The following is a 144,179-nucleotide window of genomic DNA, read 5'->3' as shown; positions in this document are numbered from 1 at the left end:
TCTATTATTTTTTATTTTATAATTTACTTGAATATATAAAGATTTTTATAAATCGAATAATTAGCTCGTTGATGACACTGCAAAGAACTTGGTCCTTTGCCCTGGTAAAAAAGAAACCTTTTAAAAACCTTCTTTTTACCAAGAGGACTTTAGATCTTTTTATAATTTACGTATATTTTGATAATCTATTATAAAAAAAGAATCCGTTCAAAACCTTCTTTTTATTATAAAAACTCTAGACCCTTTTGCGAATTGCTTATTTTTAATAATTCAATATAAGGGGAGACACCTTAAACCCCCCTTTTTACTAAAGAAAATCCTATACCCCTTTGCGAATTCCTTATATTTAATAATTTATTATAAAGAGGAGACCCTTTTAAACCTATTTTTTTATTAAAGAAATAATAAGACCTTTTGCGACTTACTTATAATTTAATAATTTAATACAAAAGAAAGACCCCCTTTAATCCTCTTTTTTAATAAAGAAATCCTAGACCCTTTTGCGAATCACTTATATTTAAGGCAGCGACGTGCTCTACGTATAGTGTTACGATACTGACAGGCCTTAGGCCTTGGCATGGTTGGTTGGAGGATTAAGGATTAGTCAGCTGCCCTAGTCCTTTCCTAGACTAGGCTCACGCTAGCGGCCGCCTCGTTAATACATGACCCTTCGGCCCTCTTGTATTGTAATTCTTTTTTTCTTCGTTTTTTCTTCTTACTACCTAGCGTATTAGTTAATAGTAATACAATATAATCAGCTATTAGCCGTAATATAAAAAAAGACCGACCACTTTCGCTGCGAAGTATAATATCGACTCCGTTTTCGATATACTTCAAACTGCTTTAATTGCAATTCGAAGGTCTTTTTGAGTTATACTAGCTTTCGCTTTCCTTCTTAAAAGTTTAAGTACCTTGATTAAACATCTCCGCTGATTTCATAATCTTAAAGAAAGCTAGACCTTTAAGCTCGAACTGCTATCGCTGCAATTCGACTCTTACTTTTCACTTTCGCTTAGACTATCTTCGCTGCAATCCTTTTTTCATTTCTTTTCGAAACTTTCGAAAAAACCTTATAAATACCCTATCAATTGCGATATGTATAAGAAAGATATCGAAGCTTTTTTATTAAAATAGCGTTTAATACCTTTATACAAACCCTACTCGAAGGCTTAAAGAACGTGCACGCTTCGCTTATACTAATCTTCCCCTTTTTTGCTAATAGTCATTATTCAGCTTTAAGTCCTTCCTTTTATTGCTTAATTAATAGCTAGCCTTTTTATTATATGGTGCTTTATACAAATTAAATTAAAAGATTAAAGCTGCAAAGATCACGCTTACTTTAAAGAAATTTCTTAAACTTAAATGCTTTCTTTTTATTTATGCCGCGATCTATTGACTTTTTAATTACCGCGCGTAAGCTTTACGCGTTTATTTTTATAAAGCACTTGATTGTTATACGCGTCTTAGCGCTTCTAAGAACACTAGAAAACGTTGCAAAGCATATCAAAAGTCACTTTTCCTTTTAACTTTTATTCGAGCTTATCGACCTTTTTTTCGATTTTAATATTAAATAAATTAAAAGTAAAAGTAACAAGTTTATGCGCGCTTTAAATGCTTAAGTAAAAATTATAATACTAAAAGATATAAATAATAGTAACGCACTTTTTTTATTTAACGACGCATTTTTATTTAGATTTTAATTAGATCTTTAAGCTATTATTTTTATCATTAAGCGTCAACGATACGTCCTTTTTCGACCTTTTATTAGCTTAATCACCTTTCTTGCGGCACGACCTTTTACGATCAATAAGCAATTCTTTAATAGTTTAATACTCGAACTAATCTTTATTCGCGACCTTTCCGTTAATATATCTGCTTTTGTTTTCGTTTTTACGGCTGCTTAACAAAAAGCTATGATTAACGTTATTATAGCTGCAATTATATAAGCCTTGCGAAAGGAGCGCGCTTTTAAGGAAGTCTTTTTAACCACTCAATCTACTATTTAATAAGCTACGAAGCTTGCCGCTTTAGCAGCAGATTTGCAGTTAGTTTTTAAGTATTACTTTTTAATTTTAAATATTTTTGTATTCTTTATCGAAAGCAATAAAATCAAGTAGCTCCGCTCTTAATTTAGCGATTATCGAAGTGACGTCGATTACGACGCATAAAAGATAAACATAAAGCTTTTCTTTAAAAAATATTTTAGCAACTTTTTTATTAGCTTTTTTTAAATAAAAGCTTATTTTAAATGCACTTTAAAAAAAGTTAAAACGATGATTTTAAAGCATATGTCTTTTGATTTTGCCGATACTTATAAAGATTCCGCTAACGTTTTGAGTAGCTTAAACTATCGTTTCTTTAATTATAATCGTATCTAATCTGCTCGCAAGAACTATTATTAGCTTATAATAAGTAAAAGCATATTTTATAACGATTTTCGAATTAAATTCACTGCTTTTGCAATTATCAATAAGAATTTTCGCAGCCGATAATTCGAAAACTTATATAAAAAAGTTTTTTTAGCTCTTAAGACTTATTTTATAATCGAAAAGTATAAAATGCAAGAAAGCTACGAACTTGTAAACGAATACTTAGCTATTATCGACCGAAAGTCTCGTAATATTAAATCAAAAGAAGCTGCTATTGCACGCTGCTATGCTGCTTATCTTACCCTTTCGAATATTACTTTTACTTTAAGCGTTAATACCTCGAGCATACGTAGCATTTTAAAAAAAAGAGCTAGCGTTTAACTTTAATTTCCTTAGCCTTTCGTGCTACGTCCTTTGTTATATTTTTTATTCTTTTTCCTTCGAGCTTTCGCTCGATAAGCCCTTTTAGTACAATCTATTACGGCTGCAAAAAGCTTAATTATATTTAACGTAAATGCTTAGACTTTAAGCTCGATAAAAAAATCGCAAAGATAACTATTAATTAAGATTTAGCAAACGATCTTTTTTCGATAAACTTTTAAGCCGTAAAAAAGACTCTTATTACGGCGTAAGCTATAATATATAAAAGGAATTGCGATTTGATTTTCGGTCTTTTATTAAAAGACTTTAATTCTTAATTTCGATAAAACTAATACGTAATAGATTTTTTATTAAAACTATTATATATATTAATAGCGGAGCAAACATTTTTAGCGCGATTAAAACCTTTTTAGCTTTTCAGCTTTTTTAATAATTCGATAATAAATTTATTACTTTGCTTTATTTAATCGTTCTTACTAAATATAATAATGCTTTAAGTAATCTAATCACTTATACTATACTCTTCACTCTTACTATTAATCGTCGCCGTATTAACTTCCTTTTTTTAATCACGAGGTTAAGCTTTATAAACGTTTTAATTAATCGGAAGTTCTTCGTATACTACGATATTAGCTAGCGATTTAATGCTAAACCTTAGCTATACTAGCTTTCGGATATGCTTATTATTTTTTACTTTAGCACCCGGATCTTTTTAAACCTTTTTTATACAGCTATTAAGCTTAATCATTAAGCTAATACTTTTCGACGAAACTAATTACTCGACGAGCAAAATGCTACCCTTCAAATTAATATTCTTTAGCTTATTTTTGCTATCGCTTTATAAGTCAAGTCGCTTAAACGAAGCTCTAACTTCGCACGCGATTTTTAAAAACGCTTAACTATAATAAATAAGTACTTGCGCGGCTTAGCTAGTATAAATAATCAAGATCTTATTAAAAGCGGACAAAGGTTTACTTTTAACGAGTATTAAAGCACCGTTAATATTTCTTTAATCGGCGCTTTTTTGATAAAGCGCAACTTGCTTCGATTCCGCAAGAATTATAAAGCCGTTATTTAAGATAGTGTGGTGGAGTTGGGGGTCTGTATTTGTTTTGTCCATGTATATAATACTGATGCTAGGCACCTTTGTCACGTGGGTGCGCTGCATGCTCTAGCCCTGCTAAGCACGTGGTTAAGTCACGTGTAGGCTCTTATATAGACGAGTAGTTAGTTCCTCCCTGAACCAGCACCATATCACTACACAATATAATACACGTACATATAGCACACATTCGAGTGTCTTTCGATCATCTTCCTTTTCCCTTCTTATTTACCTACGATCTTACTATGGCTATATATACATATATCTTTTGATTTGACGTTGGGTATATGTCGGAGCTCTTCCCTTCCACAATAGTCTCGTCGAGTATCTTTTCTATCGAAGCTATCTTATAGTTGTTTATATACTATTAAAAAGACATGCTTATAATACTTATTAGTATATTCATTCTTAAAGTAAAAGCATTAAAGCTTAAGCTAAAAAAAAATAGCTTTTCGCTAATAATCTTAAGATAATATGCTGTAACCGTCTTCTTTAAGTAACAGATTCCTTTAAGATAAGCTTTTTTTTAGTCTTAAAGTTAAGCATTAAAGCAAACTGTCTTTAAGTAGCTTGTCTGTCTATAGCTTATGCATAAAGGTTTATCTTTCGATCTATTATAGATTCTCGACTTGTTAATACACTAGTTTCTAGATTCAAATGCTAATCGAAGTAATATAAAAAGCGGGTCGTTTAAAAGTGGTGAGCGCGAAAACAATTGCTATTTAATTTGTTTAGTGATAGTTAGGTTGCTTTAGATTTAAGATTTTATATACTCGCTTTAATAATTCGGTCTTTAGTTATTTCTTTAATATCCATTTTGTTTTTATGTTAAAAAGAGAAGGGCATTTTGCTATAGAGTTGTTAAGTTTTTATCTTATTTTAGTTTTAAGATGCGTTAAGTTAGCTTTACAAGTTAAACGAGCAGTCTTAAATTAAAGCTTGCTAAGGCAGCGACGTATAAAATGTCTTGAAAAGATATTAAAGCTATTTATGTTAAGACTTCGGTATAATACTCGATATACTTTTGCATTCTCTCGTATATCTTAATCTTTTTTATATTCGTTTCAATCTTTTCTTATGCTTTAAATGCATTTTAAAAGAAAACGAGAGTCTCGTATGCTTTACATAAGCAAAGCAAAAGCAAAGCATTATTAATCAAGGTTAATATCCGAAGCTTATCGTTTATAACTCTTTTAATAAAGGCCGACGTAATAGACTTAAGTATATACTTGTTCGAATCGAACTGATTCGTCATTGTTGATAATGCTTCGTTCTTTTTTAAATCTTTTCTTTTAGTCTTCTTTAATAGCGCGATCGTTCGTAAATAATAAGATGCGAGATTTTTTTATAATCTTTATTATAAGTTAAAGACTTCGGCGATCACGTCTTGTTTTTTTATCAGTTCTTTATTATTAAGAAATTGCGTCTTTAGCTATTTTACTACTTCGGCCTTCTCCTTCTTTATTATTATAATGCGGTTGGTTATGATATATCTTATTCTTATATTAGATTTGAACTTTTTGCTAGTTTCTTTTATTAACAAGATTAAAATTGCTTTAAAGTACGTTAAGAAAGAAAGGTTGTCGGAGCTAACGACTTTGAAATCATAATCTAGCTTGTTTAGCTACAGCTTAGCCGGCATTTCTTTATCATAATCCTTACACCGGTCGAGCCTCGGCATCTTTAAGTTCGATATCTTATCTATTGCTTTAAGTAGTAATGTAATAATAATAAAAGGAAAGGTAAGACAATAGTTCTGCAATTATTTAATTGCTTAAGTATCTTGTTATTGCTTAGTCTTTATAAAAGCATTTATATTATAAATCTTTGTATCGATCTTAAGCACGAACCTTATACTTGGTTTATCTTAAGGGTTAGAAAGTAGTAATTAAGTCTTAATATCTAATAGTTAAGATAATAAAGTTATTAATTTCGCTAACTATAGATATGTTCGTAAAAGAAAGTTAATAATCAGCTTGTGCTATGCTTATTGTTTTAAAGTAGAAAGTATCGAAGCTGTTAAAAGTGAACTCTTCTCTTTTAATAAAAGTATAAGTAATAAAAGCTGAAAGTGATAAACGTTCTCTTCGTATATCTTTTCCGAGTCTATTAAAAAAGATGAGCTAAAGTAAAGTTCTTTTGTTCTTTCTTTATGCATTTATTTTATTTATAAGTCGTAGTTTCTTTTATAAGTCCGTGGTTTTAGTTAAGATAGTTTTAGTTGAGATAATAGTAAAGTAGTGATTTATCGATGAACTCTTTAAAAAAGGTTGTTAAAGCTAAAGTTGTTTCTCTAATAATTGTATTTTTAATATATTTTTTAAGCTCTTTGTCTGCGAATCAAAGGATTGCTAGGTCGGTCGCTACGTAAGTCACTACTTCGGTAGTAAAAAGGAGGACCGTATTGTATAAAGAAGATGATATTTCTAAGTTCTCTTTAGTAGGAGAATTCTATGTACCTCCCCTAGCGTGCACGTGCTCCCAACAGGCCTAGCAGCCTCAGGCCATCACAGCCTCGCAGCTAACGATAGCGGGGTAGCATCGGGTTTTCGGCTAAGAAAACTTTGTTTTATTGCGCTTAGCATAGCTCAATGATAGCTAGCGATCGATCGACCAACTAAGCTATCGGAGCGAATGTGGCTCTTAACTGATGTGCAAAAGCAGACCTGCAATGCACATTGCAGTAACCAGTCTTATAACCCTAATATTCCCGCACGACAGAAAGTTATTATAATAACGAAAGAGCTTAACGAACCGATCGTCGATAAAAATATTAAAATCATCGCAAGTTTTTTTTATACTTTTCGATAAAGTCGATAATATTAGCATTATTAAAGCAAAGATCTCTTAAGGCAATTAGCAATAATATGCGAGCAATTATAAAAGCGTGCAAGATAGCTAGGTCGACCATAACTAGCATCGGGCTTAATAAAGGAGCAAAAGGAAAAGGAGTAGTATTGATTTTAAAAAGCATTTTTAAAAGTGTTTTTAATAAACATAAGAGTTCCGATTAAAGGTCGAAGTAAAATAAAGATAATCTAAAGCTTAAAAGAATACAAGTAAAGGATTTAATAAAATCAAAAGATTTTAACGAAAAAGGAAATAATTCGGCGCTAACTTCGATATTCAGAATCTTGAAAAGGTTTTCGATATTTTAAAAATTAAATATATATATATGCTAAAAATGATCGGGTTAATAACAAATTTTTAAATTGTTTGATTTTGATTCGTAAACCGGGTTTACGAGCCAAATAAGCGATTTTTGCAAAGTATTCTCGATCCGAAATTAAAAAAGTAAACCTTTTGCAAATGTAAACTAATAATCAAAATCAAAACTATAAAAAACTTAAAAATCAATTGATTAGCATCGCTGAATTACTTCGGACCGTATCAATTGCATTAATTTAAGACGAAAGCTAAAATATAAAAAAGTATTTTTATTAATAAATGAAAATTCTTTTTTATTAATAATAAAAGAGACTTTTTGCCGAAGAGCTAAAATATTGCACTTCGGCTATTGCGGCGTTTCGATATCCGAACTTATCTAGAATAAAGTTTTAATTATTCTAAAGTTGTAATTATCGAGTATAAAAAGGGCTAAATAATAAACGAAGGTCAACTTAACTGCGAATCAAGCGATTATAATAAGCTATATAAAGACAAAGACTAAAAGTTCGAGTCTTTGCGTAAGTTATTAATATGAAAGCACCTAAAAAAATATGTCGTATAAAAGCCTAACACTGAAGCTAGACCTTATAGTCTCACGAAGAAGTGCCAAAAAAGATAAATAGAAAGCTCGTTAATTGTTTTAGCTAAAAGATGTGTGCCTTTTTATAAAAGATAGGTCCGTCTAGTATGGTCCTAGTGGCCCTGGCAGGTGCCCTACCAAGCAGGGTGTTTACAATATATATTTTATTTAATATAATAACGATTTTAAAATTATTTATATAAACTCATTTATTAATTTATAATAATAAAATTCAAGAGGCCCTCGCAAGTTATCGAATTTATTACTTTCCTTTCTTACGATACCTCCTTTTTATATATAAAAAGTCTTTTGCCTGCTAACAATACCAATTCTATGATATCCGTCGTTATGTTCGTTTTTATTAATCCATTTAAAAGATAGCTTAATTTTATAGCCGTTATTTAAAAATCGCTTGACTCGATATTCGTTTATTTTAATTAACCAGCTACGATTACGCCTTTCTTCGTTTAGCATTTCTATTATATACCGAGCGTTTCGACCGTTCGTACGTCTAATAAAAAAAAAGTTTTATTATCTACTTCGATAAAGATCGAGTTTAATTAGTTTGCAATCCTTAATAAATTAACAATTTGATTAATATATAAATAATGAAACGGCACTTATAAATAAATCGGCAAGCGTTTATTAAAATATAAATTTCTTTTATCTATTCTTTAGTTATAATAAATATTCGAGCTTATAAATATAATTATAAGCTAATACGATTATAAAGTGTTTTATCGTTCTATATAATAAATTTCTAATTAAATAATTTTCTTTTTATTAGATTATATTAATTTTATTTACCGTATAATATGGTGGAGTTAGGGGTCTGTATTTGTTTTATCTATATATATAGTATTGATGCTAGGCACCTTTGTTACGTGGGTGCACCGCATGCTCTAGCCTTGTTAAGCACGTAATTAAGTTACGTACATACTCCTATATAAACGAATAATTAGTTCCTTCTTAAACTAGCATCATATTATTATATAATATAATACGCATATATATAAAACACAATCGTGTGTTTTCGAACGTTTTTCTTTTCCTTTTTTATTTACTTTCGATTTTATTATAGTTATATATATATATATCTTTTAATTTAACGTTAAATATATATCGGAGCTTTTTCTTTCTATATATATTTAATAACTTACGCAAGAAATCGAACCGAAGGTTGGTCTTTATACTTTTCTTAAACTTGCTTCTTTTGCGAAAAGCTATATATTCGAAATTCAAGTTATACGCTAAGCTATCGGCCATATGTTTTTGCGATGCAGCTTCAAAATTTATTCGATATACGTTAAGTTAATAATCAAGTGCTTTTGCATATAAGTTTCGAAGCTATCGCTTTAAAAGCGATCTTTTTTCGATTTATATCCGTCGAGCATGCTATTCGATATACTCGATAAATACTATTTAAAAAGTCGTTACTTTAATTCGAAGATAGAGCTAGCTAGAATTCAATTCGATATTTATAAATCATTATTTATTTAAATTATTTTATAAGGCGATACGTTTAAGATATTATTCGTTTAGTATACTTTATTTTTTCGATTTAATATCGCTTTTAATACTAATCTATTGCTTTTGCTTTTTTTAAAAAGATAAGCAATAGCTAAGTACCGGAAATATTACGTTAAGCTTAAAAGGTTAAGAATCAATACTTATTTTATAACGGAAATTACGAATAAAAACTTTAAATTGCTTTCGAATATCTTTCGCTTTAATAAATAAAAGATACGACGAACGGAAATAAGTATTATGCAATTCGAATCCGTTTCGGTATCGCATCATATTAAAAGCAAGCTATATGCTTGCACGAAAGCTCGGCTTTTATTTAATCTCGTTTTTATTTCGATATACTTAATCTTAATAATTACTTTCCCGTTTGTTACGGATTTTACGTTATAAACTTAAGCTTATTATTAAAATTATTTATTATATCGATTTGATTTCAATTATTTAGCTCGAAGCGATCGACACTCGACTTTTCAATAAATCACTTTCGACGCATTCAGATTTTATATCTTTATAATATTTCTTTATTCATTTAATATTTATTATAAATTATATTTATTTTATTTCTATTATTCATTTATATTTATATTATTTTTATTCCTTTTTCATATTGATTTCGAAAGACCTTTATACTTTAATCGACATTTATTAATCTAATTTAGCGAGCTTACGTTAAAGCTTTTAGAAATCGAAAAAAGCTATGACTTTTTCGATTTAAAAGGATTTCGAACTTAACGACGATGCTACTCGCAAGTTAACCGAAGATAAAGTAAAAAAGATTTAAGCCCTTTTACCTTTCGTAAATGCTTCGAATTACGTAAGTATTCGTAAACCTTTTTTTAAACTTAAAGCTTTTAAAATGCTTGCTTTCGATAATGCTAATATTACGAATTATATTCGATAATTCGAACGAGCGTTTAAAAATTATAATATCGCTAAAATTCGGAAAAAAAGCAATGCCTTGCTAAATACAATATTTCTAGCCCTTTCCAATATAATATACAATGCAATATCGAAAGCTTCGAAAGCTTTTCGAATAGCAAAATGACTTAAAACGAATTTAATTCGATAATTAAAAAAGAGTATAAAGCATTCGACTTAGCTAAATAAAAAGATAATATTAGATTTTTAAACGATTGAAGCAATAAGTAAATAATTAAAAAAAAGCTTTTAAAGCGGAGCTTTTATAATTTATTCGATAATTTAATTTTATAAGACTTGCTTACTTAGCTAATGAAAACATTACCGATAAGCAACTAAAATAAAAGTTATTCGAATGCTTATTATTATTAATGCAAAATCGAACTTAAAAAAACGTTAAATTTAAAAAAGATTATTTGCAATCTTACGATATAATGTATATTATAATAAGCAACTTAATTAAGCAAAAACAAATTATTACGAAACGGATTAAGAGATACGGTTACGCCGAGATTCTTAAAGCATTTTCTCGTTATAATCTTCATTAAAACGAAAACTCTTATTTTTAAATACCGTTTATTATTTTCGAAAGCAACCGAAACTTATACTTTTTACTTTTTTATAGTACTTATTTCGATACTACTTAAGCTTTTTCTTTTTATCAAGAAAGCATTATCGCTGCGAATTCGATTATTTTATTCGTCGATCTTAATTTAAAGATTGAGGCTTTTACGAAATAGCTAGCGAAAGTTAATATTTATTTAAAATTTACCGATAGCTTCGCATTCGTTTCGAAAAAAGCTTATATAAATCCATTAAAAGCAGCTTAATATAAAAAAGCTTAAAAGATCGCTTTGCATCGAATCTACGAAATCAATGCGGCCGATACTTATTCGAATCGAAGCTACGCTATATCGAAAAGAAAACGGTTATTAAACAATTTTACGTGCTTCTTTTATTAATATTAATATATTATTAATCTACTTAACTATTAACAAAAGCCTTATAAATATTGAAATTAATACTATTTATTTATACTTCAATACAAGTTAGCTTTTTACTTAACGAAGCTAATTTAATATATATTAGATCGTATCGAAAAGAAATATTTTCGATTTCGTTTTAATTTCGAAACGATACTTTTAAGTACGAATAAGTTTTAAAAAAAGTTCGTAAAACGATAAATAATCTTAATTTAAAGCGACGTTAAAAAGCTTTGAAAGCATAGCGAAAATCTATTAAAAAGGCTGCACGAAAACGCGTTAAAGCGTTTATACTGTGGAAGGGAAGAGCTCCGACATATACCCAACGTCAAATCAAGAGATATATATGAATATAGCTATAGTAGAATCGCAAGTGAATAAAAAAGGAGAAAGAGGACGATCGAAGGACACTCGAATGTGTGCTGTAAGTACGTGTATTATATTGTATAGTAATGTGATGCTAGTTCAAAGAAGAACTAACTACTCGTCTATATAAGAGCCTGCACGTGACCTAACCACGTGACCTAATTACGTGACTTAACAGGGCTAGAGCATACAGCGCACCCACGTGACAAAAGTGCTTAGCATCAGTATTATATATATAGATAAAACAAATACAAAGCCTTAATTCTATTATATACGTCCCCTTTTCGAATCAGACTCGTCTTCGAGTCACTTCTTATCAAGGTGGTAAGGTTAGGTTTTGCAAGACGAGCATGTAGCCGAATTGCATAATCGCAATACGATCTTAAAGTACTACTTAATAATGCATCGCCGGATCGGTGTTAATACAAAGCGTATATAATATAACAAAGAAAATAAAAATAGCAACGAAAATGCAAGATAATCTTTTAAGTCTAACTCCTTTTTACATCTTTTATAGCTCTTTTATTTAACTATAAGAACAATATCAACTCGAGCGTTAGTATTATTATCAAGACAAGCGTGCGCCGGTTTAAGCGGTCAAGTAGTGACGCACTGCCGAATCGGTAATAGCGCGAGGCTTAAAGCGATAACGTAACAAAGAAAACAAAAGCGGCAATATATACTCGAGGTCTTGCTATAAACAATACTTTTTTTTTATATCAACCTTATATCTTTTTATCTTTTTTTTAATATCATTACTTATTAACCTTATCTTTTACTATTATGTTTTCGATCTGCTTTCGATACGTAAGCTACGCAAGCAAAACTATCGATAATACTACGAGTCGATGCATCTTCTCTTTTAATAAATCTATTAAATGCAAGCGTTGCTATGCTATTAAGTTAACTTGCATCTTCGTAAGTTATTTTATTTTCCGTCTTATACTCGTTTTGACTCCGATTCGATAGCTTTTCGCAAAAGTCGTTAGTACCGGTATAGTCTTAATAGATGCGATAACGGCTATAAATAATAAAATTAAAACGGCCGACGACGTTTTTCGTAAGAGCACAATTGTAAATAACTTTTTTATAAAGACCCGCCGCGTTCTTGCTTTTTGTATTAATAATACTTCTTCTTTTCTTTAAGCTCGTGTCGCCGCTACTTCTTTTGCCGCCGCTAATATTAAAAGTCCTTTAGTTAGTTTAAGTCTTGTCTCGGCGTTACGCTTATTTGCCGCTATTACTACCGCCGATCTAGCTTCGCTAGACTTATTGCGTTAGATCTTAGCTATAATAGATCGAAATAATACTTTATTAAGTAACTTCTTTAGCCGCGTAAGTGTATATTGCGAACCTTTTATAATTCTTTTCCGATTTGATTACGATAGATTATCGAAAAGTCTTCGTCTTTTTTATTTTTATTTTCGGAATCGCTAGCATCTTTTTAAGCAAAGAGGCTTCGCCGAAGTGCTCGCTAAGCTTTTAATCGCAGCAATACCGGTAATTCCTCGAAAGATTCGAGTCGTAGTAACATCGGTAAGACTTCGAAAAGTAAAAGCAATGCTTAAAGTGCTACGAAGGGCTCTCGCACTATTCTATCTAGCTTTAAGTTATAAAGTCGAAAAGGTTTTTATCGCGTGTCGGCAGCTTATTAAGTAGTTAATACAATAGATTTTTCGTATGCTTTTTTTGATTAGCTTCCGAATAAAGTCCGCTTTATAAATATAATATGCTCGTATATAATAAATCGAAAGCATATAAGTATAATGACGTAAAGCTTTTCAATACAAAAAAAGAAATAAAAAGAATATAAAAAGAAAGAAAACAAAGAAAACTAAACTTAAACAAAGAAAAAATTAAAAATCAAATCTAAACTCGTTTTTCTTTTACGTATAATTATGCTTTTATAACTTAATCACTTTCTTTATCATTGCTCATAAAGACTCTTGCGTATTAGCTCCGTTGCTCCTTCGTAAAGCTAAGTAACCGAATAACAAATCTATTTAAGCGCTTGATTTAAAAGCCGGACTCGGCTATTTCATTTAATAAAAGCTGTTTTAAAGATCTTTTTATCTAAAGCTTAAAATGAAATAATAACGCTTCGAAAGTGTATCGTACGTAAAACTTCTTTAATCGATTGCCGGCAAATGTTTTATTTAGCAAAGCCTTGTCTTTTTTTAGCTCTTTCAACTTGTAATATCTTTTTATATTTACCGACGAAATTTAATAAAAACTAAGCTATCGAAAATCTAGCTTTTTAACGTTAAATATATTTACTTTATATACCGAATCGTGCTTAAAAACCAAGTCATTTACTTTCAAAAGTTTGATTCGAAGGTTCTTTTTATTATTAAAAGCATCTTTTCCTTTTTAACGGCAGCGGGTTTTCTTAAGTATAGCTTTCGTAACGTCTTCGTCTCGCATCCGAAACTAGCGTGCTTTTAACTCGATAAGCTTAACACGATTAATTATTAGCTTTTAAAATAACGTAGCTTAAGATTAGATTCGAGTCTTAATCGAAAGCATTGCTTCTTTGCCGTATATTATATAAAAAAAAGTGAATCCGATAAGAATATGCATTAAAATACGATCGGCGAATAAAACGGCTAGCAATTGCGCAATCTAATCGGTGCTTTTAAGCTTACTTAATGCGTTTTTAATTAATTCGTAGCCGCGTTTTATTATTTTATTCGTTTAAAAGTAGTATATTAAGACTACGACTCGATTAATTCTTTAATTGTTAAGTAAATCGATTACTTTTTTTTTAAACTCCGAACTTCTATCGACTATCAGCTAAAAAAAAATCTTATAACGGCAAATAATATTTTTTTAAATAAACTTAGCTATCGAAAGCGAGTCTCGAATCCGAATCGCTTTCGCTTCGATTTATTTACTTATATCGTCTTTAGCAATAATTAAATAGCTTTTGCTATTGCGTGCAAGTAAATAAGTGATATCGATAGCTTAACGTTTTATTAAGCTATTAAATCGGGTAAAATGCAATAGCTCTTCGAGCTTATTAGCTGCTCGGTGTTAGCATTCTTTACAAGTCTTAACGAATCGTTTAACGTCCGTATAGCATTTATTTTAAAAGTAGCGTTAAGAAATATAATAATAAGTTGATTTATAGCTTTTATAACTACTTTTATCGTAATAAGCCGTAATAATATTCGTTTTAATCGAAAGCTTATCGATTATTAATCGGAAAAAAAGACTTTTCGTCGAAAGTCTTTAAAGTTTCTTATCGTTTACTTCGTACTTAATAGCTTTTTTTTTAAATTTATAATATTTTATTTTGTTTAAGTCTTTAAGTCTTCGCAAAATCGTTAAAAAAGTAGCTATTCGAATTGATTTTAAAGAGTATTCGATTAAGTTTAAAAGACTTTCGTAATCGTAATCGTCGTTAAACTCGTTTAAGTTTGCATTCTTTATTTTTTTCGAACGTTAAAACATATTTTTAAAAATAGATTAGCGAATATTTATTAAAAGGTCCGTCGAAAGTTCTTTAAAGCCGTCTCGAACTTTAATAAGTTTTAAGTCGGCTAGTAAGCTATTATCGAACTCATTCTTATCTTTTTCGCTTAAATCATCGAAATGCTATAACCGTCTCGATAATGCATTAGCAGCGGTATAATCTTTATCGAAGATATATCGGACTTTAAAATCGAAAAGATTAATTTAAGTTAATTAACGTATAATTAAAACCGAAAGTATATAAATAGCTTTTTATCGAAGCTAAGCAACGAGCACTTTAGCGTTAATCTCGAAGATAAAGTGCACTTTAATAATTTATAACTTAAGTTTCTTAAAAACTTTAAGTACTTCGCGGCACTTTTATTTAATAGCGTCGTAGTTTCGTTTTGCTTTCGTTTAAGCTTCGGATTCGTATCGAGCTAATTGCACTTTATTAAAAGTAGTCTTGCGTTAGCCGATATATCTTTTTTATCTTTTTAAGCTAATGTCCGTTTTTATTATTATTTCTTTATTTTAATCTTTATAATCGATTTTAATTAAAACTAAAGCCGTCGTTAAAGCGTCTTATAACATTCGCATAACTTTCGAATGCGCTTCGGTTTATTACTAATTTATATCCTTTTTTATAAAGTTATAAAAAAGGTTAATAATATATACGAATCTTTTAACTTAAATACGAAAGTAAAAGCAAAAGCTTAAAAATCTTTTAACTTTAATAACGTTTTCGAAAGTTTTCTAATTATTAATTTTAATAACTTTATCCGCAGCGGGTTCTCGACTTTTCGAATTGCATACGAATCTTATTATATTTATACTATCTTAACAGAACTATGATTTTTCTTCGATTATAATACTAGCGCGCTTAATCCGTTTTAAAGTTTTATCGATATTTTAAATATATTCGAAAACGAATCGGCGTATATCCGAGAGTGCTTTTTCGTCGAAATAGTCCGTTTATAATCTTTTTACTTTAATATCGTCGATAAATAATATAAAGACTTTAAGTTGCAAAAGCTTTAAGATAAAATTAATTGTTCGGACGAATTAAACTATCGAGTTTATAATACTTTGCGAAAAAGTAATGCATCGAAAAAGACTTAATAATATAAAAAAAGCGGTAAAGTCTTTATTCGTTTAATAAAGTGTTTATTGATTATAGCTCGAATAAAAGTCAATTAAGTTAGCTATTTAACAACTAAAAAACTCTTTAATAAACTTATCTATAATTAAAAGTAAATTAGCGTCCTTCCGTATAATTGCATTGAGTAAAGTTGTTAAGTTGATGAGTCGGTATTAGCTCGGCTGCTTTTTAACTATTAAAAACTATTGATTCCGATACGGTCTTTCGTAATACTTTAAAACTCTTTTATCAAGCTTGTCTTAAAGCATTTTAATAATAATAAACTATAAAGCTTTCGGACACGAGTAATTAAAAGCTTGCTAAGCCGTATATAAGATGGTTTTAAGCTTAATCGATAATAATACGTCGTCGTAGAACTTACCGCACTCTTGCTAAGCGAATGCGATTGATTTTTTTTTATTTAGCATTATCTTTTTAAACAAATCCTTTTCTTTAAGCCGTAAAGTATTACCGATATTTAAGTTCGCTATGCGTTCGAGTGTGATTCGAAAGCTTTTTAATATATTAGTAATGCGTAAAAAGAAGTATTACTTATATTTTCTTATTTGCTTTTATAGCGTATCTTTAGCTTTCGATAGCTCGTATTAATTAACTTTGCTACTTAATGCTGCTCTTACGCCGTCTGCTTCGTTAATTAGCTTGATCTTTTTATCTTTAGTCTTATATATACCGAATACTTTAACCGAGTCCGAAGAGATCTCTTTTCGAGTCTAATAAAGTATCGAATTTTAATAATCGATATGATCGTAATAGCGAGTTATAAAGTTATCAATATTAACGGCATCTATTTAATAAGTTATTAAAAGATCGCATTTCGTAAAAGCAAGAATATCGATAAACTGCTTTTAAATAGTAAAGTCGTCTTTTTTTTAATGCTGCAACGTTTCGCTTTTAAAACTAAGCGAAAAGCAAGAAGCTTTTAATATACCGACTTTAACGCTTTTAACAAAGCCGATTACTAGTTTTCCGAGTCGCTACCGCTGCTACTCGAAGACTTATCGTAATAAATAAAGCTAATACTTTACTTTTTTAAGCGATCGACGGCTTCGTCGTATTAATTCGTTTTATCGCTCACTTTAGCTTAAGTAACTTAGCTCGTAGACGGATTAATAACTATTGTAATAATAAAGCTACTTTTATAATCCGAAGAATATCGAAAACCGATTTTTGCTTTGCGTATAAAAAAGTAACCGAGTATAAGCCGAAACCTTAACGAATTTATAACGTAAAATCGAGTACGGATCGTAATACTTTCGATATTAACAAACATATTATCGGCGTACTTAATAAAGCGCGATAATAAACCGATGATTGTTCGAAAGCTTATCTTTTAATCGTAAGCTATAAAGACTTCGAATTTAATCGCAGCATCGTAAGTAATAACGCTGACCTCCGCGCTTATATCGAGTGTAACTCGCGTATTAATAATTAAAGATTGTTCGAGTATACTGTGGTGGAGTTAGGGCTCTGTATTTATTTTGTTTATATATATAGTACTGATGCTAAGCACCTTTGTCACGTGGGTGCGCTGCATGCTCTAGCCTTGTTAAGCACGTAGTTAGGTCACGTAGTTAGGTTATATAGTTAAGTCACGTAGTTAAATCACGTGCAGGCTTTTATATAAACGAGTAGTTGGTTTCTTTTTGAACCAGTACTATATCACACATAATATAATATACGTTCTTATAGCACACATTCGAGTGTCTTTCGACCGTCTTCCTTTTCTTTTTTTATTTACTTACGATTTTATTATAATTATATTCATATATATCTCTTGATTTAACGTTAAGTATATATCGGAGCTCTTCTTTTCTATATATATTTAATGACTTACGCAAAGAATCGAATTAAAAGTTAATCTTTATACCTTTTTTAAACTTGCTTCTTTTGCGAAAAGCTATATATTCGGAGTTCACGTTATACGCTAAGCTATTAACTATATGCTTTTGCGATACTTTTTCGAAGAGTATTCGACACACGCTAAGCTAATAGTCAAGTGCTTTTGCATATAAGCTTCGAAGCTATTGCTTTAAAAGCGATCTTTCTTCGATTTGTGTCCGTCGAGCATGCTATTCGATATACTCGATAAATACTACTTAAGAAGTCGTTATTTTAATTCGAAGATCGAGCTAATTAAAATTCAATTCGGTATTTATAAAGTACTATTCACTTAAACCACTTTGCATAGCGATACGCTCGAAGTACTATTCGTTTAATATACTTCACCTTTTCGATTCAATATCGATTTTAGTACGAGTTTATAGCTCTTTCTTTTTTAAAAGAGTAAATAATAGCTAAGTACCGGAAATACTACGCTAAGCTTAAAAAGTTAAAAAATTTAACACTTACTTCGCAACGAAGATTACGCATAAGAACTTCGAATTGCTTTCGATTATCTTTCGCTTCGGCAGATAAAAGATACGACGAGCGGAAATAAGTGTTTGCAATTCGAAACCGTTTCGATATCGCATTATATTAAAAGCAAGCTATATGCTTGCACAAAAGCTCGGCTATTGCTCGACTTCGTTTCTATTTTAATACGCTTAATCTCGGCAATTATTTTTCCGCTTATTCGGATCTTACGTTTAAGAATCAAACGTATTATTAATATTATTTATTATATCGACTTAATTTCGATTATTTAGCTCGAAGCGATCGATACTCGACTTTTTAATAAATCACTTTCGACGCATCGAGATTTTATATCTTTATAATATTTCTTTATGTATTTAATATTTATTACAAATTGTATTTATTTTATTTTTATTATTTATTTATATTTATATTATTTTATTATTCTCGTTCCTTTTTCGCATCCGTTTTAAGATACTTTTACATTTTAATCGATATCTATCAACTTAACTTAACGAGCTTACGTTAAAGCTTTCGGAAATCAAAAAGAGTTATAACTTCTTCGACTTAAAAGGATTTCGGACTTAGCGGAGATGCTACTCGCAAGCTAACCGAGGACGAAGTAAAAAAGATTCAAGCTTTCTTACTTTTCGTAAATGCTTCGAATTACGTAAGTATTCGTAGACTTTTCTTTAGACTTAAAGCCTTTAGAATGCTTGCTTTTAATAAAGCTAATATCACGGACTATATTCGCTAGCTTGAACGAGCGTTTAAAGACTACGGTATCGTTACCGATTCGAAAAAGAAGCAATGCTTTGTTAAATATAATATCTTTAGCCTTTTCGATTATAATATACGTTGTAATATCGAGAGCTTCGGCGGCTTTTCGGATCCGAAAGTGATTTAAAACGACTTCAAATCGATAATCAAAGAAGAATACAAAGCTTTCGACTTAGTTAAATAAAAAGATAATATTAGCTTTTTAAACGACTTAAGCAATAAGTGGATAGCAAAAGAAAGAGCTTTTAAAGCAGAGCTTTTACAATTCATTCGCTAGTTCAATTTTACGAGCTTTGCTTACTTCGTTAATAAAAATATTATCGATAAGCAACTAAAGTAGAAGTTTTTCGATTGCTTATTATTATCGATATAAAATCGGACTTAAAAGAACGTTAAACTTAAAAAAGATCACTTATAAACGTATAACATAATATATATTATAGTTAGCGATTTAATTAAGCAAGAACAGATTATTACGGAACGGATTAAAGAATACGGTTACGTCGAAATCCTTAAAGCTTTTTCTCGCTATAACTTTTATTAAAACGAAAACTCTCGTTTTTAAGTATCGTTTGTCATTCTCGAAAGCAAGCGAAACTTATACGTTTCGCTCTTTTATAACACTTACTTTAATAGTACTTATCCTTTTTCTTTTCATTACGCAAGCACTACCGCTACGAGTTCGATTACTTCGTTTATCGACTTTGACTTAAGGATCGAGGCTTTTACGGAACAGTTAACGAAGGTTAGTATTCACTTAAGACTTACCGATAGCTTCGCTTTCGTATTAAAAAAAGCTTATATAAACTTATTAAAAGCTATTTAATATAAAAAGACTTAAGAAATCGCTTTGCACCGGGTTTACGAAATCAATGCGGCCGATACTTATTCGAACCGAAGCTACGCAATATCAAAAAAGAAACGGTCTTTAAACGATTTTAATTGCATTTTCTATTAATATTAATAGACTTTTGATCTACTTAACTATTAACAAAAGCTTTATAAATACTAGAATCAATGCTACTTGTTTATGCTTTAATACGGACTAGCTTTTCATTTTAACGAAGCGGACTTAATATATATAAGATCGTATCGAAAAGAGATACTTTTGATCTTGTTTTAATTTTAAAACGATACTTTTAAGTACGAGCAAGTTTTAAAAAAGGTTCGTAAAACGATAAATGATTTTAATTTAAAGCGACGTTATAAAGCTTTAAAAGCATAACGAAAATCTATTAAAAAAGCTGTACGAGAACGCGCTAAAGCGCTTATTCGAACAATTAACGGCGGCAGTGCGAAGGCTTTTCGTATTAACGATTTTAATATTTCGGATATAATTCGTTAACGATGCATTATATCGGCGGATTCATATGCTCGCGTGTTTAATACGAAAGCTATTATTGCATCGATAAAAACTCGAGCGCGCAACGCAGCTTTTCGAATTACGCTATACCTGCTAAAAGACGCTCTTTTAGCAAAAGCAAAGGTTTAATCTACTTATAACTAGCTTAAAGTTACTTTCGTTAAATTAATAAAAATAAATAAGCTCGAGCTCGCTTATACCGCGATTCTTAATCGAAACGCTTTACGATCGAAGGACTTACGGAATCTGCTCGTTATATTGCTAAAAGCTTTTAAAGCTGTATTTAAGCTTAAAGCTAAGCTTTTTAAGACTGCTAAATCATACGAAAAGCTTAGCAAAGTAATCTTTTCTTTAAAAATAAATTACGAAGCGATTCGTATTAAGCTTTTAAAAAAGCGCGATTTGCTAAAGAACTTAACTTTTAATAAAACTATTGCGTTCTTCGTTGCTTTTTTTACTTTTAAACGATCTTCTTTCGAAAGTATAATCGATAAAATAATTTAATAAACCTTTACTAACGAAAGCGCTATTAATTGCTTTTAAGCTACGGTTAACGTTGCAAAAGCTTCGGAGGATTGCTTAATTATAAGTAGCAGATTTATTTCGAAAACGACGGATGATCCGGTAAAAGACGGACTTGCTTCGAAGTCTTAACGACTTATTTAAAAAGAAAGTAATATCTCTTTATCTAATAGCGATTTATTTTGCAAAGTAATAAGTCGCTTTATCGGTAAAGCGTTTTATCGCAAGAATTTACTTTTTCTTTTTTTTTTTACTACTTCGATTCACGGCCGAATCACTAGTAAAGCGGACTTTATACAAGTTTTTGCTCGATTAAAACGAATCTTATATAAAAATGCTATTGCTTAGCGATCTTAGCTCGAACGCTTATTCGAATTCTCTTAGATAACTAAGCTTTAATTGCAAAAAAACATTTATAGCAATTAAATTAAGCATCGCCGACGCATTACGTTTTAAGCATTCGAATCTTTTTCGATTTGAAAGCGGTTTTACTTTATTTTTATTATCGGCTTTATTCCGACTCTTTTTATAGCCGTGTTCTACGGTGTTTTCTAGTTTTAATATCTCTTTCTCGATTAGTTTACTCGTAAGGATCGACGTACTTTGCGGATCGCAATCGAAAGCGATTTAAAATCTCTTTCGGCGGAAATCGATTTAGCTTCGACGTTTAATTAATTATTTTTTAAATACTTTTATTATCATTCGCTAACTCTTAAAGTTATTATTAATATACTTAGATAGTCTTTTATCATTAATGCGCGAGTTATATTCGATACAAGTATAAAGGTCAACGTTATTACTTATAACGCCGCGGTTAAATTCGAAGTCTTTATAACTTACGATTAAGAGATAAGTTTTCGAATAATCATCGGTTTATTATCGCGCTTTATTAAATACGCTAACAATATGTTTATTAACATCGAAAGTGCTACGATTCGTATTCGATTTTACGTTATAAATTCGCTAAAGTTTCGACTTATATTCGGTTACCTTTTCATACGCAAAGCAAAAATCGATCTTCGATACTTTTCGGATTATAAAAGTAGCTTTGTTATTATAATAATTATTAATCTTTTTACGAGCTAAGTTATTTAAGCTAAAATAAGCGATAAAACGAATCAATACAACGAAGCCGTCGATTGCTTAAAAGAATAAAGTATCGGCTTTATTTATTACGATAAGTCTTCGAGTAATAGCGGTAGCGACTCGAAAAACTAATGACCGGCTTCGTTAGAAACGTTAAAATCGATATATTAAAAGCTTTTTGCTTTTCGCTTAATTTTAAAAGCGAAACGTTATAGCATCGAAAGAAGGACGACTCTATTACTTAAAAGCAGTTTATCGATATTCTTGCTTTTACGGAATGCGATTCTTTAATAACTTATTAAATAAATGCTATTAGCACCGAAACCTTTATAACTCGTTGCTACGATTATATTAACTATTAGAATTCGATACTTTATCGAATTCGAAAAAAGATCTTTTCGAACTCGATTAAAGTATTCGGCATATACAAAACTAAAGATAAAAAGATCAAGCTAATTAACGAAGCAAACGGCGTAAAAGCAGCATTAAATAACAAAGTTGATTAGTATAAGCTATCGAAAGCTAAAGATACGCTATAAAAGCAGATAAGAAAATACAAGCAATACTTTTTTCCGCGCATTATCGATATACTAAAAGGCTTTCGAATCATACTCGAACGCATAACGAACTTAAATGTCGATAATATTTTACGGCTTAAAGAAAAAGACTTATTTAAAAAGATAATGCTAAGCAAAGAAAAATTAATCGCATTCGCTTAGTAAAAGTGCGGTAAGTTCTACGACGACGTTTCATTATCGATTAAGCTCAAAACTATCTTACATATAGCTTAATAAGCTTTTAATTACTCGTATCCGAAAGCTTTATAGCTTATTGTTATTAAAATGCTTTAAGACAAGCTTGATAAAAGAGTTTTAAAGTATTGCGAAAGACCGTATCGGAATCAATAGTTCTTAATAGCTAAAAAGCAGCCGAACTAATACCGACTTATCAACTTAGCAATTCTATTTAATACAATTACAAAGAAGGACGCTAATTTACCTTCAATTGTAGATGAGTTTGCTAAAGAGTTTTTTAATTATTAAATAGCTAGCTTAATCGACCTTTATTCGAGCTATAATTAACATACACTTTATTAATCGAATAAAAACTTTACCGCTTTCTTTATACTATTAAGTCTCTTCCGATGCATTACCTTCTCGCAAAGTGCTATAAACTCGATAGCTTAATTCGTCCGAACAATTAATCTTATCTTAAGTCTTTTACAACTTAAGGTTTTTATATTATTTATCGACGATATTAAAGTAAAAGGATTATAAACGGACTATTCCGACGAAAAAGCACTCTTAAGTATACGCCGATTCGTATTCGAATATATTTAAAACATCGATAAGACTTTAAAACGGATTAAACGCGCTAATATTATAATCGAAAAAAAGTTATAGTTCTGCCGAGATAAAATAAATATAATAAGATTCGTATGCAATTCGAAAAGTCGAAAACTCGCTGCGGATAAAGTTATTAAAATCAATAATTAAAAAACCTTTGAAAACGTTATTAAAGTTAAAAGATTTTTAAGCTTTTGTTTTTACTTCCGCATTTAAGTTAAAGGATTCGCATATATTGTTAACCTTTTTTATAACTTTATAAAAAAGAATATAAATTAATAATAGATCGAAGCGCATTCGAAAGCTATACGAATGCTATAAAATGCTTTAACGACGGCTCCGGTTTTAATTAAAATCGACTACAAAAACTAAAACAAAGAAATAATAATAAAAACGAACGCTAGCTTAAAAAGATAAAGAAGATATATCGGCTAACGCGAGACTACTTTTAATAAAGTGCAGCCGGCTCGATACGAGTCCGAAGCTTAAACGGAAACAAAACGAAATTACGACGCTATTAAACGAAAGTGCCGCGAAGTATTTAAAGTTTTTAAGAAACTTAAGCTATAGATTATTAAAATACACTTTATTTTCGAAACTAACGCTAAAGTGCTCGTTACTTAGCTTCGACGAAAAACTACCAATATACTTTCGACTTTAATTATACGCTAGCTAGCTTAAATCAATCTTTTCGATTTTAAAATCCGATATATCTTTAATAAAAATCATACCGCTATCGATATATTATCGAAACGGCTACGTTATTTTAATAATTCAAGCGAAAAAGATAAAAATAAGTTCGATAATAGCTTGCTAGCCGACTTAAAACTTATTAAAGCTCGAAACGGCTTCGAAGAGCTTTTAACGGACCTTTTAATAGATATTCGCTAATTTATTTTTAAAAACATGTTTTAACGTTCGAAAAAAGCGGAGAATGCAAATCTAAACGAATTTAACGACGATTACGATTACGAAAGTCTTTTAAACTTAATCGAATACTCTTCGGAATCAATTCGAATAACTACTTTTTTAACGACTTTGCGAAGACTTAAAGACTTAAATAAAGCGGAATGCTATAAATTCAAAAAAGAAGCTATTAAGTACGGAGTGAACGATAAAAAGCTTTAAAAATTCTCGACGAAAAGTCTTCTTTTTCGATTAATAGTCGATAAACTTTCGATTAAAACGGATATCATTACGGCTTGTTACGATAAGAGTAGTTATAAAAGCCGTGAATTAACTTATTACCGTGTATCTTAGCGCTACTTTTAAAATAGATGTTATACGGACGTTAAACGATTCGTTAAAACTTATAAAGAATGCTAACACCGAGCAGCTAATAAGCTCGAAGAATTACTATATCTTACTCGATCTAATAGCTTAATAAAACGCTAAGCTATCGATATCACTCATCTACTTGCACGCAATAGCAAAAGCTATTTAATTATTGCTAAAGATAATATAAATAAATAAGTCGAAGCGAAAGCGATTCGGACTCGAGACTCGCTTTCGATAGCTAAGTTTATTTAAAAAGACATTATCTATCGCTATAAGATTTTCTTTTAACTAATAATCGACAGAGGTTCGAAGTTTAAGAAAAAAGTAATCGATTTACTTAACAATTAAAAAATCAATCGAATCGTAGTCTTAGCATACTACCTTTAAGCGAATAGAATAATAGAACGCAGCTACGGACTAATTAAAAACGTATTAAGTAAGCTTAAAAGCATCGATTAAATTGCGCAATTGCTAGCCGTTTTATTCGCCGACCGTATTTCGATGCATACTTTTACCGGATTCACTTTTTTTTATATAATATACGATAAAGAAACAATGCTTTTAATTAAGACTCGAATCTAGTTTTAAGCTACGATATTTCAAAAGCTAATAATTAATCGTGCTAAGCTTATTAAGTTAAAGGCACGCTAGTTCCGGATGCGAGACGAAGATGCTACGGAAGCTATACTTAAGAAAACCCGCTGCCGTTAAAAAAAAAAAGATACTTTTAATAATAAAAAAAACCTTCGAATTAGACTTTTAAAAGTAAGTGATTTAGTCTTTAAGCACGACTCGGTACGTAAAATAGATATGTCTAACGTTAAGAAGCTGGATTTTCGATAGCTTAGCTTTTATTAAATTTCGTCGGTAAATACAAAAGGATATTACAAGTTAAAAAAGCTAAGAAAAGACAAGGCTTTGCTAAACGGAATATTTGCTAGCAGTCGATTAAAGAAGTTTTACGTGCGATATACTTTTAAAGCGTTATTACTTCGCTTTAAGCTTTATATAAAAAGATCTTTAAAACAGCTTTCATTAGATAAAATAGCCGAGTCCGACTTTTAAATCAAACGCTTAAATAAATTTGTTATTCGATTACTTAGCTTTACGGAAAAACAACGAAGCTAATACGCAAGAGTCTTTATAAGTAGTAATAAAGAAGCAACAAAAAGTAATTAAGTTATAAAGGCATAATTATACGTAAGAAAAGGACGAGTTTAAATTTGATTTTTTGATTTTTTTTTTATTTAAATTTAGTTTTCTTTATTTTCTTTTTTCTTATACTCTTTTTATTTCTTTTTTTATATTAAAAAGCTTTACGTTATTATACTTATATGCCCTTGATTTATTAAATACGAGCATATTATATATATAAAGCGGACTTTACTTGAAAGCTAATTAAGAAAAGCATACGAAAAATCTATTGCATTAATTACTTAATAAGCTGCCGATACGCGATAAAAACCTTTTCGATCTTATAACTTAAAGCTAAGTAGAATAATGCGAAAGCTTTTTGCAACACTTTAAGCATTGCTTTTACTTTTCGAAGTCTTATCGATGTTATTACGATTCGAACTTTTCGTAAAACTACGAATGTTATTATAGCTAGAACCTCGCGAAAAGGAACCACCGGTATTACCGCGATTAAAAGCTTAGCGAGCACTTCAGCGGAGCTTCTTTGCTTAAAAAAGTATTAGCGATTCCGAAAATAAAAATAAAAAAGACGAAGACTTTTTAGCAATCTATCGTAATTAAATCGAAAAGAAATCAAAAAAGTTCGCAATATATACTTACGCGGCTAAAGAAATTACTTAGCAAAGTATTATTTCGATCTATTACAGCTAAGATCTAACGCAGCAAGTCTAGCGAAGCTAGATCGGCGGTAGCAACGGCGGTAAATAAGCGTAACGCCGAGACGGGACTTAAGCTAATTAAAAGACTTTTAACATTAGCGGCGGCAAAAGAAGCAGCGGCGATATAAGCTCGAAAAAAAAAAGAAGTATTATTAACTCGAAAAGCGAAAGCACGGCGAATCTTTATAAAAAAGTTATTTGCAATTATACTCTTACGAAAAACATCGTCGGCCGTTTTAGTTCTATTATCTATAGCCGTTATCGCATTTATCAAGATTATGCCGGCATTAACGACTTTTATAAAAAGCTATCGAATCGGAGTCAAAACGAGTATAAAACGGAAAGTAAAATAATTTACGGAAATGCAAGTCGACTTAATAATACGGCAACGCTCGCATTTAATAAAAGTATCGAAAGAAAAGATGCACCGACTCGCAATATTATTAATAGTTCGGCTTGCGTAGCTTACGCATCGAAAGCAAATCGAGAATATAATAATTAAAAAAAGTTAATAAATAATAAGTGCTAAAAAGAAAGTAGAAAAGTGTGAAGTTGATATAAAAAAAAAGTATTATTTATAACAAGACCTCGAATATATACTACCGCTTTTATTTTCTTTATTACGTTACCGCTTTAAGCCTCGCGCTATTACCGATTCGGTAATGCGTTACTACTTGACCGCCTAAACCGGCGCACGCTTGTCTTAATAATAATACTAACGCTCGAATTAATATTGTTCTTGTAATTGAATAAAAGAGCTATAAAAGATATAAAAAAAAGTTAGACTCGAAAGATTATCTTGCATTTTCGTTATTATTTTTATTTTCTTTATTATATTATATACGCTTCGTATTAACACCGATCCGGCGATGCATTATTAAGTAATACTTTAAGACCGTATTACGATTATGCAATTCGGCTATATGCTCGTCTTGCAAACCTAACTTTACTACTTTAATAAAAAGTGACTCGAAAGCGAGTTTAATTCGAAAGGAGGACGTATGTAATAGAGTTAAAGCTTTGTATTTGTTTTGTTTATATATATAATATTAATGCTAAGCACCTTTATTACGTAGGTGCGCTGCATGCTTTAGCTTTGCTAAGCACGTAGTTAAGTTACGTAGTTAAGTTATGTAGTTAAGTCACGTAATTAAATCACGTGCAAGCTTTTATATAAACGAGTAGTTAATTCCTTTTTGAATTAGCACTATATCATATACAATACAATATACGTTTTCATAGCACACATTCAAGTGTCTTTCGACCGTTTTCCTTTTCCTTTTTTATTTATTTACGATTTTATTATAGCTATATTCATATATATCTCTTGATTTGACGTTAAGTATATGTCGGAGCTCTTTTCCTCCACAATACTAACAATGACTTTAAGAGTTAGTAAATAATAATAAAAGTATTTAAAAAATAATTAATTAAACGTCGAAGCAAAGCCGATTTCCGCCGAAAGAAGTTCCGTATCACTTTCGATTGCAATCCGCAAAGTACGCTGATCTTTACGAGTAAACTAATCGAGAAAGAGATATTAAAACTAGAAAACACCGTAAAACACGATTATAAAAAGAATCGGAATAAAGCCGATGATAAAAATAAAGCAAAACCGTTTTTAAATCGAAAGCGCTTTAGCTGCGAAAAGCGTATTGCGTCGGCAATGCTTAGTTTAGTTGCTACGAATGTTTTTTTACAATTAAAGCTTAATCATTTAAAAGAATTCGAATAAGCGTTTAAGCTAAGACCGCTAAGCAATAGCATCTTTGTATAAGATCCGTCTTAATCGAGCAAAAACTTATATAAAGTCCGTTTTACTAATGATTCGGCCGTAAATCGAAGTAATAAAAAAAAAAAAAAAAAGTAAATTCTTGCGATAAAGCGCTTTATCGATAAAGCGATTCGTAACTTTATAAAATAAATTACTATTAAATAAAAAGATATTACTTTTTTTTTAAATAAGTCGCTAAAGCTTCGAAGCAAGTCCGTCTTTTATCGGATCATTCGTCGCTTTCGGTATAAACTTGCTATTTATAATCAAGCAATCTTCCGAAGCTTTTGCAACGCTAACCGTAGTTTAAAAGCAATTAATAACGCTTTCGCTAATAAAAGTTTGCTAAATTATTTTATCGATTATACTTTCGAAAGAAGATCGTTTAAAAGTAGAAAAAGCAACGAAGAACGCAATAATTTTATTAAGAATTAAGTTCTTAAGTAAATCGCGCTCTTTTGAAAGCTTAATACGAATCGCTTCGTAATCTATTTTTAAAGAAAAGATCACTTTGCTAAGCTTTTCGTATAATTTAATAGTCTTAAAAAGCTTAGCTTTAAGCTTAAGTGCAGCTTTAAGAGCTTTTAATAATATAACGAGCAGATTCCGTAAGTCTTTCGGTCGTAAAGCGTTTCGGTTAAGAATCGCAATATAAGCGAATTCGAGCTTATTTATTTCTATTAGTTTAACGAAAGTAACTTTAAGTTAATTATAAATAAATTAAACCTTTGCTTTTGCTAAAAGAGCGTCTTTTAGCGAGTATAACGTAACTCGAAAGGCCGCGTTGCGCGCCCGAGTCTTTACCGATGCAATAATAGCTTTTATATTAAATACGCGAGCATATAAATCCGCTAATATAATGCATCGTTAACGAATCATATCCGAAGTATTAAAATCGTTAATACGAAAAGCTTCCGCATTGCCGCCGTTAGCTGCTCGAATAAGCGCTTTAACACGTTCTCGTGCAGCTTTTTTAATAGATTTTCGTTATGCTTTTAAAGCTTTATAACGACGCTTAAAATTAAGATCATTTATTATCTTACGAACCTTTTTTAAAACTTGCTTATATTTAAAAATGTCGTTTCGAAACTAAAACGAGATCGATAATATTTCTTTTCGATATAATTTTATACATATTAAGTCCGCTTCGTTAAAGTGAAAAGCTAATCCGTATTAAAGCATAAACAAGTAACACTGATTTTAATATTTGTAAAGCTTTTATTAATAGCTAAGTAGATCAAAAGTTTGCTAGCACTAATAGAAAATGCACGTAAAATCGTTTAAAAACCGTTTCCTTTTCGATATAGCGTAGCTTCGATTCGAATAAGTATCGGCCGCATTAATCTCGTAGACTCGGTATAAAGCGATTTCTTAAGTCTTTCCGTATTAAGCAGCTTTTAATAAGTTTATATAAGCTTTTTTCGATACGAAAGCGAAGCTGTCGGTAAATCTTAAGTAAATATTAACTTTCGCTAGCTGTTTTATAAAAGCTTCGATTCTTAAGTCAAGATCGATAAACGAAGTAATCGAACTCGTAACGATAGTACTTGCGCGGTAAGAAAAAAAAAGATAAGTACTATTAAAGTAAGTGTTATAAAAAAGCGAAACGTATAAGTTTCGCTTGCTTTCGAAAATAATAAACGGTACTTAAAAACGAAAGTTTTCGTTTTAATAAAAGTTATAACGAGAAAAAGCTTTAAAGATCTCGGCGTAGCCGTATTCTTTAATCCGTTCCGTAATAATCTGTTTTTACTTGATTAAGTCGCTAATTATAATATACATTATATTATACGTTTGCAAGTAATCTTCTTTAAGTTTAACGTTCTTTTAAGTCCGATTTTGTATCGATAGTAATAAGCAATCGAAGAACTTCTACTTCAATTGCTTATCGGTAATATCTTTATTAGCGAAGCAAGCAAAGCTCGTAAAGTTGAACTAACGAGTGAATTATAAAAGCTCCGCTTTAAAAGCTCTTTCCTTTGCTATTTACTTATTATTCAAGTCGTTTAAAAAGCTAATATTATCTTTCTACTTAACTAAGTCGAAAGCTTTATACTCTTCTTTAATTATCGATTTGAAGTCGTCTTAAGTCACTTTCGGATTCGAAAAGCCGCTAAAGCTCTCGATATTATAACGTATATTATAATCGAAAAAGCTAGAAATATTATATTTAATAAAGTACTGCTTTTTTTCCGAATCGATAACGATATCGTAATCTTTAAACGCTCGTTCGAGCTAGCGAATGTAGTTTGTAATATTAGCTTTATCGAAAGCAAGTATTCTAAAAGCTTTAAGTTTAAAAAGAGGTTTACGGATACTTACGTAATTCGAAGCATTTACGAAAAGTAAAAGGGCCTGAATCCTTTTCATTTCGTCCTCGGTTAACTTGCGAATAGCATTTTCGTTAAGTCCGAAATCCTTTTAAGTCGAAGAAGTTATAGTTCTTTTTGATTTCCGAGAGCTTTAACGTAAGCCCGTTAAATTAAATTAATAAATATCGATTAAAGTGTGAAAGTGTCTCGAAACAGATGCGAAAAAAAAACGAAAATGATATGAATATAAATGTAAATGAATAATAGAAATAAAATAAGTACAATTTATAATAAACGTTAGATATACAAAGAAATGTTATAAAAATATAAGATCTCGATGCGTCGAAAGTGATTCATTAAAAAGTCGAGTATCGATCGCGTCGAGCTAAATAGTCGAAATCAAATCGATACAATAGATGATATTAATGATACGTTTAATTCTTAAACGTAAGATCCGAATAAGCAGAAAAGTAATTGCCGAGATTAAGTGTATCGAAATAAAAGTGTATCGAAATAAAAACGAAGTCGGATAATAGCCGAGCTTTCGTGCAAGCATATAGCTTGCTTTTAATATAATACGACACCGAAACGGTTCCGAATTGCATAACACTTATTTCCGCTTATCGTATCTTTTCATTTGCCGAAACGAAAGATATTCGAAAGCAATTCGAAGTCTTTATACGTAATCTCCGTTGCGAAGTAAGTGTTGAATTCTTAACTTTTTAAGCTTAACGTAGTTTTTCCGATACTTAGCTACTGCTTACCTTTCTAAGAAAGAAAAAGCAATAAACTCGTATTAGAATCGATGTTGAATCGAAAAAAGTAAAGTATACTAAACGAATAATACTTCGAGCGTATCGCCGTGCAAAATAGCTTAAGTGAATAGAACTTTATAAATATCGAATTGAACTTTAATTAGCTCGATCCTCGAACTAAAGTAACGACTTCTTAAGTAGTACTTATCGAGTATATTGAATAGTATGTTCGACGAACACAAATCGAAAGAAGATCGCTTTTAAAGCAATAGCTTCGAAGCTTATATGCAAAAGCACTTGACTATTAGTTTAGCGTATATCGAATACTCTTTTAAAGAGCACCGCAAAAGCATATAATCAATAGCTTAGCGTGTGATATAAACTCCGAATATATAGCTTCTCGCAAAAGAAACAAGTCTAAAAAAGGTATAAAGACCAACCTTTAATTCGATTCTTTGCGTAAATCATTAAATATATGTGAAAAAGAAGAGCTCCGACATATACTTAACGTTAAATCAAAAGATATATATGAATATAACTATAATAAAATCGCAAGTAAATAAGAAAAGAAAAAGAAGACGATCGAAAGACACTCGAATGTGTGCTATAAGTACGTATATTATATTATATAATAATGTGATGCTAGTTTAAAGAAGAATCAACTACTCGTCTATATAAGAGCTTGCACGTGACCTAACCACGTGACCTAACCACGTGACCTAACAGGGCCAAAGCATGCAGCGCACCTACGTGACAAAGGTGCCTAGCATCAGTACTATATACATGGACAAAACAAATACTATAAACACCCTGCCTGATGGGGTACCTGCCATGGCCATTAAGGCCACATTAGACGGACCTATCTTCTATAAGAGGGCATATATCTCTTAATTAAAACAATCAACGAGCTTTCCACCTACCTTTTCTGACACTTCTTTATAAGACTATAAGGTCTAGCCTCAAAGCTAAGCTTCTATATAGCACATCTTTTTAAGTGCTTCTACATTAATGACTTACGCAAGGATTTAAACTTTTAGTCTTTGTCTTTATATAGCTTATTATAATCGTTTGATTCGCAGTCAAGTTGATCTTCGTTCATCATTCAACACTTCACTTTACAACTACAACTTTAAAATAATTAAATCCTTATTCTTGATAGGTTCGGACACCGAAACGCCGAAATAGCCGAAGTGCAATATTTCGGCTCTTTAACAAAAACTTTTTTTTATTATTAATAAAAAAGAATTTTCACTTATTAATAAAAATATCCTTTTATACCTTAGCTCTTATCTTAAATTAAAGCAATTGATATAGTCCGGAGTTGTTAGCGAAGCTAATCAATTGATTCTTAAGTTTTTTATAGTTTTGATTTTGTTTATTAGTTTACTTTTGCAAAAGGTCTACTCTTTTTAATTTCGGATCGAAAATACTTTGCGAAAATCGCTTATTTTACTCGTAAATCCGGTTTACGAGTTAAAATTAAACAATTTAAAAACCTTTTATTAATTCGATCATTTTCAATATATATATATATCTGATCTTTAAAATACCGAAAACCTTTTTAAGATTTCTAATATTAAAGTCGACGCAAAGTCACTTTTTCTTTCGTTAGAATCCTTTAAATTTATTAAATCCTTTAATCGTATTCTTATAAGCTTCGGACTATCTTTATCTTACTTCGATTTTTAATTAGAACTTTTACTTTTACTTTTATCAGAAACACTTGCTTCGGAAATGCTTTTTAAAATAAACACCGGTCTTAAGATTTATACTACTTTTCTTTTTCTTACTCCTTCTGCTTTTTTACTAAGCTTTGCGCTAGTTATAATCGACCTTGCTATCTTTTACGCTTTTATAATTACTCGCATGCTATTGTTAAGCGCCTTAAAAGCTCTTTGCTTTAATAATATTAATATCACCGACTTTATCGAAAAGTACGAAGAAACTTATAATAACTTTAATATCTTTAAAGACGATCGGTTTATTAAGCTCTTTCGTTATTACGATAACTCTCGTAAAGAAGTTATTAAAAGCTTGCTCGAATAAAAAGCTAAGAAAAATTAAGCTGCTTTCGTTAAAGCTTTAAAAGCCGAGTTTCGTAAAAACGATACTTAATAGATTAAAGACTTAATCGCTTTCTTACGAGAATTTGCTATGCAAGAACGGGATATTAATAACTTAAAAAACTATTATCGCACCTTTTCTCGAGTCTCCGAAAAACTTACTTTAATGCATCTCTTAAGCAAGACCGAACAAAGCCGCTTATTCTTTTTCGAATTGCTCGTCGGAATTCGAAACAAAACGATTAAGTATTGCAAGATCGACGAACTCGACTTAAACTCTTATACCGCTTTCGATGACTTCGCTGCATTCGCTTTTAAAACCGACCAAAGTGCTAAGACTATCGAAGCTATGAATCGAAAGAAGTCTTTTTTAACTAACTTTATTAAAAATATTCGAACCTTGATCAAAAAGCATATCGAGCTAGCTAGTATTTTTAAGTCTGTTAAAAAAGCTTTAATAGTAATGCCGTTCACTTATGAATTACGGTTTACGAGTAAAAAAAAAGAAATTGATAAAGTAAATTTTATAATTAAGAAGTTTTCTAACTTGCAGATTAATACGATCTATAATCGAATTAATTATCTTAAAGACTAAGTCGCTAACTTAACTCTTCGACTCTTTGTTTAATTTCAACTTTAAGTTCGATTCGAAGACCGCGACGAAACTTTTATTAAGTATACCGCTTAAAATACTCGAAGTAAAGTCAGCTTCGAAAATAAAGTTTAGATTGCTATTATCGGCTACGGACTATAAAGACGAAGAAGAAAAAGAAGTAAAAGATACGAAAGCTAAATGCAAAATTATAGCTTTTGCAAGAACTCTAAGGACACAACTTAAGCTCTTTATTAATACCGAGATAAATATAAAGCTTTTAAAAATATAATTAATAAAAGATGCATTTACATTAATAATTACGAACGCTTTTGCTTAAAACTTAAAAAGATCGGTGCTTTTATCATTTAGAAAAAGCAAAAAAAGACTTAATTTAAATCTATCGTGTTAAACATTCGTAAGACGGAATATAATAATATCTTAAAAAATCGGCTTACTAGCGGACTTAAGACTTATAAACACTTGCTTTCTTATTAACAACTAATTTAATAGCTAGTTTAGTATCAGCTCGATCAAAATGCTTAGTAATTAACCAACTAGTTAAAAGAGCTTACTATTATTCTTAAAAGACTAGTCGATATTAAAAATATCAATGCTATAAGATAAATTAATACGCTTAGCTACTTATCTAATATAAAAGTTGCTTCGGTCGAAATCAACGCCGCCGCGAAAGACAAAGTTAAAAAGCTTTTCTCGCTTTCGGAAAGATCTAAGCTTATTAAGATTAAAAAGAATATCCGATAACAAAAAGAGAAGAACTACGGCACTTTTAAAGCTCGTGCTTTTTAAGAATCGGATATTGCTATAAAAATAGACTTAAAAAATAAGCTATTCGATAATATAATTAAAGAAGAGTCTTTTAAACCAGCTAAAGCCGACGAAATTATAAAAGATATGAAAAGAGAAGTTGAGATCACTTAACGAGTGTTAAAAAAAAAAAAGAAAAAGACTTATAAACGAAAGAAGTTTATTAACTTTTACGTTATTATTAAAGCTTAAGAAAAAGCAATAGCGGCGATTATGAAATCGAAAATCGAAGTTTAAATTAAAGACTTGTTTAGACTTAGCTTTCGCTTCGACAAGCTATTAAGCTATTACATTCTAGTAGTTCTCGATATTAAAGAAAACGTAAAGGTCTTTTAAAGTAAGCTTATTTTTATAAACGCCTCAACTATTAAACGTTTAAGTCGGAATAAAAAAAGCAAACTAGACTTTTTAACGACGCAAATTCGCAAACAACTTATCGCTCGCAATTGCTTCGAAGTAGCGATAAAAACTTTAAAGGTTTTCATTAATATCGACGGTATAATTAAGAATAGATCTTTCTTCGATAATAAATCTAAAGTTAACGTAATAAACAAAAAAGTAATTAAGATAGCTAAGTTATTTATTATAACGGATCAAACTTTAATTTATATTATTATGTCCGAAGATCTTTATAACTTCGATAAGTAGATAAACGACGTCGAAGTTATTATCGGCGGAATTACTAATTACGCCGATTTCTTTATTATTAATAATAACAATCACGAAGTCATCTTAAGTATGCTTTTCTTCTTAAAGTCTTAACTCTTTTTTTCTTACTCCGATAATAACACGATGAAAGCCTCTTTTTAAAACTACGATCGATCTATTTAAAGATAAATTACTATTGCAAAAGACAAGTCGGATTTAGTCGAAGACCCGGAAAACTAATAGCTAATATACAAGCTAAGATAGATGCTAAGCTAAAAAGAAGCTTAAAAAGAAATTCCGCTCGTAAATTATAATTTACGAATAGATCGGTACAAAAACAACAAAATCATAAAAAAACAATTTAACTTAATATTAAGCAAAGCTTATTAAAATCAAAAACATTAAAAATATTTACAATCAAACTCGATAAATCGGAAAATTTTATATTTATTATCGATAACGATAAAGACCTTTTAAAAAAGAGTGTAATAAAAGTTAATACGATATATAAAAAGAAAGCGGAGAAAGTTAGACCGATAGATTTAAAAGTATCGGATAAAAAGATACTTAAAAAGATCGACGATTAGTTTAAGCAAGATAAAAAAGCGAAACTTTTTAAGCTTAGAAAACCCTTTTCGGAATACTTTACTAGCAAGTTTTCAGACTTAAAAATTAAATTAAGATTAACGAAAGAACGATTCGAAGCACTTACGATTAGCTCTTAAATTACTTCGGAAAAAAGAAAGCTGTTTTATTAATGCCTTTTAAATCGAAAAGAAGCGATAGCTTAAGATTTTATTTATTTTAACCAAGTTCGAAAAGAAGTTATATCACTTTAAAAGATCAAGACGGTGCTTTACGAAGCTTAGCAAAAGAAAATATTTACGATACCGAAAGCTTTGCAAAAGATAATTATCTTTATATTAAAAAAACGATTAAAACAAAAGGTCTTTAAACTATGCTAAAGCTTTTATCGAAACAAATAGTTTATTATAATAAAGAAAAAGAAAAGAAAATATAAGCTGATTACTATTATAATTAAAATAAACCGTATGACGGTTAAAAACGCTAACGTTGCTTCGAACGTAAACTAGTTTTCGAACGAATTTGCCGGTTTTACGATAACTATACTTTTAGACTTTTTTTTTAAATACAATCAATTCCTTTTCGACGTTAAGTTTAAGAACATAATAATTATTCAAACGCTTATCGAACTGCTTCGAATGATTCGAATACTTATAAGAGTTATTAATTCGATCGCTCAATTCGTTAAAGTTATTTATAAGATCTTTATAGACTGCATTCTTAACGTTTGCTTGCTTTATATAAATAACGTAAGAATTAAAAGATCGCGATCTTTTTATAATTACGAAGAAGTTTTGCTTAAAATACGACGATTCGTCTTAAAACACATTTAAAACATTAATAAAGTGCTCGTAAGGTTTAAAAGAGCTAAGACGACCGTCGGAACTAAGTTTTAATATTGCATGCTTAAGCTTAATATCGTTAGATTCGTTACGAATAATAAAAAACGCTACTTTTAAACTGTTAAAATTAAGAAAATACTAAAATAAATTAAGTGCGAAAATATATCAAAAGCTCGAGCTTTTATTAAGATCGTAGTTTATTATAAAATTTAAATCAAAAACTTCTTTATAATTGCTGCTTTAATCTACGCGACTATAAGAAAAAAGGTCGAATTCGAGTAGTTAAAGCTTTAACAAGAAGCGATAAAGCTGCTTAAAGAAGCCTTGCTCTTTGCTTTCGCTTTTATTAAGATCGACTATAGCAAAGACGAAAAGAAAATTTACTTAACGGTAAACGCTAGTCTTAAAAGATAAAACGCAGTATTACAGCAAAAAGACTCCGATAAAAAGCGATATCTTGCTAAGTTCGAAAGTAGTTTTTAAAACTTTGCGGAAAGCAAATACAACGCGATTAAGCGAGAATGCCGCAATGCTTTAAAAGCTATAAAAAAGATAAAAAGCGAATTATACGAAGTTCACTTCATCTTAAAAACCGACGCTAAAGTACTAGTTAACTAACTTAACGGATTAACAAGCGACTTGCTTAAAGCTTTCGTTACGAACTAAATTACGTAAATGAGATTAATAAACTTTAAAGTCAAGCATATCTTTAAAATTAAAAACATAACAGCGGACGGTCTTTTTAAGAAAGAAAAGGAGCATCTTTTAAATATTAAAGAAAAAAAAAAATATTAACGATTAAGTCATTAACGAGCTAAGCATTGTTTTAATATTCTCGATTAAACGACTCGTAAACTATAGTTTACGAGCTAAAAAAAGAGTTTTAAAGCACGATTACTCGCTCGACTTTAAGCTTATCGCTTAATTCTTTATTACTTTTAAACGCTTTTTTTCGATCAAGACTTACGACTTTTAAAAGTTTAAAAACAAAGCATTTAACTACTTAATTAAAGATAGTTACTTTTATAAGCGAATAAACAATTCTTACTCGATCAAGCTAGTTATCGACGGAACTTAAAAACGCTATACTATTATTTCCGACGCTTATCGAGAATCCGGATATAAAAGAGCCGAGTCAATCTACTATCGTACGTTAAAACTCTTTTTCTAAAATAAATGCTACGAAGACTGCAAGGCTTTCGTTTAAAGCTGTAAACTTTATTAAAAACGCAAAGCTAAACGAATAAAAAACTTTTTATACTTAACTTAGCTTACTTAAATGTAATTAAAAGTCAGCTTAAACGTGTCACGAGTTCTTACTATCGATAAAAAGATGATCTGCTTCGTATTAATTAAAGAAGATTTATTTAAATGACTAGAAAAGCGACTACTTCGATCGGCTAACGCCGAATTTATTACTAAGTTCTTTTAAAAAGATATCGTTTGCCGTTACGGACTATTCGAAAGACTAACTATCGATAAAAGACCCGAGAACAAAGCAATTGTTAAAGCTTTCGCTATTAAGTACGAGATTAAAAAGGTCTAAATCTTAAGCTATAATTTAAAAGCTAATAGAATGATTAAGAAAAGCTATAAAGATATTTTAAATAGCTTATCGAAAGTCATAAACGAAAGATTTAAAGATTAAGTTCGCAAATTTAATAAGATGCTCTTTGCAGTTCAGACTTCGATATACGCACTTATTAGAATCACTCTTTTCTTTTTAAATTACAAACGAAAAGCTGAACTACTTTTAAAATCACGATAGCCAGTCTAAAGACTATTGCCGTAGCAAAAGGTTCGATCCCGCGCTAACTTTTTTGCTATAAGGTTTAAACAATTAAAACTCCGAAACGAAGATATCGACGAAATTATCTTAAAGAAAAAACGCTATCGACTTGCCGTTAAAACTACTTAAGAACGAGTTAAAGTCTTAAAGTCGGAACTTATTAAAGAGAAAGACTTAGTACTGCTTTACGACGTCAAACGCAGCATCGATATATCCGCGGACACTAAGCTAGACTACAAATAGCTAAGACTTTATATCGTTTTTAAAGCTTACGACAAAGGATATTATAAGCTTTAAGAAACCGACGGGACTAAGCTTAAAAGCACTTTTGCAGCTAACCGCTTTAAGCGATTCTACCGCTGCGATCAAACCTTCTTTCTCTTTAATAAAGACAACGAAAAAGAAGAAAAAGAAGATTCGGGCTCTTTAAACAACTCGGACTTTAACGAATACGAGCTTTCCGACGACAGCAAAAGTAAACTACTTAACTTAAGAATGACCTTTAGACTTAGGTCCACCAACTTCTAAATCATTCTTTTAATACTTTTAAAAAAATAAAAACTAGCTTATAAAATTGTTTCTTAATCTATTCTTTTACTTTGTTTTTCTTACTTTCTTATCCTTTCTTTGTTTTACACTTATTCTATAAAAAGACGTGCTTTTAATAATCACTTTCTTTATTTTAATAAAAAAAAGTATTTCTTACGTTTGTTCTTTTACCTTTAGACCTGCTTTTTATTGTATTCTTTATTCTTTTTTTGTTCTTCTTACTTTACTAGCTATTCATTTATCTTACACAGATTGTTCTTATTATTTGATTGTTTTTTTACTTATTTAAGCTTACACGGCTATTTCTTATTTCTTATTTAAAACTATTCTTTTGTTTTAAGCGTGCTTAACCACGTGTATTCGAAGGTAAACTGCTATTAGAAAGAGTAAGTCCTTCTTACAAATATACTTATATAAGAAAGCCTTTCTTTTTTTTTTTTAACATTTTCTTTTTTTATATAATAATAATTATAATAATACTACTACCACCTTTTCTTTACAACTACATAATACTATACTAATATTAACGATTTTAATCATCACTCAATCAATTATTACTACGATTAGCTTTTATTTTATTATCTTATGTTTAGCTTATGAACCGTAGTTTATAAGTTAGATATGCTTCTTAAGTCAGCCGCCGCTAAAAGAAAAGCCTTTGTCCGTAATACACCCTTTAGCTTACTAATAAGCGAAAAGCAAGCCGCTTTAACTCGATAATCGAATTTCGAACTGAAATTCGAAAGACGAGTCATTAAGACTTTCGATAAGTTCTTTTAAACTTACCGCTAAATAAACAACTTTAATCAACTAGCTATGCTTAAAGTAGCAACTTCCGATTTTAATAACAGATTAAGTAAAGAAGACGACTTGATCTTGCAGTACGATTAATTCTTACGAGCTAAATGCGTAAAAAAGAACATAGACGCCGAAAACCTTTTTTCGGCTTACGACCAGTTTACTATTAAAGTCACTGTTATTTATTATTTACGCAATAAGAACGCCGAAAGATATAGACGAATCAAAAGAGCTTTCGACGGCGCTCGAAGCCAATTGCTATATAACGACCACTTTAAAGCTGTATATACTTTAATCCGCAACGCTCGCTAACTGAGCGTCATTTTAGAAAACTATACTTTTAACGCTTACGCTATTCAAGTCATCAACTATTATATTATTGCTTACGTCGCTTTTTAAAAAACTATAGCTAATATAACTCGAAAACGCAAGTTCATTAAGCTTAATGCTACGATAATCAATTTCATTTGCTAGACCGTAAAAAATAAGAATAACACTAAGTGAAAAGATAAGATCGCTATCTTTAACGAAGGATTCTTAAAGAAGCTAAGACTAAAGGTCTTATTATATAGCTTATTGATTTTAGCTTCCGATAATATTAAAAGTGAATACGACGAGTTTAAAGAACGTATAAAGTTTGCTAACGAAAATCAGATTTAGAATTTCGTTTTGCAAAAAGAGCTCGGATCCGAAACACTACTTATGTGACGACACGCCAGGTCTCCTGGACGCACCTCATATGCGCCAAGCTACTTCTTTCCTTTTTTTCTTTCGTATTTTTCGTATTCTCTTATTCCCCACTTTTGACTTATAAACTATAGTTTACGAGTCTTTGGCGCTTTTACTTTCGTGTATATAGACCTTAGCTACCTTCGACCTTTACACTCGGTAGTTGTTGATTCTAAGTCATTACTTTGAGATTCTCTTAAGCTCTTATATGAACCTTCGCGCTCTTGTAAGTTCTTTCAAGTAATCGCTTAAAGTCGTTATATTATTAACAACTACTTTACTCCGCCGAGAACGGCTTTCATAATATTCTTCTTCTTTAGAATTCCTTAATAATTAGACGTTAAAATACTCAAACGATTCTAACGGTCACGAAAAGGCTTATTTTAAGTATAACTTAAAGGATAGCATTTATACAACATAGCAACTTTCGCTTCGCGAGCAAAATCCTTCGCACACCTCTTAAAGCTGCTTTAGCAGCTCCTTCCTCCTTTACGGCCCAACTAGTAGTTCTTTTTACTTAAGAAGAAGCTACTAATAAGCAAGACGATAAAGATGATCCTTCGGCTTTTATTAACCTTAAAGAAGCCTTAGCTTAATACTAAGCTCTTTTTTAATCTTAACGAAAAGCCGTTAAGCTTAAGAAGCTCTTCGCAAATATGAAAACCCGCAACGAAGAGCTCGATAAAAGCGCTAGCGAATAAAAAACCTTCGTTAAAAAGGTTGAAAAAGAAGCCCGTCGAGCTCGAAAGGAACTAGACTAGCTTTAAGCGGTCTTGCTAATTACGGAACGCCCGTTAAAGCCTCTTTAAGTCTCTTTCGAAGATAATTCTAAAAGCAAAGAGCTATATAAGCTTTCGGTCTTTTAAACTACTCCTTTTACTTATAGAACCGCTAACTTTCGCTATCTTTTCGCCGACGACGATAAACCACTTTTTCTTTATAAGCTAACCAACCTTCGCATTTTAGTTAAGTTTAACATCTTTAAAGCTTTATCTTTAGCTTTTTAAAGTTGCGCTCGTATCGAGCGGATCTTTAACCTTGAATAAAAGCTTTTAGACGGTATAAGCTACCGAGCACGTCATTAGCAAGCTCGCGTCTTTAATAACTTAAAAGCTTTCGAAGAATACTTCTTTATAAAACGCTAGCGTAAGAACTACGTCTTTGACTAAACCGAAAGAATAGCTTACTTGTTTTTAGCCTTTTTAATTATAAATCGTAGTAACTTTATAACCGCTTCGGAACTCGTTTAAATCGCTTTCGAGTTTTTAAACGACTTCGTTAAGAAAGCTAAAGCGTTAATTGAGTTCGAAAAACTTTATATAAAGTTTAATTAGCAATTTTAAGACTTTTACTTTGTTTTTTCGAAGCTTGCCGTTACCGTCGAAATTAAAAACGAAGACCGATTACGTAAAGCTTTGCGTTTTAAGATCATTAAAACGCTGCGCGACTAGCTTTATTTAAAATTTGCTAAGACTACAACTTTTAAAGACTTTTAAACCGCCGTCTAGCAGTTAGCTGCTAGCTAATACGCGTTTGCAAAGCTTTACGATGCTTTATAAGCTAAGTATAATACTTAATTCGCGAAGAGCTTTTATAATAAAGCTCGTAACGAATCTCGCTCGGCTTAAAGAGCAGCGGTTAAGCAAATCACTTATTACGAAAACCGCTAAAGTAGCTTAACTTTCGTCTCTTTTCTTACTTTTTAACGCTAAACTTTTAATAGCTTTAGCGCTAATGCAGATCGATTTAATCGATCTAATAAATTCTCTTTTCTCGAAAACGCTTTTAAGTTAGCGATCAAGACTTTTAAATCGTTTCGTAAAGACTCGAATACGCCGAAGCTCTTTCGCTATCACTTAATCAACAAGATAGAATACGGCGCTAGACTTGAATACGGCTTTTATTCGGATAACTCGGACGATAAGTCTTACTCCGACGCTTTTAAAAATCATTAAAAGCTCTTTCTTGCTAACTTCGACGCTCTCGATAATAAAAGAAACGTCGAAGCTTAAGCAAAGCTTCTTTCTTAAGCTAGCTTCGAAATATGCGATACTTCGACCTTACGAAGCTCTTTAGTAATAAAGCTATAATTATACTCGTCACTTTTATTAAGAATAGCTTTTCGTATAAAGTATCTGCTTTGCTCGACTTAAAAGCTAATAAGTACGCGCTGATTGACTTAACGCTATTTAAATCACTTTCTTTCTTTTTTAAACTTTTGATTTAACTTTTCCCGGCTTTATTCTTTGTTAAATCATACAATAGAGCTCGTAGAGCTATTATTTTATATTTTGCACTTCTTAACTTTACGGTTAATAAGCGCGTTTAATCTTTTATTCTTTTCTTTATTATTAACTTTAAAAATCATAGCGTAATCTTCGGACGAGCATAGCTAATTAAGCATTAGATTCTTTTTAATTGCGTTCGCCGCAAGCTTTATTAGCTTCGTTTTAACTTTTCGACCGCTACTTACGCTAAACCTATTAAGATTATACACTTTAATTAGCGTAAGATGAACGCTCGTCACTAGTACGACGCTAATAAGCGTGATCGAGCTTTAAACCGTTTTTAAAAAGCTTACGACGCTAATTCACTCGTAAATTATAGTTTACGGGCTGATCAAGCAGCAACGATAATCGCAAAATCACTTCCTTCTTTTCGGAATCGTTTTCTTTCCGCTTTTTCTTTTAAAATCGTTAAATCTTTTTCTTTTATTCATTCTTCCGTAAAGCCGTCACTTTTTCGCTTTACGAAAAACACTTTTTTTAAAGATTACGCTAAATCAATGTCTTAAATAAACCGTAAGCTTATATTAATTAACGTCGCTTTCGTAGAACTTCTTTTACTCGTTAAACGCTTTCGCTAAACATTTAAGCATAAAATCAATAGAAACTTTAAAATCAATAGCGTTTCCGGATACGCTTTTTATATAATCGCTCGTTAAAAAGACGTAGAACTGTTTTTTACGTCTTTTTACGAACTCGATTGCTTGATTTCGAAACGTTAAACGATTGCTTTTACTTAAGTTGATTATTAAGCAGCGCTAATACGCTTTACTAACGGCTTCATCTTTGCTATTGACTTTGCAACGGAACTATTAAAGCTTATTAACGATTTTCTTATTTTTTTCGAGTACTTCGATTATATATACGTGTTCTTTAAAGCCGTTAGCAACGTGCTAGCATCGCATAAGCTTTACGATTATAAAATCGAGCTTTTCGAAAAAAAAGAAAAAGCGCTTCGGTATTCACTATTATATAAGATATCGATCCTTGAGCTAAAGCTTATTAAAGCTTACTTTATCGACAATCTTAACAAAAGTTTTATCGAACTTTTAATAGCGCTATTTATAACTCTAGTCTTATTTGCTAAGAAGCAAGACGGTTCTCTCCGCTTTTATATTGACTTCCGCGCGCTAAACAACTTCACTCGTAAAGATCGATACCTTTTTTTTTTAATCGATAAGACTTTCGCACGGTTTTTAAAAGTTAAAATCTTTACGAAACTCGATATTCGATAAGCTTTTTATAAAATATAGATAAACTTAGCTTTCGAAGAGCTTATAACATTTAAAACACGCTACGGCGCTTACAAGTGCAAGGTTCTTTTATTCGAACTAACTAATAGACTCGCTACTTATTAACGCTATATAAATAACCTTTTCTTCGACTTTTTAAATATCTTTTGCATAATATATTTAAACGATATCTTGATCTACTCTTCCGACTTTTTAAAGCACGCTAGCTACGTCCGCTAAGTTCTTTAACGACTCGACGACGCTAGCTTTTAAGCTGATATTAAGAAGTGCGAATTTAATATTATTAAAGTAAAATACTTAAGCTTTATTATCTTTACCGAAAGCTTAAAAGTAGATCCGGACAAAACGTCGATAATAAAGCATTAAGCGCTTTTTACAATCGTTAAAAGCGTTTAAAGCTTCTTTAGATTTTATAACTTCTACCGCCGATTTATTCGAGATTACGGCGTAATCGCAAAGCTTTTAATGCATTTAATTAAGGCTAACGTCTTTTTTTCATTCAATTCTTAATGCTAAAAGAGCTTTAAATTCTTAAAGCTCGTTTTGATTATTGCGCCAATCTTATAGCATTATAATTAAAACCTTTTTTATATATTAAAGACTAACGTTTTCAACGGCGTAATCGCTTTAGTCTTTTTTTAAAAGCATAGTTCCGATTAGCTACTAATCGCGTACTACTTTAAAACTATAGCTTTCGCTAAGCTTAATTACGTCGTTTACGATAAAGAGATACTAGCTATTATACGCTCTTTTAATAACTTCCGCGCTAAACTCGCCGGCTCTTCTTATTAAATTTAAGTAATCACCGATCATAAAGCTTTAAAGTACTTTATGACTTTTAAGACTTTTAACGCTCGTTAAGCACGTTAAGCAAAGCTCTTTTCCGATTACAACTTTATTATTACGTATAGATTAAGTAAAGACAACTTTTTAGCTAACGCGCTAATACGTCGCATCGAAGAGCTCTTTTTTTAAAACAGCCTCAAGCGCACTTAGCGCTTGCAAACGCTGCTTTGCGCCGACAACGTTGACTTACGACTCTTAATCGAAAAGCTACGTTAACTTACGCTTTCGGAGACCGCCGTTATTATTAAAAAGATCGCGGAGCTCTCATCGACATTCCGAGTTATTAATTAAGTCTTAAAAGCTAATCGGACCGCTTTTAGCTTTATAACACTTCGAATTCAAGCTTTTAAAGCTAGGTTTTTATTCGTGAACTACGATTCACGAGTTAAACTTATTATAAAAAGCGACTTGCTGTTTTATGACGGCCGCTTATTAGTTCTTAACGTTTAAAACTTGCGCTTGTTATTCGTCCGAAAAGTCTACGACTAAGTATTTACGGTACACTTTAGCTTTCGCAAAACTTACAAGCTTTTTATAGTATAATACTATTAATACGGTATAGCTAAATTCGTTAATTAGTACTGCTGCAACTGCTACGCTTGCAGACGAGCTTTAATGCTTCGCGATAAAAAACTTAGCTTACTTTAACTTCTTTCGATCTTTTCGCGCTTTTAAAAGCACGTTATTATAGATTTTTATAGCTTTAATAAAGACAAACACAGCTACGATAACGTCTTTATAATAATCGACCGCTTTTTTAAATAAGCAATCTCGATCTTTTATTATAAGTCTATCGACGCTAAAAGCTTCGCTAAGCTTTATATCTATTATATTTATAAGTATTTTAAAGCTCTTTTGATATTAACTTTTAATAAAAGACTTTAATACTGGTTCGAGTTTTAAAAAGAATTTAATAAGATCTTCGGAACTAAACTAACTTTTAGCACTGCCGCATACTTTAAGACTAACGGTTAAATCGAAATCTATAACTAATACTTGCAAAAGCGCTTTCGTCTTTTCGTAAGCTATTACTAAGACGATTAAAATGAGTTCTTTTTTATAATAGACTTCGCTTAATTAACGCTCTTTTACGACTCTTTCGGCGGTCTTTTTTTTTTCGAAGTAATTTACGGCTACGCTTTTCGGACTACTTAAAATTAAAGCTTAAAACGACTTAACGACCAAACTCTTTTTCGCGAGCTTAATCAAAACGAAGCTCGCGCTTACGCTAACCGCTACTTCGGAGCTTAGAACCTCGCTAAAGAGCACTTTTAACGCGCTTAAGACCGCATAGTTAAACAAGCTAATAAATTAAAGCGCTCGATTAACTTCGACGTTAATAATAAAGTTTAGTTAAATATACGCTCGTTCTTTACTTTTCGACTATTAAAAAAGCTTGATAACTTTACGAACAGATCGTTCGAAGTTATCGATAACGTTTATAATAGCTTTAAACTTAAGCTCTTCGAGTTAATAAAAGTTTACTTAGTCTTTTACTTTAAACGGTTACGAAAAGCTTTTAATAACTTTACTTTCGAGCAAATCATTCTTAAACTTAACCCGATTAATATCACTAACGAACTTAAGTACGAAATAGAAAATATCTTAGCGGTACGTTAAACTAAAAAGCACTTTGAATACCGCGCTTTTTAACTCGGCCGCGATATTAACTTTACTTAATACTTCGCTTCCGACTTTATATACGCTCTTTTTAAAGTACGTAACTTCTACTTAAAACATAAAAAGCTCTTCGGCCTTCTCGCGAAGCTCTTCGAGTAGATCAAAGCTTATTCAAACGATATTAATAACTACGATCACTTAAGCAGTGATAAAGCAATAGATAAACGCTCGAGGACGAGCTTTTTTCGGACGAGAAAGTAGTATAACGACACGCTAAGTCTTTTAGACGCACTTTATATGCGCTAAGCTACTTCTTTCTTTTTTTTCTTTCGTATTCTTCGTATTCTCTTATTCTTTACTTTTGACTTATAAATTATAGTTCACGAGTCCTTAGCGCTCTTACTTTCGTATATATAGACCTTAGCTACCTTCGACCTTTATACTCAATAGTTATTGATTCTAAGTCATTACTTTGAGATTCTCTTAAGCTCTTATATGAACCCCCGCGCTCTCGTGAGTTCCTTCAGGTAATCGCTTAAGGTCGTCACAACTTATAAATTATAATTTACGAGTAGTAAATGACTTAACAACCGAAGCGGGATTAAATCAACCTTTTGCTCTTAAGACCTTTTTGCTTAGATCACTTATTGCGCGCCTTTCGCTGTTATTAGCTTTGTCTTAAAGATCGACGTTATCTTTTGCTAATAAAGCTTCGAACGTCAAACTAGTTGCTTCGATTATATCTACTTTACGCAAGTCCACCGACGCGAGCTCTTCTTTAGCTTTTAAACTTAAAGTACGACGCGATCTTTTCGAGAACTAACTACTATTAATACCACTCGTTAAAAAAAGAAACAGCCTCGAATACGAACTAGCTAAAGCTATGTCGAACCGCTGCTTAAGACTCGTCGAGATTAAAGACCTTATAAGTATAAACGTAGCTTTTATCAACTTTTGCTAAGACTTCTATTAATCAGCTTTCGATCGCTTAAACTTAAACGAGAATATCGATAATGCTTTTTAAGTTGCCGCGGAATCAATTAAGAAAGCTATTAACTAGATTCGCAAGCTTTTAAAAAACGAATTTTCTAATAACGCGATCTTACGACTCTTCGACCGTCGTAGCTAAATAAAAGTAAGTAAAGAAAGAAGCAAAATAATAAACTACTTTTTACTGTCCGAAATCTTTAATTTAAACCTTAACGACGACGATTGCGATTGCACAAAAGTCTTTTAAAAAGTGAAAAACGTATTAGAATTTAGAAATAGATTTAAAAAACTCTTTGACTTAAACGTCTAAACGAAGCTCCGCTTTAGCTATAAAGTCTTATTATCCGCTATCGACTTGTTAAAAAAAGTCTTTTGCGAAATCTACACTTTCGAATACGCTAAATACCTTAAGTTAGCTACGAAAGGCTTTATAACAATAGTGATCCGTTCTAACTTATATCGGTTCATCGAAGCCTTTTAAACCAACGCTCTTAACAACTTTATGCTTTACTCGAGCAATTAATCGATGTTCGCTATTAAGATTAAAAGTAGTACTTTAGCTAAAAGAATGTCTAGCTTAAGCTTTTTTAAGTTCAAAGCCAAGCCGATGTCCTTTAATAAGCTGAACTAAAGCACTAGCTTGATGAGCACCGCTTAAAAAAACAGCTTCTTTAATACTATAAATGTAAGTGGCTATACGAAAGTTTAGCTTATATTAAAAGCTTCTTTTTTAAACAATAAGCACGGCAACTAGACTTTCTTTACTATTATAAACAAAGAGATCTAGATATACTTCTACTACTTTCGGACTAGTGACTTAAAAAGAACCTTGACTAGTGCACTCTTTAATATAATGCACTCTTTAACTTAATAAGTCTTTTAAAGCTATCATAAGCTGTACTTTGCTGCTTTGCTTAATCGTTAAGACGGAAACTATAAGCTTATCGTTTACTTAAAACCCTTTTAACTCTTTAAATGCAATAATAGTGCTCGAGTGATTGCGACCAAACACGACGCTAATACTAAACGACCCGTAAACTATAATTTACGAATAAAAGACAGAGTTTTAAATTACTACTTAGTGCTTTACGGCGTGAAGAATTAGATCGGAAGCTTAAGTGTTTAGCTTAAAAGCTATACTTACGATACTACTTTTAAAAAGATCGTTAGATAAAAAGCTTTTAAACTTAAATCGAAGACCTTAAATGCTTTTAAAAATATTGCGCTACGCTAACTTCTCGCTATAATCAATAATCTCGCTACTTTTATATCCGTTATTACGAAACAAAGTGTTTTCTTAAACATAAACGCTTTCTAAAATTCTTTTTGCGAATAAGTTATTTTCTTTAACAATTACACCGCTTTACTAAACGATAGAACCTTAGAAAATAAAGTCAGCTTTGCAAAGCACGCTTGCATTATCGTCTTAAGACGCATGCCGCTAACCTTTCGATAAAGAGTTATTAATAAATCAAGCTAGCCTTTCGCCGTCATAATCTAGCTAGATTACGTTAATTTCGTGTTAAAAGCATTAATCGAAAGAATAAATTAAAACGAACCTCGAGTAATAAAAGAATTGACCGCTATCTTTGTTATATCTCGAACTTAATTTTAAAAACACTTTATTAAGCATAAAAAGAAGTTGTTCTTAGCATTTAAAAAAGGATTTGCTATTATTTTAAATGCTAAAGCCAAGACTTACGAAGCTAAGTCTTTTTTTAAAAATAAAAGCCGCCGAGCTAACGACTTTATAAACGCCGACAAGTTAAAAGATTTTAAAGAAAGCTTACGACCGATTAAGTTGTTTTTTAACGACTCCGATTCAAGTGTAAAAATCAATCTAAAAAGTACGAAATCTATTCGTGAACTACGATTCACAAATTAAATCGACGATTTTAAAGCATTATTTTTTCAGCCGGAATCTTTAAACCGCGCATTCGATAAAGCTATAAAAGCCTTAGCTAACTTGCTTCAAGACGAAGATGACTTAACTAATAGCTTTAAACCTTATTCTAGCTTCGCTGACCTTTCGTCGGCCAAGTTCACACTTATTAACGATACCGCTAGTAATAAGCGCAAGAACGATACGCGCTCTTTTACCTTTAAAGATGCTACTGCTAGTACGTCATCGTTTAATACTAGCCTTGCTAAAAGAAAAAGACCCTCCTAGCTTAAGGAAGACGAAGGAGTTGAGGACGTAAGCACGGAAAGAGACTATAAAAAAGCTGCCGAAGCGTAGTTTAATAGTTTAAATGTTTAGAGTTTAAAGACAAGATACCTTTCCCTTTTTTTTTATACATTAGATTTTTCTTTCTTTTACATCCTTTTTTTTTCTTCTTTGCTTAATAGTAAGCGGAAGCGCTTACCTATTCTATAAAAGGACGGATGTAAACACTTTGCTTGATAAGGTACCTGCTATAGCTACTAAGGCCATACTAAACGGACCTATCTTTTATAAGAGGGCACACATCTCTTAGCTAAAACAATCAACGAGCTTTCTACCCACCTTTTCTGACACTTCCTTATAAGACCATGAGGTCCAGCCTTAGAGCCAGGCTTCTATACAGCACATCTTTTTGGGTGCTTCTACAATACAAAGCCCCAACTCCACCATAATACGAGCAGCCAACGGCGGCAATACGAAAGCCTTTCGTATTAACGATTTTAATATTTCGAATATAACTCGATAGCGATGCATTATATTAACGGATTTATATACTTACGTATTTAATACGAAAGCTATTATAGCATTAATAAAAACTCGAGCACGTATCGCGGCTTCGCGAGTTACTTTATATCCGTTAAAAGATACTCTTTTAGCAAAAGCAAAGGTCTAATCTACTTATAGCTAGCTTAAAGTTACTTTCGTTAAGCTAATAAAAATAAATAAACTCGAGCTCGCTTATATCGCGATTTTAAACCGAAACGCTTTACGACCGAAAGACTTACGCAATTAACCCGTTACGCTATCAAAAGCTTTTAAAGCTGCACTTGAACTAAAGGCTAAGCTTTCTAAGATTGCTAAATTATATAAAAGCCTTAACAAAATGATTTCTTTTTTAAGAATAAACTATAAAGCGACTCGTATTAAGCTCTTAAAAAAGCGTAATTTACTTAAAAACTTAATTCTTAATAAAACTATTACGTTCTTCGCTGCTTTTTTTACTTTGAAACGATTTTCTTTCAAAAGTATAATCGATAAAATAATTTAATAAACTTTTATTAACAAAAGCATTATTAATTGCTTTTAAGCTACGATTAGCGTTGCGAAAGTTTCGAAAGATTGCTTCATTATAAATAGCAAGCTTATATCGAAAGCGACGAATAATACGGTAAAAAACGGACTTGCTTTAAAGCTTTCGCGATCTATTTAAAAAGAAAATAATATTTTTTTATTCGATAGCGATTTTTTTTGCAAAATTAGAAGTCGCTTTATTAAAAAAGCGCTATATCGCTAGCATCTACTTCTTTTTTTTCTTTTATTATTTTTATTGATAGCCGAACTGATAGTAAAGCAAATCTTGTATAAGTCTTTGCTCGATTAAAACGGATCTTATATCGAAATGCTATTGCTTAACGCTTTTAGCTCGAACGCTTATTCGAGTTCTTTTAAATGTTTAAGCTTTAATTGCAAAAGAATATCCGTAGCAGTTAAATTAAGCATCGTCGACGCTTCGCTCTTTTAGCATTCGAAGCGCTTTCGATTTAAAAACAGTTTTATTTTATTTTTATTATTAGCTTTATTTCGATTCTTTTTACGGCCGTGTTTTATAATGTTTTTTAATTTTGATACTTTTTTTTCGATTAATTTGCTCGTAAAAATCGACGTACTTTGCGAACCGCAATCGAAAGTAATACGAAACCTTTTTTAACGAAAATCGACTTTGCTTCGACGTTTAACTAGCTATTTTTTAAATATTCTTATTATTATTTTTTAACTTTTGAAATTATCGTTAGCATCTTCGAACAATCTTTTATTATTAATGCGCAAGCTACGCTCGATACAAATGCAAAAGTTAGCGTTAATACTCATAACGCTACGACTAAATTCGAAGTTCTTATAGCTTACGATTAAAAAATAAGCTTTCGAATAATCATCGATTCTTTATCGCGCTTTATCGAATACGCCGATAATATGTTTATTAATATCGAAAGTGCTACGATTTGTATTCGATTTTACGTTATAAATTTATTAAAGTTTCGATTTATATTCGATTATTTTTTTATACGTAAAACGAAAATCGATCTCCGATACTTTTTAAATTTTAAAAATAGCTTCATTATTATTATAATAATTAATCCGTTTACGAGTCAAGTTACATAAGCTAAAATAAGCGATAAAACGAATTAATACGACGAAGCCGTCGATCGCTTAAAAAAGTAAAATGTAAGCTTTATTTATGACGATAAATCTTTAAATAATAACGATAGCGATTCGAAAAACTAATAACCGGCCTCGTTAAAGGCGCCGAAGTCGATATATTAAAAGCTTTTTGCTTTTCGCTTAATTTCGAAAGCGAAACGTTGCAATATCGAAAAGAAAACGATTTTATTATTTAAAAACAATTTATCGATATTTTTGCTTTTATGAAATGCAATTTCTTAATAACTTGCTAAATAAATGCCATTAGCATCGATAACTTTATGACCCGCTATTACGATTATATCGATTATTAAAATTCGATATTTTATTAAATTCGAAAAAAGATCTTTTCGAATTCGATTAAAATATTCGGCATATATAAGACTAAAAATAAAAAGATCAAGCTAATAAACGAAATAAATAGCGTAAAAGTAGCATTAAGTAGCAAAGTTAATTAATATAAGCTATTAAAAGCTAAAGATATTTTATAAAAGCAAATAAAAAAATATAAATAATACTTTTTTCCGCGCATTATTAATATGTCGAAAAGCTTTCGAATTATACTCGAACTCATAGCGAACTTAAATATCGATAATTGTAGTGCTTACCAGCACTAAGATCAGGAAGAGATTCTGTGGATTGAATAAAGCTTGGTATATTCTATTTAAAAAGCTCGTCAAGATCTATGTACATATACCTAAGAGCTCTAGTGTGCCAAAGGCGCTACTAAGCGAGGTTATATAATATATCATATATAGCTTGGGTGGAACTATGATTGTTTCGCACAACACACTTCTTAAGTCAGCAAAGTAGCTGTTAAGCTGCAAGCAAACAGAAAAAGAAAAAAAAAAAATGAATAACTAAGCTCTTTAGACTCGATATAAACAAAAGAGATTATTATCGCAGTTTAAACAAACAAATAGCGGTTGTTATTATTAATTAAGTGTCAATCAAGAATGCAATTCTTTTTTAAATCGGTTTTATTACGTAGCGGAAGTCTTTAGCGCCGTCTTTATCGCGTTGCTATATAAGTAAAAGCGCGTTCGTTTTTATTATAATAAACACTCAACCTTTATCTATTTATATAATGCCTTTTAAGCAAGTAATTCAATCTAATAGAATCGTTAAGCGCGGTCGAAGCCGTTCAAAAGTAAGTGCTCTTAATAGATTAATATTTCTATGCTAATTATTAAGAGAATCTTTTATCCGCTTTAATTATCGTTGCTACTGCAGCTGCAGCGGCGGCGGCGGCTATACTTCGCACTCTTACCTCCGAACTTTCGCCCTTTCTTTTAAACCCTTTTACTAAGCGCTTGCTTATGCTAACGACCGTCAAAGCCTTAAAGTATATTAAGTGCATTAATAATAAGATCACATCGAGGTTTAATAAAGATTGTTATAATTGCGATACAAGCGTTATACGCTATTTCTAATATGCTAAAAGTAGCTATAGCAATTGCACCGCTACTTCTGCCGCTGTTAATACCGCTTTCGATAACTTCGTAAGCGTTAAAGACAATAATGCTATACAAAGAGTTCGCCGAAGTCTCCGAGATGCTATGCGATAATAGCTCGCTTTAAATATTGCTTTTTTAAAAAGTATTGCTAATAGTCCGAGCGGTTTAGCGAATAAAAATAAAGGTTTTAAAAGTAGTTTCGATAGCTTTATAAGTTTTGCTCTTGTTCTTAAGACCTTTAATTTAAATATAGCTCTTATTAGATTGAATAGTTTTATAATAGCGAATCGTAGTCCGGTGATACGAAGCGCTTCGAGCATATTACCCTTTCGTAAGTCAAGCTCTTTGACTTCCGAAATAATTTAATCTAAGCAACTCTTTTTAATTAAAACTTCTTCTCGGACTTCATATAAAAGCTTTAATCTGCTGCTATAACAGCTCTTGCGCTTGCGCTAGCCGCCCTTGTTGCTCCCGTCGCTTCCGTAGCTCCCGTCGCTTCCGTCGCACTTATTATCGTCGTTCTCTTTGCGCTAGTTATTACGCTTAACGCTCTCGCGGCGGCGCCCGCCGTTATTATAACTCTTGCGGAGCGCCGAGCTAAAGTAAAGAGATTGCTAAGAGCTTTAGTTGATCTTTTGTTATAAAAGGCGAAAAGTAAAAGCGTATAAGATAAGATAAAATAACGGTTATAATTGCTAAATAAATGTTTTCTTTTAAATTACGTACAAAAAAAAAAAAAAAAATATATAATAAGTGAATAGCATATGCGTGCTATTAAAGCTTTTCGACGGACGCGCGAGCGTCTTGTAAGTTTAAGAGCTTGATAAAGCTCTTAAACTTTTATCGAGTTAAGTTCTTAGTAAAACTATTAGCGTGTATCTTTTTAATAAAGAGATATTAAACTTAAAAGCTCTTTTTAAAGTGCTTTTAGCGCAGCTACATATTGTGAATATCGACGTAGCGAAGCTTAATAAAGATACGCTCCTTTTTACTAGCTATAAGCTTAATTGTTTATTAATTATTATAATAAACTACTTAAAGCGCCGCAAATCGAAGGTGCAGCTCTTTAAAAAACCGTTAGAGCGTTATAATCTCTTTTATTATAAAGGCCATGCTAAGAAGCTCCGCTTTAATAAATAATATAATGATTATATCTTGCTTTAAAGCTTTTTAAAAGATCGCACTTTCGAACAAAAACATAATGTACTTTTAAAAAGATCGCTTTGTTTCTTCGTCATCGGCGTAAGAAGCGTCAAAAGCTATTACTAGCTTTGACTTGCTAAACTAGCTGTATTAAATACTTTTAAAGCGCGAGTTAAATAAATATCGTAAACACTAGTTTACAGCTCGAAAGTGCTCCGCGCTTAGATTAATGCTAAAGTAAAAGAGTTAAAAAGCTGCAAAAGCTATATTTAAGCGTAGTATGATCGCTATATATAATTCTGATTTAACCTTTTCTTAGTACTCTTTCACTTGCTTTTGCGAAGCTATCCTTTTATTTTTGATTAAGTTATAAAACGGTAATAAAGTTGCTAAGCAGCGTCCGTCCGTAAGTTCGAATTTTTTAATTATTTTTTTAATGTAAGCGTCGTGCATAAGCGTTAGCGTTCTTCGTTAACGGTCGCGAGCGACTCTTATATTAAAAAACTATTTAATATCTTTTATCGCTTCGATCTTATACGCTTTATTAAGACCGTTAATGATCTCTTGCGTTTTAAAAAGATTAAAATAATAATATATAACTTGAATATCGTTTATATAAAACGCTATAAAGACCGTTTTGTTTAGATTCGTAAAAATACACGGTTCTTTATCGAGTGATATAAGCTTTAATTTGTCGAGTGTGCTAATAAAGTCGAAATATTATAAAGCTAGCGAGTCTTTAAGTTTATATAAAGCTCTATCGACTTTTACGAGCATACTTTTTTACTTAAAACCGTCAAAGAAATAACACGTAATTAAAACGTTGTTTATGTGTTTTATAACGTTAATAAAAGCGTTGACGACGTCGAACTGTTTTACTTTTAAATCAAATTCGGCTATTATAGCTATTATAATCTTAAAAGATCTAGTTGTTAGCGTAATAGCGTAAGTTGAATAGATAATAGATTCGTCTTAAAAGTCACTTTTAATAACAATTTTCGATTTAAACTTTACGATCTTTTCGGACGAGCTAGTCTTATATATAAACACTTACTTAAGAGATATAAGTTTTGATTTAGCTTCGCTTTCGAGAATCACTTTTTAGCAATTCTTTTTTTTTAGATTATTTAGCTTTATAAGAGCTCCGTCTATAAACTCTTTGTTATATAAGTGCCGTTATAGCTCTTTTTAATAAATAAAAAGTTTTAAATGTTTTCGTTTTTACGGATTAAGCTGTTTTAGTAATAGCTTAAACGAAGTAGCAGTTGTTATAATAGCGTGTAATATCTCGTAATCTTTGCTATCTTCGCGCACGGGTTCGCTATTAGCTTAAAAAGTCGAAATAAAATTTAAAACGCGCGAATAGCAGTTCGAATCGGCGCGAGAGTTGTTTAAAAGAAGCTTATTAACACTTGCGTATATTCTCGCGCGTTTTTTAATACGGCTATTAATAAGTGAATGCTTTTTATTAAAATCGGAATTTTGTTTAAAGTATTTATAATTTAATTTCTTATTATTAATGCTCGCTTTAAAAAGGTTTAAAAGCTCTTCTTTGATTATTCGATTTAAATTTCCGTCGGTTATTAACGTAAAAGCTTTCGTTAATCGGCTTATAGCTTAGCCTTTCGGGCTTCGGCTTTAAATAACAACTTAAAAGTATGATTTGCGCGCTTATTTATTAAAGCCAGGTTTTTGCCCGCTTACGATATTCTTTTTTGCTTTTAATAGTCTTAAAGCACCTTCGCTCTTGCTCTTAATTAAAGAGCTAGCGAAACGTTTAATAGTATAGTTCGAATCGTTAAGGTCTATTAAATCGTTTCGTAAAGCAATTGCTTTTAATATAAACGTATTTATAAAGTCTTTAATTATAATTAAAGCTTTTAACGTTTATGCATCGCTCGGATTAAATAAAGTCGCATTTTTTAAGCTTTAATTAAATCCTTTTAAGTCAACTTTTATAAAGTCTAACGGCTGCTTACCTTTTATATCAATTGCATTCGTCTCTTTTAAGCGATCTTTTGCAACGTTCTTTATATTAAACAAAGCGTCTTTTGTTTAACTAGAATCTTTAATATCTTTTAGTTTAATAACGATGCTTTTGATTTCGTTAATCGATTAGCCGACCGATTTTTCTTTATCTTTAAGATAAAATTGAGTTTTATCGAACGTTACGTTGCGTATAATAATCACTTTATAAAGCACAAGAATATAGACTTTACATATATTAAAAGCTATATATCTAACTAAATAGTTTATATATCTCTTCGATTTGACTTTAAAAGCTTTTTTATTACGAAAAGCTTTTCGGTTTTTAATTATTAAATACGCACGAGCGCTATACGCAATTAAACCGTTACAATCTAGTCTTAAATCAATATCGATCCGTATAAAGATCGCCGGATCGTATTACTTAAAATATTACTTAAATTAAAGCTATAGCACTTCATTCAGACTTTTTATAAAGCTTTTCGCTTTCGGTATTATATTGTAAAAGTAGATAGCGGCTAGTATAGTCTTAAGCTAAAGCTTCTTTAAGAGCCTTGCTTTTACTTTCATTTTGATAAACTGTTCTATTATCTTTTTTTTAGCCTTTTTAGCTCTTTTATTAAGTTCGTAATTAAAAGATAATAGAAGCTTTAATTCGATCTCGACCTTTTTCGCTTATCTTTGATATTTAGTAAAGCCGATAACGTTAATTGCGATTACCGAAGAATCGTTATTATAGCGCATAATAGCTATTAAAAGACCGTATTTGCGTTTCATCTATGCTTCGAATTCCTTTAGCACTTTTATAACCGTTAATTGCAACTTGTCTTTTAGTATAAAGCCGAATAGCTTTTTATTATATTTATTTTTAATTATTAATAACTATTTGCTTTCGTCGAAACCGTTAAAAAAATCGAATAGATCTTAAGCGATCTTATAAAATAGCTTAGCTGCTTTGTTATTTAACGTACGGCGAGATATAACTTGTTAAACGTACGTAATAGCATATACTTTATATTCAACTTTAATAATTCTTTTAAGTCTTACTTTTTTAACGTTATAAGCTAGCGCTTCGAGCGCTTTTTTGCTTAAATAACTTATTTATAAATGCTAAAGTATCGATGAATCTTCTTTTAAAGCTCGGAAACACTACTCTTTTAGAATTTATAGCGTGTTTGCAAACGCTTTTAAGTTATAAAGAATATCATTAAGCAAAAAGAACTACGGATCAATTAAAGTAAAGAATAATTGAATAGCTTATATTTAAAAAACGTAAAGTTAAACTTCTTTTTTAACTTTCTTAATACGACGCTTTCTTTAACCTTTTTATAGCGGAGAGTTGCGTTATATTTAAAGTATTATACGTTAGCCTTACTTAAAAGAGCTTCCGAAATGATATTAATATTAAACCTTTTAACGATAGCGACGTTTTCTAACTTTAAATCCTTTATCTTAGCTTTATTTAATCCGTTTAAAGCTCTTTTAAAGACTTTGGTCTTTCGCTCGACGACTAAAAGACTATTCGTTTTAGCTTCGATGAAGTCGATTAAGCGAAAGCGCTAAATTAACTTTAATATAAAAAGATTCTTATCGTTAATAAAGTAAATAGCGCCGCAATTATCGAAAAGAATGCTATTAGATAGCTAATGCTTATTATCAGCCGTATTATAAAGACCGTCAAAGACAAGATTATCGAGCGTATTAAAGAGCTTAAGATCGATAATAGCTGTTAATACTTTTTTAAAGTATTTTAACTTATCGTTATCATTCGATTGCTTCTCTTTGCCTTTTAAGATAATCTTATCGACTTGAATTTATGCTTAACTTTCTTTCGTAATCTTTTCTCGAAGCGCTTTGAATTTAAGCTTTTAAAGCTTTTTTTTTATAACGACGATATCATCTCGGTTCGGCTTTGCGAATCCACTTTCGTTAAAACCGTTAAAGCAATAGCAAAAGATCTTGCACTTGATTGCATTTTAATAATATGTTTTCCTTTTAAAGCACGAGCACTTAAAACCTTTAGCAAGTCTTTTAAAGCTATCGGAGCGCTTACTAGACTGCTTAAAAGCAATATCGTTAGCCTTATCATTTCCGGAAATGCTGCGAGTCGTTTAATCTTCGAAAGTAACGAATATATTAAAAAGGTTAAAGTTCGGATTGCTAATCTTTTCGTTGACTTAACTTTCGTATTAATTAAAGTAATCGTAAAAGGTGCGCTTTTAAAGTAATAACAGCTCGTCGTTTCGAATAACTTTTACGAGCTTTAGCGACGCTTAAGTTAATAATTATTTCTCGCTAATAGCTTTTAAAAATACTTTTATCGCGAATATTCTCGTCGTCTCGTAAAGCTCGTTCATCTTCGCCAACTTATAAATAGCTCGGTATTCTTTAATCTAGACCGCTAAAGAAACGCTCTCTTTCTTAACTACTTGCAAAGATTTGTTATAGTCTCGTGCTATCGATAACTTAAAGCTTGAATCGAATAAACGATATATTTCTTAAAGCTTTTTTATTAAGAATTAAATAAAAGTATTATCTTCTTTTATAGCCGCTAAGATCGCTTCTTCGAAAATAAAGCTCTTAACCGTCTCTTTAATCTAGTCTATGATTTGATTGCTCTTATTACTTAAGATCTTTTAGTTGTTTATAACGAAGTTGTATTCTTTTATATTATCGTTATATACTTTTCGAACGTTTTCGAATTCAGCTTCGCGTAGTCGTAAAAGTCTATTAAGATCGTTTGCAAGAGCTCTTAAGTACTGTTTATTTTAAGCTTTTCGTTAGCGGTCTTAGCTTTAAAACTATTTGTTATTAAGCTCCGTTACTATCTTTATAGCAGACTTCGTTTTTAATCTAATTTGCTCGATAAAAAAAACAAGTTCTTTTACGCTAATACGAAAAGCTGCGTATTGTTTTATGCTAAAGCGCTTGATAAAGTATTTATAGTTCGTAATCTATTTCAAAAAGTCGCTACGACTTATAAAGTTCGTTTTATTAATTAAGAGAACCTCTTTTACTTTATCGTCTATTATTATAGCAATTGATTTTGTAACTAAAGCTTTTAAAAATTAATTAAAGTTCTTAAAGATAATAAGTATTAATTATAAGAAATAAATATAATTGAAAAAGGACAGATTGCAAAATGAAAGTTATAGCGAAATAGCGTTAAAATGACTTACAAAATCCGCTCTCGATTAATTTAAAAGTTATCAAAGACTAATTGAATAGCTCGTAAGTGCGAATATAGCTCTTAATTATAGTGCTTACTAGCATTAAAATCAAGAAGAGATTTTATAGATTAAATGAAGCTTAGTATATTCTATTTAAAAAGCTCGTCAAGATCTATGTACATGTACTTAAGAGCTCTAGTATGCTAAAGGCGCTATTAGGCGAGGTCACATAACATGTCACATATAGCTTGGGTAGAACCATGCCTGTTCCGCACAACAATAATACTTTACGGCTTAAAGAAAAGGATTTATTTAAAAAAATAATATTAAGCAAAAAAAAATCAATCGTATTCGCTTAGCAAAAGTGCGGCTAGTTTTACAACGACGTTTCACTTTCGATTAAGCTTAAAACTATTTTATATACGGCTTAGCAAGCTCTTAATTATTCGTATTCGAAAGCTTTATAGCTTATTATTATTAAGATGCTTTAAAATAAGCTTAATAAAAAGGTTTTAAAATATTGCGAAAGACCGTACCGGAATTAATAATTCTTAATAATTAAAAAGCAGCCGGGTCAATATAAACTTATTAACTCGGCAACTTTATTTAATGTAATTATTCGAAAAGATGCTAACTTACTTTCGATTATAAATAAGGTTGCCGAAAAGTTTTCCGGTTATTAAATAGTTAGCTTAATCGACTTTCATTCGAGCTATAATTAATAAATACTTTATTAATCGAATAAAAACCTTACCGCTTTCTTCACTTTGCTAAGTTTCTTTCGATGCATTACGCTTTCGTAAAATGCTATAAACTCGATAGCTTAATTCGTTCGAATAATTAATTTTATTTTAAAACCTTTGCAATTTAAAGTTTTTATGCTATTTATTAATAATATTAAAATAAAAAGATTATAAACGGATTATTTCGACCAAAAAGCACTTTCGAATATACGCCGATTTTAAAATATATTAAAAACATCGATAAGACTTTAAAACGAATTAAGCGCGCTAAAGCTAGGATCGAAGAAAAGTTATAATTCTATTAAAATAAGATAAATATAATAAAATTCGTATGCAATTCGAAAGGTCGCGAACCCGCTTCGAATAAAATTATTAAGATTAATATTTAAAAACCTTTTGAAAACGTTATTAAGATTAAAAGATTTTTAAGCTTTTGCTTTTACTTTCGCATTTAAGTTAAAAGATTCGTATATATTGTTAACCTTTTTTATAACTTTATAAAAAAAGATTTAAATTAATAATAAATCGAAGCATATTTAAAACCTGTGCGGATGTTATAAAACGTTTTAACGACGGCTTCGGTTATGATTAAGATCGATTATAAAAATTAAAATTTAAAAAAAATAATAAAAACGGACGCTAGCTTAAAAAGATAAAAAAAATATATCGGCTAACGCGAAATCATTTTTAATAAAGTGCAACCGGCTTAATTCGAATCCGAAGCTTAAACGAAAGCAAAACGGAATTATAATATTATTAAACGAAAGTATTGCGAAATGCTTAAAGTCTTTAAAAAGCTTAAATTATAAATTATCGAAATGCATTTTATTTTCGAAACCGACGTTAAAGTGCTGGTTACTTAGCTTAAACGAAAAGCTATCGATATACTCTTAGCTTTAATTATACGCTAGCTAGCTTAAATCAATCTTTTCGATTTTAAAATCTAAAATATCTTTAATAAAAATTATATTATTATTAATATATTATCGAAACGGCCGCGATACTTCGATAATTTAAGCGACGAAAACGAAAATAAGTTCGACGATAGCTTGCTAGCCGATTTAAGACTTATTAAAACTCGAAACGATTTTAAAAAATTTTCGACGAACCTTTTAATAGATATTCGTTAATTAATTTTTAAAAATATATTTGAACGTTCGGAAAAAGCGAAGAAAGCAAATTTAAATAAATTCAACGACGATCGCGATTACGAAAGCCTTTTAAACTTAAACGAATACTTTTCGATATTAATTCGAATAGCTACTTTTTTAACGACTTTGCGAAGACTTAAAGACTTAAATAAAATAAAATGCCGTAAGTTTAAAAAAAAAGCTATTAAGTATAAAGTAAACGATAAAAAACTTTAAAAACTTCCGACGAAAAGCTTTCTTTTTTAATTAATAATCGATAAACCTTCGTTTCAAACGGATATTATTACGGCTTATTACGATAAAAGTAATTATAAAAGCCGTAAATCAATTTATTATCGTATTTTTTAACGATACTTTTAAAATAAATATTATACGAACGTTAAACGATTCGTCAAAACTTATAAAAAATATTAATATCGAGCAGTTAATAAGCTCGAAAAACCGCTGCACCTTATTCGATTTAATAACTTAATAAAACGCTAAGCTTTTAATATTACTTATCTATTTGCACGCAATAGCAAAAGCTATTTAATTGATGTGCAAAAGCAGACCTGCAATGCATATTGCAGTAACCAGTCTTATAACCTTAATATTCCCGCACGATATACCCTTTAGAGCTGGCCGGTTAACTTTTACCGACTGCTTTGTAAACCACGTAACGGTTAAAAGCTCTTTGTTATTTATCGAATAGATTTTTGGTCAGCGATACTCGTATCGTCGCTTGACTAATAAATCACTACTTCTTTTATCGATAAGGAAATAGATGCTTCGCAGCTAAGTTCTAACGATAGCGGGGTAGCATCGGGTTTTCGGCTAAGAAAAATTTGTTTTATTGTATACACAGTATAGCTTAATGACAGCCAGCTTGATCAATTAACCAATTGAGCCATCGGAGCGAATGTGGCTTTTAACTGATGTGCAAAAGCAGACCTGCAATGTTGAATGCACATTGCAGTAACCAGTCTTATAACCCTTATACACCCGCACGACATAAAGCAATAAATAAACGCTCGAAAACGAGATTTTTTCGAACGAAAAAGTAATATAACGATACGTTAAGTCTTTTAGACGCATCTTTATATGCGCTAAGCTACCTCTTTTCTTTTTTCCTTCGTATTTTTCATATTTTTTATTCTCTTTTTTTAATTTATAAATTATAGTTTACGAATCTTTAGCGCTTTTACTTTCGTTTGTATAGACCTTAGCTATTTTCGACCTTTATACTCGGTAATTATTAATTCTAAGTTATTACTTTAAGATTCTGTTAAGCTCTTATATAACCCTCGCGCTCCCGTAAGTTCTTTCAGGTAATCGCTTAAGGTCGTTATAGCGTAAATGCTTCGCTTTTTTTTAAAATCGATTAATAAATTGCTTAATAAATTAAAAGAAAGAAAAAAGTATCGTTTATTTATAAAGTTCTTTCGCATTTCGGCCTATCGACTTTTCTTTTTAGCTTTTAATATTTAAGAATATTTTAAGGTTTTCTTTTAAATTGCAAAAAGCTAATTAGCGGCCGCTTAATCTCGTCCTTTAGTCTTTTAAAGCTCATTTGTTTAAGAATCTTGTTTTAGCTTTGCTATACAAGCATTAGCCCTTATCGTATAAAAATTGATTAATAATTAGCTTTTCTTTAATTTTCTTTTTTAAAAAAAACTAATAAATAAATAATAGTTAAAATACTACGTATAATGAATACTTATTTTGCGCTTGCTAAGGTTTTCTAGCATAAGATTGCTTGCCGCTACGATTGCCGTCGCATCAGCCGCATTTTATAAAAAACGATTCGATTAATAAATAAATTAATAAATAAAAAGATTATTTTTATTATAGGTTTTTCAATCCTTTTTATTAAATCAAGCTAAATTATATTTGCAATAATACCTTTTATCAAATTAAGCTGATAAGCGGCTATATTAAATAATATTATAAGCAAGATAAACGTTAAAAGTAATTATTTATAATAAAATCAGAAATAATAAAATAAAAATGTATTTTTAAAAATAAACTCGTATATTTTATTTCTGAAATACTTTAGCGCGGCCGTTAATAAATTCACGAAATGATAAAGCAACCGCAGCTAAAATAAAGCGGCCGCTTCGCACAATTTTTGCTTTCTAAAATAAACTCTGATTTCTTTTTATTATTACTTAAAAATCAATTACAATCATCGCTTTTTTATTCGCTAAGCTTTTAAATATAACGCTATTTATTTCTTTATAAAGTCGGCCCTTTCTTATTTAAAATCATTCATTTATTAATTGTAAATTAAATTATCGCGATTAAGTTTATTTATTAATACTTTTAAGTAGCCTTTCTATTAAACGAACCTTTGCTTTCGGACCGATCTTTTTTTGTCGATATACCAAGCAATATAATTAAAAGAGATAACGCAAGCTAAGATAAATTAATTAATAAAGCAATTAAAAATCAAGCGATTAAAAGTTAAGCGGTTAAAAATAGCAAATGATTTAAGATTTTCACTCGATTATAAAAGCTATTTAAATAAACTTTTGCTTTCGCTATAACGAAAGATAATTCGAAATGCGACTTAAAAAAGTCCGCGGCGATATTATTTATTACGAGTATGACCGTTATAATAGATCTATTAAAGAGCCGGATTTTTTTAAACAGCTTTATCTTATAACAGCTAGCAATAATATAGATTTAAATAAAGTGCCGGATTATTTGCTAAAGCTTTCGGTATTAAAAGAAGCGTTGATTTTACCGTTATATATTAATATATCGCTTTAACGCTATCGCGGCCATTAATATAAGTATTCGAGCTACGTAATAACCTTTGCTTTTAATAACGTTAAGTTTTTTAAAAAAAAAATTTTGCTTTTTAAAAAAGTCAACGTGATTATTCTTAAGCTTAAAGGTTTTAATAAAGATCTTCGGATTAATAAGCAGTTTAAAAAAGAATACCGAGTTCGGCGCTTTGCGATTTACATTTAGCTTACTTTTTTAAAAGCAAATAATCTTAAGTATATTAATATCAATATAAGTTAAAACTTAATAGATTCTTTACTTATAGATAAAGATATAAAAAGACGGATTATAACTATTAAAAACGAAATACTTAAACAGCTTTTATTAAAGATAACGGCTTTAAGTATAAAGTCATCGGCATAAAAACGCCGCCGCTTGCGCCGAAAAGCTTGCGGTAATTTTAAAAAAGATTCGAGCGAAGATAAAGCTTTTGCAGCCGATAAAGATACTTTATTTAATATAAAAGATTACTTAGATGCTAACGATGACTTACTTAATAATTAAAAGCGTCTTCTTTTAAAGATTATAGTTTTCGATTTAAATTTAAATACTACGAAATCTAATCAGCTTTTTATTTAAGTTAATAAACTCGCATCGAAGCAGTATGTTTTTGCTTTTGCTTTAAGCTAGCGATCTACGTTAATCTTTAAGCTAAAACTTAATTAAAAGCTTTTTAGTTTAGCCTTTTTTATACCTTTTTTTACCGGCGTAAGCGATTTCTATATTTAACGACTTCGAAAAGTTAATATAAAAGATTATATTAAACACTTAATAAAGTATCGCGATAAGCGTTTTGCGATTTACTTTCGTTTCCGGTTTTACTTTTTTAATATTTTAATACGCTTTAAAGTCGCAAAAGTATTTTTTTATTTTGTTAAATCTCGAAAAGATATTAAAGACTTAAGTATTAATAGTTTGCGAGATCAATTAAAAAAGCAGCTAGCCTTCTTTAATCAGATCGTGCGCTATAAGCAAGCTATCGATAGCATTCGTCTTTTTTAAAAGAAGCAAAGCTATTAGCTAAAAGCATTAGCCAAGTCTTAGTTAAACGCTATAATAGCCTTTCTTATATAAAGTGTTGCGGATATGCAATAAGAAGACCTTTAGCGCTATCTTCTTCGGTATAATAAATATAAGATCGCTAATTAAGCTAAGCGAGTTAAAATAATATAAAATAATATTTAAAAGAACTCGGCTATTATTATTTATTATATCTATATCTGTTAGCAAGCTTTTTTGCAAGACATCTTAAGTTATTATTTGCTGTATATTGATTTTTAAGCGCGATAAAAGTAGTAAGACCGTAGCTCGGGTTATATTTACGGTATATTTTAATTAAAAAGCAAACCAAACGATGCGAGCGAGCTTAAACTTAATATAAATTTTAAAAAAGACGATTACTTTCGTATTTTAGACTTCGTTAGCTTTTAAAAAGATTATATCACCGCATATAACTTTGATGCGACTCGTTTGCTCCATTTATAAAACCCGATTTCTTTACTTTTTAATATAATTAAGAATACGATCGATCAATTTATTGCGTTAATTAATCGAATGCAAATTTACTGCGTTTGCTCGACTAAATATTATTTACGCAAAAACAAAAATACAAGAGTCTTTTTTTATAGATTTTATTATAAGCGTCTTATGCAGCTTATAACTGAGTATAATCGAAAGATCAATCTTCGCAAATATCGGTTTGCCGCTTAGCGCAATTATCTTTTATAAAACCCTTTTTTACTTGTTTTTGTATTAAGCTGGTTAGTTAATACGGATATATAGCTTGTATCTAGCTTTAAAAGTCTTTTAAAATACGCTTTTAAGTATTGCTTTAAGCATAAAAAAGAATCCGACTTTTATAAAGATATTGTTAATATGATTTTAAAACACATTAACGCTAAAGCTTTAGCCTTTTCGCTAGTCTTTAAGATACTTAATAAGCTGCTAAGAGAAAGAGATTATAGCGCTTAAAAGGTTTGTCACTTGCTTTTTAAAATTAATTTAATTAAATTCATTTAAAACTTTATTAATTTAAATTGCCGATTAAATAAAGAAAAGAAGTATTAAGTGGAATTGAATAAGTATAAATTAAAACTTAAACTCTTTAACTTTTAGCGGTACCGATAACGCTTCGAACGAGTTAAAAAAGTTACTTATTTAGATTTCTTTAAGGTTTACGATATATATACTTGCAAAAAGAAGCACTTCTTACGAAAAAGCAAGCTTTAAATTATTAATTACTTCTTTTAATACTTAAACATTAAGGTCTATAATAATTATAAGCATAACGCGCGCACTTACTTAATGCTGCATTATCTTTATCGAAAAAAGAACGATTTACTTATTAATATTACCGAAGAAGAGCATCCGATATTCGCTTTAGCTTATAGCGCTTGCAAGCGCTTTTATCGAGATCCTTATAGCGATTCTTTATATATGCTCGATTATTACGATCCTCTTTTTATAGCTAACGAAGAAGATAAAGCTAGTTTAAACGATAAATACGATATAGAAAGCTTTAAGCTTCGAAACCGTAATAATATTAACGCAAAAGAAAAATAAAACTTACGGAATCTTCGAAATCTTAATATTATCTTTATAAACGAAAACGATATATCGAATCGCTTCGAAGATCTTGCTTATAATTAAGATTTATATATTAGCAAATACAATATCTTATCTATTTATATTCGAAATTAAAGAGCTGCTGCAAAAGTATTTAACATGCGAGTTAGCGCTACTCGAAGTTGTAACCTTAAAAGGCTTTCCGATAAGCAGAAAAGGTTTTATTATTTTATAATAGATTATGTAGGAATGAGGGGATCGGAGTTAAGGACTCGATCGGGGATAAAAGTGGCCCGTGCACCCTTGGCATAACAACTACATGTAACTGCACCTCGCAGCTAGAATAGCTTCCTTCTTCCCTTAGACTTAACAATACTACGAATGCAACTACATTCGTATCAAGTCTTACGTGTGCACTTTATTATGTAACCAACACTGATCAATAGTTAAATTTATACTTAACCACAGATAAGCTAAGTATAGAAAAGAAGAGGTAGTTTTTGCCCTCTTAAAAGTATTAATTACGCTACAAGCAACCGTTAGTTTTTAATAAGTTTAGCGGAAACCTAATACAATTAGCAGTATTATCATTAATTGTAGCGTCTATTACGCAACTACCACCGCTAATATAGCGGATAATAAAAACAAAAACCCTCTTTCTTACGAATTCGAAGACCTCTTTTCTTTCTTTTTCTTAAAGAAATCTGTTCGACCTTTAGCAAGTAGCTTCGAAGAACTCGAATAGATTCTCCGAAGCAAATTCAAAGTCGACCGAAAAGTATAAGAAGCTGATGATTTCGACTCTTCCGATAAGACTAAATAGATTTAAAATTGCGTTCATTCGTATATTATTCGAGCTTTCGATATATTCAAAAACGATTATCGCTACGCTATAAGTGATAATTTGTAAGAGATATACTAAAGCTTTTTCAAAAGATAAATTGAACTATTATTTAAGCTAAGTTACATCATAATCTTAAGATACTTATACAATCACTTTTTCGTCTATTACGTATAAATAAAAGATTTAAAAAGTAGTATAAGCTATGCTTCAGCTTTTATTAAACTACTTTACAAATCGAAATTTCTCGTATTTCTACTTTACGAAGAAGCAAGACGAGAAAAGCGACTTAGTTTAATAATATATAAACTTGCCGTTAAACCTTTACTTTTTTTTTTATTTTTTATACTTTTCACACCGATACAACTTACACGACTACCCTTCTTACCGATACAATTTCAACTGTATCGACTCTTACCTTTACTTTCGAATGATATACAATTCGATATACTATTCGATAAGCAACCTTATTAATAGCAAAGATAATAAGAGTTCACTTTTGACTTTCGACTACAACCTTTACTATCGATTCACCCGATCTTGTCTCGACCTTTACCCAACCTACTAGATCATAGACAACCTTACGTACTACTTTTCGAACACCGCGAACCTTAAGGACGAAGAGCAAATGGAAGAAGCGGAGGTGATGATAATAGAAGCAATTATACGGAGGACTCTTATCGCAGAGACAATTACAAAGGAGGTGGAAGAAGAGGTAAAGGAGGAGGTGGAAGAAGAGGAAGAAAAGGTAGAAGTAGTAATAGAAGAGAACTTGACTAATCAGCTAAAAGAGGCTAGAGATCAAGCCTAGCGCAATTGATTAGCGGACTTAGTAAAATGTATAGACATAAAAAAGAGCTCAAATATAATAAAGGAATGTAAAATATACTCTTCGTAAAGCTAAAGAAGATCTATAGCTTGTGCGAAACATGCGATATCCTTTTTACTTTATACGCTAAAGCTTTTTTAATTATGCTTACCGGAGCAGCAAACGCTTATTATATCGATCAAATAGCTAGCAAAAGCTACACTTTCGAAGCTATGACATACCTTATAGCTTAATACTTCGAAACCGATGAAAACCGAAAGCATTACATAAGCTTATAAAGAGCTATTATATTTGCTAATGTCATTGCAAACAAAGAAAACATCGAAAAGACCCGACTAAAGTGCTTAAAGATTACGATAAAGCTGTTAAAGAGCTGTTAGCAAGGCTTTATACTTGAATACTAAACCGATAATATATTGCGCGATCAACTTATTAGCGCTTGCAATAAAGTCGAAGAATGCAAACTAATAATATTCAACTTAGCTAATACATACGAAAGAGTTGCTGCTTAATTAAGATTAGTAGGCTGCTCCATGGGGTGGGGGCCCCATGGAGTTTTCCTCCCCATTCCCCCTATAAGGTCTTGGCCGATAAAGGACTTTTTTTTTTAAACCTTATAAGGAGGATTTTTTTAAGTCAAATTCCTTACGAAAGATAAGGAAACTCTATAAGTTTAAAATAAGACAGCTAAAAATAATATATGTAAGGCCGTTAAAAATAAAACAAATTTACGAATATTTATTAATTTTACTTAATTATTATATTTATTTATTATATTTATTAATCATATATATTATACTTTACAATTACATTGCATTATATTATAATAAATTAAAATTACTAAACAAAACTTCTAATTATGATTTCTTGCAATTTCTTAATCAACGTTATATCTTTGTTTTAAATCGTTACTCGTTTAGCGTAAATAACATATAAGTTCGTTATTAAAAGTAATTAGTAAATCGATTAGTAAATCGATTAATAAATCGATTAGTAAATAAATATATAAGTACTTACTTTCAAACTCTTTTACGAAGAATGCTTTTAAAGCTTTTTGTAAACATTCTAAAGCACTACTTTGAAATTTAAAATCTTGTTTAAAATCGTAAGTAATATCTCGAACAAAACGTTAGAAAAGAGTTTTTTTGATAAGAAGCTCGGTGCTTTTTTAGTATCGTCGGATCTCTTTTAACGCAATAGCTATATAAATTAGTAATTATACTTAAGAATCAATTTATTAATTGATTGAACTTACTTTTTAGCTTATAGCGACAGCGCTTTCGTTAGCTTAAACTTCTTTTTTTCGCAACAATTGCAGACTTCTTAAGATACTTGCTTTTTTTAGATTTTTAACGAAAAGAAGTTTTAATTGCCGAAAGTGATTTGTTAATTGATAGAACGGAGCGAATAGCTTTAGCTGTCGAGAATGATTTTTTAACTCTTTTATATTAAAAGAAAAAAATATTATTTTCACTTAAGTTTTCTTTATTATCGCTTTGCTCTTTTTCATTTGTATTATTATAAAGCATCGTCTTCGTCGCGGTTTTTATAGCTATAATTAAGCTCGGGATAATAAAAGACTTTTTAAAAGCTTTTTGCGCGAAAGCTTTTTTAATACGATTATTAATAAAAGCAAAAGAAGGTTTAGCAGCTGCAAAACAATTGTTTCTAGCACTTAAGTCGTAAAACGGATCTTCGTTTTAAAGCTGAGCTAATGCATTCGCTTAACTCGTCGATTATTATATTGCTTTTAAAGCAGTTTTAAAACAATTAACGAACGAAAAAAAAAAGTTTAAAAAGATTAAACTTATTAAAAGCTGTTAATACTTATGTTAGTATTTTTAAGAACGATGCTTTTATTTATTTCGAATTGAATAGCCGGAGTAAATCTAATTGCGATTGCTAAAGAAAAATTTAATTAATAAATATTTATTAATTATAAGTTAAAAACATTATCTGATCGAAGTCTAAGAGATAATAAGTGCTAGTTTGTATTTGCGCGAAAGTTTATTAGTGTTTGAAGAACGTCATTTAAAATGATAGAAATTAACAATTATTAATTAATAAAATAATTAATACTTATTAGCTTGACCTTAAGAAATTCGGCAAGAAAAAGACGAAGATAAATCGGTTCTTTGTTATAAACTTGCAATACTGCGGAAGGTTTTAAGAATTTCTATAAATGCTTATTAGCTATTTGCAATTGATTTATTAATTAATTTACTAATTAAATATTAACCGGATAGCTATCGAGTTATAATAGCGCAGCGCTTAGCAAAAGTAAAGTTAAGAATTTCTGTAAATGCTTATTAGCTATTTGCAATTGATTTATTAATTAATTTACTAATTAAATACTAACCGGATAACTATCGAGTTATAATAGCGCGGCGCTTAGCAAAAGTAAAGTCTGGCGCATTCGTAGCTAATTAAGCTTTATTAAACTAAAGATAAAGATTTGCGCTAAGTAAAGTAATTAAAAAAGTATTAATAATACTTCGATTAATTAAATATAAATTTATTTTATTCACTTTGCAAATTTAAGTTTTCTTTTTCTACGCTTTCGCCGCGTATTATATCTGCTTCATTTTCTTATGCTTCGTCCTTATTTGCTTGACCTTTAACCGCTTGACTCTTAGCCGCTTGACTTTTAGCCGCTTGACTTTTAGCCGCTTGACCTTTAATCGCTTGATTCTTAATTGCTTTATCAATTAACTTATCTTAGCTTGCGTTATCTCTTTTAACCGTAATGCTTAATATATCGGTAGAAAGAAGTCGGTCCGAAAGCAAAAGTTCGTTTAATAAAAAGGCTATTTAAAAGTATTAATAAAAAGACTTGATCGCGATAATTTAATTTACGATCAATAAGTTAATAATTTTAAATAAGAAAAGGACGACTTTATAAAGCAATAAATAGCGTTGTATTTAAAAGCGTAATAAATAAGAAAGCGATAGTTGTAATTAATTATTAAATAATAATAAAAAAGAATTAAACTTTACTTTGTAAAGTGAAAATTACGCAAGGCGGCCGCTTTATCTTAATTGCGGCCGCTTTATCTTAGCTGCGGCTGCTTTATCATTTCGTGAATTCATTAGCGGCCGCGTTAAGATGTTTTAAAAATAAAATATACAAGTTTACTTTTAATCTTAATACTTTTATTCTATTACTTTTGATTTTATTTTAAACAATTACTTTTAACGTTTAGCTTTTTTATAATACTATTTAATATAGCCGCTTATTAACTTGATTCGATAAAAAGTATTATTGCAAATACAAATCAGCTTAATTTAATAAAAAAGATTGAAAAATCTATAATAAGAATCATTTTCTTATTTATTAATTTATTTACTAATTAAAAACGTCTTTTTTAAAATGCGGCCGATACGACGGCAATCGTAGCGGCAAGCAATCCGGTGCTAAGAAACTTTAACAAGCGCAAAGTAAGTATCTTTTTTACGTAATATTTTAACTTTTATTAATTTATTAATTTTTTTTAAAAAAGAAAGCTAAAGAAAAGCTAATTATCAACCAATCTTTATACGATAAAGGCTAATGCTCGTACAGCAAAGCTAAAACAAGATCTTTAAGCAAATAAGTTTCGAAAAGCTAAAAGACGAGATTAAGCGGCCGTTAATTAGCTTTTTACAATTTAAAAACAAACTTTAAAATATTCTTAAACATTAAAAGCTAAAAAGAAAACTCGATAAGCCGAAATACGAAAGAATCTTATAAATGAACGGTACTTTTTTATTTCTTTAATTTATTAAGCAATTTATTAATCGATTTTAAAAAGAATTAAAGCTTTTACGCGGATAATCTTGCTATGCAAGCCGCTTCTTTTACAGTTAAATTCAATAATAGAAAATACTTAAATAGCGATTAAGTTGATAAAGCATTCAATTCAAACGAAAAGATTTATAAAGAATTTAATTTGCGAAAAAACGAAAAAGAAAATAGTAATATACTTCGCGATAAATACGTCTCGATTACCGATAAAGAAATAGAAAAAGTCATTCGGCAATTAACACGTTAGTACGCATAAGTAAGCTTTTATTTCATTTAAATATTTATATTTTGTTAATAATATAAAGTTACGTTATATAATAACCGTTTAACAATTTCGTCGCTATTAGCAAAGTATAGCGCGGTCTTTATTAATAAAGTGCCGAGCTGCTAATTTAAAGAATGAAAAAGCTTTTTTTAAAGTGATAGCTTAAGACTTAGCAAGCACGGTTTTAAAACGAATTAAATAAGAATTTATTTTATTATGCTTTTAATCAATTGAATTAATATTATAACTTTTAGTCTTTATTTAATCAAGCTTCTTTACGTCTACTTTTCCTTTAATAAAAAAAAGTATTAGCGAGCTAAAATTAAAGCAAATACCGATAAGATTAAATACGAATTGCCGAGTTTAGCCGCTTAATAGAATATAAAAAGATTCGAATAAAATGCTGAATTTAAAGAAGTTGATTACGATCTTATTTTATTTTAACGCGTTATGCAATTGATTTAGAAAAAAGACGAGCTAGCTCCGGAGTTGTTTTACGGCGTTAAAGATAGCGATACGGAATTGAGATTATTTTTAAACTTAATGCTTAAGTTTATATAAAATAAAATTCACGATTAATTACAAATTTTGTATTTTACAAAAATACTTTTATTTATCTTATTTATTAATTATATTTATTAATAATACTTATTAATTATATTTACTTATTATATTTATTAATTATATTTACTAATCATATTTATTAATTATATTTACTAATTATATTTACTAATTATATTTACTAATTACATTTACTAATCATATTTACTAATCGTCGGTTTCTTGTATAACGATACGCTAAGTCTTTTAAACGCATTTCATATACGCTAAGCTACTTTTCTCTTTTTTTTTTATATATTCTTCGTATTTTCTTATTTTTCGCTTTTGATTTATGAACTATAGTTCACGAGTCTTTAGCGCTTCTACTTTCGTATATATAAACCTTAGCTACCTTCGACCTTTACACTCGGTAATTGTTGATTTTAAATCATTACTTTAAGATTCTCTTAAGCTTTTATATAAACTCTCGCGCTTTCGTAAGTTCTTTTAAGTAATCGCTTAAAGTCGTCACATCTTGAAGTTTTAAATCAAAAGAATTAACCGACTTGCTGTATTTAAAATCGATATAAATATATTAATAAATTATTTTAATATTTACATTTATAAATTATATTTATAATTAATTATATATATATTTTATTTAATATAATAACGATTTTAAAACTATCTATATAAACTCATCTATTAATTTATAATAATGAAATTCAAGAAGCTTTCGCAAGCTATCGAATTTATTACTTTCCTTTCTTGCGATACTTTCTTTTTGTATATAAAAAGTCTTTTGCTTGTTAATAATACTAATTCTATAATATCCGTCGTTATGTTCGTTTTTACTAATCTATTTAATAAATAGCTTAATTTTATAACCGTTATTTAAAAACCGCTTAACTCAATATTCGTTTATTTTAATTAACTAGCTACGATTACGTCTTTCTTCGTTTAGCATTTCTATTGCACACCGAGCGTTTCGACCGTTCGTTCGTCTTATAAAAAAAGAATAATAAGTTTCATTATCTACTTTAATAAAGATCGAGTTTGATTGGTTTGCAATCCTTAATAAATTAATAACTTGATTAATATATAAATAATAAAACGGCACTTATAAATAAATCGGCAAGCGTCCGTTAAAATATGAATTTCTTTTATTTATTCTTTAGTTATAATAGATATTCGAGCTTATAGATATAATTATAAGCTAATACGATTATAAAGTGTTTTATCGTTTTATATAATAAATTTTTAATTAAATGCTTTTATTTTTAATATTGTGGAGGGGAAGAGCTCCGACATATACTTAACGTCAAATTAAGAGATATATATAAATATAGCTATAGTAGAATCGTAAGTGAATAAGGAGGGAAAAGGAAGACGGTCGAAGGACACTCGAATGTATGCTGTAAGAACGTGTATTATATTGTGTATGATATAGTACTAGTTTAAAGAGGAACTAACTATTCGTTTATATAAGAGCTTATACGTGACTTAACTACGTGACTTAACTATATGACCTAATTACGTGACTTAATTACGTGCTTAATAAGGCTAAAGCATGCAGCGCACTTACGTGACAAAAGTGCTTAGCATTAGTATTATATACATAGACAAAACAAATACAAAGCTTTAACTCTATTATATACGTCTTTTTTTCGAATCAGACTCGCTTTCAAATCACTTTTTATTAAGATAGTAAAGTTAAGTTTGTAAGACGAGCATATAGCCGAATTGCATAGTCGCAATACGGTCTTAAAGTATTATTTAATAATGCATCGCCGGATCGGTGTTAGTACGAAGCGTATGTAATATAATAAAGAAGATAAGAATAGCAACGAAAATGCAAAATAATCCTTCGGGTTTAACTCTTTCTTATATCTTTTATAGCTTTCTTATTTAATTATAAAAACAATATCAACTCGAGCGTTAGTATTGTTATTAAGATAAGCGTGCGCCGGTTTAGGCGGTCAAGTAGTGACGCACTGCCGAATCGGTAATAGCGCGAGGCTTAAAGCGGTAACGTAATAAAGAAAACAAAAGCGGCAGTATATATTCGAAGTCTTGCTATAAATAATACTTTTTTCTTATATCAACTTTACACTCTTTTACTTTCTTTTTAGCATTTATCATTTATTAACTTTTCTTAATCATTATGTTTTCGATTTGCTTTCGGTGCGTAAGCTACGCAAGCCGAACTATTAATAATACTGCGAGTCGGTGCATCTTCTTTTCCGACACTTTTATTAAATGCAAGCGTTGCCGTGCTATTAAGTCGACTTGCATTTTTATAAGTTATCTTACCTTTTGTCTTATATTCGTTTTGACTCCGATTCGATAGCTCTTCGCAAAAGTCGTTAGTGCTGGCATAGTTTTAATAGATGCGATAACGGCTATAAATAATAAAACTAAAACGGCCGACGATGTTTTTCGTAAAAGCATAATTGCAAATAACCTTTTTATAAAGACTCGCCGTGCTCTCGCTTTTCGAGTTAATAATGCTTCTTCTTTTCTTTAAGCTCGTATCGCTGCTGCTTCTTTTACCGCCGCTAATGCTAGAAGTCTTTTAGCTAGCTTAAGTCTCGTCTCGGCGTTACGCTTATTTGCCGCCGTTGCTACCGCCGATCTAGCTTCGCTAAACCTATTGCGTTAGATCTTAATTGCAATAGATCGAAACAATACTTTGCTAAGTAACTTCTTTAACTGCGTAAATGTATATTACGAACTCTTTTAATTCTTTTCCGATTTAACTATAATAGATTGCCGAAAAGTCTTCGTTTCTTTTATTTTTATCTTTAAAATCGCTAACACTCTTTTAAGCAAAGAAGCTTCGCTAAAGTGCTCGCTAAGCTTTTAATCGCGGCAATACCGATGGTTCTTCTTCGCGAAGTTCTAGCCGTAGCAACACTCGTAGTTTTACGAAAGGTTCGAATCGTAGCAATATCGATAAGACTTTAAAAAGTGAAAGCAATGCTTAAAATGCTGCGAAAAGCTTTCGCACTATTCCACTTAGCTTTAAGTTATAAGGTCGAAAAGGTTTTTATCGCGTGTCGGCAGCTTATTAAGTAGTTAATGCAATAGATTTTTCGTATACTTTTCTTAATTAGCTTTCGAATAAAGTCCGCTTTATATGTATAATATGCTCGTATCTAATAGATCGAAAGCATATAAGTATAATAACGTAAAGCTTTTTAATATAAAAAAGAAAATAAAGAAAGTATAAAAAGAAAGAAAACAAAGAAAACTAAACTTAAATAAAGAAAAAATCAAAAAATCAAATTTAAACTCGTCTTCTTTTTACGTATAATCATGCTTTTATAACTTAATCACTTTCTATTGCTTCTTTATCACTGCTTATAAAGACTTTTACGTATTAGCTCCGTTGTTCTTTCGTAAAGCTAAATAATCGAATAATAAATCCATCTAAGCGTTTGATTTAAAGGCCGGACTCGGCCACTTTATCTAGTAAAAGCTATTTTAAAGATCTTTTTATATAAAGCTTAAAGCGAAGTAATGACGCTTTAAAAGTATATCGCACGTAAAACTTTTTTAATCGACTGCCGGCAAATGTTCCGTTTAGCAAAGCCCCGTCCTCTTTTAACTCTTTCAACTTATAATATCTTTTTATATTTACCGACGAAATTTAATAAAGGCTAAGCCACCGAAAATCTAGCTTTTTAACGTTAGATATATCTACTTTACGTACCGAGTCGTACTTAAAAATTAAGTCACTTACTTTTAAAGATTTAATTCGGAAGTTCTTTTTACTATTAAAAGCATCTTTTCTTTTTTAGCGATAGCGAGTTTTCTTAAGTATAGCTTTCGTAGCATCTTCGTCTCGCATTCGGAACTAGCGTGCCTTCAATTCGATAAGCTTAATACGATTAATTATTAGCTCTTAAAATATCGTAGCTTAAGATTAAATTCGGATCTTAATCGGAAGCATTGTCTCTTTGCTGTATATTATATAAAAAAGAATGAATCCGATAAAAGTATGCACCGAAGTGCGGTCGGCGAATAAAACGGCTAACAATTACGCAATCTAATCGATGCTTTTAAGCTTACTTAATGCGTTTTTAATTGATCCGTAATCGCGTTTTACTATTCTATTCGCTTAAAAGTAATATGCTAAGACCACGACTCGATTGATTTTTTAATTGTTAAATAAGTCGATTACTTTTTTTTTAAACTCTGAACTTCCGTCGATTATCAGTTAAAAGAAAATCTTATAGCGATAAATAATATCTTTTTAAATAAACTTAACTATCGAGAGCGAGTCTCGAATCCGAATCGCTTTCGCTTCGACTTATTTATTTATATTATTTTTAATAACAATTAAATAGCTTTTGCTATTGCGTGTAAGTAAATAAGTAATATCGATAGCTTAGCGTTCTATTAAGCTATTAAATCGAGTAAGATGCAATAGTTCTTCGAGCTTATTAGCTGCTCGATATTAATATTCTTTACAAGTTTTAACGAATCGTTTAACGTCCGTATAGCATCTATTTTAAAAGTAGCGCTAAGATATACGGTAATAAATTAATTTACAGCTTTTATGACTACTCTTATCGTAATAAGCTATAATAATATCCGTCTTAATCGAAAGTTTATCGATTATTAATCGAAAAGAAAGACTTTTCGTCGAAAGTCTTTAAAGCTTCTTATCGTTTACTTTGTACTTAATAGCTTTCTTTTTGAATTTACGACATTCCGCTTTATTCAAGTCTTTAAGTCTTCGCAAGGTCGTTAAAAAGATAACTATTTAAATTGATTCCGAAGAGTGTTCGATTAAGTTCAAAAGACTTTCGTAATCGTAATCGTCGTTAAATTCGTTTAAGTTTGCATTTTCCGCTTCTTTCGAACGTTAAAATATATCTTTAAAAATAAATTAGCGAATATTTATTAAAAAGTCCGTTAAAAGCTTTTCGAAGCCGTCTCGAGCTTTAATAAGTCTTAAGTCGGCTAGCAAGCTGTTATCGAACTCATTTTTATCTTTTTCGCTTAAATTATCGAAGTGACGTAACCGTTTCGATAATGCATTAGCAACGGTATAATCTTTATTAAAGATATATCGAACCTTAAAGTCGAAAAGATTAATTTAAGCTAGCTAGCGTATAATTAAAGCCGAAAGTATATCGGTAGCTTTTTATTAAAGCTAAGCAACGAGCACTTTAGCGTTAGTCTCGAAAATAAAATGCATTTTAATAATTTATAACTTAAGTTTTTTAAAGACTTTAAGTACTTCGCGGCACTCTCGTTTAATAGCGTCGTAGTTTCGTTTTGCTTCCGTTTAAGCTTTAGACTCGTACCGAGCCGACTGCACTTTATTAAAAGTAATCTCGCGTTAACCGATATATCTTTTTTATCTTTTTAAGCTAGCGTCCGTTTTTATTATTATTTTTTTATTTTAGTCTTCGTAATCGATCTTAATTAAAACCGGAGCCGTCGTTAAAGCATCTTATAGCATTCGCATAGCTTTCGAATGCGCTTCGATCTATTATTAATTTATATCTTTTTTTATAAAGTTATAAAAAAAGTCAATAATATATACGAATCTTTTGATCTAAATATAAAAGTAAAAGCAAAAGCTTAAAAATCTTTTAACTTTAATAACGTTTTCGAAAGTTTTTTAATTATTAATCTTAATAACTTTATCCGCAACGGGTTTTCGATCTTTCGAATTGCATACGAATCTTATTATATTTATTTTATCTCGGCAGAATTATAACTTTTCTCCGATTATAATACTAGCGCGCTTAATCCGTTTTAAAGTTTTATCGATGTTTTAAATGTGTTCGAGTACGAATCGGCGTATACTTAAAAGTGCTTTTTCGTCGGAATAATTCGTTTATAATCTTTTTACTTTAATATCGTCGATAAATAGCATAAAGACCTTAAGTTGCAAAAGACTTAAGATAAGATTAATTATTCGAACGAATTAAGCTATCGAGTTTATAGCACTTTGCGAAAAGGTAGTACATCGAAAGAGACTTAACGATATAAAAAAAGCGGTAAGGTCTTTACTCGATTAATAAAGTGTTTATTAATTATAGTTCGAATAAAGGTCGATTAAGTTAGCTATCTAGCAATTAGAAAACTCTTTAACAAACTTATCTATAGTTAAGGGTAGATTGGCGTCCTTTTTTATAATTGCATTAAATAAAGTTGCTGAATTGATGAGTCGGTATTAGCCCGGCTGCTTTTTGGCTATTAAGAACTATTGATTTCGGTACGGTCTTTCGTAGTACTTTAAGACTCTTTTATTAAGTTTGTCTTAAAGCATTTTAATAATAATAAGCTATAAGGCTTTCGGACACGAGTAGTTAAGAGCCTGCTAAGCTGTATATAAAATAGTTTTAAGCTTAATCGATAATAAAACGTCGTCGTAAAACTTACCGCACTCTTATTAAGCGAATGCGATTGATTTTTCTTTGCTTAATATCATTTCTTTAAACAAGTCTTTTTTTTAAGCCGTAAAGTATTATCGATATTTAAGTTCGTTATACGTTCGAGTGTAATTCGAAAGCTTTTCGGTATATTAACAATGCGCGAAAAAAAGTATTGCTTGTATTCTTTTATTTGCTTTTATAGCGTATCCTTAGCTTTCGATAGCTTATACTAATCAACTTTGCTACTTGGTGCTGCTCTTACGCCGTTTACTTCGTCAACTAGCTTAATCTTTTTATCTTTAATTTTATATATACCGAATACTTTAATCGAGTTCGAAAAAATCTTTTTTCGAGTCCGATAAAGTATCGAATTTTAATAATTAATATAATCGTAGCAACGAATCATAAGGGTTTCGGTGCTAACGGCATCTATTTAGTAAATTGTTAAAAGATCGCATTCCGTAAAAGCAAGAATATCGATAAACTGCTTTTAAATAATAAAGTCGTCTCTTCTCCGATGCTATAACGTTTCGCTTTCGAAATTAAGCGAAAAGCAAAAAGCTTTTAATATATCGACTTCGGCGCTTTTAACGAAGCCGATTATTAGTTTTTCGAATCGCTACCGCTATTACTCGAAGACTTATCGTAATAAATAAGGCCGATACTTTATTCTTTTAAGCGATCGACAGCTTCGTCGTATTAATTCGTTTTATCGCTTACTTTAGCTTAAGTAACTTAGCTCGTAAAAAGATTAGTAATCATTATAATAACAAAGCTACCTTTATAATTCGAAAGATATCGAAGACCGATTTTTGCTTTACGTATAAAAAAGTAACCGAGTATAAATCGAAACCTTAACGAATCTATAACGTAGAATCGAATACAGATCGTAACACTTTCGATATTAATAAATACATTATCGACGTATCCGATAAAGCGCGATAATAAACCGGTAATTGTTCGAAAGCTTATCTTTTAATCGTAAGCTATAAAGACTTCGAATTTAATCGCGGCGTTATAAGTGATAACGCTGACTTTCGCACTTATATCGAATATAGCTCGCGCATTAATAATAAAAGACTATCTAAGTATACTAATAATAACTTTAAGAGTTAGCGAATAATAATAAAAGTATTTAAAAAATAATTAATTAAACGTTAAAGCTAAACCGATTTCCGCCGAAAAAGGTTCCGAATCGCTTTCGATTGCGGTCCGCAAAGTACGTCGATCTTTACGAGTAAACTAATCGAAAAAAAGATATTAGAATCAAAAAACACCGTAAAACATAGCTATAAAAAGAATCAGAATAAAGCCGATAATAAAAATAAAGCAAAACTGCTTTTAAATCGAAAAAGATTCGGGTGCTTAAAGCGTAATACGTCGGCGGTGCTTAATCTAGTTATTACGGATATTCTTTTATAATTAAAGCTTAATCATTTAAAAGAATTCGAATAAGCGTTCGAGCTAAGACCGCTAAGCAATAGCATCTTTGTATAAGATTCGTTTTAATCGAGCAAAGACTTGTATAAGATCCGCTTTATTAATGATTCAGCCGTAAGTCGAAATAGCAAAAGAAAAAAGAAAAAGTAAATTCTTACGATAAAGCGCTTTATCGATAAAACGACTTATTACTTTACAAAATAAATCGCTATTAGATAAAGAGATATTATTTTCTTTTTAAATAAGTCGCTAAGACTTCGAAGCAAGTCCGTCTTTTATCGGATCATCCGTCGTCTTCGAAATAAGTCTGCTACTTATAATTAAGCAATCCTTCGAAGCCTTCGCAACGCTAACCGTAGCTTAAAAGCAGTTAATAGCGCTTTCGCTAATAAAGGTTTGCTAAATCATCTTATCGATCATACTTTCGAAAGAAGATCGTTTAAAAGTAAAAAGAGCAGCGAAGAACGCAATAGTTTTACTAAGAGTTAAATTCTTTAATAAATCGCGCTTTTTTAAAAGCTTAATACGAATCGCTTCGTAGTTTATTTTTAAGGAAAAGATCACTTTGCTAAGCTTTTCGTATAATTTAGCAGTCTTAAAAGGCTTGGCTTTAAGCTTAAGTGCAGCTTTAAAAGCTTTTAGCAATATAATAAGCAGATTCCGTAAGTCTTTCGGTCGTAAAGCGTTTCGGTTAAGAATCGCGGTATAAGCGAGCTCGAGCTTATTCATTTCTATTAGTTTAACGAAAGTAACTTTAAGCTAGCTATAAATGGATTAGACTTTTGCTTTTGCTAAAAGAGCGTCTTTTAACGAGTATAACGTAACTCGAAAAGCTGCGTTGCGCGCTCGAGTCTTTATCGATGCAATAATAGCTTTCGTATTAAATACGCGAGCATATAAATCCGCTAATATAATATATCGTTAGCGAATTATATCCGAAGTATTAAAGTCGTTAATACGAAAAGCTTCCGTATTACCGCCGTTAACTGCTCGAATAAGCGCTTTAACGCGTTCTCGTGCAGCTTTTTTAATAAATTTTCGTTGTGCTTTTAAAGCTTTATAACGTCGCTTTAAATTAAGATTATTTATCGTTTTACGAACTTTTTTTAAAACTTGCTCGTATTTAAAAGTATCGTTTCGAAACTAAAACGAAATCGAAAGTATTTCTTTTCAATACGGTCTTACATATATTAAGTCCGCTTCGTTAAAGTGAAAGGCTAGTCCGTATTAAAGCATAAATAAATAGCATTGATTCTAGTATTTATAAAGCTTTTGTTAATAGCTAAGTAGATCAGAAGTCTGCTAGCATTAATAGAAAATGCAATTAAAATCGTTTAAAAACCGTTTCTTTTTCGATATTGCGTAGCTTCGATTCGAGTAAATATCGGCCGTATTAATCTCGTAAACTCGGTGCAAAGCGATTTCTTGAGTCTTTCTGTATTAAGCAGCTTTTAATAAGTTTATATAAGCTTTTTTCGGTACGGAAGCGAAGCTGTCGGTAAGTCTTAAGTAAATACTAACTTTCGCTAGCTGCTTCGTAAAAGCTTCGATCTTTAAGTTAAAATCGATAAACGAAGTAATCGAACTCGCAGCGGTAATGCTTACGCGGTGAAAAAGAAAAGGATAAGTACTATTAGAGTAAGTGCTATAAAGAAGCGAAACGTATAAGTTTCGCTTGCTTTCGAAAATAATAGATAGTATTTAAAAACGAGAGTTTTCGTTTTAATAAAAGTTATAACGAAAAAAAGCTTTAAAGATCTCGGCGTAGCTGTATTCTTTAATCCGTTTTATAATGATCTGTTTTTGCTTGATTAAGTCGTTAATTATAATATATATTATATTATACGTTTGCAAGTGATCTTTCTTAAGTTTAACGTTCTTTTAAGTCCGATTCTGCATCGATAATAATAAGTAATCGAAGAACTTCTACTTTAGCTGCTTATCGGTAATATCTTTATTAGCGAAGCAAGCAAAGCTCGTAAAGTTAAACTAGCGGGTAAATTATAAAAGCTTTGCTTTAAAGGCTCTTTCTTTTGTTATCTACTTATTGCTTAAGTCGTTTAAGAAGTTAATACTATCTTTTTACTTAACTAAGTCGAAAGCTTTGTACTCTTTCTTAACTACCGATTTAAAGTCGTTTTAAGTCACTTTCGGATCCGAAAAGCCGCCGAAGCTCTCGATATTACAACGTATATTATAATCGAAAGAGCTAAAGATATTATATTTAATAAAGCACTGCTTCTTTTTTGAATCGATAACGATATCGTAATCTTTAAACGCTCGTTCGAGCTAGCGAATATAGTCCGTGATATTAGCTTTATTAAAAGCAGACATTCTAAAGGCTTTAAGTCTAAAGAAAAGTCTACGGATACTTACGTAATTTAAAGCATTTACGAAAAGTGAAAAAGCTTAAATCCTCTTCACTTCGTCTTCGATTAGCTTGCGAGTAGCATCTTCGCTAAGTTCGAAATCCTTTTAAGTCGAAGAAGTTATAGCTTTTTTTAATTTCCGAAAGCTTTAACGTAAGCCCGCTAAGTTGAGTTGATAAATATCGATTAAAGTGTAAAAGTGTTCCGAAACGGATGCGAAGAAAAAACGAGAATAATAAAATGATATAAATATAAATAAATAATAAAAATGAAATAAATACAATTTACAATAAATATTAAATACATAAAAAAATGTTATAAAGATATAAGATCTCGATGCGTCGAAAGTAATTTATTAAAGAGTCGAATATCGATCGCTTCGAGCTAAATAATCGAAATTAAGTCGATATAATAAATGATATTAATAATACGTTTGATTCTTAAACGTAAGATTCGAATAAGCGGAAAAGTAATTATCGAGATTAAACGTATTAAAATAAAAACAAGGTCGAGCAATAGCCGAGCTTCTATGCAAACATATAGCTTGCTTTTAATATAATGCGACACCGAAACGGTTCCGAATTGCAAATACTTATTTCCGCTCGTCGTATCTTTTATTTGCTAAAGCGAAAGATGATCGAAAGCAATTCGAAGTTCTTATGCGTAATCTCCGTTACAAAGTAAATATTGAATTTTTTAACTTTTTAAGCTTAACGTAATATTTCCGATACTTAGCTATTACTTATTCTTTTAAAAAAGAAAAAGCTATAAACTCGTACTAGAATCGATGTTAAATCGAAGAAATAAAGTATACTAAACGAATAATACTTCGAGCGTATCGCCGTGCAAAGTAGTTTAAATAAATAATACTTTATAAATATCGAATTGAACTTTAGCTAGCTCGATCCTCGAACTAAAGTAACGACTTTTTAAATAGTACTTATCGAGTATACCGAATAGCATGCTCGACGGACACAAATCGAAGAAAGATCGCTTTTAAAGCAATAGCTTCGAAGCTTATATGCAAAAGCACTTGATTATTAACTTAGCGTATATCGAATACTTTTCGAAAGAGTACCGCAAAAGCATATAATTAATAACTTAGCGTATAACATGAACTCCGAATATATAGCTTTTCGCAAAAGAAGCAAATCTGAAAGAGGTATAAAGACCAACCTTTAGTTCGATTTCTTGCGTAAGTTATTAAATATATATAAAAAGAAAGAGCTCCGACATATATTTAACGTTAAATCAAGAGATATATATAAATATAGTTATAATAAAATCGTAAATAAATAAGAAAAGAAAAAGAAGACGGTCGAAAAACACTCGAATGTATGCTATAAGAACGTATATTGTATTGTATGTGATATAGTGCTAGTTTAAAAAAGAACTAACTACTCGTTTATATAAGAGCCTGCACGTAACCTAACCACGTGACTTAATCATATGACTTAACTACGTGACCTAACCACGTGCTTAGCAAGGCCAGAGCATGCAGCGCACCTACGTAACAAAGGTGCTTAGCATCAGTACTATATACATGGACAAAACAAATACAAAGCCCCAACTCCACCATAATATTTATCAGATTATATTAATTTTATTTACCGCATAATAATAGCCGAAAAGAAAGCTGCAAAGATTATATTTAAATTAAGATTTCTATAAGCACCTTATCTTTGTATACTAATTAAACCTTAATAAATTTAAGTAAGTACTTGTTATAACGACCTTAAGCGATTATTTAAAGAATTTATAAAAAAGCGAAAAGATCATATAAAGCTTAAGAAGATTATAAAATTATTATTTGAATTTGAAATTAATAATTATCGAAAGTAAAAGTTGAAAAAAACTGAATGTTAGATTCTTTTTAAGCGATTAAAGAATATATTCGTAACTTCGTAACGGTCGTTAAAGTACTTGCAATTGCAAAACACTCGGTTATAAAAATATTTGAATTCTAATTGCTTTTTAAAATTCAAAAGAGCTGATTCTTTTTATATGATTAAAAAGAATCACGCGCACTAACTAACTAATAAGTTTATTAATTAAGTTAAAAGTCTTTTAACTAGTGTAATATGTTAAGCGAAGCATGTTAAGTGGCTCGTGTACTCTTTTAAATACTATTAACTAGCTAAGGTCGATATAAATATACCGATATTAAAATCTATATATAAGAAGGTTGTTCGTAATAATCAACTTAAGTAAAAAGAGCTTAAAAGTGTTAAAAGATATAATTATAATTAAGCTTTAATAAAAAGGAAATAAAAAAAAATGAAAAGATAAAAAAAAAACCGCTAGTTAAAACTTAACGCTCGCAAGAATGCTGCTTAAAAAGAATTAAGCGTAAGCAAAACCTTTTTTAAAAATAAACTAACTTAATAAAATATATTTAAATTATAAAATGATGTTATATAATATTCAAGTATATAAGACGTTGATATATAAGTTCAAATCAATAGTTTAATAGCAAATTCGTTAGAATCTAAACATGTCTTTTCAAGCTATTGGTTCGTTTTCATTTTAAATTACTTTAATTACTTACGAAGATACCGATTTATTTTAAAGTCAAAAGTTCGAAAGCTTTATAACTAGTTTTTCTAGCTTAGTACTATCAGCAACTATTAAATGTTTTAATTAATATTATATTTAAAACGTTAAAAAGATTAAGACTTTTAATACTTAGTAGTTATAGACTTTATAATATTTTTAATAACAAAAGGCTAATCAAAATCCTTTGCGAATCGATTAAAATAAAAAGAAAACTTTTTTTATATAGATTGGATTCGTTCAAGCAGTTAAGAAATTAACAAGAGAGCTTATAGTATATTGTAAAAAGTGCGACCGAGTTTTAAAGCATCCGAAGCTAAAGGCTTTTAGGACGAAAGCATTAGCCGATCATTAGAAAACGGATATTTGCAAACGCGTCGTAAGTAAGCTAAAACAAAAGCTTCGGCAAACTCAATTAAGATTTAAATCTTTTTAACGCAATTTAATACGTTTATTTTTATTTATAAATTCGGTTAATAAATCTAGTAAATCTAATTAATAAATCTAATTAGTAAATCGGATTAGTAAATCTGATTAATAAATCTGATTAGTAAATTGGATTAATAAATCTAATTAATAAATAATAAAACTAATATCTAATAAACATATTTATTACGAAGAACGCTTTCGTATTAAGACTTAAAATCAGCATTTCGAAAAAGTGTTTTAAATATTATATTATTTACGCGAAGCTCGTTTCGAATAATTAATAACTCGGATTAAAAATCTCTTTGCGAATTACAAAACCTATATCTTAAGCTCTTTAATGCTTTAATTATTAAGCGAAACTTCGACGATAAGATTTTAAAAATTAATCGCTATCTATTAAACAATTTACTAGTTAATCAAAAACTTAGTATTTTATTAGACTATTAATCTAGCATTAAGCGCTATTCTTTTATATGCATAATCGGAACTGCAATTACAAAAGATTAACATATGATTTAGCTTATGCTTAGATTTATATACGTTAAGTTCAATTATACAAAAGAAGAATTAATAAGAATTATTTACGAACGCTTTATTAAATTAAGCTTAATAGAAAAGATAATCGCGATTATAACGGATAACGTATCTTCGAATAATATAATAATAAAAGAATTGCTTAAATGCGTCGAAAATGCGTTTAAGAAAAAGCTTTTTATGAGCTAAAAGATTCTATACGTTCCGTATATAGCTTACGTTTTATAATTATCTTTTAAAGCGTTGCTCGAACCGCGATTATCGCTAACGAACGAAAGCTTAAAAAAGCATTAAAAAGAAGATTTTGATATAAACGAGCTAAAAAGAGCAAAAAGACGCGATAAACGAAAAATTATATATATACTTGCGATTATAAGTTTTTTTTTTTTTTAAAAAATATTTATTAATTATATTTATTAATTATTAATCAACGTACTTAAATTCGAAAGTTTGTTAAGTGTGTTACAGCTAGCTAACCTCGAAAATCGCGATTTAATAAAACGATAAAAGCTTTTATCGACGATTCAAAGCATCTTTTAACGAAAAGCTTAAAGCTTGTTTTAAATATTATTATAAAATAAGATTTTACATTTTATATACTTAATCGATTTATAACTCTTAAAGATATTATTTAAAAACATTATATAAAGATCGATAAGATAAGTATTTTCAAATTATCTAATACTTAATAAAAGCAAATCTTATAACTAATTGATATCTTTCAACCGTTTCACTTTTTAACTATGTACTTAAGTAAAAAGCTTAATCTTATTATTTAATACGGATTTTTAATATTCGATAAAATATTCGAACGTTTAAATAAAGTATAAGCACGATTAAAGTCTAAATATATAAAGATTTCGGAAAAAGATCGTAATGATTTTAAATAGATCTTGCAATTAAAAGAAAGCGTTATTAATACTATCGAGAAATTAAATAAGTATTATAAGAAAACGCAAAGGCCGTTAAAAGATATTTTTATTTTCGCGATAATCTTATATTCTGCTATTAAACTAAAAACTTTCGACTTAAATTTTTCTTAGTTTTACGAAAGTAAAGATTAGTTTGCAATATATCGAACGAGATTCGAAAAGCTTTTTAACGAATATTATAAGTCTTTAATATCTATAGCTTAACGTATTAATGATATTAAAGCAATCGATCGTTAATCGATGGCCGCTTTATTACTTTGCGGCAAATTAATGCTAAGTTCTTTTTTACAAGCTTCTTTCGAAGATACAGATCACGAGTCGTCGGAAATGCATGATTATCTTTTAGCTCGTAAGTTTAAAATTTTAATTTAAAACTTTAATTTTATTAATTTTTATTAATTAAGTTTAACGGTCGACGGACGAAAGATTTTGACTTCTTAACGAAACTTTAAGCTTCGATACTTTGATCTAGTTCGAATAGCTAAAGATTTTCTATGCATCTTTTTAATTAGTGTTTGCGTAAAAGAGTATTTAATATTGCAAGAGATATTTGCGATTATCGTCGCGATAATTTATCGCTATTAATAATCGCAAAAGAAATAACTGCTTTATATTTCAAGATGTGTAATATTCGCTTAAATAAAGCTTAGCACTTATTCGAATCGATTTTAATAAATTATAATGATTTAAATAAAGATCATCTTAAAGAAGAATTCGAATAAAAAGTATAAAAGTTTTAAAAATAACAAAATCGTTAATTTCAAAGCTTATTTTGTTTTAAATATATTTTTGCTTGCGATAATCTTGCGATCGATCAAGACCTTCGAACAATGAGTTTTAAGCAACGAAAAGCTAAGTTGATAATGTTAAAAGCTAAAGTGCGAGAATTACGTAAGTTTAAATAATATTGATTTTATAAATATTTATTAATTATATTAAATAAAAGAAAACTTAAATAAGTTTTAAGATATTAATAAAAATGTTTTGTTTAAAATGCGACAGCTACGGTACGGAAAGTCTTTAAATTACGAAAGGCATTTAAAAAGTAAGTTAATTTACTTGCGATATTTTTACTTTTTATCGATTTATTAATCGATTTACTAATCGATTTATTAATCGATTTACTAACTATTATATAAGATTATACAAAGCGCATTCTTCCGCTTCTTAAAGCAAAGGCGTAGCAAATCGATTATATTCTTTATAAAGAAAACCAAGCAAAGTAAATCAATCGAAAGTAATCGTCGGCTCGCTTAGGTGGGCCTCCTTTCATCCTTTCAGTCTTAGTCGGCATAAGCGATTGCGGATCGGAAGCGAATGCGGATTTTTCTTTTATTACTAGTTATTATATACAAAATACAACTTAAAACATTACTTTTTAATTCACAATCGCATAATTCAATTGTATTTTATTAATTATAAGCCGAAAACGTGTTTATATACTAATAGTTTGATATTTTAAATCGATGAAAAGCTTGCTGTTAAGCAGCAAGCTGAATTTTTTTCTGAATTTAGTGCAAAATAATAATGAATCACCGATAAAATTTAAAACAAAAATGCTGAATATCGTAAAGGAATCGATTTAAGCAAAGCTAAGCGCGAGCGTAAAAAGATTATACGAAAACGCTGCAAGTTTAATTATTAAAAACGATAATTTAATACTTATTCTAATTCTCGATTCGAAAGAGATTTAATAGATGCAACAACTTCTTGAACGTTAAATTTTGCGGCTTCGTAAAAAAAGTATTCCTCGACCAACTCTTTCTCAACTTAAACCTTTTTTCGATGATAATAATTTAATAATTATAACCGATACTATCGGAGACCCTTGTTTAGAGCAAAATATTAATCCTTTTCTTAGTATTAATATCGATAGCGATAGCTTTAATTTTGATAGTAATAGAGATTCAAACGATTCGTTGCGTAAGATAAAAGACGAATCAAATTCTAATAAAAATAATGATCGATAGTCAGATATTTTATCGGATGATACGATTTTAAATGTTTCGAGAAACGATATAATAGACGATTAATTATTCATGTAAATATTTCTTAATTGTAGTAATAAATGCTATAGTATTAAAGAATTTCTAACATATTCGAAAAAATCCGCATTCGCTTCCGATCCGCAATCGCTTATGCCGACTAAGACTGAAAGGATCAAAAGAAGCTTACCTAAGCGAGCCGACGATTAATTACGGATTTACTTTTCGATAAGCAAACTTAAGATGATATAAATTAAAACGTTTTTAGTAATATAAAAAACGAAAAGGATTTAGAAAATTCAGATTCGAACGGTACGAACGAATCGACTAGCTTTAAACGCTATATAAACCATAAAAATAAAATGCAACGAGGTACGATATTATATAATATACGCTTTTATTTAAATATAAATTCTAACTTAAATATTAACGATAGCAAATTTATACGATCAAAACGATTCGAATGATATTTCTTAATAAAATTATTTTAACGCAAAAGAAATATCAAGCTTTAAGCAAAATGATAAAAAGATAATAAGTAAAAAGGAAGCTAATAGAATACTAAACTCGGCTTCGCTATCTTATAAAACCCTAAATGCCGCTTAAACTTCGAAACTTAGTATTTCGAAACTTAAAACTCTTTTAATCGTTATTTAAAGTCAAAGTAAGTTAATTATTATATATAAGTTTAACGACTTTAAATTTAATACTTTTATAAGCGAACGAATTACAAATCTATTATCAACTTTAAAACGCAAACGAATAAAAGAAAAAGAAGATGATAAAGCGGGATTAGTACAAGATAAAAAGAAAGAAGCTTCTTTTGGAATCAAGCGTTTAATTGCAAAGAGTATCGCTCTTGCTAAGTTTTATAATTAGCGACTTTAATTTTATTTACTAAATTGCTTTTTTTGTATTATTAAGTTTTTGTATTTATTTGTTTATAATTGATTGCAATGATTAATTAAATTCTTTTTTATCGATATCTTTAGTTTTTTTATTATTATTAATATATCTATATCGACCTTAGCTAGCTAGCTAAGAATACCGGTAATAATAGTTAAAAGAAGAGTTCACCCGTAAACTATAGTTTACGGGTCAGTTAGCATGCTTCGCTTAAAATGTTATATTAATCAAAAGACCTTTAACTTGATTATAAAACTTTTTAGTTAGCTAGTACACGTAATTCCTTTAATCATAAGTTTTACTTTTATTAAACTTTAAAAGAGCTGATTCTTTTTATAAATATTAAGTTTTTAAATAAAGTTAAGTTATTCGTAAAGCCATATAGCCCGTGAACTATGGTTTACGAATAAGTTACGTATAGCAGCTTTACGTACGCTACGTATAGCAGCCTTACGTAGGTTACGTATAGCAGCCTTAAATACGTTAAGTGTGGCAGCCTTACGTAGGTTACGTGTGGCAGCCTTAAGTACGTTAAGTATAACAGCCTTACGTAGGTTACGTATAGCAGCCTTACGTAGGTTACGTGTGGCAGCCTTAAGTACGTTAAGTGTAGCAGCCTTACTTAAGTTACGTATAGCAGCTTTACGTAGTTTACGTATAGCAGCCTTAAGTACGTTAAGTGTAGCAGCCTTACGTAGGTTACGTATAGCAGCTTTACGTAAGTTACGTGTAGCAGCCTTAAGTACGTTAGGTGTGGCAGCTTTACGTAAGTTACGTATAGCAGCCTTAAGTACGTTAATTCTTTTTGTGTAGCATTTACTAATCAGATTTACTAATTAGATTTACTAATCAGATTTACTAATCAGATTACGTACGGTAAAGCACGTGCTATAGCCGAGCTATAACCGAGCTATAGCAGCCTTAAGTACGTTAAGTGTAGCAGCCTTACGTAGGTTACGTATAGCAGCTTTACGTAGTTTACGTGTAGCAGCTTTAAGTACGTTAAGTGTAGCAGCTTTACGTAGGTTACGTATAGCAGCCTTACGTAAGTTACGTATGGCAGCTTTACGTAAGTTACGTATAGCAGCCTTAAGTACGTTAATTCTTTTTGTGCAGCATTTATTAATCAGATTTATTAATCAGATTTACTAATCAGATTTACTAATCAGATTACGTACGGTAAAGCACGTGCTATAGCCGAGATATAACCGAGCTAAGCACGTGTAGTAAAAGGACGTGCAGTATGCAAGGTTTCTTTTTGTGCAGCATTTATTAATTAGATTTACTAATCACATTTACTAATCAGATTTACTAATCAGATTTACTAAGCGAAGCGTTCTTTTTTTGTTCTGCGTCGAGTTCGTGTTTTAAATATTATAATTCACTTTTATTGAATCGAAGCATTGCATCGATTATTATTAAGCGACGCGTTGTTTTCTTTGTTCCGCGTCGATTTATTGTTTTAAATATTATAATTCACTTTTGATGAATCGAGGTATTGCATCGATTATTATTAAGCGACGCGTTATTTTCTTTGTTCCGCGTCGATTCATTATTTCAAATATTATAATTTACCTTTGATGAATCGAAGCATTACATCGTTATTTTCTTTGTTCTGCGTCGATTTATTATTTTAAATATTATAATTCACTTTTGATAAATCGAAGCAATGCTTCGATTACGATTAAGCTACACTTTTATTTTTATATAAATACTCGCTCCTTTTCCTTTTCCTTTTCTTTTTTTTATTATTACCTTAACATTTAACTTCTTAACCTCAACTTTAACACTTAACTTCTTAACCTTAACCTTAACACCTAACTTCAACTTCTTAACTTCAACACTTAACTTTAACTTCTCAACTTTAATACTTAATTTCTCAACTAACTTTAATACTCAATTACAATTATATTCAACTTAAGTAATTATTTTCCTTTTGATTCTTTGCTTTTTGATTCTTTGCTTCAAGCTAATTATTTTCTTTATTTAGCAATATCCATTCCTCTTCTTTATAACGTTATAGTCGAAGTCAACCTTTTTAGCATCGATGGCAACAAGCTAATTAACGAGATATTTAGTCGCTACAAGGATTTCGTAATCGTTTATATTAATAATAACGTTGTTAATTCAATGTTTACTTGCTATAACGAAAAGGATACCGCTTTGTTTCTAAGACTAATCAGCTTCGATTACGAATAAAAAAGTCGCAAAAGTTTTGTCGACGAGTTCGGCATTAAGCATTACGGTGCTAATAAGATTAATAATAACATCTATATACTATGATCACTAATTGATTTTTCATTTAAAAGGAAAGCGCTTAAGTCCTTTGTCTCTTCGACCACTTTGTCTTTTTCCTTAACGCAATTAAAAAGCAATTCATTTATAAAGATGTTAAAGTTCGATTGATCTTAAGTGATCTTACTTTTAAGCTTTTCGATAGCGATTATACCGAAGCTAAAAGCATCTTGAAAGAGCTATTGATGCTATACCTTTTTATTATCGATAGCACTTTAATATATAAACGCTTTACCTTTAAGTTTTCGGATGAAAATGAGTTTAAGTAGAGCAATAAGTGTTAAAAGCTAAGAGAGCTACTTAAGTTAGACGAAATTTATTTGAATTATGCTTATAAGCAAGAGCTTGGGCTAAAGGCGGAGACCGAGTTGAACGTATTTTACGTAACTGCAGAAGGACGGGTCTTTATTAACTCTTTGTAATTAGTAGACTTAGGTTAAAGAACGGGTCTTTACTAACCCTTGGGCCTTTATAACTAGTAAATTTGACTAATACTTTGACTCTTTAATTAGTAAATGTGATTAGTAAATGTAATTAGTAAATGTGATTAGTAAATGTGATTAGTAAATGTGATTAGTAAATGTGATTAGTAAACCTGATTAGTAATTATGCATATGCATATTTTTATGTATATAAACCCTATAAAGTAACCCCACGCTTTATAGGGTTTCCTTATAAGGAGGGGCAGAATTTTGTACCCCCCGTGGGTTCCCCCGTGGGGAGGACTCAAAACTCCGTGGGGCCCTATGGGGCCCCATGGAGCAGCCTAAAGATTAGCAATTAGCACTATTCAAAGAGAACGCCAAGTATTCGAATATACAGCCTCTTTTATTATGTGTAATACTTTAAGCTATCTCGACCATAATTGCAATAGTAATTGCAATCACGAGACTTACTACACCGATCGAAACTACAGAGGATCAGGTAAGAGCTACAACCGTGGTTTAAAAAGAGGCTATAATCGCGGTAATAAAGGCAGAAGTAAGAATAAAGGTTTTATACGTAGAAGAGGAAATAAAAGCTTCCGCGGAAGCAGTAAAAAAGGTAGAAAGCTTAAAGTATGCTTTATTTGCGGCAAGCTCGACTGCTAGTCTATAAAACACTCTTTCGAAGAACGAAAACGCTTTTACGACGAATACAAAAAAGGCGCTACATATCACACCACTTAACTAATGACCTTAGCTTATTTTGCAAGCTTCTTAGCGGATTACGAAAGAGTAAAGAGTATTTCAAACGAAGAAAATCATTAAGATCAAGCAATATACGCTATTGAAAACTATTAATACGACGAATACGATCACGGTGACCGCAATTACTTCACTTAGACTTTTTTTACCGAAGCTGGAAAAGTGATAAGCGCCGAAACTATTGCAATTTTGTAAGAACGCTTAACTTACTACGCTTTCACTACTTTAGACGCTATGAACCTTTTAATTGAGGAAGATGAGACCGTTCTATTAAAGACTTATATTTTATACTTTCGGTATTTAGCTTACCGATTCTAAGGGTTCTTTTTTAATTCGAAAGCTGTAAGTAAGTTTTTTGCAAGAGAAGCACAAGTAAAAGCTCTCTAACATTACTTACTTAAATTACAAGTGATTACTATTTAAAGAGGTACTATCAGCTTCGGCGAAACTCCGGCTACTATTAAAAGAACCGTAGAAGTACAAATATTAATTAGCAAGATTGTTTTTCATATAGTTAATACTAATACCTTTTTCTTAATCTATTTGAAAGACATAGATTTTCTTAGCGTATATTTTAATAATCTAAGAAACTTGCTTGTGCAAAGCTATAATAGCGTGCTAATTATCAGAAAATAAAGCTACTTATTCTTACTGCTCAGTCAGCAAGAAACCATTACATGTTACTTCACCGAAAGAGAATTACGTTAAATTCATCGCTGCTAAAGACACTTCTTAGTACAGCGTTTTGCTATTACTTTGAAAGCTGCAAGTGAAGAGTTTAAAACCGACATCTTCGAGAAGATTACTAAGTACTATACGCAATGTCAACTATATAAGCAAGCTTTTCGTAAATTTAAAATCTCTTTAAAAGATGAGTACGAATTTAACTATTCGATTATTATTAATATTATATATATTAATAAAGACCTCGTATTATATATCGTAGACTCAGTTATAAGCTACGGTTTTAAAGGATTCCTTAAGAATATAATTGTAAAACACGTATAAGATATAGTACGTTACTATTAGATCGATATATACTTAAGCCTTTTAGATATAATCGTAGTAAACGCTAAAACCAACTTAAGCTTTTAAGAGTTCAAACAACAAGCAAAATCGATGAATACTAAGATCAAGGTAGTCTTAGTAGAAGCTTACAATAGCGTCGGAAAAGTAGAGCGCTACTATGGCCTTCTTCGAAGAATATACAATATTCTAAAAGAGGAACTAACAAGTAAAAGAGTTGATAAGCATATAATACTTAAAATAGCTTTCAAAGTTATCAACGATACAGCCGGCCTCGAAGGTTTTATCTTTATATTGCTCGTATACGGCGCATACTTACGCCTTTCTAAAACAGATTCTCTAGTATTATCTATAACAAAGAGACGAGAAGCCTTTCGAGCTGCAACTAAAAAGATTCGTCGATTACAAGCTAAGAGAAAAGTTAAAGACGCTTTAGCAATGCGAAATAGACCAAATACCTTAGAAACCTTTAACCTCTTTTTATAATCAAACGTTAGAGTTTATAAAAAAGTAAAAAGTAAACTAAGCAAAGGCGAATAAACTAGACTTCACAAGCTAATTGCACGTGAAAACGAGACTTGCAAGGTACTCGTAAACGACCGAATTAGCGAATTCCGTTTAATAGTTATCAAACTATATTATAAATTACTTTTAGACACGCTAAACTTCGAAGAATCCTTGCTACCGAACCGATCAATTAAAGCTGAACTACTATCGGTCTAGCTTACAAGACAACTTATTACTTTAGCTATTAGAATTAAATTACGCTCGCGCAAACCGAAAAAGAGTTTAGCAGTTCGCTATAGCCTTCGTCACTTTTTTGCAAGTATAAAGGAATTCAAATACTTCGACGAGCAATTTCTTAATCACGAGAGTGATGTTATTATAATATTCTTTACTCATAAAGAAAAAGCTAATGTTGCGCTCTTTACGAAGCTTAAAAACGAAAGAGTTATTACTACGCTCGGCGAGCAATTCGTAGAATTACGCTTTTAAGAGCTGAAAAGCTTAATAAAGAAAGAGGTATTTAAGGTTATAGAATACAATCTTGCAATCTACTGAACAAGTCGCATATTCAACTCTCGAATAGTCGATAAAGTTAAAAGCAAGAATACTTTCGAATTATACGAAAAATCACGCTTTGTTATTTAAGCTTAAAAAGACGAAAGCAAGTATGATATTCTTATTCAATCCTCGACTATTTAGCGCAATAGCTAGCGTTTGATGATTTCCTTAGCTTTATTCTTGAAATCTTTTAATTAAGCAATAGTGTCTTTACGAGATATTATTTAAGCTTACGTGTCGAGTCAGCGTTACTTCGAGCGTATAATCTTGGCGTATTTGCTTAAAAACTTCTAACATTTATACCTTTCGGGCTATATCTTATTAATTCGTAAACCTTTATACGGGATTGCGGAGGCAAGTACCTATTAGTAGGAAACTTATTATTGTCACCAACGGTGACCCAAGATAAATTCCAGTGGTTATAGTGGTTAGTCATCCAATCACGTAAGACTATTCTATACCGTTCTGGCAGGATTTCTGAGCGTGCCAAGACTTTTATTCTATGTCAATCTATTGAACTTTTTTCGGAACGGGTCGGCCCGAATTAAATATGAAACACAGCTAAGCTATATTCAGCCACCGCCATCAATTCTGCCACACGTAACTTACGTAAGGCTGCCACACCTAACTTACGTCGCTGCAATACTTAAGGGTGTGTATGGCTCGCAGATGCAAGCCAAGTTGCACCACCAAAATATTCTTGCATCTCCAAGTTGCACGTCAAGATGCAAGAATTAAGCAATCTGTATAGCTCGTGCACGTAAATCTTGCAAAGTGTGCATCTGACCTTGCAACTGCAATTGCACTATACAAATCGAAGTTGCAGCAAAAAGCTCTAACTCTTAAGTTGCAAGCTCAAGTTGCAAGCTATTCCTTCGCCCCTTACCCCCTTTTAACTCAACATAATAAAAGAATAAAAAATTGAAATTAAATTTCGATTAATTAATTAATATTAAACTTAATAAGGTGCATCTTTTTATACAAAAATAATTACGATATATCAATTAATTGATTTTCTATTTATTAAAAAGAAGCAAATTTTACTATCCCGCCTTAATAATCGTCGGTTACCTTGGATTTAATTTATACAATTTACTTGTTTATTATAAATATTTTAATAACTATAACCTTAATTCAAAAAAACGTTATATAGATCGAAAATAAATGATTTAATATATTACATTACTAAACATATTCATTATTAAATCAAAGTTAGTAGTGATGCACGTATTCTTTTAATAGATTTAAATAAAAGTCCGATTTTCGTGTTCCTCGCTAATTCTAATATATACGCGGCAATTCTGATATATACGCATTATTAAAATCGAAAAGTATATATCAAAAGTACTATTTTTATTACTTTAACTCAACACAATAAAAGAATAACAACTTGTAATTAAAATTCAATTAATTGATTAACATCAAACTTAATACGGCGCATCTTTTTATACAAAGATAATTATTATATAATAGTTGGTTGATTTTTTATTTATTAAAAAGGAGCAAATTCTACTGTCCCGCTAGGTCGGGATTTTTTACAAATAAATTCCAAGTAACCGACGATTATTACGAAAAAATAATTAATAGTTATGCAAAAAAAAAAAAAAAAAAAAAAAAAAAAAACTTAAGTTGCAAAACTTGCTAGTTGCGAGCCATACAAGCCTTAGAACGTGCAACTTCAACTGTCAAGTTGAGTTGATCTTATTTAGGATCAACTCAACTGCCTAGTTGCACGGACGTGCAACTGCGAGCCATACACACCCTAACTTACGTAAGGCTGCTACACGTAACTTACGTAAGGCTGCTATACGTAACTTACGTAAGGCTGCCACACGTAACGCACGTCGCTGCCACACGTAACTTACGTAAGGCTGCTACACGTAACTTACGTAATGCTGCTATACGTAACTTACGTAAGGCTGCCATACCTAACTTACGTCGCTGCAATACGTAACTTACGTAAGGCTGCCATACGTAACGCACGTCGCTGCTACACCTAACTTACGTAAGGCTGCCACACCTAACTTACGTCGCTGCAATACTTAACTTACGTAAAGCTGCAATACTTAACTTACGTAAAGCTGCTACACGTAACTTACGTAATGCTGCTATACGTAACTTAGGTAAGGCTGCCACACCTAACTTACTTCGCTGCAATACGTAACTTACGTAAGGCTGCCACACGTAACTTACGTAATGCTGCCATACGTAACTTACGTAAGGCTGCTACACGTAACGCACGTCGCTGCCACACGTAACTTACGTAATGCTGCCACACGTAACGCACGTCGCTGCCTTACGTAACGCACGTCGCTGCTTTACGTAACGCACGTCGCTGCCTTACGTAACGCACGCTGCTGCTTTAAATATAAGTAATTTGCAAAAGGGTCTGGGACTTCCTTAATAAAAAGGGGGGTTTAAAGGGGTCCCCCCCTTATATTAAATTACCAAATATAAGTAATTTGCAAATGGGTCTGAGGTTTACTCAATAAGAGGGGGGGTTTAAGGGGGTCCCCCCCTTATATTAAATTATTAAGTATAAGTAATTCGCAAAAGGGGCTGAGGTTTGCTTAGTAAAAAGGGGGGTTTAAGGGGGTCTCCCCCTTATATTAAATTATTAAATATAAGCAATTTGCAAAAGAGTCTGAGGTTTCCTTAGTAAAAATGGGGGTTTAAAGGGGTCCCTCCTTTATAATGAATTATTAAATATAAGTAATTCGCAAAAGCGTCTGAGGTTTTCTTAGTAAAAAGGGGGGTTTAAGGGGGTCCTCGTCTTATATTAAATTATTAAAATATAAGTAATTCGTAAAAGGTTCTAAGGTCTCCCTTATAAAAAGAAGTATTTAAAAGGGTTTCTTTTTTATAATAAATAATTAGATAAATTATTTCTTGCGCCAATTACTTTTAGATTTATTCAGTTTCTATTATTATTTATTTTATAATTTACTTAAATATATAAAGATTTTTATAAATCGAATAATTAGCTCGTTGGTGACACTTCAAAGAACTTGGTCCTTTGCCCTGGTAAATACTATAAAGATAAGCTATTTATAGTTTCTTTTATATACGACCTTTGTTTATTGATCTCTACAACTAGCAAATTCGCTATCATTAGAATGCAAACAAACAACACGCTAATAATAGCTGACAAGGAGTTCAATGACTTAAAGGAGCAAGAGCTTAAAAAGGTTGATTTTAACGCTAAACTAAAAGAAACGCTTATAATAGAAAACGAAGTGATATTTAATAGAAGAACACTGAAGAAGTTCGCTAATAGCTCGATTCTACTTAAGCAAAAGGACTAAAGGAAGAAGCTAGAGCTAGTTATTAAAAATAGAAACAACTACTTAAAGCAGCGAGCACGTGCAGCTTATATTGCAAGCTTGTATCAGCCCGAAGCTATTTTCGACTTATTTACCGCCGCGTAGATTCAGCAAAAAGACTTTACTTTAAACGACATTACTTTCTTAAACAAGAGAATTGCATAAATGATAGAAAACTAGCAACGAGGTTTATTATACCTTAATATCGACTTACGTTTAGCGAAGCTGTTCGTATTCGTAGACGAGAGCTTTACTAATAACAAAGACTGCAGCTTACAAATTGGTTTTTTAATCATCTTAATAATCGAAGAGAAGTTTAACAGCTTTTTCTTTATCTAAAAGAACTTTATCGCTGCTAGTTCGACAAAATGCAAGCGAGTAACACGCTCCGTATTTGCATCGGAAATCTATAGCATAGTCTTCGGTATGGATATTGTTATTTGCGTAGCTATTACTTTTAAAATAATTACTAATAAGCTAGAAATCCTCGAGGTTTTTATAATCGTCTGTACCGACTTATATTCCTTTTACGAATGCTTTATTAAGCTCGGAACTATTAAAGAGAAGCGCTTAATGATCGACATTATAGCCTCTAAACAATTATACGAGCGCCGAGAGCTTACAAAGGTCAAATAGATTAAAGAAAAAGATAATTTAGCCGACTTTATGACGAAAATCAACTTAAATAAGTCGTTAGCGACTTTTATTAATACGAACAAAGCCAACGTACGTGTCGAAGGGTGAGTAGAAAGAGCATAAGAAGGTCAGGCCGAAAACGAAAGGAACAGTGATATAGGATTTTTTTTACCGACAACGTTAGGAATGAAAGAGTTATTTTTACTTGTATTACAATTGCAATTGCAATTACTGCAATTGCAAAAAGAAAATTGCGAATGTAGGAATAAAGGGATCGGAGTTAAAGACTCGATCGGGGATAAAGGTGGCCCGTGCACCTTTGCTATAGCAACCACATAGTGGCCCGTGCACCCTTAGCATAGCAACTACATGTAACTGCACTTCGCAGCTAGAATAGCTTCCTTCTTCCTTTAGACTTAACAATACTACGAATGCAACCACATTCGTATCAAGTCTTACGTGTGCACCCTATTGTGTAACCAACAGATTATTATATTATAGTATTACTAAACTAACCCTTTTTACAGCTGCTAATTCATTTCGACGGCAAAGCTAGCACGAGCAAAACCTACTTTATTTTAGCTACTTGCGTTCGGCTTCAAGATATAGCGGATAAAGCTAGCAAGCTAAATCCAGTTATCCGAGTAGCGCTTATAAGTATTACTGCTTTTAGCATCGCAAGAGCTATATTATATTCTTTATTAGCGCTACTAATTAAACACTATGCTATAGATAATTCTCTTGCTACCTTCTAGACCTTTTAAGCGAAATTCAAAGATTGCAAGTATTTAATTATTAATAAGAAGTTAATAATTAATTTAAAAGATTTCGCTCGAACTCAACGGCGTTATGCCTAGATTTTCCTTAAATCTTAAGAGCTATTTGAAAGTTTGAGTATTTACTTTTATAGTGATTTTTATTAATTACCGCTAGTTAAAAGGAAATCTTTATTTATAACTTACAACTTTTCGCTGAAACAAAAGATCGGTTAGTTTTTTTATTGATTATTTAATAAAACTATCCGATTTAAGGTTATTATGCATTAAGAAAGCGAGTCTTTAAAAGCTATTAATTTTCGTAAAGCACTTTTAGAACTCCGAGAAAATAACTTTTCGATAAACAACTAAGAACTTTTTATTTTTCGAGCTAAAATAAATATCCGGCCGGCTAATAAAGATTCTTTTAAAGATGCTTTTCGTATTTATTTTACGAACGCGGAAGTTAAAGAATACAACTACGAGCAGCTAAAAAAGCTAGACGCGCTTATCTTAAGACTTAAATCAAAAAATACAAGCAGCGCAAAAGCTTATAACGCTAATTAAAAAAAAGCTAAAGGCTTAAAGCAAAGCATTGATATATATATTAAAGCTAAAATGATATTAAATCAAAATCTTTAAACAGAAATAAAAATAATTAATAAGTCTATAAAAATAATTAAAGATATCTTTTAAAAAGCAAAAGCTAAACCACGTAAAAAACTGTTATAAAGCATTATAATAGAGATCGAAGATTATATTAGTCTTACTTTCGAAAAGACTAAATAATTTCTAGTATTTACCGTAGATCGAGACTTTTTTTATAATAATAAGCTTTGCAATCGTTAGCAGCTGCTTTTTCGCGTAGCTTACGCAATCACGGTATATAAGAGTTAAAGAATTTCCTTAACTAAAGTAGTAATTAGCTAAGCTAAAGTAGAATTTACTTTAGGCTGCTCCATGGGGTAAGGGCCCATAGGGTTTTCCTTCCCATTCCTCCCATAAGGTCTTGGCCGATAAAGGACTTTTTTTTTTAAACTTTATAAAAAGGATTTTTTTAAGTCAAATTCCTTACGAAAGATAAGGAAACCTTATAAGTTTAAAGTAAGACAGTTAAAAATAATATATATAAAGCCGTTAAAAATAAAACAAATTTACGAATATTTATTAATTTTACTTAATTATTATATTTATTTATTATATTTATTAATTACATATGTTATACTTTACAATTACATTGTATTATATTATAATAAATTAAAATTATTAAACAAAACTTTTAGTTATGATTTCTCGCAATTTCTTAATTAACGCTATATCTTTGTTTTGAATCTTTACTCGTTTAGCGTGAATAGCATATAAGTTCGTTATTAAAAGTAATTAGTAAATCGATTAGTAAATCGATTAGTAAATCGATTAGTAAATAAATATATAAGTACTTACTTTCAAACTCTTTTACGAAGAATGCTTTTAAAGCTTTTTATAAACATTTTAAAGCACCGCTTTAAAATTTAAAGTTTTGTTTAAAATCGTAAGTGATCTTTCGAACAAAACGTTAAAAAAGAGTCTTTTTGATAAAAATCTCGGTGCTTTTTTAATATCGTCGGATCTCTTTTAACGCAATAGCTATATAAATTAATAATTGTACTTAAGAATCAATTTATTAATTAATTGAATTTACTTCTTAGCTTATAGCGACGGCGCTTTCGTTAGCTTAAACTTTTTTTTTTCGTAATAATTGCAGACTTCTTAAGATACTTGCTTTTTTTAGATTTTTAACGAAAAGAAGTTTTAATTACCGAAAGTGATTTGCTAGCTAATAGAACGGAGCGAGCAGCTTTAGCCGTCGAAAGTGATTTTTTAGCTCTTTTATATTAAAAAAAAAGAATATCATTTTCACTTAAGTTTTTTTTATTATCGCTTTACTTTTCTTTATTTGTATTATTATAAAGTATCGTCTTCGTCGCGGTTTTTATAGTTATAATTAAGCTTAAGACAATGAAAGACCTTTTAAAAGCTTTTTACGCGAAAGCTTTTTTAATGCGATTGTTAGTAAAAGCAAAAGAAAGTTTAGCAATTATAAAAGAATTGTTTTTAACACTTAAGTCGTAAGACGGATCTTCGTTTTAAAGCTGAACTAATGCACTCGCTTAGCTCGTCGATTATTATATTGCTGTTAAAGCAGTTTTAAAACAATTAGCGAACGAAAGAAAAAAGTTTAAAAAAATTAAACTTATTAAAAGCTATTAATACTTATGCTAATATTATTAAAAACGATGCTTTTGTTTATTTCGGATTGAATAACCGAAGTAAATCTGATTGCGTTTATTAAAGAAAAATTTAATTAATAAATATTTATTAATTATAAGTTAAAAACATTATCGGATCGAAGTCTAAAAGATAATAAGTGCTAGTTTGTATTTGCGCGAGAGTTTATTAGTATTTAAAAAGCGTTACTTAAAATAATAGAAATTAGCAATTATTAATTAATAAAGTAATTAATACTTATTAGCTTAACTTTAAGAAATTCGGCGAGAAAAGGACGAAGATAAATCGATTCTTTATTATAGACTTGCAATACCGCGCGAAGTTTTGAGAATTTTTATAAATACTTATTAGCTATTTACAATTGATTTATTAATCAATTTATTAATTAAATATTAACCGGATAGCTATCGAGTTGTAATAGCGCGGCGCTTAATAAAAGTAAAGTTAAGAATTTTTATAAATGTTTATTAATTATTTGCAATTGATTTACTAATCAATTTATTAATTAAATATTAATCGGATAGTTATCGAGTTGTAATAGCGCGACGCTTAGCAAAAATAAAGTCTAGCGTATTCGTAGTTAATTAAGCTTTATTAGATTAAAAACAAAGATTTGCGTTAAGCAAAGTAACTGAAAAAGTATTAATAATATTCCGATTAATTAAATATAAACTTACTTTATTCACTTTACAAATTTAAGTTTTCTTTTTTTACGCTTTCGCCGCGTATTGTATTTGCTTCACTTTCTTATGCTTCGTCTTTATTTGCTTAACTTTTAGCCGCTTGACCTTTAACCGTTTGACTTTTAACCGCTTAACTTTTAGCCGCTTGACTTTTAATCGCTTGATTCTTAATTTCTTTATCAATTAATTTATCTTAACTTGCGTTATCTTTTTTAGCCGTAATACTTAATATATCGGTAAAAAAAGGTCGGTCCGAAAGCAAAAGTTCGTTTAATAAAAAAGCTATTTAAAAGTATTAATAAAAAGACTTGATCGCGATAATCTAATTTACGATTAGTAAATTGATAATTTTAAACAAGAAAAAGACGACTTTATAAAGCAATAAATAGCGTTGTATTTAAAAGCGTAACAAATAAAAAAACGATAGTTGTAATTAATTATTAAATAATAAAAAAAAAATCAGACTTTACTTTATAAAGTAAAAATTGCGCGAAGCGGCCGCTTTATCTTAACTACGGCCGCTTTATCTTAGCTGCGGTTGCTTTATCATTTCGTGAATTTATTAGCGGCCGCGCTAAGATATTTTAAAAATAGAATATACGAGTTCATTTTTAACCTTAACACTTTTATTTTATTACTTTTAATTTTACTTTAAACAATTACTTTTAACGTTTAGCTTTTTTATAATATTATTTAATATAACCGCTTATTAACTTGATTCGATAAAAAGTATTATTATAAATACAAATTAGCTTGATTTAATAAAAAAGATTGAAAAATCTATAATAAAAATCATTTTCTTATTTATTAATCTATTTATTAATTAAAAACGTTTTTCTTAAAATGCGGCCGATACGACGGCAATCGTAACGGCAAGCAATCCGGTGTTAAGAAACTTTAGCAAGCGCAAAGTAAGTATCTTTTTTACGTAGTATTTTAACTTTTATTAATTTATTAATTTTTCTTAAAAAAGAAAGTTAAAGAAAAGCTAATTATCAACCAATCTTTATACGATAAAAGCCAATGCTTGTATAGCAAAGCTAAAACAAAATCTTTAAGCAAATAAGCTTCGAAAAGCTAAAAGACGAAATTAAACGGCCGTTAATCAGCTTTTTGCAATTTAAAAACAAACCTTAGAATATTCTTAAGTATTAAAAGCTAAAAAGAAAACTCGATAAACCGAAATGCAAAAGAATCTTATAAATGAACGGTACTTTTTCTTTTCTTTAATTTATTAAGTAATTTATTAATCGATTTTAAAAAGAATCGAAGCATTTACGCGGATAATCTTGTTATACAAGCCGCTTTTTTTACAGTTAGATTTAATAATAGAAAATACTTAAATAGCGATTAAGTTAATAAAGTATTTAATTTAAACGAAAAAGTTTATAAAGAATTTAATTTGCGAAAAAACGAAAAAGAAAATAATAATATACTTCGCGATAAATACGTTTCGATTACCGATAAAGAGATAAAGAAAGTCACTCGATAATTAGCACGTTAATACGCATAAGTAAGCTTTTATTTTATTTAAATATTTATATTTTACTAATAATATAAAGTCACGCTATATAATAACCGTTTAGTAATTTCGTCGCTATTAATAAAATATAGCGCAGTCTTTGTTAATATAGTGCCGAGCTGCTAATTTAAAAAGTAAAAAAGCTTTTTTTAAATTAATAGCTTAAGACTTAGCAAGCACGGTTTTAAAACGAATTAAATAAGAATTCATTTTATTATGCTTTTAATCAATTGAATTAATATTATAACTTTTAATCTTTATCTAATCAAGCTTTTTTACGTCTACTTTTCTTTTAATAAAAAGAAGTATTAGCGAGCTAAAATTAAAGTAAATACCGATGAAATTAAATACGAATTGCTAAGTCTAGCCGCTTAATAAAATATAAAAAGATTCGAAAAGAATACTGAATTTAAAGAAGCTGATTGCGATCTTATTTTATTTTAACGCGTTATGCAATTGATTTAGAAAAAGGACGAGCTAACTCCGAAGTTGTTTTACGGCGTTAAAAATAGCGATACGGAATTAAAATCATTCTTAAACTTAATGCTTAAGTTTATATAAAATAAAATTCACGATTAATTATAAATTTTATATTTTATAAAAATACTTTTATTTATTTTATTTATTAATTATATTTATTAATAATACTTATTAATTATATTTACTTATTATATTTATTAATTATATTTACTAATCATATTTACTAATTATATTTATTAATTATATTTATTGATTATATTTATTAATCATATTTATTAATCACATTTATTAATCGTCGGTTTTTTATGTAACGATACGCTAAGTCTCTTAGACGCACTTTATATGCGTTAAGCTACTTTCTTCTTTTTTTCTTTCGTATTTTTCGTATTCTCTTATTCCTCGCTTTTGACTTATAGATTATAGTTTACGAGTCTTTAGCGCTTTTACTTTCGTATATATAGACTTTAGCTACCTTCGACTTTTATACTCGATAATTATTGATTTTAAATTATTACTTTAAGATTCTCTTAAGCTTTTATATAAACTTTTGCGCTCTCGTAAGTTCTTTTAAGTAATCGCTTAAGGTCGTTATATCTTGAAGTTTTGAATCAAAAGAATTGACCGACTTATTATATTTAAAATCGATATAAATATATTAATAAATTATTTTAATATTTATATTTATAAATTATATTTAAAATTAATCAAATATATATTTTATTTAATATAATAACGATTTTAAAACTATTTATATAAACTCATTTATCAATTTATAATAATAAAATTCAAAAAGCTTTTGCAAACTATCGAATTTATTACTTTCTTTTCTTGCGATATCTTTCTTTTGTATATAAAAAGTCTTTTGCCCGCTAATAATACTAATTCTATAATATCCGTCGTTATGTTCGTTTTTATTAATTTATTTAATAGATAACTTAATTTTATAGCCGTTATTTAAAAATCGCTTAACTCGATATTCGTTTATTTTAATTAACTAGCTACGATTACGCTTTTCTTCGTTTAGTATTTTTATTGCACACCGAGCGTTTCGACCGTTCGTTCGTTTAATAAAAAAAGAATAATAAGTTTTATTATCTACTTCGATAAGGATCGAGTTTAATTGGTTTGCAATCTTTAATAAATTAATAACTTGATTAATATATAAATAATAAAACGGCACTTACAAATAAATCGGTAAGCGTCCGTTAAAATATAAATTTCTTTCATCTATTCTTTAGCTATAATAGATATTCGAGCTTATAGATATAATTATAAGCTAATACGATTATAAAGTGTTTTATCGTTTTATATAATAAATTTTTAATTAAATGCTTTTATTTTTAATATTTATCAGATTATATTAATTTTATTTATCGTATAATAGCAGCCGAAAAGAAAGCTGCAAAGATTATATTTAAATTAAGATTTCTATAAGCACTTTATTTTAATATACTAATTAAACCTTAATAAATTTAAATAAGTACTTGTTATAACGACCTTAAGCGATTATTTAAAGAATTTATAAAAAAGAGAAAAGATTATATAAAGCTTAAGAAGATTATAAAATTATTATTTAAATTTAAAATTAATAATTATCGAAAGTAAAAGTTGAAAAAAATTGAGTGTTAAATTCTTTTTAAGCGATTAAAGAATATATTCGTAACTTCGTAACGATCGTTAAACTACTTGCAATTGTAAAACACTCGGTTGTAAAAGTATTTGAATTCTAATTGCTTTTTAAGATTCAAAAGAGCTGATTCTTTTTATATAATTAAAAGGAATCACGCGCACTAGCTAACTAATAAATTTATTAGTTAAGTTAAAGGTCTTTTGATTAGTGTAATATGCTAAGCGAAGCATGTTAAGTGGCCCGTAAACTCTTTTAAATACTATTAGCTAGTTAAAGTCGATATAGATATACCGATATTAAGGTCTATATATAAAAAGGTTGTTCGTAATAGTCAACCTAAGCAAAAAGAGCTTAAAAGCGTTAAAAGATATAATTATAATTAAGCTTTAATAAAAAAGAAATAAAAAGAAATGAAAAGATAAAAAAAAAAAACGCTAGTTAAAACTTAACGCTCGCAAAAATGCTGCTTAAAAAGAATTAAGCGTAAGCAAAACCTTTTTTAAAAATAAACTAACTAGGCTGCTCCATGGGGCCCCATAGGGCCCCACGGAGTTTTGAGTCCTCTCTACGGGGGAACCCACGAGGGGTACAAAATTCTGCTCTTCCTTATAAGGAAACCCTATAATCGTCGGCTCGCTTAGGTGGGCCTCCTTTCAGCCTTTCAGTCTTAGTCGGTATAAGCGACTGCGGATCGGAAGCGAGTGCGGATTTTTTTTTTTACTACTAGTTTTCGTATATAAAATACAATTTATAACATCACTTTTTAATCTATAACCGCACAACTAATTCAATTATATTTTACAATTAATCATAAGTCGAAAACGCATTCGTTCGAAAAAGCTTTTAAAGATTTTTTAATATAAAAGCTACGCTCAACTAAGTAGTCTTAATGCAATTAAAGATCTTGCGACGCGTCTTCGACGCGCTATAATATTCTTGTCTAAATACTCTTACGAGACTTAAAAAACTGCCTTACGTATTTACGATCTTAGTAAGCGCACGTTGAATAGTTATCTTAAGCGACCGAAGAATCGTAAGCACGGCGGTTAAAACAAGATCTTGCAAAGCTAGCATATTAACGCGTTACGCTAATTCATTCTTCAACTTCTTACTAATTAGCTTACTCTTACACCGCAATTGATTTACAACGTTATATTCGCTTTACGCAAAACATATGACGAATATGCGAAGCTGCAAAGCTAAAGTTGATTTACAAAGTAATAGAAAACGAGTAGCTTGCATAAAATCAAGACTAAACCTTTCGTTTAAGTACGAATCGTAGCGCAAGATACGCAAAAGGTATATAAATGGTTTAAGAGCTATTAGCGCACTTTAAAAAAGATGAATATTCGACTTAAAGATATTATTAATTTCGACGAGATTAAGTTTCGTGTTAGCTGTCCGCGAAGAACGGAAATATTAGTCTTTAAAGCTATTCGAAAAGTATATTATATCGTATTGTTTTACTTAAATTTTATATATTAATTTTTATCTATAGTTCTATAGTATTAGCTCGGAAAATCGAAGATTTGTAATAATAATCGAGATGATTAATGCGATTAGCTAAAAACTTATTCTTTTAATGATTCTTATATAAAGCAAACGACTTATATAATAGTAGTTCGTTCCGAAACTTCTTGCAAGCATACTTATTAAAAAAGCTGAAAATAGATTCACGGATAATAAAATCGCATTGTTATACCTCGAGCATTATATTAAAAACGTAGATTGTAGACCGAATAAACCTTAAAAGCTTATATTGATAGATAATCACGCTAGCTACCGGACTCCGGAATTTATTAATTTAATTAATAAAAATCACATTTTATCGTACTTATTGATTTTTCACTTTACTTATTACATGCAACCTCTTGATGTAAAGATTTTTCATCTTTATAAGCATTATTACGACTTAACGATTAAAGCTGCGCTTGCATAGCTCGATGTCGAGTATTCGATCAATTCTTTTTTAAACGATCTCGATTATATTTGCAATTAAACACTCAATCGATATAATATCAAAAAAGCTTAAAAGAAGTTTAAAATATACTTACCGAGTGCAACGCAATATTTAAAAAACCTTAAGACTTTTACGCTTTTTAAACACGAAAAAAAGCTCGAGCTAAAGCTTCTTCGTACTCTTTAAAAACTAGCGCATATCGAGATTAGCTCGTAGAAGTAGCAAAACAAATGCAACGAGTTATTAAGTAGTCCTTCTCGACAAGATTTCGAATTATATATAAAAAGTACTCGAGAAGTTGCAATAAAAGCTACTTTATAAAAATAAGAGTTAGTTATTCTCGCTTAACAACGCAAAGATTAGCTAAAAAGCAAAAAAATAAGTCGCAAATAGTTTTATTATATCGAAAGCTTAACATCTTAAATCGATAATAAGCTTGCTGCTTAATAACAAGCTAAAAAAGATCTCGAATCTATTATAAAACAATAACGAATCGTCGATAAGCTTTAAAGAGAAGAAAGAGATGCTGAGTATCGTAAAAGAGTCGATTCACGTAAAGCTAAGCGCGAGCGTAAAAGGATTATACGAAAACGCTTTGTTGCAAGTTTAATTATTAAAAACGACGATACAATACTTATTTTAATTCTCGATTCGAAAGAGATTTAGTAAATGCAATAACCTCTTAAGCGTTAAATTTTACGGCTTCGTAAAAAAAGTATTCTTCGACCAACTCTTTCTTAACTCGGACTTTCTCTCGATAACGACGACTTGATAATTATAACCGACATTATTAAAGACCTCTTTTTAAAGCAAGATGTTATTCCTTTTCTTAATATTAATATCGATAGCGATGGCTTCAATTTTAATAGTAGTAGAGATTCAAACGATTCGTTGCGTAAGATAAAAGACGAGTCAAAATCTGATGAAAATGACGATCGATAGTTAGATATTTCATCAAATGATACGATTTTAAATGTTTCGGAAGAAGATGTAATAGTAAATTAATTATTTATATAAATATTTTTAAGTTGTAATAGTATTTGCTATAATAAATAAAAATTTTTAATATATTTTCGAAAAATCCGCACTCGCTTCCGATCCGCAGTCGCTTATACCGACTAAGACTAAAAGGCTGAAAGGAGGCCCACTTAAGCGAGCCGACGATTAGGGCGTAGAGTTACTTTATAAGGTTTATATATATAAAAATATATATATGCATAATTACTAATCAGGTTTACTAATCACATTTACTAATCACATTTACTAATCATATTTACTAATCACATTTACTAATTACATTTATTAATCACATTTACTAATCATATTTATTAATCAAAAACTTAAAGTATTAGTTAAATTTACTAGTTATAAAGGCTTAAGGGTTGGTAAAGACTCGTTCTTTAGCTTAAATCTACTAGTTACAAAGAGTTAATAAAGACCCGTCCTTTTGCAGTTACGTAGAATACGTTCAACTCGGTCTTCGCTTTTAACTCAAGCTCTTGCTTGTAAGCATAATTTAAATAAATCTCGTTTAACTTAAGTAGCTTTCTTAGCTTTTAGCACTTATTGCTTTACTTAAACTTATTTTCATCCGAGAACTTAAAAGTAAAGCGTTTGTATACTAAAGTGCTATCGATAATAAAAAGGTATAGCATCAATAGCTTTTTCAAGATGCTTTTAGCTTTAGCATAATCGCTATCGAAAAGCTTAAGAGTAAGATCACTTAAGATCAATCGAACCTTAACATCTTTATAAGTGAATTGCTTTCTAATTAAATTAAGGAAAAAGACAAAGTAGTCGAAGAGACAAAAGACTTAAGCGCTTTCCTTTTAAATAAAAAATCAATCAGTGATCATAGTATATAGATATTATTACTAACTTTGTTAACACCGTAATGCTTAATGCCGAACTCGTCGACAAAACCTTTGCGACCTTTCTATTCGTAATCGAAACCGATTAATTTTAAAAACAAAGCGGTATCTTCTTCGTTATAGCAAGTAAACATTGAATTAACAACGTTATTATTAGCATAAACGACTACGAAATCCTTATAGCGATCAAGTATCTCGTTGATTAGCTTATTGCTACCGGTGCTAAAAAGGTTGACCTCGATTATAGCGTTATAAAAAAAGGGAATCGACATTGTTAAATAAAGAAAATAATTAGCTTGAAGCAAAGAATTAAAAAGCAAGGAATCAAAAGGAAAATAATTACTTAAGTTGAATATGGTTGTAGTTAAGTGTTAAGGTTGGTTAAGAAGTTGAGTATTAAGGTTAAGAAGTTGAAGTTAGGTGTTAATGTCGGTATATTTATATCGACCTTAGCTAGTAAGTAGTAGTTGGGGAAGAGCTCACTCGTGAACCAAGGTTCACGGGCCACTAAGCATGCCTCGCTTAGCCTGTCACAGGTCAAGAGGCCCCCTAACCTGCTTGTAAACCTAGTATTTAGCTAGTACACGTGACTCCTTCTTATTGTATAAAAGGAATCAGCTTTCTTAAAGCAGATTAATCAACCAGAACAACAAGCAACAATTGAGTATTTTATTACCGAGTGTTTTGTAATTGCAAGTACTTTAACGACGTCACGACTTTTACGAATTATTACGAGAGATCGCTACCAGCGATCTAACACTGATTAGTAATTATTTAATCGCTAAAGGGTTACTTAATCACAAAGAAGCTAAGATCGATCGAAGAGTTAAGACTTTACTTCTACTTACTCGAAGAGTATAGAAGTGGTGAGTTTGCGTTATAAGAAACCTGCAACCGCAATGAAAATCACTTACTTTTTATTACGATACCTTTCCTTTATAACGGAAGAGCGATTCCGTACCAAGTTGCTTTCTTATACTACCGCTTTACTTTACTTATTACGGAAGAGCGATTCCGAACCAAGTCGCTTTCTTACACTTCGATACTTTTCTTTTTTTACGGAAGAGTGATTCCGAACCAAGTCACTTATATACAACTTATTAACGCTGTAGAGCTACGCTAGCTACACATAGCAATATAATAATACTATCAACGCTGTAGAGCTACGCTAGCTATACACAGCAATACAACAACATGCAGTCAATCGATCTTTAAGGCGGAGAGAGTAGCAGACAAAGAGTTTTTAAAACGTTAGCAAGAGCTTAAACAATAGAGATTCAGACACTTCGAATCTCTACGACGCGTGCGGATCTTCCTTTCAGATCGCCGGCACAACCTTTTAATCTAAGCACTCGGAATACCTTCGAAAGACCAGACGGAGACGCGCCGGACCTCGATAATTACGCGTCGGACTTCGGTTTTGACCTCGATTCACTATCGTATTCGAAGCTAGAAAGTCACACAAAAGCTAGATTAATTATCGAAGACTTCTTAGACATAAAGAGTGAAAGATTAAAAGACCACGAGCTTTAGTCTTTATTTCGACACGCCTTTGCTAAATAGAGCGCGGACGAGTTTTCGTTAGCCGCTAAACAAGCTTACGGCTATCGAAAAAGCAAATTTACGTTGCTTATTAAGTTAAAAGATTACTTATTGTCTAAGGGAGTTTGGTGCCTTCTAAGGCAAAAAGGCTACGCTAATAGACTAGCTTTAATTATACAAATGAAGAAGAAGCATTAATGGACTTGGGAAGAGCAGCGAGCTTAGCAAGCAGCAATCGAAGGATTTGATTCTAAGTGGAATAAGGTTACTATTGCACGCCTTAATCGACAAACTAAGGAAGTCGCCAAAATTCAAAGTAAACAGGTCGAAAGGTTCCCTTAATCAAGCCTTATTCGTCTTACCAAAATCATCGACGAAGTTCTACTTTCACTTCCACTTCCAACTCCAAATTCGCTTCGCCAATCACTCCGAGAAGAGTACGAAGAGCTCCGACGCCAAAAAGAGGCAATTGCGCGAGACTTCAACGACCTCCGAAACTTGACAATTACGAAGGACGCGCAAAAGCGTAAGGAAAGCATCGAGGAAGCTACAAGGCACAAAGAAGAGCTCAAGGCAGCAAGGCAATCATCAAGGCGAAGTTCTCGCGATTCACTTCCTTCTCTCGTTCCTTTGTTACTTTAGCCAGCGATTTTTGTGACGACACGCCAGGTCTCCTGGACGCACCTCACATGCGCCAAGCTACTTCCTTCCTTTTTTCCTTCGTATTCTTCGTATTCTCTTATTCCCCGCTTTTTGACTTATGAACTATGGTTCACGAGTCTTTGGCGCTTCTACTTTCGTGTACATAGACTTTAGCTACTTTCGATCTTTATACTCGGTAGTTATTGATTTTAAGTTATTACTTTAAAATTCTTTTGAGCTCTTATATGAACTTCCGCGCTCTCGTAAGTTCTTTTAAGTAATCGCTTAAGGTCGTCATATTATCAACAACTACTTTACTTCGCCTGGAACGGCTTTAATAATATTCTTCTTTAGAATTCCTTAATGGTTGGACGTTAAAACACTTAAACGGCTTTAACGGTCACGAAAAGGCTTATTTCAAGTACAACTTAAAGGATGGCACTTATATAATACAGCAACTTTCGCCTCGCGAGCAAAATCTTTCGCACACTTTTTAAAGCTGCTTTAGCAGCTCTTTCTTCTTCTTTTGCGGCTTAATTAATAGTTCTTTTTACTTAAGAAGAAGCTATTAGTAAGCAAGACGATGAAGATGATCTTTCGGCTTTTACTAATCTCGAAGAAGCTTTAGCTTAATACCAAGCTCTTTTTTAGTCTTAACGAAAGGCCGCTAAGCTTAAGAAGCTCTTCGTAGACATGAAAATCCGCAACGAAGAGCTCGATAAAAGCGCTAGCGAATAAAAAACTTTCGCCGATAAAGCTGAAAAAAAGGCTCGTCGAGCTCGAAAAGAACTGGACTAGCTTTAAGCGGTCTTGCTAATTACGGAACGCTCGTCAAAGCCTCTTTAAGTCTTTTTCGAAGATAATTCTATAAGCAAGAAGCTATACAAGCTCTCGGTCTTTTAGACTACTCTTTTTACTTATAAAACCGTTAACTTTCGTCGCTTCTTCGCCGACGACGATAAATCACTTTCTTTTTATAAATTAACCAACTCTCGCACTTTAGTTAAGTTTAACACTTTTAAAGCTTTATCTTTAGCTTCTTAAGGTCGCGCTCGTATCGAGCGGATCTTTAACTTTAAACAAAAGCTTTTAAACGGTGTAAGCTATCGAGCACGCTACTAGCAAGCCCGCGTTTTCGATAATTTAAAAGCTTTTAAAGAATACTTTTTTATAAAACGCTAACGCAAGAATTACGTTTTCGATCAAACCGAAAGAACAGCTTATTTGTTCTTAACCTTTTTAATTATAAATCGTAGCAACCTCGTAACCGCCTCGGAGCTCGTTTAGATCGCTTTCGAGTTCTTGAACGACCTCGCTAAGAAAGCTAAAGCGTCAATTGAGTTCGAAAAACTTTATATAAGGCTTAATTAGCAATTTTAAGACTTTTATTTTGTTTTCTTAAAGCTTGCCGCTACCGCCGAAATCAAAGACGAAGACCGATTACGTAAAGCTTTGCGTTTTAAGATTATTAAAACGTTGCGCGATTAGCTTTATTTAAAATTTGCTAAGACTATAACTTTTAAAGACTTTTAGACCGCCGTCTAGCAGTTGGCTGCTGGCTAATACGCGTTTGCAAGGCTTTACGATGCTTTACAAGTTAGGTATAATACTTAATTCGCGAAGAGCTTTTATAGTAAAGCTCGTACCGAATCTCGCTCGGCTTAAAGAATAGCGGTCAAGCAAATCACTTATTACGAGAACCGTTAAAGTAGCTTAATTCTCGTCTCTTTTTTTATTTTTTAGCGCTAAACTTTTAATAGCTTTAGCGTTAGTGCAGATCGATCTAATCGATTTAATAAATTTTTTTTTTTCGGAAACGCTTTTAAGTTAACGATTAAAACTTTTAGATCGTTTCGCAAAGACTCGAATACGCCGAAGCTCTTCCGCTATTATTTAATTAACGAAATAAAATACGGCGCTAGACTTAAATACGGCTTTTATTCGGATGACTCGGACGATAAGCTTTACTTTAATGCTTTTAAAGATCATTAAAAGCTCTTTTTTGCTAACTCCGACGCTCTCGATAATAAGGAAAACGTCGAGGCTTAAGCAAAGCCTTCTTCTTAAGCTAGCTTCGAGATATGCGATACTTCGACCTTACGAAGCTTCTTAGTAGTAAAGTTATAACGATACTCGTTATCTTTATTAAGAATAGCTTTTCGTATAAAGTATCTGCTTTACTCGACTCAAAAGCTAATAAGTACGCGCTAATTGACTTAGCGCTACTTAAATCACTTTTTTTCTTTTTTAAACTTTTGATTCAACTTTTCTTAGCTTTATTCTCCGTTAAATTATATAATAGAGCTCGTAAAGCTATTATCTTACATTTTACACTTCTTAACTTTACGGTTGACAAGCGCGTTTAATCTTTTACTCTTTTTTTTATTATTAATTTTAAAAATCATAGCGTGATCTTCGGACGAGCATAATTAGCTGAGCACTAGATTTTCTTTAACTGCGCTCGCCGTAAGCTTTATTAGCTTCGTTTTAACTTTCCGACCGCTACTTACGCTAGACTTATTGAGATTATACACTTTAATTAACGTAAGGTTAACGCTCGTTATTAGCACGACCTTAACAAGCGTGATCGAGCTTTAGATCGCTTTTAAAAAGCTTACGACGTTAATTCACTCGTAAACTATAGTTTACGAGCGGATTAAGCAGTAACGATAATCGCAAAATCACTTCTTTTTTTTCGGAATCGTTTTTCTTTTTTTTAGAATCGTCCTTTTTCCGCTTTTTCTTTTAAGATCGTTAAACCTTTTTCTTTTATTCACTTTCCCGTAAAGCCGTTATTCTTTCGCTTTACGAAAAACACTTTTTCTAAAGACTACGTTAAATCAATGTCTTAGATGAACCGTAAGCTTATGTTAACTAATATCGCTTTTATAGAATCTCTTTTATTCGTTAAACGCTTTCGCTAAACATTTAAGCATAAAATTAATAGAAACTTTAAAATCAACGGCGTCTTTAAATACGCTTTTTATATAATCGCTCGTTAAAAAGACGTAGAATTGTTTTTTACGTCTTTTTACGAGCTCGATTACTTGATCTCCGAGCGTTAAACGATTGTTTTTACTTAAGTTGATTATTAAATAATACTGATACGCTTTATCAACGGCTTTATCTTTGCTATTGATTTTATAGCGGAACTATTAAAGCTTACTAACGACTTTTTTATTCTTTTCGAGTACTTCGATTACGCATACGTGTTTTTTAAAGCCGCTAGCAACGTGCTAGCACTACATAAGCTTTACGATTATAAAATCGAGCTTTTCGAAGAAAAGGAAAAGGCGCTTCGGTACTTATTATTATATAAGATATCGATCTTTAAGCTAAAGCTTATTAAAGCTTATTTTATCGACAATTTTAATAAAAGTTTTATCGAACTTTTAATAGTGTTATTTATAGCTCTAGTCCTTTTTATTAAGAAGCAAGACGATTCTTTCCGCTTTTGTATTGACTTCCGCGCGCTGAACAACTTTATTCGTAAAGATCGATACTTTTTCTTTTTGATCGATAAGACTTTCGCACGTCTTTTAAGAGCTAAAATCTTTACGAAACTCGATATTCGGCAAGCTTTTTATAAAATACGGATAGACTTAGCTTTCGAAGAGTTTATAATATTTAAAATACGCTACGGTGCTTACAAGTGCAAGGTCTTTTTATTCGGACTGATTAATAAACCCGCTACTTATTAACGCTATATAAATAACTTCTTTTTCGACTTTTTAAATATCTTTTGCACGGTATATTTAAACGATATCTTGATCTACTTTTCCGACCTTTTAAAGCACGTTAGCTACGTCCGCTAAGTTCTTTAACGACTCGACGACGCTAGCTTTTAAACTGATATTAAGAAGTGCGAATTCAGCATTACTAAAGTAAAATACTTAAGCTTTATTATCTTTATCGAAAGCTTAAAAGTAGATCCGGATAAGACTTCGATAGTAAAGTATTAAGCGCTCTTTATAATCGTTAAAAGCGTTTAAAGCTTCTTTAGATTTTATAACTTTTATCGCCGATTCATTCGAGATTATAGCGTGATCGCGAAGCTTTTAATATACTTGATTAAAGCTAACGTTCTTTTTTTATTTAATTCTTAGTGCTAAAGGAGCTTCGACCTTTTAAAGCTCGCTTTAATTATAGCGCTAATTTTATAGCATTATAATTAAAACTTCTTTTGTATATTAGAAACTAACGCTTCCGACGGCGTAATCGCTTTAGTCTTCTTTTAAAAGCATAGTCTCGATTGGCTATTAGTCGCTTATTATTTTAAGACTATAGCTTTCGTTAAGCTTAATTACGTCGTTTACGATAAAAAGATGCTAGCTATTATACGCTCTTTTAATAACTTCCGCGCCGAACTCGCCGGCTTTTTTTATTAAGTTTAAGTAATCATCGATTATAAGGCTTTAAAGTACTTTATGACTTTTAAGACTTTTAACGCTCGTTAAGTACGTTAAGCAAAGCTTTTTTCCGATTACAACTTTATTATTACGTATAAATTAAGTAAAGACAACCTTTTAGTTAACGCGCTAATACGTCGTATCGAAAAGCTCTTTTTTTAAAACAGCTTTAAGCGCATTTAGCGCTTGCAAACGCTGCTTCGCGCTAATAACGTTGACTTACGACTTTTAACCGAAGAGCTACGCTAACTTACGCTTTCGAAGACCGCCGTTATTATCGAAGAGATCGCGGAGCTCTTACCGACGTTCCGAGTTATTAATTAAGTCTTGAAAGCTAATCGGACCGCTTTTAGTTTTATAGCACTTCGAATTCAAGCTTTTAAAGCTAAGTCTTTATCCGTGAACTATAGTTTACGAGCTAAACTTATTATAGAAAGCGACTTGCTGCTTTATAACGGCCGCTTATTAGTTTTTAACGTTTAAAACTTGCGCTCGTTATTCGTCCGAGAAGTTTACGACCAAGTATTTACGGCACACTTTAGCTTACGCAAGACTTATAAGCTCTTTGCAGTATAGTATTATTAGCACGGTATAGCTAGATTCGTTAACTAATACTATCGCAACTGCTACGCTTGCAAACGAGCTTTAATGCTTCGCGATAAAAAACTTAGTTTGCTTTAACTTTTCTCGATCTTTTCGCGTTTTTAAAAGCACGTTATTATAGATTTTTATAGCTTTAATAAAGATAAACACGGTTACGATAACGTCTTTGTAATAATCGACCGCTTTTTTAAGCAAGCAATCTCGATCTTTTATTATAAGTCTATCGATGTTAAAAGCTTCGCTAAGCTTTATATTTATTATATCTATAAGTATTTTAAAGCTCTTTTGATACTAACTTTTGATAAAGGACCTTAATATTGGTCCGACTTTTAGAAAGAATTTAATAAGATCTTCGGCATTAAACTTACTTTTAGTACCGCCGTATACTTCGAGATTGACGGTCAAACCGAAATCTATAATTAGTATTTGCAAAAGCGCTTCCGTCTTTTCGTAAGCTATTATTAAGACGATTAGAGTAAGTTCTTTTTTATAATGGACTTCGCTTAATTAACGCTTTTTTACGACTCTTTCGGCGGTCTTTCTTCTTTTAAAGTAATTTACGGCTACGCTTTTCGGACTATTTAAAATTAAAGCTTAAAACGACTTAACGATTAAACCTTTTTTCGTAAGCTTAACTAAAACGAAGCTCGCGCTTACGCTAACCGCTACTTCAGAGCTTAGAACTTCGCTAAAGAGCACTTTTAACGCGCTTAAGACCGCATAGCTAAACAAGCTAATAAATTAAAGCGCTCGGTTGATTTCGACGTTAATAATAAAGTTTAGTTAAATATGCGCTCGTTTTTTACTTTTCGATCGTTAAAGAAGCTCGATAACTTTACGAACGGACCGTTCGAGGTTACCGATAACGTTTATAGCAGCTTTAAACTTAAGCTCTTCGAGTTAATGAAAGTTCATTTAGTCTTTTACTCCGGACGGCTACGAAAAGCTTTTAATAACTTTACTCTCGAGCAAATCGTTTTTAAACTTGACTCGATTAATATCATCAGCGAACTTGAGTACGAAGTAGAGAATATCTTAGCAATACGTTAAATTAAGAAGCATTTTAAATACCGCGCTTCTTAGCTCGGCCGCGATATTAACTTTATTTAGTACTTCGCTTTCGACTTTATATACGCTCTTTTTAAAGTACGTGACTTTTACTTGAAATATAAAGAACTCTTTAGCTTTCTCGCGAAGCTTTTCGAGTAGATCAAAGCTTATTCGGACGGTATTGATAATTACGATCACTTAAGTAGTAATAAAGCAATGGATAAACGCTCGAAGACGAGCTTTTTTCGGACGGGAGGGTAGTATAACGATACGCTAGGTCTCTTGGACGCACTTTATATACGCTAAGCTACTTCTTTCCTTTTTTCCTTCGTATTCTTCGTATTTTCTTATTCTTCGCTTTTTGACTTATGAACTATGGTTTACGAGTCTTTGGCGCTTTTACCTTCGTGTATATAGACCTTAGTTACCTTCGACTTTTATACTCGGTAGTTGTTGATTTTAAGTTATTACTTTGAGATTCTCTTGAGCTTTTATATGAACCTTCGCGCTCTCGTGAGTTCCTTCAGGTAATCGCTTAAGGTCGTCACAATTTTGTCACCTAAAGAATGCGCTGAAAAGCAGCAAGACCAGGGCTCGCAGTAAGACCAGGGCAATGGATACCGCCAAGACCGAGCCCAAGGATAAGAGCAAGCTCTTGCTAGCAACCTTAACGATCTTGACGATTCGGACGGTAATTTAAACGGAGGGAATAAAAAGGGAAGCGAGTAGAATGGGCACGGAAGAAGAGGAGGAGGACACGCTAGCCCGACGAAAGGAAGGGAAAACGGACCTTCAAAGGACTTTGGATTCGGAAATGAGCCGCTAAAGGACCCTGGACAAGACCTTGGACGAAGATACGCACCTTCCGGCGAACCTGGGCCAAACCGACCTTTTACTAGCACCCTTTTTTCGACCAGAGTAATAGCCAGGCATACTTACGGCACCCCGAGAGCCCTTGACGACGACGACGATTTTCTTAAGCTCGGAACGGCGGACTTATACCTAAAAGCAAAAGAATTAGCTTTATTTGCAAAGAGTTTTCTAAAAGAGCTTAAGTATTCAAGGCCGAAGAACGACTTCAATACTCGGCTTAAGATTTTTGCCGATCACGCGTGCCGATACGGGTTAACAACTGAAGATTACTTGGCTGCTTTCTTTATTATGCTAGCAAAAGAAGCAATTAGGTTTTATTATAACTACGTGATCAAAGCTCAGCTACTTACTTTTAAAGCAAACGCTATTACAATAAAAGACTATTTTAAGACTAACTAACGGCGGCAAGCTAATTACGACCGTTGAAAAGAAATCTTACTGAAATTGATTCGGAAGGAGAATCCAGCTAATTCGCTAGCTAAGTGCTTTGAAAAGCTCGAAAAAGAGCTAAGAGCAATGTAAAAAGCTCTCCGTCCAAGCTTGAAAGATGATCGTAGTCTCGCTGACAAGTTATATTCAGCTTGTAAAAACGTGCTAAAGACGATTATAACTCGGATGAACCTCGCCTTTACTTCTACCGCCGCAATTGCTGATATTCGCCGAGCAATTGCGTTTGCAACTAAAAGCTTACGACCTCCCGCTAAAGCAAGCAGAGCTTACGCGAGTTCTAGCGAGCCATTTGCTCAGCACTCCTCTCAGCACTCTCTTCAGCACTCCTCTCAAACCTCAAGCAAGGCTGATTCCGACGACCTTGAGGACGAGTACGAGTGCTTTATTCAAGGCTGCCAATACGGAGGAAAGCACTATGAACACTTCGCAAGGTGACGGGTTTTGGAAAAGGAAGGGGCTTGTTTCAAGAAAAAAATTTTTTTTCTTTGTTCCTTGCGTTTGAATTTTTTTAATTGTTCTTTATTTATTACCTTCTTCTTTTCGGTCGATATAATAGTTGGCAAAGCAATGTTTGCCAAAGAAAGTTTTGCCGGTGTCGGTATATTTATATCGACCTTAGCTAATAAATAGTAGTTGGGGGGGAGCTCACTCGTGAACCAAGGTTCACGGGCCACTAGGCATGCCTCGCTTAGCCTGTCACAGGTCAAGGGGCCCCCTAACCTGCTTGTAAACCTAGTATTTAGCTAGTACACGTGACTCCTTCTTATTGTATAGAAGGAATCAGCTTTCTTAAAGCAGATCAATCAACCAGAATAACAAGCAACAATTAAGTATTTTACTACCGAGTGTTTTGCAATTGCAAGTACTTTGACGACGTCACGACTTTTACGAATTATTACGAGAGATCGCTACCGGCGATCCAACAGTTAAGGTTGAGAAGTTGAAGTTGGGTGTTAAGATTAAGGTTAAGAAGTTGGGTGTTGAGGTTGAGGTTGAGAAGTTAGGTGTTGAGGTGATGATGAAAAAAAGAAAAGGAAAAGGAAAAGGAGCGAGTACTTATATAAAAATAAAAGTATAGCTTAATCGTAATCGAGGTATTGCTTCGATTCATTAAAGGTGAATTATAATATTTGAAATAATAAATCGACGCGGAACAAAGAAAATAACGATGCAATGCTTCGATTTATCAAAGGTGAATTATAATATTTAAAACAATAAATCGACGCGGAACAAAGAAAATAACGCGTCGCTTAATAATAATCGATGCAATACTTCGATTTATTAAAGGTGAATTATAGTATTTGAAATAATGAATCGACGCGGAACAAAGAAAATAACGCGTCGTTTAATGATAATCGATGCAATACCTCGATTCAACAAAAGTGAATTACAATATTTAAAACACGAACTCGACGCGAAACAAAGAAGGAATGCTTTTTTAGTAAATCTGATTAATAAATCTGATTAGTAAATCTGATTAGTAAATCTGATTAGTAAATGCTGCACGTCATTTTGCTACACGTGCTTAGCTCGGCTATAGCTCGGCTATAGCACGTGCTTTACCGTACGTAATCTGATTAGTAAATCTGATTAGTAAATCTGATTAGTAAATCTGATTAGTAAATGCTGCACGGAAAAAAACCTTGCTTGCTGCACGTCCTTTTGCTACACGTGCTTAGCTCGGCTATAGCTCGGCTATAGCTCGGCTATAGCACGTGCTTTACCGTACGTAATCTAATTAATAAATCTGATTAGTAAATCTGATTAGTAAATCTGATTAGTAAATGCTGTACAAAAAGAATTAACGTACTTAAAGCTGCCATACGTAACTTACGTAAGGCTGCCATACGTAACTTACGTAAGGCTGCTACACGTAACCCACGTAAAGCTGCCATACGTAACCTACGTAAGGCTGCTACACTTAACGTACTTAAGGCTGCTATACGTAAACTACGTAAGGCTGCTATACGTAACCTACGTAAGGCTGCCACACTTAACGTACTTAAGGCTGCCACACGTAACCTACGTAAGGCTGCTATACGTAACTTACGTAAGGCTGCTACACTTAACGTACTTAAGGCTGCCATACGTAACCTACGTAAGGCTGCTATACTTAACGTACCTAAGGCTGCTATACGTAACCTACGTAAGGCTGCTACACTTAACGTACTTAAGGCTGCCATACGTAACCTACGTAAGGCTGTTACACTTAACGTACTTAAGGCTGCCACACGTAAACTACGTAAGGCTGTTATACGTAACCTACGTAAGGCTGCCACACCTAACGTACTTAAGGCTGCCATACGTAACCTACGTAAGGCTGCTATACGTAACCTACGTAAGGCTGCTATACTTAACGTACCTAAGGCTACTATACGTAACCTACGTAAGGCTGCCACACTTAACGTATTTAAGGCTGCTATACGTAACCTACGTAAGGCTGCTATACGTAGCGTACGTAAAGCTGCTACACGTAACTTACTTGTAAATTATAGTTCACGAGCTATATAACTTTACGAATAACTTAACTTTATTAAAAAACTTAATAGTTATAAAAAGAATCAGCTCTTTTAAAGTTTAATAAAAGTAATACTTATGATTAAAAGAATTACGTGCACTAGCTAATTGAAAGGTTTTATAATCAAGTTAAAAGTCTTTTAATTAATATAACATTTTAAGCGAAGCATGCTAACTGACCCGTGAACTATAGTTCACGAGTAAACTTTTCTTTTAACTATTACTATCGGTATTCTTAGCTAGCTAGCTAAAGTCGATATAGATATATTAATAATAATAAAAAAACTAAAGATATTAATAAAAAAGAATTTAATTAATCATTGCAATCAATTATAAACAAATAAATATAAAAACTTAATAATACAAAAAAAGCAATTTAGTAAATAAAATCAAAGTCGCTAATTATAAAACTTAGCAAAAGCGATACTCTTTGCAATTATACGCTTGATTCTAAAAGAAACTTCTTTCTTTTTATCTTATATTAATCCCGCTTTATTATCTTCTTTTTCTTTTATTCGTTTGCGCTTTAAAGTTGATGATAGATTTGTAATTCGTTCGCTTATAAAAGTATTAAATTTAAAGTCGTTAAACTTATATATAATAATTAACTTACTTTGATTTTAAATAACGATTGAAAGAGTTTTAAGTTTCGAAATATTAAGTTTCGAAGTTTGAACGGCATTTAAGGTTTTATAAGATAGCGAAGCCGAGTCCGGTATTCTATCAGCTTCCTTTTTACTTATTATCTTTTTATCATTTTGCTTAAAGCTTAATATTTCTTTTACGTTAAAATAATTTTATTAAGAAATATTATTCGAATCGTTTTGATCGTATAAATTTGCTATCGTTAATATTTAAGTTAGAATTTATATTTAAATAAAAGCGTATATTATATAATATCGTATTTCGTTGCACTTTATTTTTATAGTTTATATAGCGTTTAAAGCTAATCGATTCGTTCGTACCGTTCGAATTTGAATTTTTTAAATCGTTTTCGTTTTTTATATTATTAAGAACGTTTTAATTTGTATCATCTTAAGTTTGCTTATCGAAAAGTAAATCCGTAGTTACTTTCGATTGATTTACTTTGCTTGGTTTTCTTTATAAAGAATATAATCGATTTAATACGACTTTGCTTTGAGAAGCGGAAGAATGCGCTTTGTATAATCTTATATAACAGTTAGTAAATCGATTAGTCAATCGATTAGTAAATCGATTAGTAAATCGATTAGTAAATCGATTAGTAAATCGATTAGTAAATCGATAAAAAGTAAAAATATCGTAAGTAAATTAACTTACTTTTTAAATGCCTTTCGTAATTTAAAGACTTTCCGTACCGTAGCTATCGCATTTTAAACGAAACATCTTTATTAATATCTTGAAACTTATTTAAGTTCTTTTTTATTTGATATAATTAATAAACATTTATAAAATCAATATTATTTAAACTTACGTGATTTTCGCACTTTAGCTTTCAACATTATCAACTTAGCTTTTCGTTGCTTAAAACTTATTATTCGAAAGTCTTGATCGATCGTAAGATTATCGCAAGCAAAGATATATTCAAAATAAAATAAGCTTTAAAATTAACGATTTTGCTATTCTTGAAACTTTTATATTTTTTATTCGAATTCCTTTTTAAGCTGATCTTTATTTAAATCATTATAATTTATTAAAATCGATTCGAATAAGTGCTGAGCTTTATTCAAGCGAGTATTATACATCTTGAAATATAAAGCAGTTATTTCTTTTGCGATTGTTAATAGCGATAAATTATCGCGACGATAATCGCAAATATCTTTTGTAATATTAAATACTTTTTTTACGCAAACACTAATTAAAAAGATGTATAAAAAATCTTTAGCTATTCGAGCTAGATTAAAATACCGAGGCTTAAGGTTTCGTTAAAAAGTTAAAATCTTTCGTCCGTCGACCGTTAAACTCAATTAATAAAAATTAATAAAATTAAAGTTTTAAATTAAAATTTCAAACTTACGAGCTAAAAGATAATCATGTACTTCTGACGACTCGTGATCTGTATCTTCGAAAGAAGCTTATAAAAAAGAACTTAATATTAATTTGCTGCGGAGTAATAAAGCGGCTATCAATTAACGATCGATTGCTTTAATATTATTAATACGTTAAGCTATAAATATTAAAGACTTATAATGTTCGTTAAAAAGCTTTTCGAATCTCGTTCGATATATTGCAAACTAATCTTTACTTTCGTAAAGCTAAGAAAAATTTAAGTCGAAAGTCTTTAGCTTAATAACAAGATGTAAGATTATCGCGAAAGCAAAAATATCTTTTAACGGCTTTTGCGTTTTTTTATAATACTTATTTAATTTCTCGATAGTATTAATAACGCTTTCTTTTAATTACAAGATCTATTTAAAATTATTACGATCTTTTTTCGAAATCTTTATATATTTAGACTTTAATCGTGCTTATACTTTATTTAAACGTTCGAATATTTTATCGAATATTAAAAATCCGTATTAAATAATAAGACTAAGCTCTTTACTTAAGTGCATAATTAAAAGGTAAAACGGTCGAAAGATATCGATTAGCTATAAGATTTGCTTTTATTAAGTATTAAATAATTTGAAAATACTTATTTTATCGATTTTTATATAATATCTTTAAATAACATCTTTAAAAGTTATAAATCGATTAAGTATATAAAATATAAAATCTTATTTTATAATAACATTTAAAACAAGCTTTAAGCTTTTCGTTAAAAGATGCTTTAAATCGTCGATAAAAGCTTTTATCGTTTTATTAAATCGCGATTTTCGAAGTTAACTAGCCGTAACACACTTAATAAACTTTCGAACTTAAGTACGTTGATTAATGATTAGTAAATATAATTAATAAATATTTTTTTTTTAAAAAAAAAACTTATAATCGCAAGTGTATATGCAATCTTTCGTTTATCGCGTCTTTTTGTTCTTTCTAGCTTGTTTATATCAGAATCTTCTTTTTAATGCTTTTTTAAGCTTTCGTTCGTTAGCGATAATCGCGGTTCGAGCAACGCTTTAAAAGATAATTGCAAGACGTAAGCTATATACGGAACTTATAGAATCTTTTAGCTTATAAAAAGCTTTTTTTTAAATGCATCTTCGACGCATTTAAGCAACTCTTTTATTATTATGTTATTCGAAGATGCGTTATCCGTTATAATCGCGATTATCTTTTTTATTAAGCTTAATTTAATAAAGCGTTCGTAAATAATTTTTGCTAATTCTTCTTTTGTATAATTAAACTTAACGTATATAAATCTAAGCATAAGCTAAATCATATGTTAATCTTTTGTAATTGCAGTTCCGATTATGCATATAAAAGAATAGCGCTTAATGCTAGACTAATAGTCTAATAAAATATTAAGTTTTTGATTAGTTAGTAAATTGTTTAATAAATAGCGATTCATTTTTAGAATCTTATCGTCGAAGTTTCGCTTAATAATTGAAGCATTAAAAAGCTTAAGATATAGGTTTTATAATTCGTAAAGAGATTTCTAATCCGAGTTATTAATTATTCGAAACGAGCTTCGCGTAAATAATATAATATTTAAAACACCTTTTCGAAATGCTGATTTTAAGTCTTGATGCGAAAGCGTTCTTCGTGATAGATGTGTTCATTTGATATTAGTTTTATTATTTATTAATTAAATTTACTAATCCGATTTATTAATTAGATTTATTAATCCGATTTATTAATTAGATTTATTAATTAGATTTATTAATCAGATTTACTAATCAAATTTATTAATTAAATTTATTAATCAGATTTACTAATCAGATTTCTTAGATTTATTAATCGAATTTATAAATAAAAACAAACGTATTAAATTGCGTTAAAAAGATTTAAATTTTAATTGAGTTTGCCGAAGCTTTTGTTTTAACTTACTTACGACGCGTTTATAAACGTCCGTTTTCTAATGATCGGCTAATGCTTTCGTTTTAAAAGCTTTTAGCTTCGGATGCTTTAAAGCTCGGTCGCACTTTTTATAGCATATTACAAGCTCTTTTATTGATTTTTTAACTGCTTAAACGAATCTAATTTATACAAAAGAAGTTTTCTTTCTATTCTAATCGATTCGCAAAAGATTTTAATTAGCCTTTTATTATTAAGAATACTATAAGGTTTATGATTACTAAGTATTAAAAGTCTTAATCTTTTTAACGTTTTAAATATAATATTAATTAAAATATCTAATAGTTATTAATAGTATTAAGCTAAAGAAATTAGTTATAAAGCTTTCGAACTCTTGACTTTAAAATAGATCGGTATCTTCGTAAGTAATTGAAGTAATTTAAGATAAAAACGAATTAATAGCTTAAGAAGATATGTTTAGATTCTAGCGAATTTGCTATTAAACTGTTAATTTGAACTTATATATTAACGTCTTATATACTTGAATATTATATAACATCATTTTATGATTTAAATATATTTTATTAAGTTAGTTTATTTTTAAAAAAGGTTTTGCTTACGCTTAATTTTTTTTAAATAGCATTCTTACGAGTGTAAAGTTTTAATTAACGGTTTTTTTTTTTATCTTTTCATTTCTTTTTATTTCTTTTTTATTAAAGCTTAATTATAATTATATCTTTTAACGTTTTTAAGCTCTTTTTATTTAAGTTGATTATTACGAATAACCTTCTTATATATAGACTTTAATGTCGGTATATTTATATCGACCTTAGTTAGCTAATAATATTTAAAAGAGTTCACGGGCCACTTAATATGCTTCGCTTAACATATCATATTAGTTAAAGGACTTTTAACTTAACTAGTAACTTTATTAGTTAGCTAATGCGCGTGATTCTTTTTAATTATATAAAAGGAATCAGTTCTTTTAAATCTTAAAGAGCAATTAGAATTCAAATACTTTTACAATTAAGTGTTTTGCAATTGCAAGTACTTTAACGATCGTTACGAAGTTACGAATATATTCTTTAATCGCTTAAAAGTAATCTAACACTTAGTTTTTTTTAACTTTTACTTTCGATAATTATTAATTTCAAATTTAAATAATGATTTTATAATCTTTTTAAGCTTTATATGATCTTTTCGCTTTTTTATAAATTCTTTAAATAATCGCTTAAAGTCGTTATAACAAGTACTTACTTAAATTTATTAAAGTTTAATTAATATACTAAGATAAGGTGCTTATAAAAATCTTAATTTAAATATAATCTTTGCAGCTTTCTTTTCGACTGCTGTTATACGGTAAATAAAATTAATATAATCTGATAAATATTAAAAATAAAAGCATTTAATTAAAAATTTATTATATAAAACGATAGAATACTTTATAATCGTATTAGCTTATAATTATATTTATAAGCTCGAATATTTATTATAGCTAAAGAATAGATAAAAGAAATTCATATTTTAATAAACGCTTACCGATTTATTTATAAGTACCGTTTTATTATCTATATATTAATTAAGTTATTAATTTATTAAGGATTGCAAATTAATTAAACTCGATCTTTATCGAAGTAGATAATGAAACTTATTATTCTTTTTTTATTAAACGAACGAACGGTCGAAACGCTCGGTATGCAATAGAAATGCTAGACGAAGAAGAGCGTAATCGTAGCTAATTAATTAGAATAAACGAATATCAAGTTAAGCGATTTTTAAATAACGGCTATAAAATTAAGCTATCTATTAAATAGATTAATAAAAACGAACATAACGACGGATATTATAGAATTAGTATTGTTAGCGAGCAAAAGACTTATTATATATAAAAGAAAGGTATCGCAAGAAAAGAAAGTAATAAATTCGATAGCTTGCGAAAGCTTCTTGAATTTCATTATTATAAATTAATAGATAAATTTATATAAATAGTTTTAAAATCGATATTATATTAAATAAAATATATATATAATTAACTTTAAATATAATTTATAAATGTAAATATTAAAATAATTTATTAATATATTTATATCGATTTTAAATACAGCAAGTCGGTTAATTCTTTTGATTCAAAACTTTAAGATGTGACGACCTTAAGCGATTACTTAAAAGAACTTACGAAAGCGCGAAGGTTCATATAAAAGCTTAAGAGAATCTCAAAGTAATGATTTAAAATTAATAATTACCGAGTGTAAAAGTCGAAAGTAGTTAAGGTCTATATATACGAAAGTAGAAGCGCTAAAGACTCGTGAACTATAATTCATAAGTTAAAAGCGAAGAATAAAAGAATACGAAAAATACGAAAAAAAAAAAAAAAAGTAGCTTAGCGCATATAAAATGCGTTTAAGAGACTTAGCGTATCGTTATACAAGAAACCGACGATTAGTAAATGTAATTAATAAATATAATTAATAAATATAATTAATAAATATGATTAGTAAATATAATTAGTAAATATAATTAATAAATATAATTAATAAATATAATAAGTAAATATAATTAATAAGTATTATTAATAAATATAATTAATAAATAAGATAAATAAAGGTATTTTTATAAAATACAGAATTTATAATTAATCGTGAATTCTATTCTATATAAACTTAAGCATTAAGTTTAAGAATGATTTTAATTCCGTATCGCTATTTTTAACGCTATAAAACAACTTCGAAGCTGGCTCGTCTTTTTTCCAAATCAATTGCATAACGCGTTAAAATAAAATAAGATCGCAATCAGCTTTTTTAAATTCAGCATTCTTTTCGAATCCTTTTATATTCTATTAAGCGGCTAGACCCGGCAATTCGTATTCAATCTTATCGGTATTTGCTTTAATTTTAACTCGCTAATACTTCTTTTTATTAAAAGAAAAATAAACGTAAAAAAGCTTGATTAAATAAAAACTAAAAGTTATAATATTAGTTCAATTGATTAAAAGCATAATAAAATGAATTCTTACTTAATTCGTTTTAAAACCGTGCTTGCTAAGTCTTAAGCTATCAATTCAAAGAAAGCTTTTTTACTTTTTAAATTAACAGCTCGGCACTTTATTAATAAAGACCGCGCTACACTTTATTAATAGCGACGAAATTATTAAACGATCATCATATAGCGTGACTTTATATTATTAATAAAATATAAATATTTAAATAAAATAAAAGCTTACTTATACGTGCTAACGTGCTAATTGCCGAGTGATTTTCTTTATCTCTTTATCGGTAATCGAGACGTATTTATCGCGAAATATATTATTATTTTCTTTTTCGTCTTTTCGTAAATTAAATTCTTTATAAACCTTTTCGTTTAAATTAAATGCTTTATCAATCTAATCGCTATTTAAGTATTTTCTATTATTAAATCTAATTGTAAAAGAAGCGGCTTGCATAGCAAGATTATCCGCGTAGATATTTCGATTCTTTTTAAAATCGATTAATAAATTGCTTAATAAATTAAAGAAAAGAAAAAGTATTATTTATTTATAAGATTCTTTCGCATTTCGGCTTATCGAGTTTTCTTTTCAGCTTTTAATACTTAAGAATATTTTAAAGTTTGTTTTTAAATTGCAAAAAGCTAATTAACGGCCGCTTAATCTCGTCTTTTAGCTTTTTAAAGCTCATTTGCTTAAAGATCTTGTTTTAGCTTTATTATACGAGCATTAGTTTTTATCGTATAAAAATTAGTTAATAATTAGCCTTTCTTTGGCCTTCTTTTTTAAGAAAAATTAATAAATTAATAAAAGTTAAAATACTACGTAAAAAAGATACTTACTTTACGCTTGCTAAGGTTTCTTAGCACCGGATTGCTTGCCGCTACGATTGCCGTCGTATCGGCCGCATTTTAAAAAAGACGTTTTTAATTAGTAAATAAATTAATAAATAAAAAAATAATTCTTATTATAGATTTTTTAATCTTTTCTATTAAATCAAGCTGATCTGTATTTATAATAATACCTTTTATCGAATCAAGCTAATAAGCGGCTATATTGAATAGTATTATAAAAAAGCTAAACGTTAAAAGTAATTGTTCAAAGTAAAATCAAAGGTAATAGAATAAAAGTGTTAAATTTAAAAGTAAACTCGTATTAGGCTGCTCCATGGGGTGGGGGCCCCACGGGGTTTTCCTCCCCATTCGCCCTATGGGGCCTTGGCCGATGGGGGATTTTTTTTTTAAAGCCCCATGGAGAGGATTTTTTTAAGTGAAATTACCTACGGGGGATAGGGAAACCCTATGGGTTTAAAGTAGGGCTAGTTATAAGTCACGTTACTTGAAAAGATTTAACTTGCACGTGCTTGCCGAGCTCTTGAATTAAAGCTACGTATATTATATATATATATATATAATTGCAGTTGCTTTTTTCTTATTTTTCTTTTTGAAATAATCAAACCTTTTTTATTAATTTTATTAATGAATTACTTTATGCTTTATTATATTTATTTTCGCTATTATAATAAATTAAACGATTAATGAATCGATAAGTACATCTATTAATAAATCGATTAATAAATAAGATTAGTAAATGAGATTAGTAAAAGTTATTAGTAAATATAATAATTAAATGTGATTAGTAAATGTGATTAGTAAATATAATTAGTAAATGTGATTAATAAATGTGATTAATAAATATGATTAATAAATATAATTAGTAAATATAATTAATAAATCAATTATGAAAAATAAAATAAAAGTTAATAAAAGTTAATATAAGTTAATTCAAGTCAATACAAATTAATACAAGTTAATACGGGTCGATACAGGTCGATACAGGTCAATACAAGTCAATTCGTATAACTATAAGCTATTCAAGGAAAGGGGTTATCGGTTAGTAAATGTGATTAGTAAATGTGATTAGTAAATGTGATTAGTAAATATGATTAGTAAATGTGATTAGTAAATATAATTAGTAAATGTGATTAGTAAATGTAATTAGTAAATATGATTAATAAATATAATTAGTAAATATAATTAATAAATCGATTATGAAAAATAAAATATAAGTTAATAAAGGTTAATATAAGTTAATTCAAGTCAATATAAATTAGTACAAGTTAATACGGGTCGATACAAGTCGATACAGGTCAATACAAGTCAATTCGTATAGCTAAGGGCTATTCAGGGAAAAGGGTTATCGGTTAGTAAATGTGATTAGTAAATGTGATTAGTAAATGTGATTAGTAAATATGATTAGTAAATGTGATTAGTAAATGTAATTAGTAAATGTAATTAGTAAATGTGATTAATAAATGTGATTAAGAAATATAATAAATAAATATAATTAGTAAATATGATTAATAAATCGATTATTAAATATAAAATACAAGTTCATAAAGGTTAATATAAGTTAATATAAGTTAATTTAAGTTAATACAAGTTCGTATAAGTTAATACGAGTCGATACAAGTCTATACAGGTTAATACAAGTCAATTCGTATAGCTAAGGGCTATTCAAGGAAGGGGGTTGTCGGTTAGTAAATGTGATTAGTAAAAGTGATTAGTAAATATGATTAGTAAATGTGATTAGTAAATGTGATTAGTAAATGTGATTAGTAAATGTGATTAGTAAATATGATTAGTAAATGTAATTAATAAATGTAATTAGTAAATATAGTTAATATATATAATTAATCAATCGATTATTAAATATAAAATACAAGTTAATAAAAGTTAATATAAATTAACATAAGTTAATTCAAGTTAATACAAGTCAGTATAAGTTAATACGAGTTGATACAAGTCGATACAGGTTAATACAAGTCAATTCGTATAGCTAAAGGCTATTCAAGGAAGAGGAGGGGGGGGGGGGGGGGGGGGTATAATTCGCGTAATCTTATTGCTACTTGATTGTTAAAGCGCTGATATCGTTATAGCAATGCTTTGACTTTCAACTTAATTAATAATGAATCTATAATTATACTTCTTTTAAGATTTTCTATTTTTATTATATACTTTTAATACAGGTTAATATAAGTCAGGTCGATACAGGTCAATACAAGTCAATACGTATAGCTAAGGGCTATTTAAGGAGGGGGGTTGTCGGTACTTATTTGCAAGTGCTTAATACAAGTAAATACAGATCAATATAAGTAATACAGATTAATACAGGTCAATACGTATAGCTAGAGGCTATTGAAGGGGCGGGGGGGGGGGGGGGGGGGGGGGGGGGGGGGGCAAATAACTAGCGTATTGTATTGCTACTTCGATTAGTAAATCGATTAGTAAATCGATTAGTAAATCGATTAGTAAATCGATCAGTAAATATGAAACGCAAGTCAATACGGATTAATACAAGTCAATACAAGTAATACAGATTAATATAAGTTAATACGTATAGCCAAGGGCTATTCAAGAGAAGGGGAAGGGGGGGGAAAAGGAGGGGGGGTATGAACCGCGTGATTGTATTGCTATTTAGTTATTACAGCGTTGCACTGCTGCAGCCGCTACTATCGTTATAGCAATACTTTGACCTTTAATTCAATAAGTAACGAACCGATAATTATTCTTCTTTTAAGGTTTTTTATTTTAATTATACTTTACGATATACGAAACATTAACTTTAACTTATATTCGCTGATTTGTCGGTCGCAAATTGATTAATCCTTTAAAGTCTTATCAATTGCAATAAGGAGGGAAGGGGGAAAGTGCAAATAACTAGCGTATTATATTGTTACTTCGATTAGTAAATCGATTAGTAAATCGATTAATAAATGTGAAATGCAGGTCAATACGGATTAATACAAGTCAATACAAGTAATACAGATTAATATAAGTTAATACGTATAGCTAAAGGCTATTCAAGAAAGGGGGAAAGAGGAAGGAGGAAAGAGAGGTATGAATCGCGTGATTGTATTGCTATTTAATTATTACAACGCTGCACTGCTGCAGCCGCTACTATCGTTATAGCAATACTTTGACCTTTAATTCAGTAAGTAAAGAACCGATAACTATTCTTCTTTTAAGGTTTTTTATTTTAATTATACTTTACGATATACGAAATATTAACTTTAATTTATAATCGCTGATTTGTCGGTCGCAAATTGATTAATCCTTTAAAGTCTTATCAATTGCAATAAAGAGGGAGGGGGGAGAATGCAAATAACTAGCGTATTGTATTGTTACTTCGATTAATAAATCGATTAATAAATGTGAAATGCAAGTTAATACGGATTAATACAAGTCAATACAAATAATACAGATTAATATAAGTTAATACGTATAGCTAAGGGCAATTCAAAAGAAAGGGAAGGGGGGGGGAAAGAGAGGGGGGTATGAATCGCGTGATTGTATTGCTATTTAGTTATTAGAGCGTTGCACTGCTGCAGCCGCTGCTATCGTTATAGCAATACTTTGACCTTTAATTCAGTAAGTAACGAACCGATAATTATTCTTCTTTTAAGGTTTTTTATTTTAATTATACTTTACGATATACGAAACATTAACTTTAACTTATATTCGCTGATTTGTCGGTCGCAAATTAATTAATCCTTTAAAGTCTTATCAATTGCAATAAAGGGAAAAGGGGGGGGGGGGGGGGGGGGGGGGGTGCAAATAACTGGCGTATTGTATTGCTACTTCGATTAGTAAATCGATTAGTAAATCGATTAGTAAATGTGAAATGCAGGTCAATACGGATTAATACAAGTCAATACAAGTAATACAGATTAATATAAGTTAATACGTATAGTTAAGGGCTATTCAAGAAAGGGGGAAAGAAAGGGGAGAAAGGGGGGGTATGAATCGCGTGATTGTATTGCTATTTAATTATTACAGCGCTGCACTGCTGCAGCCGCTACTTTCGTTATAGCAATACTTTAACCTTTAATTCAGTAAGTAACGAACCGATAATTATTCTTCTTTTAAGGTTTTTTATTTTAATTATACTTTACGATATACGAAATATTAACTTTAACTTATAATCGCTGATTTGTCGGTCGCAAATTGATTAATCCTTTAAAGTCTTATCAATTGCAATAGAGGGAAGGAAGGGGGTGCAAATAACTAGCGTATTATATTGCTACTTCGATTAGTAAATCGATTAGTAAATCGATTAGTAAATCGATAAGTGAATGTGAAATACGAGTCAATACAAGTCAATACAAGTTAATGCAAGTTAATAAAGGTCAATATAAATTAATACAAATCAATATAAGTAAATACAAGTCAATACAAGTAATACAAATTAATACAGGTGAATGCGCATGGCCAAGGGCTACTCAAGAAGAGAGGGGGATATGATTCGAGTAATCGTATTGTTATTTCGATTAATAGATAGATCAGTAAATCAATTAGTAAATCGATGAATAAATCGATTAATAAATGTGAAATACAGATAAATATAAATAAATACAAGTTAATACAAGTTAATACAAGTAATACAAATTAATATAAGTGAATGCATATAACTAAAGGCTACTTAAGATAGGAGAGGTGATTCGCGTAATCGTGTTGCTACTCCGATTAATCAATCGATTAATAAATCGATTAGTAAATCGATAAGTAAATGTGAAATACAAGTTAATATAAGTTAATATAGATCAATATAAATTAATACAAGTTAATACAAGTTAATACAAGTTAATACAAGTAATACAGATTAATATAAATGAATGCGTATAGCTAAAAGCTACTTAAGATGAGAGAAGTGATTCGCGTAATCGTGTTGCTACTCCGATTAATCAATCGATTAATAAATCGATTAGTAAATCGATGAGTGAATGTGAAATACAAGTTAATATAAGTTAATACAAATTAATATAAATTAATACAAGTTAATACAAGTTAATACAAGTAATACAAATTAATATAAGTGAATGCGTATAGCTAAGTGCTACTTAAGAGGGGGGGGATATGATTCGAGTAATTGTATTGCTATTCCGATTAATAAATCAATTAGTAAATCGATGAGTGAATGTGAAATACAAGTTAATATATATTAATACAGATCAATATAAATTAATACAAGTTAATACAAGTCAATACAAGTAATACAAATTAATACAAGTGAATGCGTATAATTAAGTGCTACTTAAGAAGAAGGAGATATGATTCGAGTAATTGTATTGCTATTCCGATCAATAAATCAATTAGTAAATCGATGAGTGAATATGAAATACAAGTTAATATAAGTCAATACAGATTAATATAAATTAATACAAGTTAATACAAGTCAATACAAGTAATACAGATTAATATAAGTGAATGCGTATAGCTAAAAGCTACTTAAGATAAGGAAGGTAATTCGAGTAATTGTATTGCTATTCCGATCAATAAATCAATTAGTAAATCGATGAGTGAATATGAAATACAAGTTAATATAAGTTAATACAAATCAATATAAATTAATACAAGTTAATACAAGTCAATACAAGTAATACAGATTAATACAAGTGAATGCGTATAGCTAAGAGCTACTCAAGAGGAAAGGGATATGATTCGAGTAATTATATTGCTATTCCGATCAATAAATCAATTAGTAAATCGATTAATAAATCGATTAGTAAATATAAAATACAAGTCAATACAGGTCAATACGTATAGCTAACTTCTAAGGGCGACTCAGGGAAAGGATAAAAGGGGTAAGACGGGGTAAGATTCGCGTAATCTTATTGCTAACTGATTATTAAAGCGCTGATATCGTCATAGCAATGCTTTGACTTTCAATTTAATTAATAATAAATTTATTATTATATTTCTTTTTAGGTTTTTATCTTTATTATAAACTTTTAATACAAGTGAATGCAAGTGAATACAAGTGAATACAAGTCAATACAAGTCAATTCGTATAGCTAAGGGCTATCCAGGGAGAGAGGGGGGGGGTGGGGGGAAGGGGTAGGATTCGCGTAATCTTATTGCCACTTGATTATCAAAGCGCTGACATCGTCATAGCAGTGCTTTAACGTTCAATTTAATTAATAATAAATCTATTATTATATTTCTTTTTAAGTTTTTATCTTTATTATAGACTTTTAATACAGGTGAATGCAAGTGAATACAAGTGAATACAAGTCAATACAAGTCAATTCGTATAGCTAAGGGCTATTCAAGGAGAGGGGGAGGGAGGGGGTAGAATTCGCGTAATCTTATTGCCACTTGATTGTCAAAGCGCTGACATCGTCATAGCAATGCTTTAACGTTTAATTTAATTAATAATAAATCTATTATTATATTTCTTTTCAAGTTTTTATCTTTATTATAGACTTTTAATACAAGTGAATGCAAGTGAATACAAGTGAATACAAGTCAATACAAGTTACTTCGTATAGCTAAGGGCTATTCAGGGAGAGAGGGGGGGGGAAGGGGGAAGGGTAAGATTCGCGTAATCTTATTGCCACTTGATTATCAAAGCGCTAACATCGTCATAGCAGTGCTTTAACGTTCAATTTAACTAATAATAAATCTATTATTATATTTCTTTTCAGGTTTTTATCTTTATTATAGACTTTTAATACAAGTGAATGCAAGTGAATACAAGTGAATACAAGTCAATACAAGTCAATTCGTATAGCTAAGGGCTATTCAAGGAGAAGGGGGGGGGGGGGGAGGGGGTAGGATTCGCGTAATCTTATTGCCACTTGATTATCAAAGCGCTAACATCGTCATAGCAATGCTTTGACCTTTTCTTTAATTAGTAAGACACCGATAATTTTACTTTTTTTTAAGTTCTTTATTTTTAATATACTTTGCGATATACGAAATACTAACTTTAAATTATCTTCGCTGATTTGCTGATCGCAAATTGATTAAAGGTTTAAATTTTCTATTGAAATGTGATTAATAAATATGATTAGTAAATATAATTAATAAATATGATTAGTAAATGATTAGTAAATATAATTAGTAAATATGATTAGTAAATATGATTAGTAAATGTGATTAGTAAATATAATTAGTAAATCGATTAGTAAATCTATTATAAATGCAATCTGGCCTTGCACGTGCTCTTTTACACTTGTTTAATAAGCTCTTTTGCGCTTAAGCTATTAAGCGAAGCTGCGTGCTATATATATTTATATAGTATAATTGCTCTTTTATTCTTTTGTTCTTTTAAATAAATTAAATACTATTATCGCTACCTTATAAATTTGTGTTTTACTTACTTAAGTATACTTTATTTATTATTTTAAAATCGATTAATCAATCGATTAGTAAATTAATTAATAAATATAATTAGTAGATGTAATTAGTAAATGTGATTAGTAAATCGATTATTAAATATGATTAGTAAATGTGATTAGTAAATGTGATTAGTAAATGTGATTAGTAAATGTAATTAATAAATCGATTAGTAAATATGATTAGTAAATCGATTAGTAAATATGATTAGTAAATGTGATTAGTAAATATAATTAGTAAATGTGATTAACAAATATAATTAGTAAATGTGATTAGTAAATATGATTAGTAAATGTGATTAGTAAATCGATTAATAAATATGATTAGTAAATGTGATTAGTAAATCGATTAATAAATATGATTAGTAAATCGATTAATAAATATTATTAGTAAATGTGATTAGTAAATATAATTAGTAAATCGATTAGTAAATATGATTAGTAAATATGATTAGTAAATATGATTAGTAAATATGATTAACAAATATGATTAGTAAATGTGATTAATAAATATGATTAGTAAATGTAATTAGTAAATCGATTAGTAAATATGATTAGTAAATGTGATTAATAAATCGATTAGTAAATATGATTAGTAAATCGATTAATAAATATTATTAATAAATGTGATTAGTAAATATGATTAGTAAATCGATTAGTAAATATAATTAGTAAACGTGATTAGTATATATAATTAATAAATGTGATTAGTAAATATAATTAGTAAATAGGATTAGTAAATCGATTAGTAAATATAATTAGTAAATCGATTAGTATATATGATTTTCTTAAGCTATTAAGCGAGGCCACGTGATATGAATATATATATATAGAGAAACCCTATAGAGAAACCCCACCCCCTATAGGGTTTCCCTATAAGGAAGGCCGATTTTTGTACCCCCCGTGGGTTCCCCCGTAGGGAGGACTCGAATTTCCATGGGGCCCCATGGGGCCCCATGGAGCAGCCTAACTCGTATATTCTATTTCTAAAACATCTTAACGCGGCCGCTAGTGAATTTACGAAGTGATAAAGCAGCCGCAGCTAAGATAAAGCGGCCGTAATTAAAATAAAACGGCCGCTTCGCGTAATTTTTACTTTATAAAATAAAGTTTAATTTCTTTTTACTATTACTTAATAATCAATTATAACTATCGCTTTCTTATTTGCTACGCTTTTAAATACAACGCTATTTATTGCTTTGTAAAGTCGTCTTTTTCTTATTTAAAATTATCAACTTATTAATCGTAAACTAAATTATCGCGATTAAGTCTTTTTACTAATACTTTTAAATAGCTTTTTTATCAAACGAACTTTTGCTTTCGGACCGACTTCTTTTTACCGATATATTAAGCACTACGGCTAAAAGAGATAACGCAAGCTAAGATAAGTTAATTAATAAAGCAATTAAGAATCAAGCGATTAAAGATCAAGCGGCTAAAAGTCAAGCGGCTAAAGGTCAAGCGGCTAAAGGTCAAGCGGCTAAGAGTTAAGCAGATAAAAACGAAGCATAAAAAGATAAAGCAAATATAATACGCGGCGAAAGCGTAAAAGAAAAAAACTTAAATTTCTAAAATAAACAAAGTAAGTTTATATTTAATTAATCGGAATACTATTAATACTTTTTCAATTACTTTGCTTAACGTAAATCTTTATCTTTAATCTAGCAAAGCTTAATTAGCTACGGATGCGCTAGACTTTACTTTTGCTAAGCGCCGCGCTATTACAACTCGACAGCTATCCGGTTAGTATTTGATTAATAAATTGATTAATAAATCAATTGCAAATAATTAATAAGCATTTATAAAAATTCTTAAAACTTCGCGCGGTATTACAAGTTTATAATAAAAAACCGATTTATCTTCGTCCTTTTCTCGCCGAATTTCTCAAGGTTAAGCTAATAAGTATTAATTACTTTATTAATTAATAATTACTAATTTCTATCATTTTAAATAACGCTTTTCAAACACTAATAAACTCTCGCGCAAATCTAAACTAACATTTATTATCTTTTAAACTTCGATCCGGTAATGTTTTTAACTTATAATTAATAAATATTTATTAATTAAATTTTTCTTTAGCAAACGCAATCAGATTTACTTCGGCTATTCAATCCGAAATGAATAAAAGCATCGTTCTTAATAATACTAACATAAGTACTAATAGCTTTTAATAAGTTTAATCTTTTTAAATTTTTTTCTTTCGTTCGTTAATTGTTTTAAAACTGCTTTAAAAGCAATACAACAATCGACGAGCTAAGCGAGTGCATTAGCTCAGCTTTAAAACGAAGATCCGTCTTACGACTTAAGTGTTAAAAACAATTCTTTTGCAGCTGCTAAACTTTCTTTTACTTTTATTAGCAATCGCATTAAAAAAGCTTTCGCGCAAAAAGCTTTTAAAAAGTCTTTTACTATCCCGAGCCTAATTATAGCTATAAAAACCGCGACGAAGACGATGCTTTATAGTGATACAAATGAAGAAGAGCAAAGCGATAATAAAAAAAACTTAAATAAAAATAATATTCTTTTCTTTTAATATAAAAGAGCTAAAAAATCACTTTCGACGGCTAAAGCTGCTCGCTCCGTTCTATCAGTTAGCAAATCACTTTCGGCAGCTAAAACTTCTTTTCGTTAAATATCTAAAAAAAGCAAGTATCTTAAAAAGTCTGCAATTATTACGAAAAAAAAAAGTTTAAGCTAACGAAAGCGCCGTCGTTATAAGCTAAGAAATAAGTTTAATCAATTAATAAATTGATTCTTAAGTATAATTACTGATTTATATAGCTATTGCGTTAAAAGAGATCCGACGATATTAAAAAAGCACCGAGCTTCTTATCAAAAAAACTCCTTTCTAGCGTTTTATTCGAAAGATCACTTACGATTTTAAATAAGACTTTAAATTTCAAAGCGGTGCTTTAAAATGTTTACAAGAAGCTTCAAAAGCATTCTTCGTAAGAGAGTTTAAAAGTAAATACTTATATATTTATTTATTAATCGATTTACTAATCGATTTACTAATCGATTTACTAATCACTTTTAATAACGAACTTATATGCTATTCACGCTAAACGAGTAACGATTTAAAACAAAGATATAGCGTTAGTTAAGAAATTGCGAGAAATTATAACTAAAAGTTTTGTTTAGTAATTTTAGTTTATTATAATGTAATGCAATGTAATTATAAAGTATAACATATATAATTAATAAATATAATAAATAAATATAATAATTAAGTAAAATTAATAAATATTCGTAAATTTGTTTTATTTTTAGCGGCTTTATATATATTATTTTTAACTGTCCTACTTTAAACCTATAAGGTTTCCTCATCTCTTGTAAGGAATTTGACTTAAAAAAATCTTCTTTATAAGGTTTAAAAAAAAAGTCCTTTATCGGCCAAGACCTTATAAGGGGAATGGGGAGGAAAACCCTATAGGGCCCCCACCCCATGGAGCAGCCTATTAAAAAGACTCTCTTTTAGCGTCTTATTCGAGAAATCACTTACGATTTTAAACAAGACTTTAAATTTCAAAGCGGTGCTTTAAAATGTTTATAAAAAGCTTTAAAAGCATTCTTCGTAAAAGAGTTTGAAAGTAAGTACTTATATATTTATTTACTAATCGATTTACTAATCGATTTACTAATCCATTTACTAATCACTTTTAATAACGAACTTATATGCTATTCACGCTAAACAAATAACGATTCAAAATAAGAATATAGCGTTAATTAAGAAATTGCGGGAAATCATAACTAAAAGTTTTGTTTAGTAATTTTAGTTTATTATAATGTAATGCAATATAATTATAAAGTATAATATATATAATTAATAAATATAATAAATAAATATAATAATTAAGTAAAATTAATAAATATTCGTAAATTTGTTTTATTTTCAACGGCTTTACATATATTATTTTTAGCTGTCCTACTTTAAACCCATAAGGTTTCCTTATCCTTCGTAAAGAATTTGACTTAAAAAAATCCTTCTTATAAAGTTTTAAAAAAAAAGTCCTCCATCGGCCAAGACCTTATAAGGGGAATAGAGAGGAAAACCCCATGGGGCCCCCACCCCATGGAGCAGCCTAGCGCAAGCGTAAGAGCTGCTACAATAGCAAATTAAAGCTTTTGCATAAAGTCCGAAAAAAAGTTCTAGTTAAAAAGAGCTGTTTAAATTAAATTATTTCGGAAGTTAAAGAGATTGACTTACGAAAAAGTGATATGCTCGAAGCGCTTCGCGTTACCGGACCACGGTTCGTTATTATAAGACTATTTAATTTAACAAAAGCTATATTTAAATTAAAAGTCTTAAAAGCAAAAGCAAAACTTATAAAGCTATCGAAACTACTTTTAAATCTTTTACTTTTATTCGTAAAACCGCTTAGACTATTAGCAACACTTTTTAAAAAAGCAGCATTTAAAGCGAGCTATTATCGTATAGCATCTCGGAGACTTTAGCGAACTCTTTATATAACATTATTATCTTTAGCGCTTACGAAGTTTTCGAAAGCGGTATTATCAACGGCAAAAGCAGCGGTGCAATTGCTATAGCTACCTTTAGCATACCGGAGATAGCGAATAACGCTCGTATCGCAATTATAATAGTCTTTATTAAACTTCGATATAATCTTATTATTAATACACTTAATACACTTTAAAGCCTTAACGATCGTTAGCATAAGCAAGCGCTTAATAAAAGAGTTTAGAAAAAAAGGCGAAAGTTCGAAGATAAAAGTGCGAAGTATAACCGCCGCCGCTACCGCAGCTGTAATAGCAGCAATAGTTAAAGCAGACAAAAAATTCTTTTAATAATCAATATAAAAATATTAATTTGTTAAGAGCATTACTTACTTTTAAACGGCCTCGGCCGCGCTTAACGATTCTATTAGATTGAGTTACTTGCTTAAGAAGCATTATGTAAATAGATAGAAGTTAAGTGTTTATTATAATAGAAAAGAACGCGCTTTTACTTATATAGCAACGCGACAAAGACGGCGCTAAAGACTTCCGCTACGTAATAAGATCGAATTAAAAAAGAATTGCATTTTTAATTAACACTTAATTAATAATAACAACCGCTATTTGTTTGTTTTGAATTGCGATAACAATTTCTTTTATTTATATCGAGTTTAAAAAGCTTAATTACTTTTTTTTTTTTTGTTTGCTTGCAGCTTAGCAGCTACTCTGCTGACTTAAAAAGTGTATTATACGGAATAAGCATAGTTCCACTTAAGCTATATATGACATGTTATATGACTTCGCTTAATAGCGCTTTTATCATACTAAAGCTTTTAAGTACATGTATATAGATCTTAACGAGCTTCTTAGATAAAATATACCAAGCTTTATTCAATCTACAGA

Source organism: Drepanopeziza brunnea (assembly GCF_022702325.1).
Source record: "Drepanopeziza brunnea f. sp. 'multigermtubi' strain 214-2 chromosome Unknown ctg18, whole genome shotgun sequence".
NCBI lineage: Eukaryota > Fungi > Ascomycota > Leotiomycetes > Helotiales > Drepanopezizaceae > Drepanopeziza > Drepanopeziza brunnea.
This window is presented reverse-complemented; position numbering follows the sequence as displayed.